The sequence below is a fragment of the Pezoporus occidentalis genome, unplaced genomic scaffold (assembly GCF_034315485.1).
Source record: "Pezoporus occidentalis ecotype Australia unplaced genomic scaffold, CSIRO_AGI_Poc_V1 ctg23, whole genome shotgun sequence".
In the NCBI taxonomy this organism is placed as follows: Eukaryota; Metazoa; Chordata; class Aves; order Psittaciformes; family Psittacidae; genus Pezoporus; species Pezoporus occidentalis.
The window spans coordinates 4,816,004-4,935,000 of NW_026914180.1; the positions used below are offsets into that span (position 1 = coordinate 4,816,004).

The window sequence follows — 118,997 nt, forward strand, 5'->3', positions numbered from 1 at the left end:
TAGGTAGTGCGTTTGGCAAGTTAACTCCCTCCCTGGAGGGAGAAGGAGGGATCTGTGTGATTTCAACCATTGGAGTTCCCACCAAGGAAGGAAGGGTCAGTTCACAGCACACAACAGGAGGAGACATGACCTCAGAGCCATGCGGTGATCACAGTCACAACAGGTTGCAGCCAAGAGCACTGAGCATTGACATTTTCAGGACAGATGACTGCGGAGTTTGGGCTTGAGGTCGGCCATTACCATTTACATGATCTAGTGTGAGGTGTCCCTGCCCATGACAGAGGGTTTGGAACTAGATGATCTTAAGGTCCTTTCCAACCCTAACCATTCCAACCCTAACTATCCCATGATTCTACTCTATAAAGATCAACCCAAAATTTAGCTGGGATGGAAAAGAAAGACAGGAATTTGCTATAAGTGACCACTAGTGCAACATGCTGTGGAAAAACTCAATTTTTCTGGAATCGTGATTGCAGATCCTTGCCTGCCTGCAGTCTCGTGCATCCACCATCCAGTTATAGCCTCAGATCACAGGTAGCAGGGTTTGAAGACTAATGACCAGACAGGTTGGCAAATGGGAAAGCTGATCCAGCCAGGCACTGCATGGAGGTCAGCAGCTCATTGTCAGAAGCAAACCCATGCAAACAGGCCATGGCAAACCCCAGCATGCCAAAGAAGTCCGCGTTTTGGGAAGGAGTCAGGGTGGAGTTGGTAGATGATGCCTGCAGGAAGGAATGTGAGGAGTTGCAGTTTTGCTTGGAAAAAGCAGGGGAATTGAAAGGCAACAGGGAAATGGAGGTGGATGTAGAGGAACCCAATGTTTTGTCCTGCCATTTGGGGAAGATTGTAGTGTTGCAGATGGGAGATGTGGCCATTGCAGCAGCATGGAGGCAGGGTATGGGGAAAGCAGAAGTTAGCACAGCATCTTCCTGGGTGCTTCTGGGCTGTGGTCTGACTGGGTTTCATCCAAGCATGGTGAGCTCTGCACTGTTCTGGGGGAAATGCTGCACCTCTGTACTTCAGCTGCAAAATTGCATGTCAAAGCTATCATCACCTTATGTTGATTTGTTCTGAGCAAGTCATGCACCACATCACAGCATTGTCAGTAGGCAACTTCAGCTGGCTTTGTAAGTGAAGTGCCATGGAGGACTTGCCTACAAATGGAAGAGAACAGTACTTTTAAGCAGGCTCCTGTACTCTGCTTCCACCTCAGTGTTTGCTAAAACTGATTATTTGTATTTTTCATCTGCATGTCAAATTTTCCTTACTCTTAGACCACAAGCGGTTGGCAAATTTCACCAACTCTGTGTATTCAGCAGCTAGAAGTACAAAGTCCATGTGTTTGACAGAGGCTCCCAGGTACCTTGATAATTATAAAAGTAAATAACAATAAGATGACTAATTAACCTCTGCATAGTTTATATGTGAATGCATAGTTGTCATAGACTCAAAAGAACAAAACATGTAAAATTAATGTCTTGTTGGTATCCATTAATTAATTCAACACCTTGTTGGTAAGACCAGGCTGGCTCCAGAGTCATGGTGTCAAAAAAGAGGAATTACCCTAAATGATGTTCTTAACTCTACCAATATTTATGCCATCGTTTCACATTGGAAAATTAACCTTTGATGTAGAAGAGTAATTCATACAAATGTTCCACTTTCCCCTGCTCAGTCCAGAGACAGGAACTGCTCTCTGTTTCTTATTCTAGGAGATAAAAGCCTGTGTATCAAGAGGAGCTATGGAGAAGTCCTATGGGATATGACAGCCCTCTTGCAACCTTGAATCTGAATGTGGGAAAGAATCAATTCACCACCAGTGAGCAAGCAGCTTGTTGATCTGTCTGCAAGAGACAGGAAAAGCTACAGCCCAAAATCATGAGGTTTAGCAAAACTAACGCCTTATGAAATCATTCCATCACCACTTAAGGACACATTGCATGAAGCCAGTGATCTTCATATCAGCCACCTGAAGATCATCAGAAGCACTACATGCACTTAAGCTACTTAAACTTGCCCACATGGAGAGCAATCCTCTTCCCTGACATCCAGTACCTGATGCAAGGCCCACAGGACTAAACTCAAGTTCCACAGCCTGAGCATCACCCTGAAGGCAAGCATGTTTGGCCTTCAAGAAGCAAGCAGGTTGCCCTTCTGAGGGGCAAGAAGGTTGTCCCTTCTTATAAAACACAACAGGCTACAGTGAGGCAACACCCCACATAATGAAAATGCTTGGAACACTTTGTCAAAGGGCTGGGATAGGAAGTAAATTAGGCTGCTCCATATTCTGCTCCACTTAGCAAGCAGCAAGATGTTGCACAATTGCTGCTTCCTTTTCCCAGCCATGTTTCAAAATAAATCAATTACTGCTGATTTTGTACAGAGACGCATAGAGTTAGATGTTCTCGGAGGGTTAGGGTTGCTCAGGGAGCACTGTGTGAGTGAACTCCTTGTTAAGAAACTTGTCTGAATCCCAGCACTGGATTGCAGAAAACACCAGGCAGAAGAGGGAAGGCAGAGGTCCGTATGAGTGGCACATGGAACAAAAGCAATTCTTCCATGGAAGAACTTGCATGAAACAAGTACACAGGAGGCTACAAGGAGGTTGTTAATTATGCAGCAAGTCATTAAGCTGTGGTTGGACACAGGATGTGGTAGGTACCAGCAGTTTCCAGGGCAAGTAGACATAAGCATGACAGGAGAGCCCTGTATACATCAGTAGATACAAAGACACTTCTTCTGGCTTAGGAAGGTCCCAAATCACAGATCACTTCGAAGTGGGATGCACTTTGGGGAAGTATCACTGGAAGTATGTCTGCTGGAGATGGGATACAGGCCTGCATGATTCTTAGCCTGATACAGTCATTCTTCTATTTTTCATCTTAGGACAGTCATCTTTGAGTAAAAAAGTAAAGAACCCTAGAAGTTACCAAAATGCTATTTACACAAATGCTGAGGAGGAAAGTTAGAATTGCAGTTTTGGACTTGAGCACCTAAACTCTTTCTGTGTCTCACCTGAAGCATTTACACTGCCTGATTCATTGAGGACTTCACCAATTCTCTTACATTTCTGCGACCTGTCTTTTCTCACCGCAGTATATACATTCCTTAATCCTAAAATTATGAGTTTACTTTTATTGCCTTAAAAGGTCTTAATTATGTGCATGCTATTGGGTGATTAAGGTCGTGATACATAAATGACATGTCTGCCCTATCATTATGCCCAAAATCACTGTGTTATCTGGATATTTTTCTCCAATCATGTATTTTCCCCTCAATTTATGATAGCTCCATGATCCTATGATAAATATATAGCATACATCTTTGGCAAAGGAATAATGATTGAAAGGAAAAATTAGCTGATAATTCCTAACTAAAATATAGTAATTCACTTTTTGAGACTAGCCAGGTAGTTTTTAATCCATTTAGTGTGTCATACCACTTTTTATGCAAACTTTTAACAAAGTTAGAGCATACCATGTGATGATAACACTTGAAAAAGCGTAACTACAGTGCATTCAGTTGACCTCTATCAGCTAAACTCATTAGCTTACCGAAGAACAGTATCAAAGTAATTTAAGAAACAGCTATTCTCCATGAAAGCCTCTTGACTGTTGCCAGTATTTTTCAGTTCATAAATTCAAATGATATTCAGGAGAGACATGAAGGGTGGCTGCTGTTGGAGAGAAATCACAGAGAAATACAACAGCAGCAGCACTTGCAATAGCATGTAGATGTGTCAGGATTTCTTGGCATCTGTATGTGTGTATATAAAACCTGCTTTATATAAATGCAAATAAATAAAATAAAACTCAATGCATAAAGAATGTAACACAGCTATCTGGGAAAATCTGAAGAATAAGTGATTGTGTGTTGTAAAACTGTAACCCTGACAATAATTTATAAGCTGAAATGAAGAAATAGCTCAACATTACATTTTCAACAGTGTGGAAAAAAATGTACTCACAAAAGGATAGAAAAAGGAGACCAGGGAGGTAATTTTTACCTGGTTGGTGAAATTAGGTAGGGAAACTAAAATACTGAATGCAGCTTTCACTGGCAACATTTTTGAATGGGTGTTTGATGATGAGAGAGGTTTTAGTAAGAAACCACAGAAAGATCTGAGAAGTGATAAAGTTGCCTAACTAGTATGAGAACCAAGAAGCTCCATCTGTTTGATTTCATCTAAAAGAAGATCAAAAGTTGGTTTGATCACAGATCGTAATTACATTTAAAGGAAGGAAATCTTTAGAAGAAAGGGGACATGAAACCAGAACCAGTGGCTGAAAGTTACAGCCAGAGGATTACCAGTGGATTCCGGAACACAGTTTTTTCCATGGTGATTAACCACCAAGGCAAACTAATGAAGGAAGGGTTCATACCTTGGTGGTTTTCTCAGCTGTCGTGGTTTAAACCCAGCCAGACAGCTTGTTCACTCACTCCCCCCCCCCCCCCCCCCCCGCCTTTTTGCCCTCCTCCTGCTCCCAGAGGGATGGGAAGGAGAATCAAAAGAATGCAACTCCCATGGGTTGAGATAAAAACAGTCCAGTAACTAAGGTGTAACACAAATCACTACTGCTACCACCAATATTAATAAAGGAAATAACAAGGAAAGAGAATACAACACCTCACCACCCACCAAACAATAACTGCCCCCCCCTTCCCCCCCCCAACCTGACCAAGCACCAACCGATACCTCGTCCAACCCCACCATCCTCTAGCCCTTCCTGGGTAACTCCCAGTTACATCCTGGGCATGACGTGCTGTGGTATGGAATACATTTGGTCAGTTTGGGTCAGGTGTCCTGTCTCTGCTTCCTCCCGGCCTCCCCTCCTCTCTGGCAGAGCATGAGACTCACAAAGTCCTTGGCCAGACAAAAACATTTGAGCAGTAACTAAAAACATCAGTGTTATCAGCACCGTTCCCAGGCCGAAAGTCAAAAACACAGCGCTGCACTGGCTACTAAGAAAGACAAAAAATGACTGCTACTGCTAAACCCAAGACATCAGTAAACATGGATCCCAGTTGAGCACTCATTTCTTCTACCCCTTACCTATTCTGGATCAAAGACCCATCTATGCCTTCTCTCTAGAAAGTGGTGGAGAAACATCTTGACTTCCCGGCCATAGCTGACCCTGCTAAAGCAAATCTGCCTGCCCTGGCACCCTCTTATAAAGGAGCTGGAGTTTGCAGCCATTGACCACAGAGCAATGACAGCACTGGGCTGCTGCAGAAGCCATGTAAGGGGCTCATCAGCAAATGAGGCTCTAGAAGACACCAGGAATTCAGGCAGGACCCTGCCTGCAGTCTGCAGTAAGACTCAGCAAAAATGTCTCCACAGATAAAAATGAAAGACTTCAGGCTCAACAAACCAGTGTTGCATTTTGTGACATTATTTTGGATCTTGCCAAGCAGCCGTAGCAAGCAGTGCAAGTGATGGCTCACTGGACCTGTGCACAACATGAGAAATGATTGATGCACCTTCAAGTGAGAGGCACCACTGATGGCTTTTATTGGTTGTATTGAGCCATAATCACCCATCACACTCTTTCCCTTATACCTGGGAATTCACATCTCATCCTGCCCTTTTTCCATAACAGCTATTATTATTTGGGGTACAAAGCAAAAATATATAGTGCTTCTGGAGATGCCTACACTATGACTTTGCAGCTGTCAAATCCACTGTCTGCAAAGCAGGTGTTATTTTTACCACATGCGCTCAAGGAAACAGCTTACCCTGGCTATGGTTTTCAAGAACTCAGCCATAATGTTTCAACTATGTGTACTATCATCATGACAAGTCTGTCAGTCAGTCTGTCTTGGGAGCAGCTTTATTTTCCCTGCATTAGCTGTACTGTGATCAGACCCAAGAGCCTCAATGTGGCAGACACTGCATAAAAAAAGCAGTGAAAACCCAGTTTCTGCCAAAGCTCTTTGCATTCATTGCAGATCCTTTGGAAAGGCTGCTGGAGAAGAGAAGCTCTCACAAGAAGTCTGTTGTGGTGGTTAGAGAAGCTTCATCGCTGTGGTACCTTCAGCTAAGATCTTCAATGGGTAAGCAAGGGAATAAAAGGCTTTTTGCATGGATGGGATGAGATGTGCATACAGGGGCAGGAAATGTGTGGGGATAAAACATCAGCCTCCCTGGTGAAGTCATCTATGTACATGCCAAGAAAATACAAGCTGCTGCTGAATGAAAGTGCTGATATTTTACATCTATTTATGCCTGTGACAATTCAAAGCCTGGTATGGGGGACAGCAAGACCCATTTCCCATTGGATTGTGACCTGGGAGCCTGCAGCAGTCAGGGCTTTCCTCCCCTCTGCAATGCCATAAGGGAAAACATCCAGCCTGCAAACTGATGGGAAGCCAGCAAGAAAGTTTTTAGCTACCTTCCAGCCTGCCCCCATTCATCAGGAGCCCATATCATACAGCAAGCGCTAAAACCTAGCAGAGATCAACAAATTTCTTTTCCATGCTGGCATGTTTAATGAAAGATTCTGCTTGAAAATGCCTAAGAAATAGTTTATAACTTCAGATTCTGGGAAATTGGTACAGATGCTGTTCAGAACTGAAATGCACTGAATAAGCCTGTTGCTGTTCCCACCTCTCCCCTGATAAATGTAGAATGTAGTACTCCATTAACTCCACTTGTCTCCAGTGTTTGTATCCAAAATTAATAATCCTTGCCGTTCTCTGCCCAGCATCACCCCAGTATAACTCAAATAGAGCCATTCATCATTTACAGCATTGTAACCACTCAGGCAAGGATGCAAAAGTGGTATAGCTTTAGTTCATAGCACAAACACATTCATATTGACATGAGAAAAAGCTATGCTCCTGCTACACAGTCTACACATGGGACTGTGGCATAGTTGAGAGTGGACTCAGCTCTGGCTGTATGGAGGACACTGTTAGTGACTGAATTCACAGCCCTGGCAGATTACTGTAAAGCAGAACTCAATTATGGACTGCAGTAGCCATTGTCACTCTCAACGGTACTAACCGTATCTCTGCTCAAAACCCCATGCATGCAGCAACCTGGATGTGTGGAAAGCTTACTGTCCTTGGCAATACCAAGCAATCATCTTGGCTTGTGATGGAGGCTGTTGAGGGTGGCTGACAGCTCCCTCCAGATGCCCAAAGGGACGCTTCTTTATCCCATTAAACTCTCACGCAGAGGGACTGGCCCAATAGATGCAGGGGAGTAGGGAGTTGTTGCAGGCAGCTGTAATAAATGCACAGCAGCAAACACTGCATTTATGAGCTGAGCTCATATGTCTTCGGAGGGGGGAGGGGAGCATCTTTACTCCTTGCATATAGAGCACGTGCTATGTTACACGATGTACAGTCAGTCAGTCACAAATTATGTCGTTCATTGGTACAGACAGTGTGGCTGATAGAACTGGCATCATCAAAGCCTGGTGCATTAAAAACCAGAGTGATGACCCAGCTTGCCTTTGTTTTCAGGACACACAGCCAAGCCAAAGGCATGGGGACCAAACACCGAGCCACCCAATTTGGTTACCACCAAGGATTCATTTCTCTTGACTCCAAGGTTGCCTGCCCCTACTTCTTGCCCAGGTCTCTCTGACTGGTGGCAAAATTACACTAAGTTTTTTTGACTCCAAGCAAGGCTGGCCACAAGCAGTAAATAAAGATAAAATACAAAATATGACCCTAGACTGTAAAAGGCATACAATTCTAGACAAAGACCATGTGACAATGCGGTACTGGAAAAAATGAAGAGCTAAAGAGCCCTTGCCAATGAGAGATGGTGAGGACAGAGGAAGGAGGTTGCAAAGAGCAACCACATGTTTTTATTCCTTCTGCGGAGATACAGTTTGTCACATAATAATACAGTCAATAGCTTTATCTACCTTTTGCAGCTGGCAGGCAGAGTATGTGTAGCAACATTACCCCCTACAGTTCAACACTAGGTTCCCACTTTCTTTGAGCTTTTAATACTGCTCTGGATTTTGCTTATCTTAAACCACTGAGGAAACTTATTATTTCAGTTTAAATCTACCAAACTGACGTGTGTGTGTAAAACACTTGGAGGAGGCAAAAGGAACAGGCAAGTTGGCAGCTTGCAAAGACTAATCACTGCAAATGACTGAAAAAAAAACCCAACACTTTAAGTTACCCTAAGTAACTTTCCATCAGCACTTTCTCCTTATTTAGAGCTTTTTGGTCACGAATTTTCATTTGACTGAGAAAAATGGTGATTTTTCCACTTTCCCTAATGGGGGGAAATTTACTATTTGAGAACAACATAAAACATCTTACAAGATGGAAAAAATTACTTGACATTTCAGATTTGGGAACTTTATCTGGGGAAAAAAGGTACATTTTTAAACAAAAAGTTGTCTTACACAATTTTTTTTCTTAGGTGCAATATTTGAAAGATAAACCAGTTACCACAGTATTGCTGGCTGCTTGGGGGGGATGTCCCATGGGCTCCTCCAGCTCTCAGGGATCCCATCCCTGTGGCATTCACAGGGCTCGAGGTATTCCAGTCCAGCCTTATTGAACTTGCCATATTTTCTTTTTCCTTCATTCTCTTGCCATATTTTCTTTTTCCTTCATTCTCTTAAACATGGAAGTAAAAAGGGGAAACACAGTAGAGCTTTCTTTAAAATAACGCAAGCCTTGTGAAAGACAAAGCACCTTTGAAAGGGGATGAAAATATCTTTAGGGGTTAAATGTTCATGGGTATTAATTTTAAGGCAACACTTCAAGGAGCAGCGCCTTAAAATGCTGCTGGTGCAGCACAGACACCCGACTGTAAAAGCTGAAATTGGCTTTTTGGAGCTCATTTGCACTTCTGGTAGAATCACAGTGAGCACTGATGGCCAGGACACACACAGTTGCCTTTGCATTTATCACAGGTTATCGCTTACAGCTATAAAATGCCTGAGCTTGTTTATTACCTAAGAAACATTACAGGGGATTTTTTAATGCTCAGCACACTGCACAAAGGTGCACAGGAGGAGGAGGATGATGAGCCACCAGCCACTGCTCCCAAAGCCCACCATTGTACTCCAGTGGGGTGCAGCATGGTGCAATCCTGCCCACATAGAAACCTGCACCAGCAAAGCCGTCTTCCTTCCCATCCTGAGCAGGCAGGCAACTTCATCACCTCACCCATGGCGATGGAGAGGGGAAAGCACCTCTGTATGAATACCCTACTGTGTTGTAGCATCATCAGAGAGGAGCCAGTGCTGCATTTTGCAGCGTATCATGCAAATCACAGCTCATACAAATAGCAGGCAAAAGACTTCCTCAGCCAAGTGTGACAACTTCATATATACCTCAGATAAAAACAGCGGTATGGAGAATGATTAAAACAGAAACCCTGACATTGCAATCACAAATCTGAATGGATTCTGGGTTAAGAGTAATAAATGTAGCACTGATCAGTCTGTGGCTTTGCCTTTGCTACTATTAAAAGCACATGAAGAATCCAGAAAAAAAACAGTTTCCAGAATAATTTGTGTCCTGCCCCCATTATCATACTTAGATTTTATCAGTACAGACCAGACGACATGTGTGAGCATTTCATTGCTGGGAGTGGAAAGCTACAGGCAAAGCCTCTGCAGACAGAGCTTTTAATGGATCTTGTTAGATCACTACAACCCTCTGCTCGGGGCTATCTGTTTTTTGGTTTAAAAGTACCTTATCTTGACTTAGCAGTGAGGAATCAATTTTGACTGCAGGTTGTTTTTAGCCAAGGGGTCCAACTCTGTGGTATTTGGTTTGGAAAGAAGGATATATTTGTCCAAAATAGGAACCTGTTTTCTACAGGATGCTGCACTTGGGGGCTTAAAGGGCAGATAATAGCAGTCCTGCCTGCACTATGCAAAAAGCATTCTATAAGCCAAGTGCCGCTTTTCCCCAGCAAATTCAGGGAATAGATCAGAATTCAAGAAGTTATACGAACTCATCTTGGTTTCTCTTCCTTTAGAGAATACCTGATAGCAATGCCCAGTTGCAATTAACCTCAACATATGGTTGCAAGGAATCCCTCAGTTCTCTATCATGCCTCTAACTTCCTCGGAGAGCAGAGCTTGAAGCAGAAGCAGAGTTAAGAACTCTGTAAGCACATCTGTGCATTCATAGATTAATCCTTTAAGAAAAACTCAAGGCCAAGTAAGCCAAACGCTGTATCAGAAACAGGGATTTCCAGCCCCAGCAGTGGCTCTGCGAATCAGGCTGCAGCTGTCCCACTGCCTGACTTTGGATAAGCTTTGAGATACACAGATCTCAGGAACAGCAAAAAGAAACCTGGGAACACTTTTGAATTGAGCTTGTTTTTTTTTCCCTGGGTTTGATGTTACTATTGCTGTTATCCTGTTTAAATCTCCTTTTCCATCTAAATTGCCATTATTCTGATTTTTGCCAAATGAAGGTTGAAATGTCAGCATCCCCCAGGGCTGACACTGAGATTTTCAAGCAACTGGATACCTGCACAGGGCTCTTCTGGCACAGCACTAAGGACCAGCACTCAGAAAAATCTGGCTGTAGCCCTGGGTGGCTTCATACCCTCCCAACAGATCAGTGGGAAGTGTGCAGCTGATCCTCAAGTTACTCCAGTCACCAATCCACTTTCTCCCTGTGTGGAGCATGCAAAGCAATAGAGCAATGATTTCCAAGCAGTGCTAAAGCATTCCAAACATCTAAGATGCATGCTATATATCAACACTAAAATTAATGCTAAAAAATGAGGTCTCCAGACAGCAATGACAGTGAGAAATGTGCCTTGCCACAAACCCCCACCAAAGGAATTTGAAACTCCACATTTTAAAGAAAGCACAACCTCAAAGCCCTGAACTCCTGTGCAGCTTCACAACAAGACCTGCATCGAAAGAGCAATCAGAGCTCTCATCAAAACCAATTTCATATGCTAAAGCGATGCCAAGTAATTACTGTAAGACACTGTGGTACAGCTGCCTCAAGTTCCCGTGCAATCAGCATATTTTAAGGAGAGTTTTGCAGTGCTGTTCCTGGATGTTGCAATCACACAAGTGCCTTGGGGAACCACAGCACACAGCCTGCCATGGTTGGGCTCCACCTCCTTCTGGAGGTGAGAGCCTACCATTAGCAGCAGCCTCTGGGATCCTTCAGGATCTGTTCCATGCCTATTCCCAATCTACCTGACACTGAGGACCCCATAGTGGGGGTTATTCTGTGAGATATGGGCAAATAGGATCATATCCTTCTCCTGTTTGTGCTGCAGTTTACCCAGCCAAGGGACTGCCCAAATGCAATGCTGCTGTCATGTGGATCAACTGCTTCACTACAACCAGCTTCTGTGGAGCCTGAAGACATCTGCTCAGAAGCACAGCGCAGAAGTCAGCTGTCAGAGAGTGAGGATGTAGACCCCTTTGAGAGGACCTAGGGTTTCCAAGACATTTTCCTAGGGCTTTTTCATGGGACCCTACAGGAGGCCTACAACTTTCTGGAAGCTGGGCAAGATACCTGTCATCGTTTAATCCCAGCCAACAACTAGGCACCACAGTCACTCACTCTCTCCCCCCCCTGCAGTGGTATGGGGGGAGAATCAGAAGAGTAACAGTGAGAAAACTCATGGGGTAAGATAAAGAGGATTTAATGGGTAAAACTAAAGCTGCTCTCACAAGCAAAGCAGAACAAGGAATTCGTTCACCATTTCCCATGGGCAGGCAGGTGTTCTGCCATATCCAGGACATCTGGGCTCCATCAGGTGTAACAGCCACTTGGGAAGGCAAATGCTACCACTGCCAGCATCCCCCCTTCTTCCTTCTTCTTCCCCCAGCTTTACATTCTGACCATAGCATCACATAGTATGGAATATCCCTTTGTTCAGTTGGGGTCAGCTGGCCCAGCTGTGTCTCCTCCCAACTCTTCATGCATCCCCAGCCTGCTCCGTGGTGGAATGGGATGAGAAAAGGCCTTGGCTCTTTGTAAGCACTGCTCAGCAGTAACAAAAACATCCCTGTGTTATCAGCACCATTTTCAGCTCAAATCCAAAACAGAGCCCATACTAGCTACCCTGAAGAAAATTAACTCTATTCCAGAAAAAAAAACACCTTCTCCACCCTTTATTCCACACCATTTATGTCATGCTCAGGTTCCACACTATCTAATACGTCCTCATTAGTCACCACCCCCCTTCTCATCCTTTGATATAATGCACAGATATCATTCCCTTAGTCCACAGACCACGACTGTAAAATGCTCATAAGATGTTCAGAAATGTCCACAGATACATACACTGAGTTAATTTCGTCCATGACTTTGAGCCCCATCTCTTATGGTGGTCATTCAGAACAGGAGAGGTAGTGTGTTGCGTGGAGTTACCTGGCATCAAAGCCAGCTCAGGCCAGGATGCTGCTGTACTGCACTGTTTCTTGTATGGCTTGTATTCCACTGGTTCAGGTGGTTCTTGTTATAGTAATTCCTATAACAATCAACTCAAATCCCAGGTTGTAACAGTTTAAAGGTATTTCCATTACCATCTCCACTTCTGGGCCCTTTGGGCCAGGTTATACGGTTTAACATTGCAATGAACTCCACCCCTGTACTGCTGTGGCTTGTACTTATCCGCAGCCTGCAGTCCCTTAGGGGTGTACCTGTTCTAGGAGAGCTTTATCTATGAGCCACAGTCTCTTCAGGGGTATATCAGATGTGGCACAGACTTATGCACAGCCACAGTAACTCTGAAGCACACCTGCTTCAGCATGGCTTTACCCATGGGCCACAGTGCCTTTAGAGATATACCTGCTGCAGCATGGCCTTATCCACAGCCACGGTCCCTTCAGAGTAAATGTGCTCCAACATGCTCCATCGCTATAGTCCCTCCAGGGGTATACCTGCTCTGTGAGCTTATCCATGGCCCATGCTTTGAGGTGCTCCAGCATGACCTCACGAACAGCTGCAAATCCTTAAAGAAGTACCTTCATGGTACAGACACATATTCATGGCCACAGACACTTTGGTTGTCCTGCTCTCATGTGGACTCAAACACAGGTCACAGTGTCTTTGACTCCAGTTCACACCGGAGTTCTGGCCTGCCCAATACAGCAGTGCAGAAACAGCTGTCATGCCCCAGCCATCTGCCAACCCAGGCACATCGCCATTGCTGTTATCATAATGTTCCCAGGCACAGCAGAGTCAGATGATAAGCTGTACAGCACTACAGCAAGCAGCAAAAGCAAAAAGCAGCCACTAACAAGCACTAGACTCTAATATTCAGTAAGTCAAGCAAGCCCTGTGGCAGCACAGGAACCTGCCAACTAATAGCTGAACAGCAATAACAGCTACAAATTCAATCTGGCACATCCCAGTCAAACCTGTCATTATCTCAAGCCCCTCAAGCACCATGTTGGGCACCAAAAAGGATAGTCGTGGTTTAACTCCAGCCGGCAACTAAGTACCACACAGCTGCTCACTCCCACACACTGCATCCCCAGTGGGATAGGGGCAAGAATCAGAAAAAAAAAAACAAACATAAAACTCACAGAATAAGAACAGCTTCATTATTGAAACAAAAATTATTCATAATAAAAATAATAGTAATAATAATAGACATAAATAAAACCAAATGGGAAAAAAGAAGTGATGCACAATACAATTGCTCACCACCTGCCGACTGATACCCAGCCAGATCCAAGCAGTGATCTGGGCCTTCAGGGTAACTGCCCCCAGTTTATATACTGGGCATGATGTGCTGTGGTACAGAATACCCCTTTGGCTAGTTCGGGTCAGGTGTCCTGTCTCTGCTTCCTCCTGGCTTCCCATGCCTCTCCTCACTGGTACAGCACGAGACTGAAAAGTCCTTGATTTAGAGTAAACACTGTTGAGCAACAACTAAAACATCAGTATATTATCACGGCTGTTCTCATACTAAATCCAAAACAGAGCACTGTATCAAGAAAACACAAACCCTCTATTCCAGCTGAAACCTGGACAGTAGCTTAAGGTCTCTCAGCTGAATGTCCAAGCTTAGCTGACAGAATGAAGAATCCTTCCTCACCCTTTCTGCATGAAAGGATGAGATTCAACTTGAAAATTAAGACACCTACGTCAGGGGCTTTATCCAATTGCTCAAAAGCAGGGATCTGGCATACTCTGAAATGCTGCAAGGTATCTCGTCTGGACTACAGCTAACACTCCAGAAGCTCATGGCTTTCACATGGAATTACAGAATCATAGAATAATAGATTCATAGAAACATAGAATCAAAAAATGGTTTGAGTTGGAAGAGACCTTAAAGATCATCTAGTTCCAACCCTCTGCCACAGGCAGGGACACCTTCCACTAGAGCAGGTTGCTCACATAGATTATATGTGGATGACTCAGATATCCTAGGATATATTGAATGGCAATAGATGGAGACTGCAAATTGAACCCTGGATCCTCATCATCTGTAATAGCAACTCAGCATTTTCCTCATAGGCATATACATAACCACACATAAACATAATTAAACATAATTAATTTGTGAGACACATCCTATCTGTAGCTTGTTTGATGTGCTGTAGATCACAAGAAATACACCTTCACTGCTCATGTTACTGCTTGTGATATTATTTCCCCATACTTACAAGCATACAACAGGCTGGATCCCAGCCTGGTGGAGATTCCACACTGACGTTAATAGGATCAGACACATGGCCTACGCAAAGATCAAATATAAGCCTCTTACCTCAGCATCTAGAGGCAAAATAGCATTAGGCACTTCAGAAATGCAGATAAATTCTATACTGATACAATTATGTCAAGAAAAAACAGACAAAGAGATAGTTTTGTTGCCTGATGGTTTGAATTTATAGGAGATGTTGCACAGATCATCAGAAAACATTAACAATTGATCACATCTAAAATATGTGCTTATAATTTTTTCAGAATCTACCTAAATGCAAGAACAAAAGGCTTTTCTTCTTCAAAACAAACAGAAAATGCTATCTAGTGTTGGCTCTTTGCTACTGCACTCTCACATACCTTTTTGAATTAAGCAAAATGAGCTGTGAAGCATCAAAGCGCAGAGGGCAGCGTGCCCAGCAGCATTGCACACTCAGGATTCAGGAGCCTTGTCCTGTTTCAAAGTTTATTCTGAATTTCAAAGATGATATAAAGCTCACACCTGCTGGATTCCTACCCTGCAGAGGGAAACAGGAACGGGGAAGAAAGGCTGGGAAGAGGAGATGTGGCATAAAAGGTTTAACCAGCTGCCGATCCAGGCACCAGCACTGGCTTAGCTGTACTCTCTCCTTTGGCTTAATGCAGCACAGGATCCTCTCTAGCTAGAAAATATATATAATTTAATATGTATATATTAAAGATTATGTGTGTGCTGTAACATTGAATTATGTAAACTGCTAATATTTAAAAAATTAATATTGAACAATAAGCATATGGATTTAGAGCTCAAGGGGAGGAATGGTAATGGACTGAAGATCCTCAGGGTTTCAGATCAATCCTTACTATTTATTTTATGTGTTAGTTAAAAAAAAAAATCCCAAACTCTTACAAGTATTTGTGGTTCCCATTCTGATGGCTGGGTTAATTAAAGGTCAGATCCTGCCTCCACAGCCACTCTTGCAGGAGAACTATACAACGCTGCTCTTCCACCAGCAGTTCTGTCCGTCAGCCAGGCGCTGTGACATCTCAGCACGTACAAAAACATCTTCTTTAAATTGCCATCAGCCTTGCCTGAGACGGATCAAAACATCTCAGCTTCCCCGTGCGATGTGTCTCAGAAATGTCACTTTCATCCTCTGCAGGTGATGCCACAACTAACAGTTTTCATGTCCTTCCAGTAGGAGGGAGCGGAGGGAGAGAAGGGGGAGAAGAGCTGGCAGCAGCCATTACCATGATTGCTCATATGCCGATTTTGCTTTCCAAGGCCAAATTTGCCATTGCTGACTGTATGAGACACATCACATACATCTGCTTGTGGCACACAGAGCTGGCACTGCTCTGCCTGTCTTGGAACAGAGATCATCAGCGCAAGCTTTGGCCATAACATTTTTTCTATATGTTTTTAATGTGCCCCATGGAAGCATACCTAGTTTTAGTTGGAACACTGCAAGTAAAGCCTCAGAAACACTTGCCTTTTGAAATCCACAGTTTTAATCCTGATGTAAAGGCAGAATGAACTGTGCACACCAGACATTGGTCATGTTACTATTGTCAGACAGGAAAATCAGTTCATATTTGGAAAACAATACAACATCTGGAAAATTATTATCAGAATAACATGCTCAGTTAATCAAAAGCATTTTCATAAGAGTCTAATTCAAGTCTTGTATAAGCTTACTGTGCCAGACCTGTCCTGTTTTCAGCACTACACGGCCCTCAAACAGGCAGAATGCTGCTGACATCCCTGCAGATTTTGTTTGGGCCAATCCCTGTGCTCATAGAGGAAACCTAAAACTTTTCCCTTCCCTGCACCCTTCCAAGGCTGGTCACAGGGTCTGCAAGCACAGGACACCCTTTCTGCCCAGGCTCCCTGCTATTATCAGAGATGCTGATCTTGCTGATGGGGCTGCACACTACACGGTTATGTTTCCTATATGCTATCTCCAAAGGTTCCCCAAAATCAACTCACAAGATAGGAGCTAATTCCCCCATAACTCACACAGTAGAGAACAAGCCATCACATCTCAGTAGTGCAGCATCACAGCACTGCCATTTGCCAAGTGACAGAAGCGCAGGCTATAGGAGAGCCCCAGAGCATCCTGTCACTCTGGGGTCATTCAGCAGCTTTCACATTTATTCTCACCAGCCAGAGATTTTAGGTGAACAAAAATATGCTGAGAAGGGAAAAGATGAGATCTCTAGGTCCAGGACCCCTCTCTTATACAACAAACGGATAGGGGAAAGACAACCAGTTGATCCCAGCAGACAAAATGTCCCATTCGGCAACTGCAGAGGATGAATCTTCAATATTTCTGGAGAAGGGTTTGGGAAAAGTCCCTTTCCAACAGGTGAGTACACAGAACTAAGTGGCAGTAGCTTGCCAAGGCACACGACAGCCAGCCTTGGCATGCCAGCAGCAAATGGTGTCCAACATCTCAATTCTTTGCCAGCACTTGGTATCTGTGAGCATTGGGCACTGACGCCACACCATGTACAGCAGGTAAGGACAACCTACAGACCAGGCTGCCATTGTGGTACTGGAACAGGAGGATAAAGGAGCATCTCCTTTCATTTGTGCCTGAAAGAAGGAAGATTTAACTGGGACAACCAGTTTATTCCTGTGTCTGACCAGTAAAGATGCAGTCACCAGTTTTCATAATGTGATTTCACTGCTAATTGTTCCAGCTCTGGGGGTCATGAGGATATGGACAAATGTCAGCTACCACTGCAGAAATGAGCTCCAAGACTTTGTGCCTGAGGGGAGCAATCTTTTAAAATGTAACTCCAAGAGGCTGGAAAACCAAAGGCAAATAAACGCTGTCATGCACTCCATAGCACTCATCCTCTTTTTTTCATCTCGGTCTCCAAAGGTGAGATCCATGACAGTTTAACAACAGGGGTTGGCTCTACAAGACAAGAAGCCCTGGGGGCTGTGAGGGCTGCCTGGGAAAGAACATTAGAAACCTTCATGCTGAGGCCCCATTTTATGGCTCTGGTTGAAGGCACGCTCCTGCGTCAGATAAAAAGACGTATCATACCAAATGGTTATTATCTAATAAAAATACATACAATAATCATCCCTGAATGAAGAACCAGAAGGGTGTAGCAACACTTCAAAGGGTCTTTCACTGCAACTGCAATGTTCCAGGCTTTTGGAAGTTGAAGCTAAGGCAATAAACTGTCTTGTCACTCAGGAGGGATGTGATCTCCCACTGAGATACAAGGGGGAATATGGGAAACATCCTGAGCAGTAATAATGCAGGCTTCACACCCTGGATGCAGGCATCACTTCAATATATGTGAACTGATCCCCTCACCTGTGATTCTAAGCCTTTTTAGTACAGGAAGGCTTTACTGAAGAAGCCTTTCTGCAGGCTTGCACATTTTCTAAGAGGAAGGAGATAGTGAAAACGAATGCCTGAATTACAAGGTGTTTCAGTTTTTTTGCTTTCACTAAAAGCATCTGCCAGAAGAAAGATTAACAATATATGGAAAAGTGGACTAACCTGAACACATCAGGCTGCAGAGGCATGATGAGCCACAAAGCTGGCAGGTGCTCAAGGGGGCAAAAGTGCCATGCTACCCGGCATGTGTACACCCAAGACATGCTCCTCCTCTTCCAGCCTCTCCTCATTCCCGACACCTCCGGGCCAGCCCCTCCCCTGGCTGGCCACCCCAGCACCTGCTCCCAGTGCCCAGCATTGTTCCCCAGATCTCAGTCTCACTTCCTAATGGTCTTTGCCAGCCCGTGCTTCTTTCTCCATGACCCAGTAACCCTTCAGCTCCAGGCCCTTCTCCCAGTCTCCCCCCATCAGTGTGGTCCCAGTGTCTGCAGGGTCAGTGCAGCACACGGACACTCATTCGGGTCCCCAGGGATAGAGATGTTTTGCCAATAAAAAGCACCTGGGGCATGCCCAGTGTGGGCAAGCACTGATTTTTTTTTAATTCCACTGAGTTTTTCCTGAGCCTGTACCATGCACAGTGACTGCTGCTGGGGCAGATAGATTTTACCTGTTCAATGCAGCTCCAATAGTCCACCTACACCAGGGCTTCTCCAGCCTAGATAGGTCAGTTAAATATATCACGCCCTTAATCCGTGTAGTTATGGTGGCAATCATCGGGCAAAGTGACATGACAAATTGCTTGTGAATTGCTCACCAACAAGCTGAACCTCTCCTGCCAATATCCTCTAGTCCTTTCCTTGTTTTTGTGCTTTTCCTCCCTTCATTTGCTGCTCTCCTCCTCCTCTTTCACTCCAGAGAAATCCCCAAGGTCTGGCAGCAAACCTACTGTTCCTGAGAGCCTTGCTCTCAGATGCTGAGCTTTGTTTTTCCTGCATTCCTGCCACCAGGGAAATTCCCGTTTGGGTAAAAAGGAAAGGCTGAGGCTGACATTATTGACACATGAAATATTTTACAGGAACAACCTCAAGTGCCTGTGGGAAGCGCCCTGAACTCAAGAGCAAATGCTCTATTCTGAGACATGTTTTCAAACTGTTTAAACCATCCCTTGATCACAAGGTTAAAAACCCGACCCTAAAACACCTTTCCTCAGAGGTAACACAGCCTGAAGGTGGTTCATGTCACCTTGAGACCAAAGTTCTGTTCCCAATCCCCTTCACTCTGGAGGATTGAGGTCATCTTTACCTGGGCTTTGGCTACCTCACTCACAGCATTTCAAAGAACAAGTGGAGAAAGAAGGCTTTGGGTCTGAAACAGCTATTTCTCCTACCAGGCTGACACTGCACGATGGTGCTGAACAACCTGACACCTCAGTTTCACAAGTCACTTGCTTTCTGCTAATTTCAGAGCATTTTAGCACCCTTCCCCCTTAGGAAGCCCTTTCTTCTGACTGTTTTTTGGCTATGTAACTCATCTTTAAGCTTGTCATTTATGCACTGCACTGGGGAAGAACTGAAAAATAAAGCGTGTTGTGGAAGAACCTGTGCTACAAGGGTATGGTCCTGCCCAGGTATTTCAGTTCCTTATTGCCTACCAAATCTGTAATAGTCCAGAGGCAGAACCAGCCTGGTGGCTGCTCATAGATCGTATCCTGCTGCTCCTTGGGTGCAGAATATTAATGGAAAAATCCTGTGAATAAAAAAACCTTGGGAAGGCAGCTATTTACCAAAGGAGAATGACTCACTGTGTTTACGCTGCAGCCTGCCATGTGAAAGACAAGAAGCCACAAAAGGTCACAGAGGAGTTGTCTCCTTGCCACTTATTCTGTCTGTTCCTCCGACAAAGGCAAAGCCATCTGCAGTACAAGTGATGAAGCAGTGATGACCAAAGATTTCAAAAGGACACATGAAGAGTGCCAAATGCTCTTGATAAAAAAGCGAGTGAACAAGAGGAGTCACATAGCTCTTTGTGTAACCTTTACTCCACTGTTAAGTGCACCAGTTTATAGTAATTATGGAAAAGCCACTGATTGTATTATAAATATAATGACATTAACAGGACTGTCACTGTGTCTGTAGCAACAGTTGTGAAATTAATTTTTTTCTTCATTAAGGAGATCCTTATTTGCATGATTAAAATGTCAGCCCAGATAAATGCATGTGCCGGGGAATGAATCACTGAGCAAAAATGCCACCTGCCAAGCCCGGAGAATAGGACAAATAAACAAGCAGTGAGGAGCAGCTCAAAACTTGATCCAGCTCCCAGTGGGAGCCGTTCCATCATCCTCAGGAGCAGCAACACTCTCCAAGTGAGTGCCAAGATGAGGAGGCTCAGCCAAGCGACAGCCCGAATGCTTAGGATTTTTGCTTTGGCCACACTCAACCATTTTGGAAGGGAAAACTACAGCCTTATAAAAAAAGAATCCCTCCATTGCAGTTTAGAGGGTACAAAAACATACTCCCATTAAGAAGGACAAAATATATGTGATCCAAACTTACTCCTTTGCTACTATTTGATAAATGACAAGCCCAGCCATGACTCACTTAACATTGCTGAAGCTCATCAACTCTGCATGCTACTATAAATCAACAAAATTTCCTGTTCACTCAAATACTTCCAAAAGCAGATGAATCCACACCAAGAACCCATGTCCTTGTATGAAGTTTCAGCTCAGCATCACACCACCACCCCTATCTCAAGCTGCAGACCTGCCCTCCTGTGTGTCAGGTCGCTACACAGAGTGACTCAGTGGCAGGACAGGCAGGACAGGCAGCTGCCAGCTCAAGACAAGCTGTCAGTTTACCACAGCTGAACTGAAGAGTCACAAGCCTGCTGGAAAGTTGCAGTATTCCCTCCTCCAGTCTCCTCATCTTCTGGAGCAGGTCAACACATAAAATCTTTCTTCTGGTCTTCATCAAAGCAGAATATTCTCCTCAGTACGCCTATGTTATGTTTGTCTTAAAAGAGAATATGTTCCAAAGGTATTTTAGCAGAGAGATCTTTTTTTTTCTATTACTCCAGTGAACCAAGTCTCCGCATGTTAGAAAATGTTAAAAATGTTTCTAATGTAGCTACGCTCAGGCTAGTATGAACCATGCCAGGCAAGTCATCTGAATCAGGTATTTCTTAAGATTTCAAAACTAAATTGGCTATTTTTGTAAAAGTTAGGAAAGAACCGGCTATTTTAGCTCCTGAATGCTAATTTGAATGTACGAATTTGTTTACAAAAAGGTATGCTTCGGTCCACCACCATGAAGCACCACTGGTGGAGAGCAGTAAATAGTACGGAAGGCTCTAACCAGGGGACACAGACCACAATATACAGCTCAGATTTTCCAGGAGGTGTTTTAATGTAGTTATGGCCAAAACACTAAAGGATTCGGTCACTGAACTGATCATGAAACCCCATTTTCCAAGCGGATTGTTTATAGCTCTTGCCCAGGTGCACATGATGCTTTTCCATTCCATCCCATCTTCTGACCATGGGGCAGCTATGTCCTTCTGCACTGTGGGAGCCTGGCTACCACAAAGTCATATATAAAACTTCCAGAAAGGATGATCTATAAGGAGAAAATGAAGACACAGCAGAACTGCTGCAAATGGCACAGAGGCACAGGAAGATTATGCCAGGATGCAGAGCCATCCTGCACCACACAAAGTCCAGGCTGCAGGAACAGTATGCCGCAGGGACTGGGAAAATCAAACCACACACAAGGATGATGCCTATGTGCAGGTTGTCATAAGGATGACAAACAACAGCTGAACTGGGAGGAGTCAAGAGTTTTGCCAGCCACAAAGCTCAGTCTTGCAGGCAGCAAAATGATTCAGGGTCAGAACCAAAATCCTCATTTCCAAGATAATGGAGACACTCCTGTTGGCTTCATAAGGCTTTTATGAACCTTGGCTTGCAAAGAGAGGAGTGAACAGAAAACATGAAGTGATTTTAAACCAAGATTAACACAGCTTTATCAAAGGCAGGACTTCTGCTGTCACACTTACTTTTCATGAGAACTGGGTCAAAAAGGCCCAGCTTCCATAAACATTGGCTTGTTGCCCAGGAGCTGTAAAAATCAAACATGGCCCAGTTCAGCACCTTTGCGGGTCATGGAAAGTTTTTCCTGCTATTTCAAGAGCTTTTAGATGGGACCTTGTACTTAGTCCATGTGTAGCAGAGGCAAAGCAAGGTAAGAAAGTGCTTAGAAAAGTAGCAATTCTTTTCACCAGATCTTAGGGGTTTCAGATTGAATTGCACATAGGTGCAACTGATGGTGTACCCTGCTCTCCTGACATTCAGATCAGGGTCCAGGCTGCACTGCAGCAGAGCTCCCAGCCACTGCACCAAGGACCTGTCCCATGGGACCCAGGGCATGGAGTTGGTATGGGGAGGGAAAGCAGATGGGACAGAAGGTGCATGTCCAGTACATGTGGTGACTGATGGAGTCACCACAACACCAAAGAGACTCTTTGGCCTAAGTTGCATATAGAAAAAATCACTGCCTCACACAAGGGCAAAGCAGAGAGGCTTTTGCTCTGGATCAGTTCCTTACATATAGGCAAGGTCTTGGCTGTGGAGCTAAACAGCCTCTTTCACAAAGCCTCCAGGGATTTAGGGGAGCTGTTGCCTCACCAGGAACATTAACTCACATTGCCCCCACGAGGAAGTGGCTCTCACTGAGTTTTTGATGGGGTTTTGACTGAAGCTCTGCAGCGGTGCTGCCAAGAGCTAAAGTCAAAAACACAAGAAGCAGCCCATCTTGCCATATGGCCTGAGGTGCTGAGCAATAAGGCTTTGCCACCTTTGCTATCATCTTCTGCAATACCATGGCTTCACACTGAAATCCTTCTGGGGTCAGAAATCAGACTCTGCTTCTCCCTCTGTTTCAAGACCCCCTGCTACTGCTGATGAAGACAGCTGCTGCTGGGATCTGATAAAGAGATGTTTTTTTCCTCTGCAGGAAATAAAAGCAGCTCTGGATGTGGACTTCAGCAGTGTTAGATTTGGTGCTACTCAACATCAGAGCCTCTGGAAGAGTCTACCCTTGACATACCAAAGTGAGTTTCTCTCAGCAAAATCAGATTGCAAAACTCACCATGGAGTACAAGAGAAAAAGACCCCAGAGCCTGATGAGAACTTACTGACAACACAAGCTCCACAGAAGGCTTGCTCTCAGCCTTTCCCAGCAGAATTTGATTCCTGGTCTCAGATCCTGTCTCTGGTGTGCCCTGCCAATGATAACATCTGACTCCTCTGACGCATGCCCTGTGGCTCCACTTGGCACTCCAGATCACCAGCATGCCTGCTGGAGACAGACATGAGCTCATCCTCCTCTTCTGCATGCACAGTGAGTTTCTAATAGCCACAGACCAGACCGCCTCATGTTCCACCAAGATGACTCTCACTGACATCCAGGTAACTGCTCTGCACTAGCAGGGGTCTGGAGTGCAGACTGAAGTCTGCAGGATCCTGGATGTTCCTTAAACCACCACCAGCTACATTTGCTCTGAATGTTATTTTCCACAGAGTGCTTCAGTTTGTGAGTTTTGATCCTATCTTCTACTGCTGTCAGACAAGGAGGTAGGAAAGCCTACAAATCCTTATTACTTACTGGTTTTCAGCTAGGTCCAAATCAATTTGTATTAAGGTACGCAGGACGTATACTAAATTCTTGCATCCTGCCTGACACCAAGGAGATGGAAGTTTTTTTATTGTTATCGTGGCATTTATGTTGAAAAGTTTTGTGGCACCTGTGCAAAGGAAAGCAGAATAGCAATGGGCAGAAAGCTAGATGATGCAAAAGAGAGCAAGAGTGCAGAATAAAAACCAACTGTTTGAACTGCACAACATTAGATATTATGCAGGAGAAAGGCATAATTAAAACACTCTTAATTTGTAAGTTGTTACTACTGCCAGCCCTGGGTCTGTGGGAGATGGGCCCAAACTGTGAGATTATCTGCAAAGCCCCAGTGAAGTTAGTAAGAATTCATTAGGCAGTAGCAGGACCTCCTCCAGGTATATCTGCTTCCTGGGCTCCCTGGAAGCCCCTAGTTCATCTGCATTCCCCACTTCTCTGGGTTCCCAGTAAATGCCTTTTATGCATTTTAAACTGTGAGCTCTGCAGTCACAGACTTCTTCCTCCACTGTTGCCACAATACAAAGCACATGACCATGATCTCTAAAACTAGTTGTGTTAGGGGAAAAAGCCTGTAATCACATAAAAGCTTTCCATGACCTTGTTGTATAGTTGGATCACAACCTAATTGCTAAACGTTGCATGTTTCCCTAAAGACAAAACAAATATGAAGAAAAGCCACTAGATTGTGAAGGCTGGCAAAGCTATCTACCATCTGCAGAAATTCAGCTGGGCCTCCAGCAGATAACAACAGAAGACAATACCTTTAGTTTCCTTGTTTTTCTCTCCTCTTACACAATGGAATATCTTCTCCACTTAGAACTTGGGGCCCCAATCACCTGACTCTGGGACCCTGCTATTGTGAAATGCTGGAACTAATATTTTCTGTGTATCTGTGGTAAAAGTCAACATCATCTTGAAATTCCAGAGTAGAATAATTGCCTCTGGTCCTAAACATGATCCTCCTGCTACTCCAACTAGAAAAAAGTTCTTGCAAAGCTTGCACTGCAAGCACACACAGTTGTAGCAGTTAGGCGTGGGTTGGCTGCCTGTTTTTGGTAAAATCTCTTGGTTTTGGACTCTTTAAAGGCACTGATCTCAGAGAGCAATGCAAGGCCATCTGTCGCCTCGTCCGTGCATAAGGGTTGCAAGGTACAGGAGGAAGGATGTCTCTACAGGAATGACCTTTTGCGTTTTAAGAACAAGCTGGGAGCGCTTTGTGTGCCTCATGTTCAGGCAGTTCTGCTCTGGAAATAAATGTCAGAGCTAGAAGCATGTCCACGTGCCCCAGGGACCTTGGCAGGGATTCAGCACAGTGCTGCACTGTCTGCCTCTCATGGGCAGAGCCGTCTCCTCCCTTCCCCTCAATTTTTATTTTTACTGTGAATTTTAGGGGTTTTAGGCCACTTACAACTTTCTGCTTAGGTACAAAGGCAATCCTCTGCTGAAAGATGACACTGGCCTTTTTGTTCCTAGATTGGTGCCTTCTCCATGAGTAGATGAAAAGCCTCATCTCATCCACATAGACCATGTTGCTATATATGATGCTCATTTAGTTGATTGCAGTGCCCAGCATCCCCAGTCTCAGAGCAAAACTCACTGATGTTCGCTGTATTACAGCATGGGTAGCTGCTTTCAAAGTGACTTGCTTTTCTTTTTTAATTTATGCCTCTAATTTGCTATCCAAATGGAAGCTTCTCCCATGAGTATTTCTTTTCTACAGGCAAAGGCCAATATTTGAGGGCAATTGTTTCCAAACCAAGTGGCTAAAGTCACGCTGACGCTGTTATAATTACATGAGTTTGTATTATGCAGACTTGATTCCCTTTGTGTCCTCCTCTAGACTGTGGCAGATGACGGTAATGGAGAATATGCTGCTGTATTATATCCTAAAATTTTAGTTTCCTGTTTTGGAAACTTGCATATCTCATATATTCCCTTCTGGTAAATGTCCATGCTCTGGGGAACTGCTCCCTTGCCCATGTGTTAATGAGTACTTCCTATCATTAGACCCAGGAATCATTACTGTCTAATCATAACTGGTTACAAAGCAATTAACAGTGAAAAAAAGCTCTTAAAGAATGCTGATGGTGTTCTGAAGCAGGTCTTGCTTTCCAGCTGCCACCTGACATGGGACTTATAGGAGAAAGCATCCAAAGCCTGCCCTGCTCCCATGTCTGTCCCCCATCCTGAGCAAGGCACAAGAACCCACCTTAGCCCCCATGCACATACGATGGCCAACACATAACCCAGGCCAGCTCATCACACTGACTAGCCACATGCTGGGCAGAACTGCCCATGCTCATCCTGTTATTTCCCTCTCTCTTTTTCCCCTGCTTAGAGACATATGATTGTATTTAGGATGTTTTCTCCTTTTGAAGGAACTGTTGCAGGAGAGATGCAATAAGATACCTTAAGGTCCTTCTGCAAGCCCATCCACATGGGACCCACATGTCAAAGACAGCCACCAACACCAGGGGCACTTATCCCGTATTCCTGTAAACCAAAGGAGCTCAGAAATACAGTGAGGGGATGAAATGGCACAGTTCAGCTTCCTCCAAAGTAAAACCTAAATCTGGACAGCTGTGCTCAAAAGAGAGCCTAAGGTGGGTGGCCCAGTGCTTGGTCTCTGTTGCAGACAGAAAATGTTAACTAAGATTTTATCCTCACTTTTGGGTTTTAAAGATGTTTGGAGGAAAATGGCAGAACTGAGAATTTTAGTGGTAAAGGTTTTAGTGGTAAAGCTGCCACTACACCCAGGAAAGAAAATCAATACACAAGTTAGCTAAACTCTGCATTCCAGATATAAAGGGAACAAAGGATCCTGTGAGGACTCACTGTACTATTAAGTACTTTATACCAGCCATTTATTCCTGCAAAAATTCCCTCAAATTAATGTGTTTGTTTACACACATCTGATTGATAAGGCACAAACACAACCAGAATGATACTTGGTTTAGTGTCCCAGTTCACTGCTAATCTGCACAAGCACCACTGGGAGCAGGCTGTGGTTCAGTTCAGATCAGGACAGTGGTCATGTCTTCTCTGGACAGAAATCAGCAGATGTGGGTTAAGTACAGCCAGAGAAACAGAATTTCAAGTGACTTGCTCTAGGGCAGAAAAAAGAAGTTATAAGAAAATTGGGACTGAAACCTGGACTAGCTCAGTTCTGCATGCACACGTTCACCACACAACCATCTTTCTTCTCCCTTGACCAGGGTGAATGCATAAGACCAGACTTGAATTCAAGCTACCCTGTGGTTAAAGCAAGTTCTGTGCACTTAGCTGGAAACCATCTCTGAGGCCCAGCCCTGGTAACTCTCACCAGGAAACGGCATGTGCCTCTATACAAAGAACATGGGTTTAATATGTACAGGACACATGGCATAATTCGTCCTTCCTCACTTACCTACATAGTCAATTATACCACAGCGTGATGAAAACAAAGCACTTTTAATCCTAATTTGGGAGCACGGTGCTGCTTCTTGCTCAGCTCTAACCAATGTTACATGCCATGAGGCAGGGCAAGGCCAGATACACATGGGTATCCAGATGCACTGTCCTTCCCCACATCTGCCGATCCAAACTGCAGTAGAATTTTCCTGGATTTGAAGTCGAAACACCAGTGGTTTAGAAGAAAATCAAAGGATCAACTTAAAGCTATAAAATAATACATCACAAAAGAAGGACTAGCAGAGGACCTGGTGCTGGAAGAATAGCAGTGCTGGAGGGCAGAACTGAAAGCCATTATCAGAGCTTTGTGAGGACACTGACACATGTAGTCAGTCACATCACATAAGACATCGTCAAAGCTTTCAGTCTGTCTGTTTAATGAAGTTTATATTGCTCCCATAGGCTATGTCTACATGGAGGATTTTCAAAAATCTCAGTAGCCTCAGTGAAGGGAAGCTCCATCAGCACCAGCAATGCTGGTACTTTGTTATTAACCCTGCTTGAGAAAGGTTTTACAAAGCTATGGTAGAAATGCCAGCTGTAGCAACATTCATGCTGCCATGAGGCTACAATGATCAGAGGAACCCACACTTGTAGGAAGACATAATATCTTTTATTTAACCAGTGCTTTTTATTAACTATTGCTGGAAAAACCAAGCAAGGATAAAAGCTGTAGGAGACAAAAAGTTGGCAGTGAAACCTGTCAGACTAATGAGTCCATACTCAGCCCCTGTGTAAACAGGCTGAAGTGAAGAGTATCACTCTCTGTCTACACTAAAGCACTCAAGTAGAAGGAAAAACCTTTGGAAAGAGGTAGGAGAAGGTGAGAACCCTGTTGAAGAAAGCAGTCACTATGCCAGAGAAGCAGTGTGGGGTGACACTATGGATGGAGAAGCTGCTCCCACAAGGTGCCAAACATCCCTCAAGTCCTGCTCTAATGAATTCAATCTGGCATCTCACAGTCAGATCCTGAGAAACTAGTGGAAAGCTTCCTGATTTATTGATACGCTGGAAGACAGGGCACAGAGCCAGCTGGCTGAAAGCAGACTGTCCTGCAGCAACTGCAAAGATGCTAAATCACCAAACAGGGTAGAGTGGAGATGTGTCATTGCCAATATTTGGCAGCCTTGTTTATTGATCCAGTCCTCTGAGAGTATTACATGCTGCCACATTGCACAAGTGGAATACTGATAGAGCAACACATCGCTCTGGTGCTGCCACTATTGCAGGGGTGAGGCAGCTCTGCAAAGCATAACAACATGCTCTACACAGAGCATGGCAGCAGTTCCTAGCACAGGGGCCACAGGAAAGCCTCACAGGTTGGCACATTGCTCTCACTGAAAACTGAAAGGGTGAAAGATTAGGAGGTAAGAGCTCTCTGGACATCAGGTTATCTGTAAGGTGATACTTTAACTTACTCTCTGACTTTCTAGATGCCTGATGGGTTTTTTTTCAAATGTACTGAGAGTACGTGCCCCATCCAGTCTCCAGCTATTCCCCAAATTGGAAAATGTGCTCTCTAAAATCCTTGCTCTGAATATGTCTTAAAATGAGTAAACAGTTGTAGTTTTACTAGAGAAGGAGTAAAATTCATACTTCTTGGCAATATTGAATGTGCTGCAGCACTAGCAGCGCTACTCTGCTGAAGCACGGCACAGGGCTGTGAGAATGGCTATGCTGGAGTACAAGTTATCTCTACACTAAAATAAGATAAAAATTAATCTTTAGTCTTTTGACTGGTTTAAAAAGGCTTAAGCAATGCAGACAACAATTAGAGCATGTGCTAGCAAATGTCATGCCAAGTAATTTGATGTTGGGAAATATGCTGTAGGTGATATCTCAATCCCTTCTCTCTACATCTGAGATATCCTCTCTAACATATTATTCATCTAAGTTAAACAGAGGCAGAGATCACCTGTCCCTGGGGTGAGCAGCACCCTGCCTCTTGCTGCAAACCCTACTCCAGATACAGGATTGCTTTCCCCCATACGTGATGGAAAGAGGAGGAAGTTTAGTGGGATTTTGCTTTCAAAAGATTCACTTCCTCAGTGATTTTCACTTCTTCTCAACTTTTGCATAACTTGCTTTTTCTGAAGCTGGCAAAGAAGCTTGCCCTGCACATTAACTCTTCCCCCCACCCCCCCCACCCCCCAAATCTGTAAGCTCAAGGTTTGTGATTTAACATCAGTCCAAATCCAAGGACATGAATGTTGTTTCGGCAGCTGAGGTGCAATGGAATCTAAAAAATAATCTAGGATACTTTTTTTTAAGGGCTTAGAGCTAACAAATCAACAAGGAATAATTGAAACTATACAAGTTCTCAATCTGCATACACCAGCAACTTTTGCCTACATCCATGCGACTGAAAGAAGCTGTGCCACTGACTTCAGGGTTTTGCACTTTTAAATGCCTTTGATAAATGAAGCCAGGGTGCCAAGGAAAACACCAGTGCAAAGAACTGTGGTGAACTTTGTGATGTATCAGGAGTCCAGGCATGCCTTTAGTCTTCTGACTAGCTTAAAAAAGCTTAAGCAACACAGACAACAATTACAGCTGTGCTAGAAACTTGACTGATCCCAGCAGAAATCTGCAGTACCAATAACATTTTTGAATGCTTGTCAAAGCCTTTTCTCAGTTTTTAATTAGCTTCTGCAAGAGGTAATGGCTTACAGCTTGGAACAGAGAGCTGGGAGTAAAGGCATCCAGGGTGCACTCCTAGCCAGGGAAGCGACAAGGCAGGTGGCTTTGGGATACCGGCTGCAGCCCCTCTGCCCAGCTTCCGTAAGTGCAAACTGGGTAAAATAACACTTGCAGCCCAAGGATGATAAAAGACCTAATTAGATGGTTTTGGGGAGCTCGCTGCCCCTCTGATGAATTGTGCAAGAGAAATGAATAGTATTATCATATGGGTAATGAGCTCTCACAAGACAGGGACTCCTTTGTTCAAAGACAGAGGCTTTTTCAGCAGCAGCCAGGATCCAGCAGAAGTTTATTAGAGAAAAGTAAGCGTTGCTCATCTCTGTGTAACTGAGAATATATTGCTTTATATTAGGACGATTTATCTGCAATGCATTGCATTCCTCAGAGTCTTTACCTTTAGGGAAAGTCATAGGAATAACTTCTCAATGAGTAGTTTTGTTATGAAAATGAACTTTAGTTATCTTATGAATTGTTTATCTTAAGGCTGCACAATCACTTTGATTATAGAAGTCTAGCGTTATTCAAAAGACTGCAGAATCTCAGGTGAGTAGATGAATATTGAAAAGATATGAGGGATACTCTGCTTTTCTGATTCTGTTCCACTCATCTGCCTATTTCTCAGATGAAGAACGAGAGTGTAATTTTATTGCAACCTGTTATTGTGATGCAGGAGAAGCAATTACTATGTGTATACAAAAGATCATTAAATATTTCCACCAGTAGCCACAAGTCATGCCAGAAACTTACTATTATCATACCATATTTTCGTTACATTCCCCAGAAGAAACTTCCCTAACAATTAATTCCAGCAACAGCATAAGGAAACCAAAGCAGAAGATAACTTTTCAGCCATCCTTACAAGCAGATTGAAATGAAAAATGGGGTGACAAAAAGTAGCTGAAACTTTGTAAGTTCTTAGCTAGTGCAATATTATACACAGACTTGAGTGACTATAGGTTTTGCCGCCACACAAGTCAGAGGTGGAGCTGTGTCCATGCAGCAGTGACTCGCTGCACGCTGCAGAGGTGAAGCAACCGGCCCAACCCTCTGTTTTTCACTGCTGAGAAAAAAAATAAGCACTGACATCCCTTCTCCCAGCCACGCACTGCCACCTGCACTCTCAGGGCAAAATCCCAACAGTTCCAGCACCTCGGGTTAGTCCCATACACTCACAGGACAGGCCCCGAGACAGCTGCCCTTTAGACATTTGTGTGTGGCAGCAAACGGTTCAGTCACTCGCTGCTCTGCTTCTCTCCTTTATAGTGCATTTTCCCTTTTTTGCTGCCTTCACCAATGACGGCAGGAAACACCAATGGGTTTTCTGTTGCTATATCATGTTTCTACATATAGACTAACATGAGGCTACATGCAGCATCCCTACAGTATTCACAGCCTAAGTGTAAAAGGCACGGAGTCCTAATGTATGACATTTATGAATTATGAAGGATGGACTTTGTATTGCTACAGTGCCATGGAATCCACCAGACCAGCAATATCAGTCTCATGCCTTTCCTCATGACCCACCTTTCCTCATCACGCTGCACTGAACTGCCCTGTCTCTCCCAGTCCCTCCCAGCTGCTGGTTGCTGCCCACACAGCTCCACTGCTGTGGCCATGGAGCAAAGGAGGGCTGGAAAGCAGCCACGCTCTGTCTCACTTCCTTTCCCAGATGGGCAGAGTGCCTCTGTCTCCCCTGAAAAGTCCCAGTCCAGAGCAGAGTGTCCATGGGGTCAGCAGCTGCACTCTGTGAGTGTGAGTGGAAGGCAGTGCCCAGCTCCAAGGTGGGCAGTGGATGCAAAGGCTTTCCCAAGAGAAAAGAATAGTGGTAGATGAGAAAATCCTGAGCCTCAGGAGCAGATGAAGATCAGGAGCGGACCTCTAACAACGTCTCATGCTGCAGCATCCAAAAGGCAGCAAAGTCTCCCAGGCACAGGTACCAGCCTGCCAACAAGGTCTGCTGCAGCTCAGGGAGAGGAAAAGGGAAGGAGGGGCACTCATGTTTGAAAGAGAAGGTGTTGTGGGTATCAGTGGACATTTTTAATTCTCACACCCTGTGACAATGCCCAGTGAACAGGTAGGATGTGTGTGAGACGTACACCTCTGCCACTATTATAGGGCAGAATGGAAAAATGATATATTCTGTCTCCTCTGAAACATTAAGAGAAGCAGAATAGCTTTGCAACTGCTCACAGCCATACTACTTAACAAGGAGCTGCAGGCAGTTATGAAATAGGTATAAACAGTGTTCCAGGGCTCCTGAGGTTCCATATGCATTAATCAAAGATAAGTCAGAACGATGATAGCACCAGAGCCATCAGGTTAGCTTTGCCTGCAACTGAAGACAGACATCGCAACAAAGTGCTTCTCTTTCCACTGTTTATTTCCAGCTGTTTTGCAACTTGTTGCAACTGTAGAGCTCATGACCTTCCTCAGGTTTTTCAAGCTATGTAATCACTCCAGCGACATGTTTAACAGAAGACCAGTTTTGCATTAGATTCTTAGCAGATTTCAGCCGTGATCTTCCTTACTTTTTGTCTGTATATGACTAAATTCAGCACCTGCGGTGTGACTGCAGTCCTCCAGCTACATAATACATACACCAGATAGAGGGAAATCTTGCCTGTATTGCTTCTTTAGTTTTCTTCTGGAAGGCGTCACCAACTGGAAGGAGAAGTACCACAGAATCACAGAATACCAGGTTGGAAGGGACCTCAAGTGCCATTTGGTCCAACCTTTCTTGGCAAAGCATGACCTATATTAGATGTCCCAGCAGCCTGCCTTGCCAAATCTTAAAAGTGCCCAAGGTTGCGTAATCTGCTACTTCCTGAGGGAGATTATTCCAGTGGCTGTTTGTTCTTATTGTGAAAATTTTCCTCTTCTGTCCAGCTGGAATCTCCCCAGGAGTAACTTGTACCCATTACCACTCATCAGCTTGATGCCACCATGGTGGTAAAAGCTGACACTTCAATGTGGGTAACGCTTCTCATTGGCAAGTCAACAGAACATTTTTCTTGGTGAGTTTTGTTACTTTGAGGTGAAAAATTCTGGATCCAGCTCGTATTTTCCTATCTTAACCCACTGGAAAGTGTTCTGATACTGCCAAAATTAAGCTAGTAATATCCATTTATTATAGCAGAGAATACAGCACAACTCTGTAGTATAGCCAATACTTTAAGGTAAGCTTCTTTAAAATTAGACCAATGTAATGGTAGCTACTGCAGATTAACATAGGTGTAAGCACAGAACTGGAGCATAAGATGAAGGCCTCAGGGTCCTTCTTTCTGGATCTCTATAGCTGTTCCACACCTCTATTGCTACTCTGAATCCAGTAAGTGTGATGAAAGTAGCCTGCATAGCCAGAAAAGGCGTTTCCCCTTTGCCACCAGTTACTGTGAACACTTAAGTAGGCAAATATTGGGCAATCCTTGTGACTCTGATGATGTTCTGGTATATCTCTGCTTGAAAAACAAGAGTCAAGACAAGTCAGTGTCTGAGCAGAATTATTTCTGCTGTAACAAAAAAAAAAAAACCAACCACCCAACAAGTTATTTGCAAAGTAGTTCTTATAACAAATGTTGTAAAGAAAAGGTTAGTAGGTCAACAGATGAAAACGTGACAGCACTTCTTACAGCATTTTCCAAACTCCTACTCAGTCTACTTTTGAAACTAAACAGCATTCATCCCTGGGGACCTTGCTTACTACATCCTAGATCTTGGGAAATACACACTTTCTATTACTAATCATTTTTGCCTTTCCTTGAATTTCCGCCCTCTGCTCTTCTTTCACTAGTCATGTCCTCATACAATGTTTACCTGGTGCTTTTTCAATTAAACGTTCCTGGGACAGTCTGGGACACCCACTGTCTATTTTTCTAATCTGATGCAACTGCTTGTGGTGTCCAGAGAAGATAAGCAACAGACTCAGTGCAGAAGACAGCCATCCTAGATCACATCAAAGCTCTATCTAGATCAGTATCTGACAATGGCCAGTGGGTTAAGGACAGCACAAGCTTACATGGTTTGCCCTCCAGAATATTTTCCCAGCTTCTAGCAACTTCTGGTTTAGGAACTTTATAAAATATAAAGGCAACATTAATGGTGTCTTTATATTTAATATAGTTATTTTATATACATATTTCTCCTAGTTACTTGTTTTATCGCTTTCTCAGTCCTTGCAAACAACATACTGTTGTAGGTTGCAGATTTCAGATTCTGTGGCAGCAAACTAAAACAAGGGGTTTTTTTTACTGCTATGTAAGTGAAGTCTCATCATCTGGGGTTATTTCACACCTAATGAAAAGGCTATGCTTAATTGTATTCTGATTTCAAAGAAACAATTAAGTTCTTCAGGTTTGGATATCAGTGATTCAGTAGACACATTCTTTACTGAGTCATTAAAAACATCATTACCTCAGCATGTGGATATTGCTGGAGGTATCAGCCTTAATACTGAATAAAACCTCAAAGTTCTCAGCACTCTGAGACTTTAAGAAAGAACTGACCCAGCTTGAGTATTGCCAGCTCTGCCTCCCTCAACCTGCATGGCTGAAATGACCTTAATATGCTAATTTTTACATCTTCAGCTGCCACATATACTTGCTCTATTTGATGATTGCCCTGTCCTATCCAAGAGGAAGCTGTAGGGAGCTGTACTTGAGAGCCAAAGCACGTGATTCATTAAGACCTCACTCCATTTTATGACTATGGTACTGTCTCTAATTACTGAATAGATTAAACAAGCTAAGCACTCCAGCAACCTGTTATTAAGATTACCTGAAAACACAGCTGAGTCTAGCTATTAGAGGTGTGACCAACTCTAGTTTGAAAAAAAAGACATCTAAATGAGAGCAACTCCTCCCCTCCCATCCAGTCTCACCTGACTTCTGCTGATCCGTCACACCCTTAACATTTTTAGCTGAGTTAAGATGAAACTACAGAGGAAACCATGAGTTACATGTGATTCAGCAGCAGGTTAATATGATAAAAGGAGGGTGTCCTTGTTCCTTTACTAATGTGCTCTGCACAGCAACTCCTCTCTTCCACCACAACACTGGCTATGCTTGCTAGCTAGCACTGGAATCAGTTCTGTTAATAGAAAACATGCCTGTATGAGCCCATCCTCTCGAGTACATGCTGCTACTAAGTGCCTGATATGGGAGCTTCTGCAGAGTCGGCAGGAAGTGAGTTTACTTAGCCGGGATTGCACTGCAATCGACCGTGAGCACTCTCACTGCAATGGTGTCAACACACCAGCCCAGCAAAGGCAAATAAAACCTTCCTGCTGTCACAAGCATTTGATTCTTGCAAAAATAGGTCATCCAGAAAAACAGACTGCTAGAAGCACACAGACAAATAAACAGCTTTTGGACATGTGTGGCAGAATGGGGAAATACCTTAAAAAAACAGAACCAGTAATTCAGTGGGAGAAATAATCTTGCTATCCCAGGATTCCAACTGCCACATTGAAGCCAGTGTGAATACAGCCTATGACTTCAGCGTGCACAGGATCAAACTCCCGGGACTTAGTTCTGCAAGGCATTAGGCACTCCTGTCCAGTGCTGAAAGCACTGGCTTTTCTGTAGAAGCTCAGGGCCTTTTAGTGCTGATACTTCCTGAAAGTTAAAGATAAACAAACGCATGGGTGCAATACAGGAGCTAATGACTTCTCACCTGCTTTCGACAGAAACATAAATTGCTGGTTTGACTGATTACAAGAGTGCAAGAGCTCAGTTACAGGTGAGATAGCACCTCTAATCACAATCTCTTCACAATAATAAAAAATAAAGATAACCAGGTAAATAGAAATCTATATTAAATGAAACAAACTAGATCCTTTTTGCGATACCATCTTAATATGTTATTACTTATGAGTCTATGAGTCTATTACTTAAATACCTAAACATTTAAAATTGAACCAATGACCTGGATTAAGGCTTAAGGTCACCACATTCTATTAATTTAAAGTAATACAAATTATGGTCAAGCAGTCCATGTTTGCTGCTGAAGGTGAAAAGTAAAACCATTCTGCTGGAGCCACCAGGAGCCTTGCCTACAAACACAGTGTATTCAATCTACTCCAATTTAGTACTAAATAAATTAAACTAATTAGTAACTAACTAGTTTATTTAAAGTTGGAAAACTCTCCTGATCTGGTTGTTTAAGGAGCCAGAAAGATTGTTTTCCTGGCCTCAGACAGATGAGGGGCTGCCACCATAGGTCTCAGAGCACACATAAGCCCAGCTTGATTCGAGGTAAGAGTACAAAGAAGTGTTATATCTCTGCCTTGCTCTCTCCAGTGCTCCTTTAGGAGCCCAATCACAACAGCTGATTCTGCACACTGCTGCCAGAGCCTTCAGAGGCTGTTGGAGAGGCCTCCACGCAGCCGTGACACAGATAACCTGATGCTGAAATGGAGGAGACATGGATTTGACAGATGTTCATGCAACACTTTGCTTGAATCAATACAGTCTACTGGTCCAAAGTCAACTTTCTACATGGCAAACAAACTGAGGTCAGTGCATCCCCAGCCTTGTTAATCCGCAATCCAGACAAGCCACACGTAGATAACTGAGAATTGATTTCCACAGAGAAATGGTAGACAAATGACTATAAACTGCCTATTCAGTTTTTTATCTAGAAGAAAAAATACATGTTTTAACTATTGTCAGTGATAAACAACTTATTGTTTTGGGTTTTTTTACGAAAAAAACCCTAAAATATCCAAAACAAAAGACAATGAAGTGGCTTATTTAAGGCATGGCTTCTTGTTTGCTGATTTGAAAAGCAAAACAGTGCTACTAAGACAGATCAAGAAGCCTGAACTGTCTCTTAGAATAGAATTATCCACCATAACTTCACACGGATTAAAAAGCAAGTAGAGAAAAGTGAATTTAAACTGGCTCTGGATCCTTCCCCTTTCAGTCTTCTCAGGAGACAATGTCTGGTGGCATTATCAGATGGACTAATTGAGGAAATAGGAAATGAGCTTGAAACAACTATGGCTCAGGCAGTTTGGGAGGAAAAAAAGAAAAAATACTGGTTATCAGCAGAAGATGTCACTAGTAGCTACTGCAGTCATAAATATTAAGGTTTGCTGTTTTCTTTCTTGTTCTTTAGTTATGTGTTGATACCTACTCCGTGGGACTGTGGGCCTAAGAAGGAGGGAAGCTTTATGTACATTAGTTTGGAATAAAGAACAAAATTTTGGCTTTTCTCCTCTTGAGCAGTTGAGTCAATCGATGTGCTCCTAACTGCTGCCCAGAGGAGAAGAGAGCTTTGTTTATCTTCTTGATGTACCACACTGTCCCACATAACATCCTTAACTCTAAATTGGAGAGACATCAATTTGATAGATGGACAACTCGGTGGATAAAGAATTGGCTGGATGGCTGCACACAGAGAGTTGTGGTCAACGGCTCAATGTCCAGCCAGAGACCAGTAATAAGTGGTGTCCCTCAGGGATCAGTCCTGGGACTGGTCTTGTTCAACATCTTCATCACTGACATGGACAGTGGGATTGAGTGCGCCCTCAGCAAGTTTGCTGATGACACCAAGCTGTGTGGTTCGGTTGATACGCTGGAGGGAAGGAATGCCATCCAGAGGGACCTCGACACGCTTGTGAGGTGGGCTGATGCCAGCCTCATGAAGTTTAACCATGAGAAGTGCAAGGTCCTACCCCTGGGTCGGAGCAATCCCAGGCACAGCTACAGGATGGGCAAAGAAGAGATTCAGAGCAGCCCTGCAAAGAAGGACTTGGGGGTGTTGGTCGATGAGAAAATGAACATGAGCCAGCTACATTGTGCTCTTGCAGCCCAGAAAGCCAACCGTATCCTGGGCTGCATCAAAAGAAGCGTGACCACCAGGTCCAAGGAGGTGATCCTGCCCCTCTGCTCTGCTCTCGTGAGACCTTACTTGGAGCATTGTGTGCAGTTCTGGTGTCCTCAACACAAAAAGGACATGGAACTGTTGGAACAAGTCCAGAGGAGGGCCACGAGGATGATCAGGGGACTGGAGCACCTCCTGTATGAAGACAGGCTGAGAAAGTTAGGGCTGTTCAGCCTGGAGAAGAGAAGGCTGCATGGAGACCTCATAGCAGCCTTCCAGTATCTGAAGGGGGGCTTATAAGGATGCTGGGGAGGGACTGTAGTGACAGGACAAGGGATAACGGATTAATTCTTAAACAGGGGAAGTTTAGATTGGACATAAGGAGGAAGTTCTTTCCTGTAAGGGTGGTGAGGCACTGGAATGGGTTGCCCAAGGAAGTTGTGAATGCTCCATCCCTGGTGGTGTTTAAGGCCAGGTTGGACAAAGCCTTGGGTGACACGGTTTAGTGTGAAGTGTTCCAGCCCGTGGCAGGGGGGTTGGAACTTGATGATCTTAAGGTCCTTTCCAACCCTAACTATTCTGTGATTCTGTGATTCTGTGACACAATAAATTGTAAAGGAACTGCAAGAGAACAATCAAAATTATTTTAGCTATTGGGAGCAAATCTTTGTAAAAGACCTGGAATAAAAATTTCACACCTCTGTACAAATTCAGTTTTTCCCCAAAGGTAGGACTGATCACCTATGCGGCTGCGGGTTGGTATACGACAAACTCCTAGAGAGTTCATTCAGTTCAGCACCACTCTGAACAATAAAAAAGCCTTTGTAGCAGTTTTGCTAAACGTTATCTTCTTACACCTAGTTCTGAATTATGTTTACTAATGCTTGGTTTAAGTTGAAGTCCAAACCATTTCTCTAGGGCAAAAGGCCAACCGTGCACCCACTGGTCATAAATCCTCTCTGTTCCCCTTGCATTTCTGCTGGTCTCTTTTTCATGCTGAAGAGCAGCCATTCAAAGAGACTGAGTGAAGTTTTTTTCATGCACAGTATTACATTAAGTTATGGTTTTAATTGCTTTTCAGCTGCTTTGCATCTAACCCTGAAGAACACCTCATTGCAAAAGCAATTACACACTCCACTCCTTGGGAAGAGTTAAAGACAAGCTATAATGCAAGTTAGCTCCTCATGCAGAGTGTGTTTGCCAAACCACTGTCTCCCAGTCCTTGTTCTCTCTGTTCCCGTAAGAAAGATACTGATGGACGTAATTGATCTTCAACATGAAGTAGCAGCAGACTTTATTTCTACAGAGAATCCAGATATATTACACAGACAGGAACATTAAAGACATGCCAATAATTCCTACAGCATTTATTATACTGTTATCTCAAACACTAGTTGAATTAATAGTTATCTGTAAAATATACACTCGTCTACACTAAAACACTCATACCAGATACAGTAGGTCTTTAAAAAAAAAGGTAAACTTCCTTTTTCATTCAACAGAATTTTTCATGAATGAATCTTTTGGAACAAACCCACATTTTTGCTTTCCCCATTGATATTTATTAGTAAAGGCTATTTCCTAATAGGAAGCAAAATGTCAATGACCTCCCTCAGCAAATTAGGTTGTGGACTTTAAACGTGCTTAAATATTTCAAGTGCAAATTTACCTTTTGTTTGTGGGGAAAGTCACTGAAAGTCATTCGGCAGTTAGGCATTTCTGACTGGCTGCCAACTGAAATACCAAATATTCATGACAAAATTTCTCCTGTGAATGGACAAGACTTGGCTTTAGCAGATCCAAGTAGGTGTGGAGAAGCATAGAGAAACACATTCCTTTCCCAACCTCATGAAAGCTTCTCTGCTGCTTGAGTCTTCAGTAATGAGTCTTCAGTAATATTCCAAGACCAAATAACAGGGCAAATTCTGCTTGCCCAACTCAGATAAGCTTTTACAGTAAAGTCAATGAAATACGTCTATAATCCAGGTTAGAAAGCTTTGTCCAAGTCTTTGGGCAAAACCAGATGGAAGTATTCAGAAAACAGAGGGTTACTGGGATAAAGGTCTGATGGAGAGTGAGAAATGTCCTAGGCTACTCATACCCATATCACCAGTGTCACTAAACACAGCACCCAGGGAAAAGGCACGACTTGAAGAAGGAACTAATTTTCATGAATGGCTGCCAGAAAATGAGGATCAGGTGCCGCTATACTATTACTACTGGTTGTTTACGTACAAGAAGCAGGAAAAAAAACTGCAGAGAAATAGGATTAGTAATACTAACCTCAAAATCACAAGGAAAACTGTCAGTACCTATTTAGTATGTTAACAAATACCAAGCTGGAGAAGGGAAGTGGTACCATTTTTAGCCTGCTTTCTTAATGAAAAAAAGATTTATTCAGCCTTGCTGCCTTTTTAGTATTCACTTTTCTACTTATCCTATACCTTTAAAGCCACTGAACAATTTTAACCAGATTTTGCAACTGGATAAAGATCACTCTGAAATAAAGTTCAAGATGTTTTCAGAATGAAGGGAGCAAAGAAAAACACAGAACATACATGCTTTTTCATAAATTCCAGTTACACGGGGAAATACCTGACATGAGTTTACAAGAATCTACAAAGGAGCTTACAAAGACTCCAACAAGAAAAGTTGCAGTCAGTGTGCCATCAGTTGATAGGTGTGAGCTCATGGGAGACTTCAGCACAACCCTTATTAAATGGCCTGGTGGTGAACTGAAGTGAGACAGACTTTCCAAGCAGGGAAGGCAAAACAGGCAGTGGTACAACTGAGCTCAGCAGATCTGCTCCTCTGTAGCTGCTCATTGTCAACTCACCACGCCATTTGTAGAGATGGATGAGAAGTGGGTTACATCAGAGAGGGGATACAGATGAAAACAGCAAAGTGATCTGTGTTACATGGCTCATGCCCCCATTCTACTTCACAGGAAGAGCTGCAAGTACACTGTAGGGACTGGCAACAAGGATTACTATGCAGGAGCAGAGATAGGGCTGACTACCTGGGTAATGAATGCTCGCTCAGAGACAATCTGAGCTTCAATGCACACACTGTAAAGGCAAACAAAAATCTGGGACCTGCAGTAAAAGATGAAGAGGAGTGGAGGAGTGGATGATGGCACTGTGGTAATAAAAGGCTTAAAACAGATTGTGAAGTTTTACTCAGTCTGAGGGATACTTTGCACTACAATTAGTACCAATGAACCCGGTGGAACTAATGATAAAGTAAGATACTAGACAGTGTAAGAGCATCAGAGTTTTGTCCCTAAGGAAGTAAAACTCTAAATTATTCTTATTTTTTGAAGACAAGAATAAATAGCGGAACTTTGAAAAAATACACTGAGAATTTCAAACAAGACAAATAGTTGTTAATAAAACTCTCTTATATTAAGGGTTTTTTTTTCTTGACCTACAGACAGACACTTGTTCTACTAAGACATGCATGAAGCAATGGCGCTAAGAAACTGTGCAATTCTTTCAAGACTACTCAGTGCAGTATAAGCTCCAGGCTGCAGCTACACAGAAGCTGAACTAGAGTCAGGTCTACATAACATCTAAACTGTGGAGTTTAGTTTTCACTTTTCCTTACGTCACAACCATTTTCATTAACCTGTGTACAAAGAAAGGCTGAATTAACTATTAATAGCCTCTTCAGTGATAAGTCTTCATTACGGTCTGCTCATATATGTGTAGATCTTTATAGCGTACTTTGTAGCTTAGCTGATAACACATGCAACAGTCATCTGGTAAGGTTTGTACAAGGTATATATTAGATGTACAAATACACTTTCCATGAACACTGCAAGCTTGTGATCTTCAAAACAGCTTCAGACATTTAGATCTATTAATGTTAACTTAGGAAGTTTGTACATCTGTGGAAAATTCACCCTTGACATCCAAAGACAGGCTGGTAAATAAATGCCTTGTTTTTCAACAGGGCTAAGTCCCAGTGGAAGTCAAGCACTTTTGAACACAAAGTCAGTGAACAGGGCAACCTCCCCCTTCACACTTGTAATCACAGGACCTCCCAGCTGGAAAACACAGTTCATCTGTAATTAGAAACAAATACAGGCATGACAGTTATTTATACTAACCCCACTTTATACAGTCTGAGCAGAAGTGGTGTTGTATTTATCAATTTTATTTAAGCCTTTACCTTGCTGGGCCACTATGTCCATCTTTGTCTTATGTGCATGCAAGTATAACATTGCTCATGTTTACCCAATTAGACAGCTAGCTCCACCCGACTATGAACAAACAAAAAACAACTGCTCATAGCATTCCAGAGAAACAACACAGTGCAAGAACAAAGATTTCCACATGCAAACACAGGCAAGCAGCTAACCACAAAGCAGCAAAACCAGCAGATACTTATATGTTAAAAAACAGGGACAAGTTCTCCTTGGTATCCACAAATATCTGTGCTGATGATTCAGATGTAAGGGATAGATGCCTGCCTGATTTTTCCAGCTGAGATTCCTCCAGTGAATGGGAGAAAATTAAATACATATTCAGTTGAATAGATGCCAAGGCTGACTGATGATGAGACCAACAGCTCCTCAGATGGGAGGCAGAGACTTTTTAGTTTCTCAGATGGGACCCAAAGCTATTCTATCTTGAGGCATTTTGAATTTGTCTGTTCTGCCTCCTCTGATGGGGTTATGGCTCTTTATTCTGTGTGTTTGCTTCCCGCTTGCTGGATGTGGAACCCAAGAGGTTAATGCACACTTGCCATAAGGTCTTTTTGCAACCACAGTTTCTGAGCCTCTGAAACAGACGTGAAGGCATCAATCTCATCTTTGCAAATGTCACGAACACCTGACCTTGTGAGGCAACACACAAACAAACCTGACCAAACAGTGAAGTGAGAGCGAGTTCTGGACCTATAAACCATTCTGTGTGGTAACAGGATAGAAACATGTATGTTTCTATCATATATCTAACATATATGACCTCAAAGCTTGACTCTAGTCTACTTCGCTTATTTCTGATTGAAGAAAGCAGAAGCTTTTGCTTCAGTCAGAGGAGAGAAATGGGCATCTCCCAAGGCCAGTCCATCCAATATGGAGCCTTCTGGAGGCACTATTTCTCCCTGCCCTCTCCAAGGGCAACCCAAAGCAACAACTACTAACTTTGGCACTTTCATTTCATGCATTGATCTGAGCAAAGTGAGTGGGAGCAGTGCATGTTCCCAAACCCTGCAACTTGTTCTCCTATGTGTTTTGAACTCCTTCAGTAATTTGCATAAGCAAAACATCCCAAAATAAGCCTGAATAAGCAAGTGAAGCTGGCAGTGTGCAGCTCAGATCATCATCATCAACAAGATGAAATTTAGAGTACCAACCAAGGGACTTATTTGATTTATTATTCTTATTTGATTTAAGACTAATCTGTTAGCAGGATCTGTAAAACCAGTAAAATTTACTGTGGCATATTTGAAGCCGTTAAATAAGGTCCAATCCTGCATTACAGTGATAGCGAGACTCACATCAGCATATAACTAGTACAACTTAGCACGTAATTATGTCCTTGGAGTTTGCATGCAAGTGGCCTGATCTCATTCTTACAAGTAAAGTGTGTCCCTTTTATGAGTAAAAGGGTTTGACTTTAAATGCATTTTTCAGCATAACTTGTCTTCAGCAGTTTCTAAAGTATAGCTCTGGGCACAGCTTTAGGCTTTCCATATGCTGCACTCTTTTAACTTAAAAGTTCAGGTCAGCAATCTGAAAACACACCTAGCAGCAATTCTTAACACCTCAGTATAGTGAACTGCATTTAAGAGTACTGATGTAATCATCGAAGTGGGAATCTTTAGATTTTGCCTGAAAATTGGCAACGTTTACAGCACCTCCTCTAAGCTCTCTCATGCCATCAAAACGTTGTCCTGGGAGATGAGCTGTAGATGTCTTAAAGGTCTCTTTTCTTAAAAAAAAAACAATGTGCATTGAGTAGAATCACTCTATGTGAAAAGCTCTGGAAGAAAGTGTTTCCCATGTGACAGTAACAGCTCTAAGCTCTTGGCCACTGCGCTCCAGAATTCAAGGGACATGAAGACATACAGATAAAACCAGAGTGTGCGATACTGAGTCTATTCTCGGTAGCCACAGCTCTGCTATTTATAGTTATTAGCAAGGTCAGGACAGTGAAGGAAGGGGCAGAACAGAGAACTGCTCATCCAATTCAGACCTGGGCTGTCTATCAGACTTGGAGACTGCATCCAGCCTTCCTAGATGGAAGCAGGTCTTCTCCTGATACGTTCAGAAGAGTCTGAAAAATTAGGATGCTGTACAACTGCCTCTTCTCCTCTGCAACTACTCATTCTAAGCTGAATGGCTACAGGAGAATGACACGACATGTCTCCCTCACTGCAGCATGAGTTCTCAAGCTTTAAAGCATGTACTGGGGCAGTAACTCCTTTGTGGCAGCTTCACAGTTAATCCCATGAGCTAGCAGATGAATTCCAGAAGCATCTTCCTCAGGCAGCTGTCAAGAATATGTGGGAAGGCTGCCACTGTGAGAAGAGAAAGAGTTCTGGAACTGTGTGCCACGAGCAGAGGGCTGTAAGGGCAAAGTATGCTGCAGTCCTTGAGGAAATTTCCCTTTTATCTTAGATGGGAATGACAGAGTCCCAAGTCACCAACTAAGTGAAAAACATTTGAGTTTACAATCAACCATGGCCATGCTTCCACACACAACATGGAGCAGCCCTTTTGCCACACCCAATGTTGTAGGAGGACTGGCAATAGAGATTTACTTAGCTTTCTTCTGCAAGTAATGTTTCCATCAAGAAATAAATGCATACAAAAGACAACATTCCTTCTGGTTTGGGTTCTTTTTAATCATGATATCTCTATTTACTGGCATGATGACGCCTGTTTATTCCACCTGTTCTTTAGACTACCATCACTTGGACTATATTGTAAGAAACTGGACATCCTGTCAGATGACAGTTGACTAAATACTCAATTACAAAGGCATTATAGCCAGCAATTTTACTTACAAGGAAACCTGCTCCTTACAGTGCTCCACTTTTACATCACAGATAACGTAAACATAAAAATAAAAAAAGGATGGGAACACCACTTCTAACTAGTATTTTTAAAGATCCAGAGGCAGTATAAATAAATGTATAAATGTAAATCTGGCAAGACCAGAACTCCCAACAATTTTTAACCACACCTGAACAGAATAGCTTGCCTCAGTAACACTGCTCACGCCAGCCTCACAGACCCGCTATCATCATCAAAGCAGTAACTGTTTTCAACAACAATATAACCATCAAATAGTGTTTTTTTTCATAATGAAGTTTAGATTACATCATCGTCTTGAATATTATGTATGAGCTCATTGAACTTACTGCTCCATAAATATGCAGAAGAGTGGCAATGAATGAAGCCAAAACCGAGGCAGAGACGCTGCCTTTGTGTCAGGACAGAGGTTCACTGACAGTGAGTCAGTGCCCACAGCTGCATGTGGGATGTTGATTAGCTAATTATACGATAGTTGTTACATGAATTTATAGACACTTGAAGACTGCATCTACATATAATTATTCTTTCTGTTTCGTTCTGGTAAAAAAAGCAGCTAGAGAAATGTCGGCAACTAAACAAAAAAACTTCAATTACATTTGTCATAGGACCACTACAATATTATTAACTGCACAAAGACAGAGCTTTTTTAGGACAGCTTAGGGTGTAATTGCCATGCTCAGACGCCAAGTATAGCTTCTCACCCTCAGATTATGTAAAAGCAGCCGTGTTTTCAAGTTCTGCTCTCTGTGGATGACTCACATTATTATGTACTAACAACCAACACATTCTGTTTTACCCCTTTGTTTTACATGCCTGGAGTGTTCTGGCTGGAGTTTGTCTTGTTCAAATCTGTATGTGCTGCACACCGCTTATTGTACCATGCAATCACTCCTTGTCCTTCTCCTTTTTAGCTTTTAATGAGCTCCTGCACTGGCACTTGGGCAATTTCCCAAAACTACCCTTCAGAACTCCAAGAAGGCACCATGAGATCTGCAGGCAGCACTGCAGATTCCTGAGAACTGGCACAGCTACACTGGAGACCTCTGATAAAGCAAAGACCTCTGATAAACTGCTGCTTGTGTCACAAGATTTTTTGAACTCTTGCACATGCAGCTGGCATCAGGAATCAAACAATGCATGTCACTAAATCTTTTTATGGAGACACAGGAGATTAAGACTTATCTTATGACTGGGAAGGTTTCTATTCTCTGTATCAACAGGAGAAAGTCCTGAAGGTGAATAAACTCCAAAGTCTCCAATGAAGCAAAGAGAGGGCAGCTTTTCGCATAATATGGGCCTTGCTCTGTGATTCTCTACCACTGCCTTCTGAGACTGCATCAGCAGCCAGCTCATTTTTTATCTACTTTAAGTAAGGAGAAACATAAAATGTCTAAATATCCTCAGCTTGCTATGTAAGAGGCCCATTAAAGACTCTCGGTGAGACAAGCATGTTGTCAGATTTCGGAACATCACAGATTTTAATACAGAAAGCATGAAAGAACAGGTGAAATTATTTATTTATGTAATGAGTAGTGATGCCAAGTACTTCCAGATCCTGCTGTCTTTTCTAAGGAACGAGATAGAAATAATGACATCACTAATCTTGCAAAGACACGTGAGCACTTCTTTCCAGAAATAACTGTTAAGCATAAAATTTCAGTCATTAATCAAAGAGCACGGGGGCCTAACCCTTTTTAGGATTCTAAGAGGAAACGTGAAGCAATATGACTGTAAAGCAACACAAATGTAAGGGGCACTTAACCTTTATTCTAAGCAGGTAACTTCAAGAAAAGCACGCCTGGGGCCAGTTTCTCTCTACTAGTGTAGATTTGTATTGATTCTGCAAAGACGCAGCAAGTTTTACCATTTCAGAGGTTGGTCTCTGCCTGGAAGAAAGAAGGGCACCACCACATGATATCATGAATATGAAGAAAAGAAAGTAATAAAATATGCTGCAGGAAGGAGCAGAAGACACATACCCATGAGGAAAGAAAAACATAGGATAAACAAAACGCGTAAGAAGCTCTTTCAGGAAAAAGAACTAGCAGACGCAGCACAAGGGAATGTGAACTCTGCACAGACACTGAAAATACAGGTAAGACTCAGGGAAAAAAAATATTAATACAGATGGTGCTTTTTTTTTTTTTCCAAAATAGAGTAGAGATGTAGCACAAGCCAGGATGAATTATCTTTGTTTCCCACAGGTCAACTCCAGAAAGAGAGTGCTTACAAAGATGAGTCGTTTTATCTCAGATCCACAGTCCTGTTGATAAATCCCAAAGTGATTCAACAAGAAGGAAAATTTCACAGGGAATGAGTCCCAGCCCTTATTTGGAGCAGCAGAAGGTATTGCTTAGCGGTCTGGGGAGACAAATAAACTGCCTGGGCCAATTCAAAACTTGCACATAGTTGCCATGAAAGGAAGTGTTGTGTCTGCATGTGATTTCCTGGAACAAATCAAATGTTTCTGCAGAGAAACCCATAAAATGCTGACAATATATTAAGGTTGTTTTCTCTGAAAGCGGTTATCTCAAACTTGTACTACAGGTCTGCTGGATCAGGGGAAAAAAAATGAAGAAAGGAAGATTGTGTCTTAAAAATCTGACAGAAGAACCCAAACAATTTTAGTGTACAAGACCAAAAGCAAAAGCTCTTTCAGTACACTACTGAGATAAAACAGCAACAGAAACTGATAATATACAATTCCATATACAGCAGACACATATACAGCAGTCCAGCAGTAAAGTCTGCAAGAGGGAAAGGACTGGGCAGATCCCAAGCTAGGCAGGGTACTAAGGCTTTTCTGTCACTTCCGACAGTGGCACTAACAATTTGTCCATCCCCAACACATTGAGTACGTTGTCCAAAGCCACATGGTTCAGCTGTCCTGACTCTTTGCATCCCAGATAGAACTGAGCAGCAATCAGAAGGGATAGTCATATCCCAAATTAATTCTACACTTCATGATATACAGAGGAACTGCCTCTTTCTGTATCTTGAATTGATTCTGTATTTTTATTTGTCACATGTATCACATTGATAAAAGACAACTGGAACCAGCACTGGACCAGCATTGAACACCGATTGTCCAAGAACTTTGGTCATCATTCTGTCCATCACAGGTGCGGCTAGCAACCATTCTCAAATCTCTTTGGGAGCCACTGGGCCCTTTATTCTTTCCAAATGTAATAGGGGCATACCTCACGTGAAAGAGAACATCTGCTGGCTCCAGTGAGGCCAGATAAACAAGAAATCATTGCTACTGCATCAACACACTAACCCCCAAAGTGCCTTGGAAAAACACCATGAAATGCCTAGCAGCTGAGTCCTGCTACGTGGGTAACTTTCAGTGCTAAACTCTAACACGATGTATGGCGCATAGGGTTAACCACCTCTGCAGAATCCAGAGGGTGAGCTTGTAATTTAACTGTGTTTTCATGGCTACACTAGGCCAGGAGCGTGATGACCCAGGCTCTGCAGGTGCTGGCAGAGGAGCTGCTCAGGTTGGCAGCACAGGTAACAGGATGCTGGGACCTGCTGGGCACCCCATGGCTGGTGCCGATGCAGTGTCTGTGCTTGGCACCATCTTCGTAACACAGCCACGGGTTTGACAGGATCTCTTTACACCCCCATTTCAGAATTACAACAGTCAGGATCACCAACCCCTTCATCTTTCAGAGACGCCACAGCAGACGCTTTCACCCTTCCTCATGACTAACTGTCATCTCCCTAAGGGACAAGCCACCATGGCGGGCTGTAGAGGCCACCATCACCACTCCTGTCACCACCACATCTCCACCACCACCACCACCACCACCACATCGGGGTGCAGCTCGCACCGGGCTCTCCTCAGGGTTCCCCCTCACGGAACGGTTACAACCGGGGAGCCCAGAGGGCGTCCCGCGCACTCCCGCCCCGCCCGCCATTGGCCGCGGTCCGGGGCGGGGGGGAGCACGACCCGACCCGGCCCGTCGGCGCCGCGCGGTCCTGCCGCCGTCAGCCGCGGTGCGGGCGGGAGCGGCGGGGGGGAAGGCGGGTGGTGTGTCCCGCACGTCATATCAGCCGCCCGGCCCGGATTGGCTGCGGCGTCTCACCCGACTGGCCGCGGGCGCCCGGGCTGGCGCGGCGGCTCCCGCGCTCGGCACTCGCGCCCGGCCCCGCCCCGCCCGGCGCGGCCCGGCCCGAGGGGAGGGGTGGCGGAGCGAAGCGGCGGGCCCGGCGCTGCCTCCGGCCGCGGGTAGGTCGGCGGCGGGTAACGTGACACGCGTGGCTGGGGGCTTATAAACCTTACACGGGCCGCGGGTTGGCGAGCCGGGAAGGAGGCAGGAGAGCGGCGGCCTTTCGCCGACCCCACACGGGCTAAGGCGGCGGCGGGCGCAGCCCCCTGAGGTGAGAGGGCGAGGAGGTCCGCGTCCCCCGTGCCGGGTACACGCCGGGATGCGAACCCTGTCCCCGAGGGAGAGGGGACAGTGCGGGTCTGACGGGAGCGGCGGGTCCTTGCTGGGGCTCCGCAGCTGACAGGCCGAGGCAGCGCGGCCCGTGGTCCCCGAGTCACCCCGTTCGTGCCGGGCTCCCGCCTCCCCCGACCCGCCGGCTCCAAGCCGTTTGCCCGGTGCCTTTGGAGCCCTGGCGGAGAGGGTGGTGTGTGTGAGGGGTCGGGCCGTCCCGCGTTTGGTGTTTGACAGCCTGTCCCTGCGCGTGTGTTTCAGGACTGCGGTGAAGCCGATGCCCAGGTTGGAGAACGGCGGCTGGAGCTGTTCCTGCGCGTCCCGGGGAAGGCACAGAGCCCAGCCGGGGGACACGGCAGCGGGACTGGCCGCCAAGGTGGGGGGGATGCTGAACTCCTCCGGCTCAAGCCCCTCGCTGACGCTGGTGGGTACCAGAGAGCGCAGCCCCAGCACCGCCACCAGCACCACCAGCAGCACCTTGAACTGGAGTCAGCACCTGGTGAAGAGGAGCGTGGTCCTCTTCGTCGTCGGTGCTTTCATGGCCCTGGTGCTGAACTTGCTGCAGATACAGCGAAATGTGACTCTCTTCCCCGACGAAGTGATTTCTACTCTCTTCTCCTCCGCCTGGTGGGTGCCGCCGTGCTGCGGAACAGCAGCAGGTGAGTCTCTGACCTCCACGCGTGATTTAGCTTGGTTTCCTCCTCCCCATCCTCCCGTGGCGAGGAGAGGCCGTGGGGCTCAATGTGTGACCTTCGTGAGCCCTTCCATCGCACAGCGAGTGATGCAGAGTGTGTATTTGGGAAGGACGCGTGCCCACGCCAGCTTTATCCACCTGCGTGGATAACAGCTGGCGTTTCCCGCGTGTCTGAAGGCTCTTTCCGAGCCGGTGCACTCTGTATGTGTGTGAGGTGACTTTTATTCCGCAGCGTGAGCCGCTCCCCGCGCACCTAACGCCTCGTTCCCGCAGGCACAGCGGGGTTTACCCGCTCTTCCCCCCCATCCCTTTAGCCTCAAGGCGGGCACGGGTGGGCGGGGTGGGGCCACGTGTCTCCGCCCCTCGCCCGCCATTGGCTGATGGCGAACTGGTGAGTGGCGGGAGGCTCTCGCCATTGGCTGGCGGCGGGAACTGGCCACGGGCTGGGCCGAAAACAAGGAAGTCACGTGCGGCTGAGTTGCTGCCCTCACCACCAGCACCCGTGTCAATACGGTGGTACGGAATGTGTTAATTGAACTTCGTTATAAGGACGCGTGAATGGTAAACCATAACCTCGAATGATAAACTGCCCGGTAGATAGGTTGCCGTGGTTTATGCTCCAAAGTTCTTGTAGTGCTGTCACAGTTGGATTGAACTTCGGCATTTAGCTGTTATCTTAAGGTGAAAGTTCTTTAATCAGAAGGATTAAACTGTTCCAGAATCAAATCTCATGTCTGCCTTGGAACAGTTCTTCTTGTAGCTTTCTGAGTATAAAAGTTCTTCTTAGATGTTTAAGGGGGATGGGGGGAAGAGGGTAGGAAAGGACACACAGACACACACAGACGTTACAGATAGTTAAAGCAGCATGTCTAACGTTGGAGTAGGTGACAACACGTGGAGTCACAAGGCTTAAAAAAGTGAAACTCATTTAGTGCTTGTGCCAGCAACTGAGCTAACACTAGCCTGTATTTTTCTTCTGCAACCAATCTGCAGACTGATAAAGCTAAGAAAATGCTATATGAAGATAAAAACATCGTGTGGTTAATAGTATAAGTAGTTATTTTTCCCTGACACAAGTAAGACTGATGGCAGGTGTTTCTCCAAGTTCGGCTCTGCTTGTTTGGTATCTAAATTAGCCTCTGAGTTGGCTGGGAGCACAGGCTGACTTACAGCCCAGCAGAAGGAGAGAAAGCAGTGCTGCCAAGAGACTTCTGCGTCCAGGCAAATATTTAATTCTGAGCCTGATTCACAGCTAGTGAGTCAAGTTCATAAAACTCTCTGCCCTGCACGCAAGCAATAAACACATATTCCATTCATAGCTGTAATTAAGCTTTTGTTACATCTTGTTATTTATTGGTACAAGCATCTCCTCGGGATGTCAAATGATACGTGCTTATGGGAGAAAAGGACCTTGAAGTCAGATGCCTGACATTGCAGTATATATCTCTGCTTTAAAAGTTCTAACAGAATATTGCTTGTTAGATTTCTTCCCTAAAGTAAGGGGGTAATGATTGTCTTTTCTTCATCAGACTTACAGTAATGTGAGAAGCACCTCACTACTTTGTCAAGCACTTATTTGCCAAACTAATATTTAATAATAATGAAGTAATCATTGTATAAGAGTTAGTACAAGTAGTGTTACTTCTCTTGCAGCTGTCGTTGGCCTGCTGTATCCCTGCATTGACAGCCACCTGGGAGAACCGCACAAATTCAAGAGAGAGTGGGCCAGCGTAATGCGATGTATAGCAGTTTTCGTTGGCATTAACCATGCAAGTGCTGTATCCTTGAACTAGTTTTATGTTGTTGCTCCATGTGCTTAGTTTGTTGTCATGAAAACAGTCTCTCCCATTCACATCTGGGAGAATTACAAAGGTAAGGATGGTGCTACTGGCAGAGAGGTAAACTTCTGAGAGACCTGCAGCACACTGCAATAGTTACTGTAAGATGGATAACAGGGTTCACTTAAAAGTATCTGGAACAGGGGAGGGATAGACATCATAGTATGTCTGATTTAACTGCAAGTATAACAGTATAAGTTGTGTTATTTTAATCAATATGTTGCCTGCGTCTTGTCAGTTAATTGTGTTAACTGTTGACATACACTGAACTTCTCAGTAAGAGTGTTCTTTGTGTGAGATAATGATGGTTTCAGCAGAACACCTAAATCAGCGAGGATAACTGGGTCACTTGAGGTAAAAGTCCATAAAAGTTAGATATATTGCAACATAGCATATTCTTTAAATTCTCAATGTGATAAAAAAATGTTGGTTTTGAACTCACTCTCCAGTCAAAGTCAACAAGTGCTATGATTGCTCTGGAGGTGTAACAGCCAGGTCCTTAACATATCGTATTTGGAGACGTAGAACCATGCTCACTTTCAACTTGAATTCTCCCTTGTTCAGTTTCAGCAGCAGTGTGTCTGCAGACTTAAAAGGATTATCCTTAACATCCTTCTCCAGAAACTAGACTTTGCAAACAACGTCCAGCTGTCCCTGACTCTAGCAGCCTTATCACTGGGTCTTTGGTGGACATTTGATCGTTCAAGAAGTGGTCTCGGGCTTGGAATTACAATAGCCTTTGTAGCAACTCTGATAACCCAGTTTCTTGTATATAATGGTGTTTATCAGTAAGTTATGCTTCTAAAATGCTATTTCAACTATCATGTAATGACTGAAAACAGGGATGCGCAGGCAGTGGAAGTTAGGGATTAACACATACAGCATGTTCTTATTAGACATTTTGATTGTCCAGCTGTTCCAGATGATCATATTGAGAACTGGGGGTAGAAGGTGGGGAGTAGACAAATTGGGATTTATGTTGAAATGGTAACAGCTCAGCAAATTGAACTTCTGCTGGCTTGGTGTATCACGGAATCACGTCATAGAATGGTTTAGGTTGGAAGGGACCTTGAAGACCATCTAATTCCAACCCCCTTGTCATGGGCAGGGACACCTTCCACTAGACCAGGTTGCTCAAAACCTCTTCCAGCCTGGCCTTGAACGCTTAATCTCATTAACTGGCTCTAAGGACAGAGAATTTCCAAACTTTGCTGGCTGGAATATTGGGGTTTAGAAACTTACTAAGTTAACAGACTTAATTTGGTCTCTCTATTCTTTCTCCTATGATATTGTTGTTTGGGTTTGTTTTGTTTTTTTTTTGTCTGGGCCTGGGGAGAGAATTCTCTTATTATCATGTTAATAATATGTAAACTGATGATAATAACTTGTTTATAACTTCTTTCCTTTTCTTAACTAGGTATACGTCCCCAGATTTTCTTTACATCCGTTCTTGGCTTCCATGTATATTTTTCTCAGGAGGTGTGACTGTAGGAAACATAGGACGCCAACTGGCTATGGTAATTACTCTATAATTAGCATTTCCTTTTACAATCCAAATACCTTCTATTGTTGTTAGTCCAAGAACAAACTATGGCTTTAAGGGTATGACTCAACGAATTGGCAGAGATAAATAGATATCTTCCCAAGAGTTGAACTGTAAGCGTCCAACCTGTGTTGCCAGTAGAGTGGGAAATGTCTTAGTGTTAGGGTATCTTCTGTACTTAACTTTTTCCAGCAACAGTCTAAATAAGACTAGAATGAGTATGCCGGTTCTGCTGAGAATCTCAGTCACTCCTGCTCATCAGTATACATCAGTATTTTGAATTGACATCTAAGGTAGCTCAAAAACCGAGGCACAGATGGGCTTTCTGTAATTACTTATGCAATAAAGCATTTTTGTTAGGTAGATGAAAGGAAATGTTCCTATATGTCATTGAATTCCACGACTCTTTATCAATTATGTTCTTTCTGGTCACTCAAGATGTAGTTCAAGTATCACTCAATATATGGGATAATATAGTATAAAATCCTATCTCATTTGCTAGGTTCTTAAGTAATTTTTTCTTTATAGTATACTTAAAGGTAAACCTGGGTGCATGCTTGCACTTCAGCCTAAGGCTTGGGTGGGAAAAGTGTTCTGACACTAATGCGTAGTAATAATACTGTATTGATTTCACATCTGTCTTCTTTGCTACATAAATCCTTTATCCTGGAAAACATCTTTTAAGTATTTAACTTTTCTAAGGCTGCTGTGATTTAGGTGCCTTTAATTTTTACAGAAGGAAGAGCATTTGTAGACTTTTGAGTTGCTGAAATACTAGTCTCTGAACTGTTTAGTAAGGGGAGGAGCTCCTTTTTGGGACTGAACAACAAATGAGCAAAAAGCTAAGTCTAAAGCTGCCAGTCTTTCCTGGAACAGGCTTTCTGTCTCTTCTGCCTAGCCTTGCAAACCCAGTGGATGGATGCTGATGTACTTCTAAAGTGGATAGTCTTAACTTGATGCTGCAGATGGACAGGCTTGCTTACAAGCTGGGCAAGAGAGCCATGTTGCTTGACCACCACTGGCTAACACTGAAGATCAATTTCTTTCATATTGATTCTCAGTTACACTAAATTAAGAGTAACCTCTTGTAGAAAAGGCTGTCTGAGAGAAGGAAAAAAAAAGCATGGGCAAATCTGCTCCTGTTTTTGAGGATTTTCTTTGGTGCTGACTTGATACCAGGTTACAAATTTTCTGGGACCATGGTCACAATCTTAACTTCACAGTCAATTTGGTTTGCTCTGAGGTTCTTTAAAACACAAGTTTACTACTGCCCTTTCAGTTCCCAGTGGTGCGTAATCTCTGCATGTCTTTTTTCATAGGAGTACATGTATGAGGGTAAAAGCGGGTGTAATTTCTCTTTCTAAACTTGCCACTCACATCAAGTAAAAAAGATATATTAATATACAGTTTTATTTAAGCTTTGTTATTGCAAACAGGGTTTCACAATAAAAAGTTAGTTACATGCTAGGGTTCTGTATTTCACATTGGCATACACAGTACTTCAGTACTGCTCTGCTTCTTATGTTAGACAGCAAAGGAAGTGATCCTTAAAGGGCTAAAATAGATTTAGGCACATAGGATTCTTTTTTTCTTCGACTTCACCAGGCATCTCACCTGAACATAATTAAAATCAGACTGACTCCTGCCTGCAACTTCCTTGTCAATGTTGTCATCTTCCTTATAAAGAAAGAGGGAAGTTGGCAAGGCAAAGTATTCAGTTCTGGTTGTGGAGAAACATCTCTTCATTACTTAGTCGGAAAAAACTTGGAGAAGCCAAACATTTTCATAGGAACACTTCTGCAAATCGCTGTTAAGCATTCAGTGCTGAAAGTCAAAGAATTCCACTTCTAAAATAGAATGGTAGCATCCAGTCAACTGTGTCTTTCCCCTATAAAGATGACCCAAAAGCATCTGTCTGTTTTGTTAGCTATTGTGAATGTGGCAAGAAGATGAAATGTTGTGCTTTTTAAACTAAGCCTGAATAAAACTGTTATTTTTGTAGCTGTATTCTCCTGCAGTTCCTGAGCTCTTTGGCTGCATGTGACAATTGCAGATCAAACAGTAGATAATTTCTGGGCAGGTCTAGAGTAGGACACAGCACCTGTGGAAGTTACCGTAGTAAAGTTGCCTCACTTCCTCCTCAGCTGCTGTCTAGCTTTTGCAGTTAGGAAAGGAATTAGAAGAAGCAGAATGAGAAGTGTCCCTGTGATACCCATTCCTACCCTGAGAAATGTTAGCTAGGAGATGCTTGCTACTTTTCAATCACTGGATTTCAAGTGATATTACATGCAGTAACTGCCATCAGCTGTCACTGCTCATTCTAACACCTTAAGTTGTGAGTCAGTTCTGGGTTAAATGGATGGCAACAGTTCATTTTGAGTTGTAAGCCTTACTCTCAGTATCTGGCAAACTAGGGTGCTATTCAAAACTGGGACCTCAGAAATACTTAGTTTGATACTGCTAGGAGCTGTAGAACTGTGCACACATTCAGTACTTGTAAATGTATTTGCATTTTGACTCTAGAATGAGAACATACAATAAGCTTTTTTTTAAAAGAAAAGTTGGTTAAATTTCTTACACTGGCATACTGTAGGGTTTAATATTAGAAAAGGGACTTAGGACGAAATTAGTAAACCTGTCTGATACCAGACTTTGATTGGAAAATAAAGCAACATATGCTTGAAGACAGTTTGAAAGAGGGCTGTTAAAAAATTGAATTAGTGTCCATTTTCAGCCTAACTGAATTTGGTTAACTGTTTAATCTTTGAAATAGTGCATAATGTAGTCACTTATCAGAAGGCATTAATATATATCATCTGTTTGGTTTCTTATTTTCCTCCATAGGGTATTCCAGAGAAACCACATAATGACTAAGTCTTTGAAGAAGAGAGCATGGTGCCAGTGTGAAAGCAACATTGCGAAGATGTGTTCCTGTTTTAAATTGAAGATTATTTAGAAAAAATAATCTCTTTATGGGCTCACTGCACAAATGACTTGTGGAAAAAAATATTAATCCACTCTTAGAATAGCCAAGTGAAATTAACTGCTTATCTTGAAATCTTACCCTGATTTACCACATAAGCGTTTGCATATGGCTGTTCTCTGGAAGAGTTTAACACCAAGTTGCATACAACTGCTCAGGCTAAGTGGCAGTTTTCCAAGTATTAGATTCCAGTGTAAGTTATTGAGTCAGCTGCCGTATTTTAAAGCCTTGAAACTGAAATTTAATTACAAGCTCTTGTATCAGTGCCCAAAGGAAGTAGATCGATGGTGCTTAACAATGATGAAGTATGGTTTAATAGGAATAGTATTTATCAAAATCTTTTAAAAATAGGGTTATTTAAAAATAAGAGTGATCAAAACAGATTAAAGGCATTGCACTAATGCTTTTAGGAGTCTTATGAAGGAATCATGCCCTAACTTGTAATGCTGCATTAAATTTCTGTCTTTGATGGTAGAGAGGGTTGGAGGGACAAAAAGAAGTCACTTTAGTTTGGAATTTCTAAACTACTTCTGTACAATAGGTGAACAGTAGACAATCTTGTTCAAACATGAACTATATCAAGACATTCTGGCTAGAAATTTTATTACTTCTCAAGCTTGCAAGTTAGATTTGCAAGAATCGAGTTCTGGCCCCAATTCAGTAAGAAATTTCAGTGTGTGTGAGTATTCTTGCTTAATATTAGACATACGCTTCAGTATCTCACTGAGGTCTTGGATATCTTCAATGCCTGGTGTCACTACAAAATGTACATTGCAGGTCATTACTTGCCCCCAAGTCCTTAGATTCATAGTTTTCTCCTAGAGGTGTCCTTGTTCCCCTTTCTGAGTCAGGGTTTTGACTGGAATGATTAGAAATGGAAGCGGGCCTAAAATGTGAGTTAAACTGTATGTGAAGAATAGTGAACAGCTTGTTTTCTCAGTTCAGTTTCTGAAGGAGATCATTACTTGTTTTTTCACAACCCTATTGAACTTGCAATCTGTGATTGCCTTCTTAAAAAAAAAAGAGAAGAAAAAAGTGCTTATGTCACTACATAAAACATTTGGTGTTTCTTAATACTTAGTTCTGGTGAGCACAACATATTCATTTGATAGCTTAGACCACAGGAGACCTAAGTAGCAAGTATTAGGTCTTAAAGTTGAAGTGCAATGTACAGTAAATCTGAGCCTCATGTTCTCTTCAATATCGATCATTTCTGATGAGAGATAAAAGAGAAGAGGGTTCTGAGTTCATTTCAATGCTGCATGGAGTCAAATGGAGCAATAATTTATTTAACTAGTAAAGCTAGTTTTGTTGTATCATTCATCGAACCCAAATTTTTAGAAATACTCCAATTTTGTGGTTATGGTTTACTTGTAAACTTTTATGTATTTGCCTTTTTGTATTATGCTTTTGTGTGTGTGTGTGTGTGCGCGCGCGTGCATTTCCAATCTTACATGGCTTCAGATAAAATTACAGGCATCAGTCAAAGACTGACCCATCAAAAAGACATCAAGGCCAGGTAGCAGTGTTCTGGCTGCTTTCACTTTTCTAAGGGAATGCTATAACTGCTGCTTGTGCTTTTGGTGCTTTTTTCTGTAGCAGGAAAAGTTTAGCATAAAGTCTATATTACAGAGCAGACCCCAATTCTAATCTTGCTTTGGTGTAAATCAAGAGTAATTTCATTGATACAAGATCCTTCCTCAACTGTTTAAAACATAAATAAACACATTTTATAGGACTACTTGAAGAAATCAGATCCTTGGATCAGGACTGGATCAGCTCAGCTGTTTTAAGGAGTATGCTGCCTGCTGGGGAAGACAGTTTTGTAAACATCTTGAAACCAATTTCAAAACGTTATAAAACCAGATGTAAGTAAAGATGACAGTGATCTCTATGAATATTTGATTGATAGAGAAGTATTTAAGATTTATTTGTAAAGATTGAAACTAAATCTGTACGTGTTACACATAATGCAGCCAAAAATGTTCAGTCAAAAAGTTCGTTTTTTGCCAATATTTCTGAGTATCTTAACCAAAGTGATTTAAGTTTGGGAGAGGTGGGAAGGGGAGTGAAGAAAATTTGCACTATTCTGAATTTGAACACATAAATTCTCATTCTTACTGATAAGTTTTCAACGGTGTGTTTGGTTTTACACTTTTTTTACTATTAAAGTTTTAAGATCAAGTTGTGTTTGCCTTGGGTTCTCTGTGTTCACATTATGCAGGAATCTTTCTTGAAAAGGACAGTTGTTATGGTTGCATAACAAATACTCAGTCATGCATACTCAGTGGTTTAAGAAAAATTCTAAACTGAACTTGGAGAGATGAGCTTTTAGAGGGGCTTCCAACGTGTGCGTTACACAGTTGAAGAAAATCAGTCTTGCTGTTGTACCAGGAAAGTGGTGTAATTTTATGACTTAAGGTACTGAATCTTACTACTATTATCTTCCAACATTCTGAAATTCATAATCTGAAACAAAATATGGAGGCACCAGAGTAAATGTGCAAATTCCTGTTGTGGCTTGGTTACTTACAGTAATGATTACTAAAGTCCAAAGCATCATAAACAGTACAAACAGTGAGAATGAGTAAGCACAGCTGATGAGGCTAAGCAATTCTAAAACTGTTGCATCATCTGATTTAGGGTAGATAGCATCTTAGACAAAAAGTCCTCACTTTTACTGCACTAAAATAGTTAAGATTTCTAGAAGCTACTATGTTTGTGGTGGAAGGATGTTCATACGAGTGCAGACTCCGCTGGCTTAGCTGAAGAAGGTTTCATTAGGAAGTTCTTAACTATTTTATTTTAAATAGCCTGTGTTTGCTTAACTTCTGTGCATGCTTCATGGCAGCTGTGGAGGTAGCTCTTAACAGCTGCAATCTGAGCATGGCTCACCTCCTTCAGGTATGTTGCTTGCCTTGAAACTGCTCAGATTTTCTTGAATTAAATACGTATGTATTTCATTTGTATATATGTAATACATATAAAAATATATATATTATTACTACATGCATAAAGAGTGTGTGTGTATATATATATAGACATACACTCTTTTACACACACACACACACACACATACACTCTTGTGGGGTACATCCTGACCTTTGAGAACTAGGACACGATGGTCTCCTCTTGTGACAAGACAAGTGTGTACAGTTTCTAAAGAAAAGAAAAGTCTTCCCACCAAGTGTGATGATTTGACCTGTGTGTTATTACTGCAAATTCCTTCAGTAGGTTATTCAGCCTTTGGCTTTAAGCATAGGGATTTGCAGGTGCTAAATTAGCCACAGGAGGGCCCATAGTCTGTTCTCTGAATACAGCTGAACCATATTGAGATGAATAATGAAATTAAGTCTCAATTGCCTTGCTGCACATCAAAGTAGCTCCAAAATTCGTGAGAACAAAGCATTACATGCTGGACTGATTGAACAAAGCATACTTTCTAGTGGAGATCACTGAGGTCCCTATCTTGGAAACCAGTAAGAGGTGGGGTGATAACAAGGTTGTTGGAATCCAAGATTCCAATAAAGGAAACTATAGATGGTGATTTCTCTGGGATAGTGAAATACTACATAAGTTGCCCCATCCATAGTTTGGAGTCATTTCCCTGCACCTAAATCCTCCTGTTGTGCAGTGTCAATGCTCTGTCTTCATGGGCTACTGATGAGCCACATATGCCATAAAATCACAATCCTCATGCCTATCTGTGTGGTAATAAAAGCATCTAGTCTGCTCTGCTTACCTTTAGAAGGCAGAAGTCAAAGTACAGATGATATATTCTACATGTGTTACTGCACAAAAAGTCATAAAGGGTTTTTCAGAAAATTCCTGAGCACTTTTACTAACTACCTCTGTGCTCACTCACTGTAGAATCATAGAATAGTTAGGGTTGGAAAGGACCTTAAGATCATCAAGTTCCAACCCCCCTGCCATGGGCTGGAACACTTCACACTAAGCCGTGTCACCCAAGGCTTTGTCCAACCTGGCCTTAAACACCACCAGGGATGGAGCATTCACAACTTCCTTGGGCAACCCATTCCAGTGCCTCACCGCTCTCACAGTAAAGAATTCTTCCTTATATCCAATCTAAACTTCCCTTGTTTAAGTTTTAACCCGTTACCCCTTGTCCTATCACTACAGTCCCTAATGAAGAGTCCCTCCCCAGCATCCCTATAGGCCCCCTTCAGATACTGGAAGGCTGCTATGAGGTCTCCATGCAGGCTTCTCTTCTCCAGGCTGAACAGCCCCAACTTTCTCAGCCTATCTTCATACGGGAGGTGCTCCAGTCCCATGATCATCCTCATGGCCCTCCTCTGGACTTGTTCCAACAGTTCCATGTCGGTTTTGTGTTGAGGACACCAGAACTGCACACAATACTCCAGGTGAAGTCTAAGGAGAGCAGAGTAGATGGGCAGGATCACCTCCTTCGACCTGCTGGTTACGCTCCTTTTAATGCAGCCCAGGATACGGTTGGCTTTCTGGGCTGCAAGCGCACAATGAAGCTGGCTCATGTTCATTTTCTCATCGACCAACACCCCCAAGTCCTTCTTTGCAGGGCTGCTCTGAATCTCTTCTCTGCCCAACCTGAAGCTGTGCCTGGGATTGCTCCGACCCAGGTGTAGGACCTCGCACTTGTCATGGTTAAACTTCATGAGGCTGGCATCAGCCCACCTCACAAGCCTGTCGAGGTCCCTCTGGATGGCATTCCTTCCCTCCAGCGTATCAACTGAACCACACAGCTTGGTGTCATCGGCAAAGTTGCTGAGGGCGCACTCAATCCCACTGTCCATGTCAGCGACAAAGATGTTGAACAAGACCGTTCCCAACACTGATCCCTGAGGGACACCACTCGTTACTGGTCTCCAGCCGGACACTGAGCCATTGACCACAACTCTCTGTGTGCGGCCATCCAGCCAGTTCTTTATCCACCAAGTGGTCCATCCATCAAATTGATGTCTCTCCAATTTAGAGACAAGGATGTCATGTGGGACAGTGTCGAACGCTTTGCATAATTCCAGGTAGATGACATCAACTGCTCTGCCCCTGTCCATCAGTTCTGTAGCCCCATCATAGAAGGCCACCAAATTGGTCAGGCAGGATTTCCCCTTAGTGAAGCCATGCTGGCTGTCGCCAAGCACCTTGTTGTTTTTCATGTGCCTTAGCATGCCTTCCAGGAGAATCTGCTCTGAGATTTTGGCAGGCACAGAGGTGAGACTGACTGGTCTGTAATTCCCTGGGTCATCCATTTTCCCCTTCTTGAAAATGGGGCTTATATTTCCCTTTTTCCAGTTGTCAGGAACTTCACTGCCATGACTACCCTCATCTATCTTTTATTTCCCACCCCAGTGTCACCATTTTTTTCTTCCTTCATGCCCCTTCAGTTAAACAACCTCCTCCAGGCTCAACACTGGCTTCATCACCCTTCGGACCTTTGTTACCCCAAAGGTGGCTTGAAGGGCAGCAAAAACCTGTGCTGGATCTGTAGTCTGCACACTGCATTTTCTGGACCTTTTCATTCTCAGGCTTTACTCTCAGGATATATATTTTTTTTTCCCCTGTTTTCCTGTGTGTTTCTGAACTTCTTTTTGCAATGACAAAGCCAGCTTGCTGGAAGGACCCACTTTGGTACCTGGGGGAGCAAGCAGGGAGCCGAGTTGTTCTGCAGGATCTCTGCCTTGTTCTGACAATTGCATTTCAGAAGATGTACTGAATGTTTTCGTTAAAAAAACAACCAAAATATCCCAAACTTATCTCCCCTGAAAGATCAGTTTTGCAGTGCCAGCTACATAGCTGTCATGTTGTACTGGAGACTGCTGTGGTTTCAGACAGCAGCTCTTGGAGATGGGATACCTCAGGCTGTGCGTTAACTCTGAAACCTACAAGCCATCATTCAGTTTTTAATACCTATTGCAATATTGCTGCTTTATAAAAAACAAGCTACTGTTGAATTTAATGCCATGTATAATTCGAACCTGGTGTCACCCAAAAGCAAGAAAACTTGCCTGTTATTCCTAATCAGTCGTGGTGTGCAGCTGGAAGACCAGGGGTGGAGGGTCCTTCTGTTGGCTTCTGTGCTGCTGAGCTCTTGCACCAGGACCCTGCAGTGTAGGAGCCTGGGCACTGCATGGAGCCATGCTGATGGGCTGAGCAACAGGCTCTGATTTCTAAAGGAAATTTGCTGCTGGTGGAAGAGGTGGAGTGAGCTGGTGTAGGAAGGAGGTGCAACAGCATCATGCAAGCCCACTCCAGATTTTGCCCAGCAAGGATCAGACAGCAGAGTGTGGAAGTCCCTGTGAAGCTAAGGGAGATTCAGAGCTGTAGCTAAGGAAGATTCACCAGGAATACATACCCTGGTGACTTACCCAGCATTAGCAAAGCGAACAGGGCAGAAATCTAAACTTCAAGGGCTCTCTTGGTCAACAGAGACCTTGTCCAGACAAGCAGAGCTTATTCGCTTCTGTGCAGAGCTCTGCAGCAGTGAACTTATTTGCAGCCTCTGGTTTTAAACATTTTTCCTTTCTCTACTGAAGCACACAGACCATGCAGTCCCTGACTAACCCTGATCCCAGAAAGGATTCAAACATGGGTCATAAGGTGTATCATAGGTGAAGTCAGTGGGACTGGAGATGCACTGAGCATCACAACCAGCTCCAGGTCTGGAGTTCCGCTCACAGAAGTGAGCAACAACCATAGCAGAGCCACAGTGACTGTCATCTGTAAGGGCTGGAGGTCATCCTCCTACCAAGGTTCCCTTAGGTCATCTCCTAAGCACCTTGCTTAAGGCTATTTTGGAACAGGTTGAATAAAAACATCAGGAAAAGAGCCACACAGTTATCAGTTGGAAGTGGGAGAATATAGTAAAAGTATCTAATAGGATAACCACTCCTGATGATTTTACTCAGAATTTTATCAGATTTCTTCTTTTCATGCAAAGAAAGCACTCGGTATCACCAGAGTAGATCCATGGTGCCCTTGTTTAGTTTTTACTTAATCTTTACTCAAACAGCTTGCAGTGCTTCTGGAATGAGAGTCTGACCATAGTATGAATAAAACTTGAAGATACAACTTAGGGACTAGTGATTCTCTTGATGGAACTCAGTTGCAAAACACAGACATGACCACGACTTTAGACACCCCGGGGGATTCAAGGCATTCCTATGGGGCTGATAGATTTGGCACAGGAAACACATAGCCTCCAAGAGCAGCACCTGAAGGCTGCACAGACAGGATGTGGAATGTCTCAGTTAAAATAATCTAAATTGTAAAAGACCTTTAAAATCATTGAGTCCAACCATAAGCCTAACATTGCCAAGTCCACCACTAAATCATGTTCCTAAGTGACCCATCTTTTAAATACCTTCAAGAACGGTGACTCAACCACTGCCCTGGGAAGCCTGTTCCAGTGCTTGACAACCCTCTCTGTGAAGACATAACTCCCATTTATCCAAACTAAACCTCCCCTGGCACAACTTGAGGACATTTCCTCTCATCCTAAAACAAGATTACACTGGTTTTGAACCCCACCCTCAATGTCCACTAATGCGTAAACCAAAGACAGTCAATAGCGTTTAAGCTGAGAAACACCAGGCTTTCAGGATTTTGCCCAACAATCAACATTGGAAGTAGACTCTGAGACCAAAAATGCATGGATATCTCAGCATCATCACATGCACATCTCATGGTCATGAGCACCCTGGAAGATGCAGCCAGGTGAAGGAAGTTTGAATGCAAAGTTATGAGGTTGGTAGAACAAGTAGCCTCACACAGGATCTGGTGAATGAGCTTTTCCCATCAGATCTGCAGTGGGACTTGGGGAAAGAACAGCTGCATTTGCCTGCCTGCTCCTTGGGCATGTTCCACCTGCTTAATTGAAGGCAGGTCCAAATGAGCCATCTGTTGACCTGGTTGAGGAATCAGAGCTTCCCATTAATTTAAAGATATTTTTACACGTTATTAAAGGCCTAGAAGGAAAGGAGAGGTGGGTAAAAAACAACAGTAAGAAGCTTTGCCTTAGAGGCACAGGTAATATCTGTAACAGCTGCTACACCCTATGCCTAAGCTAATTGTTAAATGAGTCACTCTGGCAAAAGAAGCATTAATAAAGGGAAGCGAAGACTGAACATCTGGAAAATAATATGAAAGGGAAGAACTTTCATATTTTGGAACTCCTTGCTGGGTGGGAGCTGCTTGGGGAGACGGCTCTAATTGCTTGTCTGAGAGAATGAAAAGTGAATCTATTCCCAGTCTGAAATCAGCATTGCCATTGTGTTTTCCTCTCGGCTCTCCTGTCCCCATGCCACAACTGTTACGTGGGGTCCTAACCTGCAAAGACCAAGACACCCTCTTCATCTTTTGCACCTCATCCAGACAACAATGCAGGTCCATAAGGCCAGTGGTGTGCACCAGCCTCCCCAGGACCTGGTTCCAAGCTCAGAAGTTGGTTTGCACAGCTGAGTGCAGGATCTGCTATCAAAACAAGCTTATTCCAGTGGCACCTGTGTCTTGCTGCTGGTGGGTGGTTACTGGGACTCATTTTGATACACCTGGGGCTGTCAGACTTCCAGCCTCAGCAAGGAGCTCTGCAGAAAGTGCCCACACCGCAGTCCAAGTCAAACTCTTTCCCCAGTTTGAGACCTGAAACCAGGCTGGATGAAACTTAGGAACGTTCTCAGGTCTCATTCAGCTTTGGCAAGGAGAACCAAACTGGGATGGAATGGATCCCTCTGATGGAGGGATGCCAGGATTACAGCACATACCTGGAGTTGTGCTGCAATGCCTGTACTCTGTGTATGACTGGGCTTTTCTGCTCACCATTTCTCCAGAGAAGCAGCTGATGATTCTTCCACCTTCCTTCCATTTGGTCCTCTTGCTCTTCTGCCGTTTTGTGCTTTCCCTCAGTCTCCTCTTTCCTATTCTTTAGAAGAAACCCCTTCACTAAACACCCCTGAACAGTGCTGTACAGCAGAGAGACCTCCGCCCTGACCGGGTGTCTGTCAGTCTGGGTTTGGCCTCAGCACAAACGAGTACACAGGGCACACATATCCAGGAGGACATGGTGGGTCTGCAACACGAATATGGTGAAACCAAGGGAAAGAGGAAGCGCCGAACAAGGGCGCTGCAGCAAGATGGGAGTCACAGCTTTTGTGTTTCAGCAGAAATGAGGAATATAAACTACAAGCAGTCTGATCCACTTTTCTAAACAGAGGCTAACACTGCTCCAAGCCCCAGCTTGTGAGGCATCACCGGTGGCACCTCAAGCCTTTCTGAGCTCACTTCCACCTGCAAAAGGAAGGGGAGAGCTATTCAGTGTTTTACCTTTGCGGTTTTGAAAGTGAAGATGCCAGCGTGAGCACAGGTGTCTCTGATAATGAGTACCCCACTTGTAGGGTCCCCGAATGTCACTGCACTGATGCCACTGAAGGGAGGATAACATTGGACACCTATTTCTAACTATCTGAATGCAAATTCTTCAGTAACTGACAACTCTGATCCACTTCTTCCTGATTTTCGTCCAGAGTAGGCATGTGTGGGAATCAATTTTGCAGGTGAGGAAATTGGAAGGGTGGAACAGGAGATCTGACATGGGAATGTGTCACAGCATGTGCTGTGATGCTGTGCACAGTGCTCAGGAGATGTGTCCGGTAACACGAGCAGAGAAGGGCTTGGTGGGGCTGTAGCATGTGTGCCAGGGATGGGGATGGAGAGGGAAGGCACCCCGGTGCAGGGAGCAGAACACCACTGAAGCAGGGGCAGGGAAGAGTCTGCAGCAAAGCAGGGAGCACGCAGGGGGCTGGGGCCAGGCAGGTGAGCTCCCGAATATCCACGCAAGGATCCTAAAGCATAATTATGGAATTTTAAAAAACAACTTGACGTTATAATTATAACGGTTCCTGGAGGAGCCGCGTAATTGAATTCTAGGGTGTCTCGCTCTCATTGCAGGCGCTAACAAGAGAACGGCTCAGCTTCCGTCACAGCCTTCCCGGAGCCCTGCAAAGCTCGGGAGACACCCAACAATTCAATTATTGTTTCCCTCTGGAAAGCAGATCATTTTAGACACGCGGCCAGCTCTAATTACAAAGGAGAGGGGGGAAATTTCTTGTGTCCAAAAATTATTTGACTCATTAAAAGGCTTTACTTTGCACCAGGCCTCAGGAGTTGAAGCTCTGGTGGAAGAGTGGGAAGGAGAGGAAGAGGCAAAGAGGGCAGGGACCTCAGCCCTGCAGCAGCACCCCCGGGAGGCTGCGCTCAGACTGAACCCTTCCAGGGTTTTCCCAGGCAAAGCTGGTTTCCATGTGGAAGGAAAACTGGGGTTTCAACCAGGGCAGGCAGGTTCCATCACAGACCATGAGGCTTTGCCGAAGGTAGAGAGCAAAGAGAGCTGTTCCCCTCATCCAGGTTCAGCAGGAGTGAGGCCAGAGCTGGGGTTGAGGGCATTGTGTCTGCTCTCTGCTCCCCCTGGCAGTAAAACCGTAAGGTCTTCTACTCAAAAGCTTCATTATGGTGTTGCGGGGTTTTGTCCTCAGGTTATTTTTAACTGCTCTTTTGTGGAGAAAGGCGATTTTACGTAGGGGAGGTCCCTTTTCCAATTACCATTAATTAACTTATCTCTAATAGGTTTTTTTATGGCCCTCCATTTCCTGGGGCTGGGCAAAGGCAGCGGGCAGGAGGCTGAGCTGCTGCTTTGCCCCAGGATGGATCAGGCCACCCCGAACCCCCCAAGACAGCGTTTTGAAACGGTTTAATATATTTTTCTCTATTTATATATATATATTTATAATTAGAGTGATGCCTTCATAGTCTTGGCAGGGACAATGCTTCTGCCCAGTGTGCCTGACTTGCTCAAGGGGGAAGCAATGCTGGCACAGGGCTCCCAACACCACCCCATGCCCCCATCCCCAAATCCACTACTTCCCTCCTTTCCACTGCAGCAAAATGAATTCCAGCTAAATGTTTATGCTTAATTTGGAATCTAGCACTTGTTAGATAATCCTGTTAGTAGCCTGCAAAAAACAAGGGATCCCTTGTATAATCACTAACCATAACAGCCGGTTTATGTTAAATTATATCTAATAGGCAAGACAAAAGGGGAGATCGGGGAACGTGGAGGAAGAGAAGGAGGAAGAGCACGTGTACCCCAGGGCACAGCCATGCCACCCTCCTCCCATTGCTCGGGAGCGCAATGGGTCCTGTTTCCCCCACACCAACTCTTCGCACCCCACCGCACCCCATGCCGCCCCTTTGCCTGGGGGGAACAGCGCTGCCGGGTGTGGATTTTCCGCGGTGGCAGGCAGAGCGCCGCAAGGGGAAGAGGGAAAGAAACCGCGGCGGGGGGCAGGGAGACCTTCAAGAAAGGCAACGTCACAGAGAAATAATAAAAATAGAAATACTAAAAAATAAAAAGGAAAAAGAAATATTTAATTTAATGGATTAAAATTCAATTTAAATAAATAAAATAAGAAATTCCCCAGCTGTGCTGGGTGCTGCTGAGAAATGGGCTCTGAGCAGCACCCCCAGACTGGAGGGCAGACAGTGGCACCCACCAGCCCGTAGAGGGGCCGCGCCCGCGCAAGCGGCCGTGGTGTGGCCCAGGACGCGGGACACGGGTGCGCACCCTGGGCCCGTGCTCCGCGGGGTCTGAGAGCTCCTGTCCGCGGGGATCGGGTGACAAAGACCCTTTTGTCTGACTGTAGGGCCACCGGATCCTGTTTCTGAGGTTTATTGGTTGTAACATCTGAGTGACATAGAGTAAGGTAAAATAGAATAAGGTAAAATAGAACATAATAAAATAAAATAAAATAAAATAAAAATAATAAAAAAATAAAATAAAATAAATATAGCAGGCTGGAGCGTGCAATTCTCCACAACTTTTTCCTTTCTTAAAATTATCCTTTCATTAAACCATCCCCTAAAATGTGACAGTGTTTAAACACCGGAGTTATTGTAAATACGTTTAATCAAACAGACACTTGAGGAAGTCTGCCTCCATAAACACTCAATCTTGTCCTTAAACATGTCCGTAATCAGAAAATCTAATTAAAAGCTAATAGGAGCCCCGCGCGTTGTTAACGTTGCGCAGCCGCGGGCGGGCCCGTTCCAGGTTTTCCATCAGCGGCGGCGGATACCTCCCGCCCGCCCGGATTTCAAACACGGTGTGGCAGGGCGAGAAGCGAATGTTGTTTTAGCCGGGCAGCGGTAATAACAAAGCCATTTGTGCAAGCACATTAGAGCGGCGGGAATGCCGCCTGGTAGTTAAATTTTTTGAGCCAGAAAATTAAAAACAAATATTTAACTTCGTAATTTTGAACCCCTGGCTGCCGCCGCCGCTCAACTTTCCGCATGCATATGCAAGGAGTGAAGCCCAGGCTCCCGCCCCGCCGAGGGAAATGGGTTTAATGCCGTTTAAAAGAAATTAACAAAGTTTGGATCGATCCCTGGCCGAGGAGCGGAGGGGCCGCGCTGCGCTCAGCCGGGCTGCAGGGAACGAGGTCGGAGGGTGGCGAGACCTTGGCAGCACCGCCGGGGCGGAGGGCAGCGGAAAAACCCGCCTTTCCCACGGCTGGAGGGCCCGCGGAGCTGCCGCGATGGTTCCGCGAGCGCGCACCGGTGAACGCCGCCCCCTGCCCCGCGGCCGGGGCTCCGCGCCCACTCAGAGAGCCGTGGTGGTGCTCCGCCACCCGCGGCGCCCGGCTGCGGCTGGCCGGGGGAGGAGATGTGCGGAGTACGCGGGGACCGAGGGCCCCGCACGGCCCCGCGGAGTGCTGAGCGGGGGGCGGGTGGGGGGGCGGTGCTGAACATGCTGGGCTGAGCAAGGGGGAGTGGGGATGGAGCTGGGGGGCGTGAAGGGGAAGAGGAAGAGAAAAGGGAAGGGGAAAAGAAGGGGAAAGGAAGGGGAAGCGGAAAGGAAGGGAAAAATTAAAGGGGAAAGGGAAAGAGGAAAGGGAAAGAAGAAAGGGAAAGGGAAAGGGAAAGGGAAAGGGAAAAGGAAAGGGAAAGGGAAGGAGGAAAGGAAAAGGGGAAGAGGAAGAGGAAAGAAAAGGGAAAGGAAGAGGAAGGGGAAGGAGGGAAGGGAAGGGAAGGAAAGGAAAGGAAAGGAAAGGAAAGGAAAGGAAAGGAAAGGAAAGGAAAGGAAAGGAAAGGAAAGGAAAGGAAAGGAAAGGAAAGGAAAGGAAAGGAAAGGAAAGGAAAGGAAAGGAAAGGAAAGGAAAGGAAGGGAAAGGAAAATCTATCAGAAAAAAACAAGCCAGTTGAAAGAGAGAAGGCAAGTGAAGCAGCAGCCAGGTTAGCCAGGTTGGGATCCGACCCGGGCTCCTGGAATCTCCGCCCGCACATGAAATCACTCCCATTTATCCTTCTTTCCCCTTTCCTGTTTTTCCCTACCGTCACTTTGCCAACCCAGCATCATTTCTCGGTACAATTCCATTTTAACGACATCAGGATGCACCGGGTCCTGCTGCAGCGGGACGGGCGCGTTTGCTGGGGCAGTTGGCAATTGCAGGTTTTGGGGAGAATCTGGGAGCCACCAAATGCCATTTCCTTGGCTTGCTGGGGAAGTTTGTGGAAGTTATTTTTATTGATGTGCTCCTGGAAGATTGCTTGGGCAGCTGCAATTTCCTTGTGACACAGCCAGCCTCCCCTCCAAAAATCCCCAGGGAAGGAAAAATAAAGGGGAAAAAAAAAAAAGGAAAAAAAAAAAAAAAAAAGAGAAAGAAAAAATAATAATACCAAAAAAAAAAGTAAGCCCTGACATTTATCCCTAGCTCCTGCCGCCGCTCAGTAACGTTTAATTACAAAACTCAGCCACGGTGCCAGCCTGTATCGGTCAATAGGAACCTTTCTCAAAATCTTGTCAGCCTGCAATGAGAAACAGATTTAATGGAGGCAACCACATACCTCCTGGTCTGCCAGCTGAAACTGAGACTATGCAAAAGAGGATAGGAATGCCAAATAAGCCACCGCATTCCCTTCCTAGCAACCAACTCTCATATTTATTGCCTTTTTTCCTTGCTTTTTTTTTGTTTCCCTTTCCTGCCCTCCCAAGCCTCCCTGTGAGGAATTGGGCAGGATCTGCCTTACTTTCACAAGATGCTCTGGGGAGAGAGGAACAAGTTTTGCCCGGGAGTGTGGTTTGTGTCGGTTTGGCTGGTTTTGTTGGGTGGGTTTTGGGACAAAGAGTCCGTGGGGGTTGCAGACGGCCAGTGTCGTTCTCCCTCCCCCGTCCCCTCCGCGGTTCCCTCCAGTCCTCTCCCCAGTCTCCCCGGCCCTCCCAGTCCCGGTTGTCCTTGCAGTGAGGCGACGCCAGGGGGCAAGAGGGGTTCGCAAAGGCTGCCTCCATCTCTCTCCTCCACCCCTCCTTCCGTCCATCTCTCCATACTTCCATCCCTCTTCCTTCCATCCCTCCATCCCTTCATCTCGCAGGGGTGTCGGCATCTCAAACAGCAAAACTCGCATTTCTTCTTAAAAACAAAAACACCCGCAGAGCAGTATACATTCCCAATCCCTCCAACCTTATCTATGCATGCACCTCTTGGGCACGGCAACGCGCTGCCTTGCACGCAGCACAACCAGGCGGAAACGATACCGAGAAGCCTTGTAAAGAATAGCATAGTTTATTTAAGCCAGCCATTAATCCTACTTACCTTGCTGCTATTTGGACCTAATCCTATTTCCTCCGTGCATTATAAGGACAGTGAAATGACACACTTCTGCTCTCCTGGCAGAGGCTGGCCAGGAGGAGCGCATCGCCAGTGTCTGGGCAGCTGCCGGAGCTGGAGGAGCGGGATGCACTCCATGGGCAGTGGCAGCCTCCAAAGGAAATCACTCAAGGGAAACTTCACCAGAGACAAAAAAACCACATTCAATTTCCTGACTACTGCTTTCCTCCTGGAGTTATTTGTTTTGGCAGTTGCACATTCAATAAATGAAATATTCCATCAAATGACCTCCTCGCCAGCTTGTAGGATTCTTTCAGGAATCCCCTATTTTTATTTTAAATTTTATTCCTTAAACAAACTATGGGGAAGGTTCGATATCCCAGCTTTTCTTGGCAACTGATGTATTACATGGCTTATGAATTTTGCAGACAACGAACCCCAGTGTGGATGAAATGGACAGTACACGCATATATATGCCATTTCCTGGGCACATTAGATATTAGGGCAAGGTATCGCTGATTCTTTCATCTTTTTCACGCCTTTTCTTTTCACAGACTTTGTCCCAAATGCTGAGATTTGGGATGTGAAGTTAATGCCAGAGATTTTGCTGCAGAGACAGAAACCTCTTAAAATAATCAGATGGCAAAATACCAGGCTCACCCCCGAGAGCAGCGTTTGTAATGCTCCTGCCTGGCATTTTATTCCCTGCTTTATCTCCCCATATCACACAAATCCATACACTGTGTATCATTTCTCTTTGAAATGCCATGAACTTGCTGGTTTAAATCTAACCAGCTTTTCTTTCTTTCCCTTTGCCTTTCTCTTCTTTTCTTTCTTTCTTTCTTTCTTTCTTTCTTTCTTTCTTTCTTTCTTTCTTTCTTTCTTTCTTTCTTTCTTTCTTTCTTTCTTTCTTTCTTTCTTTCTTTCTTTCTTTCTTTCTTTCTTTCCTTCTCTTTCCTTCTTTCTTTCTCTTTCTTTCTTTCTCTTTTTCCTTTCTCTTTCTTTCTTTCTCTTTTTCCTTCTCTTTCCTTCTCTTTCCTTCTTCATTTCTTTTTCTTTCTTTCTCTTTCTTTCTTTCTCTCCCTCTTTCTTTCTTTCTTTCTTTCTTTCTTTCTTTCTTTCTTTCTTTCTTTCTTTCTTTCTTTCTTTCTCTCTTTCTCTCTTCTCTTTCTTTCTTTCTCTTTCTTTCTTTCTCTCTTTCTTTCTTTCTTTCTTTTTTCTTTCCTTCTCTTCCTTCCTTTCTTTCTTTCTCTCTCTTTCTTTCTCTCTCTCTCTTCCTTCCTTCCTTTCTTCCTGACTTCCTTCTTCCTTTCTTTCCCTTTTTTCTCCGTTTCTTTCTTTCTCTCTCTCTCTCTTACTGTCTCTTTCTCTCTTTCTCCTTTTTTTTAGCTGCAAAACAATTGAGATTGTCAAAGGGCCCCGGGTTGAGCTTTTCTGCATGTTCACGAAGCGTAAAAGCTTTATCGAGCAAACCAGCTCTGTCTGACTCCTGCCAGACAAAAGGCAACTTCCATTTTCCTCTGCAGGCAGAGGACACAGAGGGGATGTACAGTAGGGCCCGGTGGGCCTGGGCTGCCCCAAGGCAGGATGCCTTGTCACCCAGCCAGGACCCTTGTGCTGCTGGTCCTGGTCATTTTGGAGATGCTGCTGATGCACTCATTCTCGTGCAGGTGGGGGACATGGTGCCAATACAGCCAGGGGAGTGTCAGCCCTGCATGCTGGCACCTGCTGGGAGCTTGGCTGCAGCTTTTGGGTAATGCTGTGCTGCACTGAGCAATGCTGCCTCCACCCCAGGCAATGCTGCACCCACCCGAAGCAGTGCTGCACCCACACCAATCAGTGCTGCACCCACACCAATCAGTGCTGCACCCACACCAATCAGTGCTGCACCCACCCTGGACAATGCTGCAGATACCCCAAGCAGGGCTGCAACTATTTCCATGGGGTTTTCTTACTGAATTTTGAACAAGACAGAGCTGTCTTGCTCTGCTGGAGCTACACACTACTGTGGCATCTGGAAACAGTGGCCAAGCATTGATGGGAGATATGGTCAGGGTGGTCAGAAATGATCAGAATGGTCTTCTGGTGAACAACATGGGCATGGGGACAACTGGCAGATGAAGGGTTCTGTAGATGCCAATGTCTGGATGTGAGCACCGACATGAGCTTGGATTCTGGGTTGCCCATATAGACCTCTATTCAACCATCAGCTGCTGATCCAAAAGAGCATTGATGACATCACCCCATGGATGTCCCAGGCACACTTTCAGGGGCACCTGTCCCTGCTAACCACCGCCACAGCTTGTGCATTTTGCTCACACATAGACCCTGACAAGGAGACACAGGACTAAATCCTTCCTGGTGTGTCGGCAGCTTGGACAAAAGTTTGAGCAATGTTTCCTCCAGCTCCAGCAGCAGCCAGGTAGCAGATGAATTGTATTGATGAAAGCAGTGATCCTCATAAGCAGAGACATGTCTGAAGCACTGTGATGCTGAGAAGTACAAGCAGCTTGTTACTGCATCTGCTGGCTCGGATCCACTGTGCCAACTTCTCCTGTGTGGGGACAAGCACAGGGACACCCTTTGCTGGCACTTGAGGCTGAAACAGGCTGTTCAGAGGTGGGTGGGAGAAACCCACACTTCCCATGAGTTGTGCTTTGGTGAAGCCCATACTATTTCTCCCTTGGGCTTGGTTATATGCAGAGACCCTCCCACACTCTGCCCATCCCTATCGCACAGGCAGCACAGCAACTTCAACAATGGCATGCAGGTGTATCATGTTCTCGCAATGCCAAAACACCCGTTAATTTCCTATCCTGCTCATAAAATGTTTATTTCCAAGGAGGAAGCTGGGGCTATGCTCAGCTTTGGGCTTGTTGAGCTTTGGGTGGTGGGCACAGGCTGCTCCCCCCCACCAGCAGTATTTTGCATTACTCGTTAAGGGAAGCTGGCATTCAGTTTTGCCATCAGCAGAGATTTGTAAGCCTGATTATATTCCTAAGCATATGTTTGGAAATGAGAAGCAACTCTCTGAAGCCAGTGGAATTGCTCTGATTGAAAATCTCAAGTTAAGAGGAGGAAAGCCTGGCACCGGGTCTGAGCTCCCGCTAGTCAGAGCCACAGGCAGCAAGTAACAGCTTTGGGTTTTACCCCCTGCCCCGGGGAAGAAGTTGAACAGAAACCAGAACAAACATCTTTGTCATGAAAATCCCATAATATCACGGAAGTCTTTGTGCTGGCATTTTTTAAGTGCTTAAATGATGAACCACATTACTTGGGTGTGCCTGGTACCTTTCCCAGGCTGTTCACCATATTTTGGAGGACAATCCTAAGGGGAAAGGGAAGCTCGTTGAACTCAGGGTGCACACATATTCCCACCAGCAGATGTTTGGTTTTGAGCACTGAAACAAGGCTGAGAAGCAGCAGCGAAGGGTTCACATCACCTTACAAGGTTCTGGTCTTCAAGTCATTTGTCTCAGCCATTGCAAAAGCAAATTTCTCTGAATAGGAGATGCAGTTTCATTCCCGGAACCAAACATTTCCTGAAAGCACATCACTTAGTTTGTGACACCACTTCCCTGGAGCTAGTTAGATTTGCCTGCCATAACAGAGCAATGACTCTGACCTGCAAAGCTGAAAGCAGTGGAAGATTTGAAAGACTTGAAAGTCAACTGGGTCCTTTTGTTGCTCACTGTTGTCAGTAGTGGGAGATGGACACCATAAAACATTGCCCAACAAACTTTAAACATTGCACAATGTCGCCCATAAAACGTTGCGCAACTTTGCAGCAGTCACACATACACCCTCTGCGTTCCCTGCCTCCACACACACCATCATTCAAAGCTTGACCTCAAAAAACACTTGGAAAAATAACATTGAATGGCACCCACGCAGGCTTTCACATCAGAAGGAAGATGCTGCTCCAGCAGTGATGACTTGATGCACAGCAGCTGAGACCAGCCACCTAGAGCAGCATCCATGCTGCCTGCCTCCCACAGCATCTGTCCTGGCTGCGCTCACCCACAGGGCTGGAGATGGACTCTTTGGTGGGCAGCAAATGACAGCCACATGGCTGGAATTACTCCCACTTTACACCAGCAGAGAGGATGGGGGAATCAGGCTCCCTTGTATAACTGGGACAAGAGAAAATGCTATTTAAATTCTGCACCCCACCAGTGGATCTTGCAGCAGCCTAATTTCTGTACGAATAATGCCTTGGGCAAGGCTTGTGTGGCCCAGAAAAGGGAAAAAATAACTTGAATTTCGTCTACCCTGCTTATCTGAAACCTCCTTCTAAAGGGCTGGTGAATCTTCAGAGGTTTGGCCTGCTGGTGGTCAAATCAGGGCTGCGATGCTGGAGACAGCACCCGGCCATGGAGCACTGGCACCCATGTAAGTGAGGAAAGTGTGGATACAGGGAGTTGAACACTTGTGCAATTTAGCCACAAAGCAAACATAAAATAAAACTGAGGAAAAAAAAAAAGGAAAAATTAATTGAGTAACCTCAAATTACAAATCAATTTGAGGAAATCCCAATCTAGCTTCAGACACTCTGCGAGCAGCTAAAGCTAAATTCATTGAGCAGACAGCTCTAATTAGCACACGGGGCCGGCTCGTGCTGACAAGCTCCGCATGGCTTTTTCCATGTCGGATGTTCCTGGTCTTGAGCTGTGACGCTCATCAATTTGACCCAAAATACATTGAAGGCAAAGTGTCACCGCACTGAGACTGTTTAGGGGCTGAAGGAAGTCAAATTCCAAATTTCTTTGCTGCAACACCTCCGTGCTTCCTTGTCCCAGCCACCCCAGGCTGGTTTCTGACCTCATTCATGCCAGTGCAAATCTGCAATAACTTCATGTTAGCCACAGGGTTTATTACAAATTGTCCTTGTGTAAAGAGACCAAAATCTGGTTTATAAAGTTGGCTTCTTTTCCCTCGTTCCCATGCAGGAAACCCTTCTACAGCTGGAGTCAGTGGGACAGCTTTCACCTCTTAACTTAAGGAAAATTGCTCCCAATTCACACTGATGGAAGCAAGGGGCAAAGCTATTTCCTCCATAATAGCAGCATTGCTTTGGTGTTGCAGGATTTAGCCCTTCAGATTGAGTGATGATTGAACTTTTGTTTTGGTGATGAGCCCAAAAAAAGATGAATACCAAGGACCGCACTGCAGCAAAGCACGTCCAGTTACTGGAGGAAGGGGATGAAAAGCTCTCTTTTCATCCCAAACCCTCTTTCAGCTTTAACGAAAGATGTGACCTCATTCTTTTCCTGAGGCTGTAGAGATATGTGGCATTTTCCTTGTAGAGAAGTACATTTTTCCTTCGGGAAAGGCTGAAAGACTATTTGGGTAGCGTATTATTTTAGGCATATTTTGCATTCCTGCTCTGCCTCAGAGGAGGAAGCTGCTTTCTCCACTTCTGCAACACTCCTTTATTCCCTTGTACCAAACCATGTCTGATCAAACACATGGGACTAGATCCTTGGCTAATGTGAGCACAAGAATCCATAAAGCCTGATTTACATGTAGAGATTTACACCTCCATCACGATTTTCTGAGTTTGTTTCTATAATATTCATCATAAACCCCATCCTTTCTCAAGCTTTTTATCCTTTTTTAACCTGATGCCTTCCAGCAGAAGATATTTTCTGATCTGTCCACTGTATCAGCTTGCTGATACCTGGAGCCGAAATCACATTGTGATTGCATGGCAATGTACTGGGAAAATGTAGGTAATATTGTACTGGGAATATGTAGGTAATGTTGTCATGGTCTCATACTTCTTGGGCTGCACTGCTGTACAGAGAGCCTGAAACCTTCCCACTGTATTGAAAACATCATTGTAGTGGAGGTGGTTGTTGCTCTTTCTGATTGAAGCATTTAAATGAGGCAGTGTTTGCGGGGGAAAATAGTAATTTTCCCTAGATTAATTGGGGTAGTTGCATACAGCAGGTAGTCTTTGGGGTCTGCAGCTTTCATATCTGAAGGAAAGTACCAGTCACACCTTGTCTACCTTTCCTCACCAGGTTGTGTATATCACTCCCGGTGTAATAAGAGGTATTCCCCGACCTACAACTGCTGTCCCTAGGAAGTTGTGCTGGGGTTACTACTGCAACTTGGTTGTGAGCAGACAGCTGGGATGAATTCCCCAAGTGTGGACACTGGCAATGCAAATGTCACACCTAAGCCTGTCACTCCGACTGCCCTTACAGCCACAGAGGGATGAGGGTGCTTCTAGGAGGTGGGTGAAGCCCCTACCCAAAAGCACCTCAGGAAGATGACTCCTCAGAAATACCTTTTTCAGTCCAGCAACTGGGAACACTTCAGATAAGGGGCTCCCCTGCAAATATCCTGGCTGAAGGGGTGAGGTTCCATCCCCAGTCTCCCCTCACCCTTGTGAAGGGGTTGGGAAGACACTCAGGAGTCAGTGTGTACATCCCGTGGTTGCTCCTACAGCTCCCAAGGAAGCCACCTGCACTCAAAACTGCCCTTACAAGCCAGGTAAAGCTCAAGCAATTTCAGGGTGGGGTTCAAGCAAACAGCGATGGCTTGTGGAGCCATCATTCACTTTTTCTTACCCAGGAAAAGTCATATCAGTTCCACAGAGAACAGCCAGCTTTCTGTCGACCCCATATCTCTCAGAGGTACATGCTATTTTTCCATTCCCCAAACACCGTTGCAATCATTTCTGCCCGGATTTATTTCATTTCAGTAACGTCTCTTGGGTTTCATCTCTATTAAATCATTTGGACATTAGAAAGTGGGATTCACCCCACTTAGCTGTAGCTCTTTCCCTCATACGTGTCTCCATGTGGGCTTGTTACCTGGTGGAGGCACAGGGTCACTGAAGAGAAACGAGTCCTTTTGGTATCAACTCAGGGACCTACAGGGAAAGGAGCATCACTGCAAACTTCATGCTACTGAGAAGACAGCCTGGAGCAACAGATTCCAGTGTATATGATTACATGTGAGGAGATTTATCCCATCTCAAGTATTTAACTTTCTATTTTGGGTATTTTATTCCTCTATAATTTTTGGAGTAAGAATTGTAAAACCAAGTTAAGAAAGTGCATATAAATCCTGGAAACAGCTGTATGAACTAGAGGAGACATTAAATTCAGGCTATTCCAGAAACTTTCTGTGTTGTGCCTGGATATACTACCCTACTGGCCTGCTTTGAGTTGAATTATGGGAGAAAGTTCCCAGCTTTCGTTTCCTAAAAGCCATGTTTTGGGGATAACAATGCAAAAATAAATGATGGCCCTCAAATGTAAACAAGCAGGAATCAACCTTAGACATGGGAGCGGACAAACCCCTTTGCTACATTAACCTTGTTTCTGAAATGTGCTCATCAATGAGGCATGTTTTGAAAATAGGAAAGAATGAAGCTGGATGTTATTCCTTTTGGAAATAAGGGCAAAGGGGAGAGGATTTTACCTGTTTAGAAAGAAGAAGACCCTGACATTTCTGTATATATTGCAATGTCTTTTCAAAGAAGTCATGTTACTGGGTGGTCTGACTTGTATTCCCTGTGTTGGCATGTACTGCATTTGGCTCCAACAGCAACAGTGGAATTGCTGGGGGATGGGTCTTTTTTAAGATAATTTCTTTTTCAAATATTTTTGAAGTGTGGCTTCTATTAAACTGGGTAATAATTAGATAGTGAAAATGCTCTTATCTAATGCTTAGATTATTGCAAGTGCCTGAGGCAATTCTTCAAGGTTTATAACAGACATAGAAATCAATGTTTAATGTCAGAAGTGATCCTGGAAGGTGTTTATTGAGAGCTATTTTTTAATATAAAGTGCAAAGATTAGAAAAATGCTTTTATTCTTAGTTTTACTTCTAGTGGTTACTGAGGGAAAAGTGTGGTATCATCAGGGAAAAGTATTATCATAAAAGCTGGTGTCAAATCTTCTTTAAAGATTCTTGATCCAAAATACCGGTTAAAACCAGAGCAAGTTGGTATATTTAAAGTCAATATTCCCCTGGTTACTCTTATATTACACTCATTCTTACAGCTGCTATAAACTTTCATCAGTGAAGCTTCATTACTTAAGCCCTGTGAGAATCTGGCTTTTCAAGAGAAACTTTCTGCAGGTTTGGGCTTACATCCATTAAAAAATCTTGCTATACAACAGCACAGTATGAAGACTCTTTTCCTGCTGCTAGAATACGCTCAGGAGTAGGTGGGACAGCAAAGCTGCTTCAGCATTCTCTGCCATCCTTCACCTTCCTGTCACACCTTTCACCTTACTTTTCTACGTTTCACACTCCTCTTCCAAACTTCATCCTCCTCTTCCTCATTTTGCTGTCTTCAGTCCTCTGCCCTCCCGTTCCACCCTTCGCTCTCCTCTTCCACTCCTCACCCTCCCCTTCCATCCCTCTCTCTCCTCACCTGAGGCAGAGAAGGGGGACACTGGACAGGGCATAGGTCCATATCCACACACTCCACACCATCTCACAGACTTTCAGCCGCAGCCCTACAGCACACAGCACTCCTTCTCCCAGGCTCCCTCTCTATGTGGTGTCCTTTGCAGCCCTATGATGTCTTCTGGGGAACCTGAGGAGATAACGCAGTCTGCCCTCCCAGTCTTCTCTTTGATCACGATGTGCATCTATGTACGGGCTCAGAGGACAGCATGACTTGGAGAAGGCAGTTCAAGAGCTGGTACACAGTCTCTAGGTCCCTCCATAGGCAGCTCCTCTGTACCCATACCACCACAGGCACTACACACCTCCCTTGGCTATGGCCAAATCTTACATCCTTACATCGGCAGTGTCTGAGGTTATGGAGATCTTGCCTGTCCTGGTGCATGCCAGTCCATGCTTGTCACACATCAGGACTGCTTAACTACACCTTTTTGCTTGCCTAAGGTTTTGGTAACTTGAAAACCAGCTATAAAAGTGAACAAGAGTATTACAGGATTAATTGGCATATCCTGTGGATATGACCACAACTAATAATGGGAGCTGATGCACACCAGTAGGAGTTGTGTAAAATATCAAACCTACATTTAAAAAATCATATTGGTTCAACAATATCAAATCATATTGTTTCAACCCTTGAAACCCACTGTGTTTTAACAGGATCAGTCCAACAGGGTAGTGAGAGCAGAATGTGGCATGAGCTATTTATCCACCCCCCATTGTGATTCACAGCAAAATCTTTAATGGTGATCTCACTTTGTAGTTGTTTTTTCAAGCTCGCTACACTAAAATATCCCATCTTTCTGGTCTTCTGATAATCAATTATAAACACATTTTTATATATATATAAAATCATAGGGTCACAGAATGGTTTGGATTGGAAGGGACCTTAAAGCTCATCCAGTTCCATCCCCCCCCGCCATGGGCAAGGGACACCTTCCACTAGACCAGGCTGCTCCAGGCCCTGTCCAACCTGGCCTTAAACACTGCCAGGGATGGGGCAGCCACAGCTTCTCTGGGCAACCTGTGCCAGTGCCTCACCACCCTCACAGGGAAGAACTGCTTCCTAATATCTAATTTAAATCTACCCTTTTCCAGGTTAAAGCCATTCCCCCTTGTCCTTATCTTTACATATCCTGCAATATTAGTGGGGAAAGTCTGAACACTGAATGTAATGTAATAATGAATTATTACAGAATAAAAGCTATATTTTCCCCTAAATTATGCCAGTGAGGTACTGAAACCAGTTTGTCTCTTGTGGTACTTTTGTCATAAATCCAACAGTCAATTAGAGCATTTTAAATCTTGCCTGGAGTAACTTCTTGATTTACAGATTTTCCTGCACAGCTGTGGAGAGCTGAATTGGGTTTAAAATTCTCCAGTGAGACTGTGAGAAAGTTCATTTTTGTCAAATATGTCAATCTCCTTTTATGACAGAATTTGGATGCTCAACGTCTTTGACAATCAGGCCATTCATTGTACCCGTAAGTGTGGAGTTAGATGTCCACCTGTGGACACCAGTGTGTCTTAAGAGCTGGTGTTATTGTTTGCTTCATAGCCAAATCCATCTGTCTCCAAAATCTTTAGAAGCAAAGACTGACAAATGGCTTCAGAATTTGGCCATCTCAAAGGCATCAAATGGGAATGGCAAGCAAGGATTACTACAAGAGGACAACCCAGGTTCTTCCTATTCAAGGGACTAGGGATGACATATTCCCCAGAGAGGCAGTGTTTTCCCCCTTGTCTTTGTGCAAAATCCTCCATGGATGGTTCCAGGAGGACTTCCTGGTGCTGCTGTTATGCCCATCACAGGGAATGGTACCAGCTGGTAAAAAGCCATGGCATTGTCCTGATCTTGTGCTCAGTTCCTACAAGTATAACTTCTCCTTGTGCATTTCCAAGTTTGCATGGCTACTAACCTCAAGCAGCATTTCCCTTGAGCAGTTTGTCCTCACTTCTGAAGGACAATGATCAGCAGTCAGTGAGGAGCGATACACTGAAGTCAGTAGACATTAAAGTTTGGTTCAGAGTATACCCGTGTTCTTTATCCCCCTGGTACAACATGTAATCTCTCACTATCACTGGATGATGAATGTGTTTTTCATTACCCTGAATATGCACAAAACCTGTTGTTTCCTCTATGTTGATTCAATTAGGGAACAAGGTTTCATAGCGTGATAATCTATGTGCATCTTAATGATGCTGGAGTGGGAAGTTTGGCCTATCCTGTATAGACTTTGAGCCTTCTTACCTTACCATCCGCCTTCCTTCTGTGCTTCAGTCCATCCCTGCAGTTCTCCTATTGTACACTTCCAGTGCTGGGGAAGAAGGTGGTGTGATTCAGGGAGGCGAACACATCTGGATTACAAGGGCATCAGCTCTGTAGTTCTGATTTGCCACAGAAGCTCAGTTGTAAACTCATGTTACATTCTGTGAGAAATTAATCTAAGATGTGCAATGCACAGAGGCACTGCTATTTACGATATTTATAAGTACCTGCTTATTCTGAGAAATTCCCAGTGCTCCAGGAATTCTTGATAGGGTAGACATGGTGCTTAGGGACGTGGACTAGGCAGGATTAGCTTTGCATTTGGACTCAATGATCTTAAAGGTCTTTTCCGACCTAAGTGATTCTGTGATTCTATGATTATTTTAATGGTATTTATCCCAGAGGTGTAAATGTTGAAACAACAGTGTTGGTGTCAATGTGGCAGTTTTGAATCTCTGTGAGTGCATAGAAAAGCCTCAGGATACAAGACAATGATGCGCACTGAAAAATACCAGAAGAGGGGAGAGTCAATGTGAGCATTGTCAGCAAGCACTGACAACTTCAATCTGGGCAGGTCTGGGTGATGGGCTCCTGCTACCCCCCTGTTTCCTGAGGGACAGGAGAAGAAGGAGGTCTCTTGGAGCACAGGACCAAGAGAGACATTAAAGGGAGCTTCAACAGCAGAACCACTCTGTGCTTTCTTTGGTGTCTCCTGCCATGCCATGATGAAGACACCCATGCCTGGACACTGGGGACAGGATAACACCAGCCGTCCATCCGCTTGCCAAGCAAGATGTGACATACAGGAGAATGGAGGTCCACCTCTGATGTCTCTTCTTGCCTGTGGCAAGTCGTGCCAGCCCCATCCACCACAGGATCACTGCTGCCTGCACCCGGTCGTGCACGTGTCTGTGCTGCAGCACTTTCTGAAGATGGCAGAAAACTGATGGATCAAAAGTTTAACCTGGATGCTGCTGCCAGTTTGCTCAAGCAAATAACTTCACACGGTTCTCCCATCACAGGGTCGGTGGGATCCGCGTGTGCAGGAGGGAAACATAAACAAACAGGAAGGTTTTTTCAGCAGAGGAAAGCTGGCTCCTGTCTCCCCCCACCTCCCAGCTGGGTGTAGATGGGGAAAAGGAAGGGATGTGGGGCTAGAAGAGAGGGGAAGCAATGAGGCCCAGTGCTAGGTTGGGGCAAGTAAGCATGAGGGGACCCCAAAGGGCCCAAGGAAGGGCAGGACTTGCCACCAAGTACTGCAGAGACAGACCCCTGTATTGCTCAGGCTGCTGAACTGCATTGGCTCCCCTGTACGGGGAATCCTCCTCCCTGGGGGAGAAGATCATATGTCATCAAAGTTGCTGTCAAACCTCAGTAAGTTACTGCCACTGAGCCTTCAAATGCACAGACCTGGCCTTAGTGAGGGCTGCCTGGAGGATTGATCCCCCAAGCACAGCTGCAGAGCATCCTCAAGATGCTAGAAGGTCTATTCAGAAAACCTCACGAAGCAACCCACGGCCAGAGATACCTCTGTCCTAACACTGCTGGTTGATTGTTCAGAAACATTTGGATGTACATGAAAACAGAAGATTTGATTTGTTTTCTGCACTGCCACAGTTTGCTCAGCTCTCACGCTTGGTATGGTCTTTAGGTTATTCAAATGATGCTGGTGCCTGGTGTAGCCTCCCAGTAGCAATACATGCTAGAGATACAGAAGATACACCCAACAATGGCTGAGATGAGGACATGGAGAATGGCCAGGATAGGATCATGGGCAAGGTCATGGTGGCTCTCTGGTCCTTGTAGGGTACAAAACCACTTTCTTGGAGACAGCAGAAATCCCAGTTGCTTGAACCATTGTCAAAGCTTCTCTCCTTTAGGGTTTTATTTGTAAACTCTCAACTCCTTGCCTTGGGAGTCAGAAGCAGGGTAGGACAGAACAGGAGAGGATAGCTGAGAGGTGGCTTTCCCAGGAATGTTGTTTTAATGATGCTCTGTTTATGTGGTGAGTTGGAGTAATGTGAAAACTCAGCATTTCTTTTTTTAAATTTCAATCTTGTATTGTGCAGGTTTGGTCTGACTTGTGTTTTTTCTTCCTGTGTTTAACAAGAGACAAGTGCTGGTCAGGACTTAGCTCCTGAGAGCAGATGACTTCAGATATTTCCTTTTGGAAGTTCATACATGACTTTTACAGTTTTGCTGTGCCTCAGACAAGCTGGGACTGCAGTGATTTATCCTGGATTTTGGGAAATAGGAAGATGCAGATGGGATCAGGACCCAACCCAGCCTCCCACCCACATGCTCATGGGGAAACAGGCTCTGGTCCCCAGGCAGCCAGCAAGGGGGACGCAGTAGAAAACACTGGCAAAATGAAGCTCCTATTTCCAATTGTCCTGGGCTGGTTCTGGAGTCGAGGTCTCACAATTTTCATACTTTCATGGGTGTGGGTGAAAATCCTATGGGGCCGTGAGGTGAAGATGCTCCAGTTTTGCTCCTGCCTTCCTTTGATGCATGGTGGTGAAAGAAAGAAGGCACTTCTCAGCTCAAGTGATGCCCTCAGACCTTGCCTCGACCTCAGTGCCAGGGTTTGATACTACCATGGGGCTGAGCCCTGAGCAGGGCTCCAGAGAGGGCTCCTGGTCACAGGCTGCCAGGCAGGTGACAGGCAGGAGGGAGCTCTGGCTCCAAGCCTTGATCTGGAGACTTGGCATCCTTAACTCAATTCCAGGTTTGACCTGTAAGGACAAAGAGACCACACGCCTGGCAGCGACTGCTCTGCTTCCGTGCCAGGCTGCTGGCAGGGAGCTTGTTCTTTTTTGCTTAGGGTTTTATTTTTAGGTAGAGACCAGAGACACTGGAGAGCTGTGGTGGTGCAAGAAGGCACAGGCAGGGCTTTCACTCTCTAGAGCACGGGCGGCATTTGAATATGTGATTTCACAAGAGCTCATCTTGCCTAAAATTGCACAGATTAAGGCTTTTGGAGCAAATGCCCCTTAATTGCTCGGTTGTGTTGTGAACAGGGCTTTTCCTGACCAGCTGATTGTTGTTGCAGTCATCATCATCATGATCATCATCATTATTCCACTGCCACATGCAGCCCTGGCACATGCAGGTACCAACCCACCTGATGTTTTCTATGCCTAAACCATAGCGTATCTCATCCCAATGAGCTCTCAATCCACAGAGCCAGGTCTGTAGAAGAAGGGGGATGTTACCTACTTTTCACAATTAAGTTACAGGCAACAGAGACATTGGTCTTTTACAAGGTCACCTAGCAAGGTCAATGCAGTATCACTGTTCAGCTAATTAGTTTGATACCTGCGAACTTTAGTTTAGTGACTGTGGATCCCTAAGTACATCATCCAAAGGAGTGTAAGTGCTTCGTTTTGTGCTAGAGTTCAGAGAACATCCATCATTTGGAAATGGAATTGCATTACTTTGGTCTCAGTCTGGGCAATGTGCCTCCTTGTCAGCATGGCTGCTCACTGGAGCAGCAGAGGCTCCAGCAACTCTAGCTGTTGTCATCTGGCTCTTCCTAGATCATTTAAACCTGTTGATTTGCACTTCCCATGCCCAGACCCATTTAGTGGGTGATTGACATCTTGAAGAAGATTTAATGGAACAGGCCCTCTCAGAGACAGTCTTCCTGGGACTTGAATACTTTTCACTCAGCTTCAGGGAGCACATGTCAAAAAGGTTATGAGCAAATTTCCCACTCCATAAACCTGACAAGTGACCGATACTATGCAGTTCATTCTCATTAGTGTTAGGAAAACACCACGGTTATCACCTGAATATTTCTGGTCTCTGCTTGCATGAGCAATAGCCGCACTGATATTGCACCCCTCTTTCTCAAGACAAGCAATTTGATTTATTACCTGGTAATTCGGTCTGTTCACTAACCTCACAGGGAGGTGGGTAAATATTAGGGCAGTAAATACACAACAGATGAAGATCCTCATGCAGAGTGTCTGTGGCACTGGCTTTTAAAATGCCTTTGCTATATAGTAGCAGCTGCTCCTTAAAACTTGCTCCCCAGCAACACCACCGCCAAACACAGGGAAGTCTGGTCACACTGATGCGTGAACATCATTTCACATTTTAGTCACTGAAACACTTCAAAATTGTTCCACAGCTTTGGTGTGATTATATCAGGATTTCACCTGTAAAGACCTTATGAGGCACAACAAGGACAAGCACAAGGTCCTGCTCCTTGGTCAGAACGATAATTGATATCAATATGGACTGGAAGATGAATGGATCAAGAGCAGCCCTGCAGAGAAGCTCCTGGCTGAAAATTTGGGCATGAGCCAGCAGTGTGCAATCTCAGCCCAGAAAGCCAACTGTATTCTGGGCTGCATAACAAGAAACATGACCAGCAGGTCGAAGGTGATTCTCCCCTTCTTCTCTGCTTTCATGAGACCCCACCTGGAGTATTGCATCCAGCTCTGGAGTCCACTGTACCAGAAAGACTGGGACCTGTTAGAACAGGTCCAGAGGAGGGCCGTGAAAATGATCAGAGGGATGGAACACCTCTCCTTTGGACAAAGGCTGAGAGAGTTGGGGTGGTTCAGCCCAGAGAAGAAAAGGCTCCAGGGAGACCTTATTGTGGCCTTTCAGTATATAAAAGGGGCTTAAAAGAAAGATCAAGAGAGACTTTTTATCAAGGCCTGTTTTTTATCAAGGTGCAATGGTTTTTATCAACCTTTTTATCAAGGTGTAATGGTTTTAGACTGGAAGAGGGTAAGTTTAGATTGGAAATGAGGAAGAAATTTTTTATGCTGGCTGGGGTGAGGCACTGGCACAGGTTGCCCAGAGAAGCTGTGGCTGCCCCATCCCTGGCAGTGTTCAAGGCCAGGCTGGACAGGGCTTGGAGCAATCTGGTCTAGTGGAAGTTGTCCTTGCCTGTGGCAGGGGGTTGGAACTGGATGAGCTTTAAGGTCTCTTCCAGCCCAAACCAGTCTGTGATTCTATGAATTTAATGAACTAACCAAGGATACTGATCAGTCAGTCCAAAATCTACTTGCCTGGTGCGCAGAAGTGTGGCTGGGACTCAGCTGAGGGCCCCCACCTGGAGGAGCAGAGGGATGCTCTGTGCTGGTGGGCACTTTCAATGCTTTCCAACCCACATTGCTTTGTCTTTCCTTGAGAGTTAATCTCTTTTATGAAATTTGACATTGAAATGCCTCCCTTATACAACAGATTATCATTGTAATTAGCTACAGGATAAATAAGACTGTATTGAGTATTACACTAGACTCTCATTTATTCTGTCAGTGAAGCACATTTTTCCCTTATTGCTCCTCCCAAATCATCATGAGACTTTTGTAACGAGAATATTTGCTCAAAAAGCTGTTGGCAACTGCTCTTGAAAAGATTCTTGCAGTTACTTAATACTGTGAAAGGGCAAAATGAAATGCTATTTAGAAGTATTTTCATGCTGCATTAGAATAATGAAACTTCTGCTTAATACTCCGACAATGAAATCAGGGACAACTCACCTCATCCAGGTAAACTGTGCAGACTAGAAGCAGCTCCTTAAACATGAGGAACAGAGGTTAGCAGTAGATGTGTTTCTTTTAGTACTTTAGATGGCTGTTTGCTTAATTTTTTTTCATCATCCTGGTCTGTTTCACTTGAAAACTAGCTCCTAATGCATCACAAGATGGGGGAAAAAGGAATCCTCTGTGGGAATCAGGCAGCTCTTGGCTCCCAGTGGAAAAAGAGGCTGGTTACAGGTTCAGGGGGCCCAGCACAGCATGAGGAGCACTTTGTGTCCAGCAAAGAGAAGTGACATTCTTTGTTCATCATCAAGGAGAGAGAAGATACCACAGTTTGTAGTACAGCATCCTCAGGCTCCTCTAGGGTGCCAGCACTGCTGCGCTGTGGCCCCTGCCTGCTGCATCTCCCATCATCCCAACTCCTTAAATCATCTGAAAATCACAAGCCCTTTGCTGCATGTAGCTGCTGCAGTCAGCATCCTCTTGTCTATCTGATTTTACTTACCCCTCTTTTGAGAGGGGGTTTTGAACAAACCCTTTCCACTATGTAAAACCATTAGTTCAGGTAATGCTATAGCTGTGAACAGAAAGCCGTAGAGCTAGCTAGAGATCGGAGCTGGTATTTTCTCCGTGGCGTGTACGTTTGTGCTTCCGGATTTCACAGCTCTGGAACAGCGTGTGGCCAGGCTCGCCATATGTGCTGCGGTACCCGCGCACCGAGCCACTCTGCTCCGCACTGCCCTGCCCCTGCGCCTCCTCGCTACTGCAGGCTGGAGGAGAGAGAGAGTATCACTTCAGTGCGTGTCTTGTGGCTTCTTAATAATAAGCATGTTAAAATGAGACTTCAGTTCCTCCCCCTCGAACCTACCAATACCCAATGTCCTCTCAAGGTTAAGTTTGAAGAACCGAGTTGCTCAGATATTGATGGCATTTATCCTTCCATGATTCACTCCCTGAACTTCCTTGTCCTATTACTACATAAAATAGCTTGGAGTTGCAAGAAAATAAATAGGGTTATAAAGCCCAGACGTGCAAGGAAGAAGACAGGAGAGGAGTGGCAGTGCTTTCCAGCAGGGGTAAATACAAATATCTACAGTGACAGACACTATCTATATCTATATCATCTATATCTATCATCTACATCTATGTATCTCATGGTTTGTGCTGGTGGCTTTTGTATATATACATGCATTCATGTATATATATTCATATATGTGTTTTCATATATATTCATATATGTATGTGTACATGCATTCACATGTATATGAATGTATACACACACACATATGTGTGTATATATATGTACATATATGCAAATCTATACCTTCTCTCTCCTTGATGATGTTCAAAGAACTTCACTTCTCTTCACTGGACATAGTCCATCCCCAGTGCTTCATGCTGGGGCCCCCAAACCTGTAACCAGCCTCTTTCTCACTGGCAGCCAAAAGCTGCCCTGATTTCCATCAAGGAATCCTCTTTTCCCTGTCTCGTGACGCATTAAAAGTTAGTTTTCAAGCAAGGCAGACTATAATAATTAAAAAAAAAAATAGAGCAAACAATCATCTAAAATATTAAAATAAATGTATTTAGTGATATATATATGTACGCAGACGTATACACACACACATATATATGTAGACATAAAACACCAGCTCAAACCACAACCCTGCATTATATGACAGAGCCTTTTTCCTGGCTCAGCACTAAACAACCGTCCTGATTATCATTTCACATTTCAGAGCACCTAACCTCACATCAGATGTGTATTTTCCTGTCGCACAGCTCACCTGAGGCTACGTAAACCTCAGTGAGCTGCCGCTGCCTGTCTCAGCAATGGGAATATAACTTAATGATTCGCTCCTTGCCTGGACCAACATGTCAGCCCCTCCTGAATGCACAACTTGTTTAACCTCTCAGGAATAGGAGCTGCCCTGACACCTGACGTGTCACATCAGCTATCAAGATGCAAGAGAGAGATCTGGCTGCTCCATCTCCATAAATCCTTGATCTCTTTAGCAGGGCTGTCACTTCTCCCTGCAGAGACTGTAATTTCGGGTTTGCTTTGAGCTGGCTGCAGTACACCTTGGGTTTGATATCTTCATCAGAAGTCAGAGTCTTTGTGCCAGCCCTACCTGGCAGCATGGTGTGCTATGACTGGTCCCATTGATGTTGCAAGATGTCCAGCCAAGGACTTCAAAGCCTTTGCAGATGCTTTTTAATGGAGCCTTGTAGCAGAGGTATAAAGAAAACAGGCATTGTTGTATGCCCACACAGACACGGAGAGGAGGTATCCACTGGTTGAAGCCATCCCTTAAGGTCACACCACTGAAAAGGCTCAAACAGGATGGGGGAGTCCCCGTATCCTGTCGCAACCATTAGAAAACATTTTCTTTTAATCAGATCAACACCTCTGTAGCAGCAAAGTGGACATGAATAATAGCATTAAACCCTCAAGATCAGTGCTGCTGCTCTGAATGCAGCAGGCAGCAAGGGCAATGCACTGGTGCCCATCCACCTCCACATCACGTGGAAAAATACCCCGGCCTGGGAAGATCCCATCTTCCATGCTGGGAGTTGCCACCTATCACAAGAACTTTTTTCCCTCTCCCTTCACCCATCCATCTTTTGTTTCCACGGAAATGTGGCCAGAAAGTCAGCTGGCCAGAGGCAGCCAGGGAGCAGGGAAACCCCTGGGGAAGTTTCCAGAACTGAAAACTACAAGGGATAATTTACAAAACATGGGCTTTTTGTTGCTGTGGGGCTCCCAGGTCTCTCTAAATGTTTAAATGTATATAAAAGATTAATATGTTTCCTATACATAGTAATGAGCATATAGTTTAACAGGTAAGTTCCCACTTGAATATGGGTAATGCTTTGGAGGGTCAGGTGGGGATGCTGATATATGGCCAGGGGCAGACTTTGGGGTTTTGGGGTAAAAGCAGCACCAAGGTGGTCACTGCTTTTGGCTTAGACCTCTTTAGCATCCCAGCACCGTCCCCCAGGCCAGGGAATGCTACCTGTGCCACCTGTGGACATGGCATGGGGGGCTGCCCCATGCTGGGACTCAACTTTGTCCATGAAACAGAACCAAAGGACCCTGTGTCTGCCATTTGGTCTGGTGTGCAAGGGCTGAGCCATTACTAGTTCCAAGAGGTTATCCCACAGAACTACTGGTTTCCGTGGCACATAGGCATGTGTATTGGGAGATCCATACAGGGAGAGATACACAGCATAAATAGATGCATTCAAGAATTAACACAAACAGCAGAAGAGGTTAGAGCTTAAAAAGCCACGAATTTAAAGTATTTCAAATATTTTTAGTGACAGGTGCAGCTATGGGCCATCCCTGGAAACCAGAAGCCACCTTCCATCCTTCAGAAGGCATCCAGCCCCAACCAGATGAACCACCATTCCGTGCCATTGCACCGTAGGGACAACAGCCTAATGTGATGCACATGGAGGCAACACCACTGTTTTGGCCCAACAGCAAAGACATTCCCTAGAACATTTGCTCAGGCATGCCACTTCCCCAGGATATATCGTCTGGGATTGTCCCACACTGGATACTCAGGTGAGCAAGGCTGAGAAAACCTTAGCACCTAGATGGATGCTGTTGCCAACCTTCCCATCTACTGTGTTTGACTCAGGAATCCAATTATACAATTTTTAAATCCCCACATCTTTTGCTCTTTCTCCTGTGCACATCTCTTCTTCAGTCCCGATCGATATTTCCAAGCCTCTTACTAGGGAGCAAACCACAACTGTGCAGCAGGATTTGCTCTCATAGCACCGAAGCAAAGCTCTTCCTGACGCTACCCACGAGCTGTGCTCGCTCGGGGCCTGCCGTGCCAATCAAGTGAAATCATTGAAGATGTGGATGGGTCAGTCCACCTTTTTTTCGTTAGAAAACTGAAATTAAGAATCACACCCGCCGTGCCAGGCAGGCAGCAGCGTGTGCTCCCTCTGCCGTTGCTGCAGCAGCAGTGAAGGGCTTTGTGAGGCCGGGATGCACAGCCCTGAGAAGGCAGGTCTAGCCAAGGAGCTTGTTTCCTCCATTAAAACAGGAGGTTTAAGAGCTGATGAAGATGCTCACTGCCTGGGAAGGGGCATTAGGCTTCAACGCTCCTGGCAAGTAGAAAAAGGTAAGCTGAAGAAACTGGTTGTGAGCTGTAGGGGGGGAAAAGTGATATGGTGATTACCCTGGAACTCCTTAGTCATGTTAAATATGTGTTTCGGAGCAAAATCTGGGGGTTCAAAGTATAGGTATTTGGAAAAGAGCAAGACTGGGAGGTGCCAGTATAGAGGGAAGTTTTATTCTGGAATCCTTGCAATGCACATGCCAACTTGTATCAGCATTGCTGCTTGTCTCACAGTAAGAAGTCAGCTGGAGGAAGGTGGTAATTTTTATCCCACTTAGTTCTCCTGCAGCATCAGCCCAAGCCACTCTGACTAACCCTCCTCTCTGATACCAAACACTGTTTGAAAGGGGAAAATCAGTCACAAGCTCTAGGACATGTTTGGGATGGAAGCAGAAGACCAAGTGCAATCCTGCCCCTCTCACTGCCTCCCAGGAATCATCTCAGAGAGGTGCTCATCCTGAAAGCAGGCAGGCTGAGCACTGCTTTTTGATGCGGGTAATACAGGTGCAGGTAGGTGGCACCTATATTTTCTGTGTGCAACAGTAAAGTGTGTCAGCACAGGAGGAACACCTCCAGTTGCTGCTGGGCTGCATATTTAAGACAAGCCATTATCATATCTTTAATTCAAAATGTCTTCAAACTGGGGCTGTATCAAAAGTGCCAGTGGCCATCCTCACTCCCCCAGCCAGGCAGGCTGTGCAGGCTACATTTTTCCTTGTGGATGAGCTGATGAGGAGTACACAAGTTCCTGCAAAGCCCGCCCCACCCCCCCACTCCCCCCCCCCCCCGGCTTCAGGGCCAATCCCATCAGAAAGGACCCAGAGGACAATGGCTGGGGACATACGTGCATGTTTTCTCAAAGTGGGGAGGATGGCAAAATTGGCAAGGGACCAGTGGGAAGTATTTGTAAACACTTTGTAAATGATCCAATTTTCCTGAGCATCTGTTCATGGCTCACTTGCCAACTTCATGGATCTGATGCTGGTTGTTCAAATGGCGAAGGCTGGAAAAGCCCCAGACTTGCTGTTACTTCCATCTCACCACTGAAAGCAACTAATTTGCAACAGCTTTGCCCTGAAAACATAGACTCCTCAAAATAACCAGACCTGTCATCATGAAGGTGCCTGCATTATTACTGCATTGCTTCTTGAAGCAAGGTGCTCCAGCCCATAGATGCTTTCATCTGGCCTTTCATCAGCCTTGTTTGCCATGGAGAGGGGATGACTGCATTCCTCTGGGAAAGACGCCTGCAGCAGTTCAAGGTTGTGCTTTTGCTGTGCTGGAGTTAGGGCTAACTAGGACTAAAACCTAGTTTGGTCCTAGTTATGCCAACAGCAGTGGAAATAAGTGTTTTCTATAGGAGGCTAAACATTACCGTGAGCATGACATAGTTTCTAGGTCTTTGGATAAAGATTTATCTCAGGAATTGGCAGCAGCCTGTCAAGATGAAATGACCTCATGTAATCTCTGATTTCTGTGTCCTGATCTGTCCTTTCAAATTGAAAGTCATCAGCTCCTCTAAAAAATGCAACAGAGAGTTTCTCCTTAATGGAAAACCTGGAAGGAAAGCACAAGACATCAGTCCCCACAGACCTGAGCAAACAGTGACAATGCAGTAAGACATTTAGTGCTATGGTCCAGACGCATCTTCATCTTCTTTATCTTTTTTCTTTTCAGATTGGCTAGGAATCACAGGACCAGGTCTCCATTTCCAGCATATATTGGGTCCCTCTACGGATACCCTGGACCTGAAGAGATCATTTGGAGAGAAGACCGGAGCAGCAGGAGAGATGCACTGTTTCTTCATCCCATGTTGGTTCATTCTCCCAAAGAGCACAAGGTGTTGCCTGTTTCCTACCTGGGATTGTCACCTGCTAACTCTTCATCACTGAATGATGCTAGAGTTGCCTTTGATCCCCACTTTTCTCTCCATCAGTAAATTGATACTTATGTGAAAAGTGTGCTCAGACATTATGCTGGGGTCAGCAGCACTGTGCGCCTGCTGGGGTTTGGCCAGTCAGGCACTTCCATTGCTGCCCGTCATGCTGTGCTTTCACACCTTGGCCTGGGGTTTTTTTCCAGGTAGAGCTGACCCCATTCACAACTTCTCATCTGTTTGTCCTCGTGTTAATAATTAGAGCAGTCAGAGGCTGGGGAGCACGCCTGGCAAGCCCACTCTCTAGGAAGCTAAACTCTCCTGCCTCAGGGAGGGTTTCATCAGCCAAAGGAGAAATTGCCAAGAAATGAAAGAAGAAGGTGGAAGAAAAAGGCCAGCAGCCCTTAGGTGGGCTGTGTCTGTCACAAGGACAAAATGTCACTTCACACAGTTCCTGATACAGAGAGGGAATATAACATCTCCATTAGGAAAAAAGACACAGAAAAGGTGTGGAGATAAGAAATTACAGTATGTTGGGTCAACAATAAAGGGCCTTGTGCTAAAAATAGGTTTTAGAGGTTCTGACTCCACTCTCCTACATCACCATCATCAGGAATCGTTTTCCTGGATTTAACAGGATGATGTGGTTGAACTGAGAGGGAAAATCTGTCCCTAACTGGATTACTCAGAAAACTCCACATGGGTTTGGGTTTTTTTCCTATGTAGACTCCTCTGTAAATTAGTTAAAAAGCCCATCCAGACTTCAGCCTGGCCTTGTATCAGTGAGTTCATGGTTTCATGGATTACTTTTGGAAGATGTGGGCTCACTGGGTGTGCTCCTTACTGTGGGGATGCTCCAAAGAATTAATTACAACATTGCAATCTCGTTGCCTACAGTAGGGAGAGGTGGTGGATTAGGGAAACTGAGTTTAATTTATACTTTTCTTGGTTGCTCTTTTGCTCTATCACCTCCTTTGTTTCTTGCTGAGAAAATGGATGTGAGAACATTTGGTTGGTTGGTTAGAGACACACTCATTGCCACAGAAGATCAGCAATGTGTCACCTCACCTGATAAAAATCCCCAGATCAAACTTCCTCGTCTAGAAAAAAAAAACATTTCAAGCATGTAAGTCATTGCTGGCAGCACATGGGGTGTGTGTGATGGAACAAACCCTGACGCAGCATTGGAAGATGTGCTTGTAGGAGAAAGGATGTTCATCTCCTGAGAACTCTGCAGCGAGTGCCCACTGCTTCCACACCTGCCTGAGCCCCTAAAGCAACCACTGGAGAAAAGAAAAACCCCAGGATTTCTGGTCCCTCATCTTTCTATGGCTCACAGCTCTGTCAGCCACTGAGCCCAGAAACGCGATTTCCAAGGAGCCATCAGTGTGTTGCAGTCAAGAGGACCTCATGATCGCAGCCTGTCTTGAACCAAGAGGGAACAGCTATTATTGTTCCTAAATGAATTGCTCAGACAGAGCCCTCGTATGTTGCTGTGCTGAAACATGACTGACACTAAGGTGGAAATATCCCCTTTGTACAGATGATCCAGCACAAAACTCATTGCAACATCATTGCAACTGGGTTTTTTTCTTTGGCAAAGCACAGCATCCTGTCCTCAAGATTATCCACAGCTTTGGATGGTCGGGGTAGATCTACACCCCTCCAGCTATGGCAATTTCCATAAAAGATTTGAAGCTCTTCTGGCTTGGAAGATGTCTGAGTAATTCTTTTATGCCACGGGTATGAATGAAAGCCAGTCTTGTTTGTATTGCGTATTTCAAGGTTTTCCTTGACAGTTTGCATGCAGAAGGTTGGGGAAAAAAAGATTCACTCTTGTGGTTAACGTACCTTGGGGCCTTTTGGGCTCATCAGTGCAATTTTTTCTTCTAGTTGTCATTAACCTGCCTACAGTTGGTTTTGTGATCTTGATTTAAAACCAATGAAGTCTCGAGAGAAAAGCCTGGGTTAATTTTCTTGGGAAACTACAGACTCTGCACTCAACTTCCCAATAGCATATTATAGTGCTGGGAATTAACTGGAATGCTTTTTCTTGTACTCAAGCAAGCAAAAGTCTGGATTCAATGTGTAATAAACCCAGAATGATAGCAACGGGACAAAAGGCAACACATACCTTCAACCAGTACAATGAAATAACCTGTAAGCACTTTGGCTGAAAGGAAACAGCTCATGCATCTCACAGGAAAAGAAATAATGTGGTTCTGGTGTTGGGTTATGGAAACAGAGGTAGGAGGAGCCCTTAGATGGGCAGGTTCTCTACCAAAGAAATAGAAAACATGCATTATTTCCAGGATAAAGCCACACAGATAATTCTGCTGGTGACACACAAGGAATATTACCTGCCTTTGAGCTGAGGTCTGGTTTTAATCTGGTGACTATCAAATCCAGCTCACCCCTGGAGCGCTCCTGATTTACACCAGTGTGCAAGAGGGCACAGCTTGGCCATGAAGAGCCAAAGGGGAGCAGCAAGAGATACTACATACTGCTACATTGTTAAATTTAGCCTATGATTTTTATTAAAACGTTATTCAAATTTTATAATTCTCTGAGTGCTCAGTGTCGTGGCACAGACTGGATGATTTCATGGCCTTGTGCTGGATTATGGACAGTGTGCTTTGATGTGTTTTAGGCTAGATATACTCCATGAAAGCAGCTGGAGATATCCTGCTAGAAACCTCCTTGCCATCCCAGGGGAAGATAAAGACCAAAGAAAAAGAGCTGTGCTGGAGATGCTCTGAGTCCACACTGCCCCTCATTCCTGCCTCTGGACTCTGCCCTTGTCCAAGAGTACTGGATATAAATAGGCGGGGGTGTTAAAGGAGGTTTTGCCCCATGTGGAGAACAGTGGTTTGCCATACTGCTGACCTCGAGAAAGCCTTCATTCCCCTGATTGTGACTACATCAGAGTGCAGACATACAGCTGCTACAGGGAGTGCAAAGGATTTCCTCCTCTGAAATCCTTACAAAACCCAGGATGTATCGTGGAAACAGCAAGAAGCACGCAGAGGAGAGGGACCTTGCCGAATTGGGGGCGGGGGGGCGTTGAGAGCGGGGAAGGACATCAGTTCATCAGTCCTTGCTGCTTTGGGGACCTGGGGGAATCATCACTGGGTTGCCAGTGCCACCAGTGGCTCCTCCCTGGCTCATTGCTGCTGGGTTCCTCGGTGTGGGTGGACAATAAAGCCCCCGGCTCCACATCTGCTGCAGTGACACAGTTTAGTCAAGGCTCCTCTGTGCAAGAGGAGACAGGAGAAGTAATTCAGGGGGTTTAATCCATTGATAACATCACTTAAAGGGATGAAAGCTGTGGGCAGCAACACTGGGGCACCAGGCTACAGAGAAGGGCCAGGCTTTGTGAGTGCAGCAAGAAGATCTCCCTCTTTCACTCCATCCTTCCTTCACTCCATTCATCCATCCACCCATCCTCCTTCCCCTCACCTTTCCTCATCTCTATCCATACTTCCCTCCATCCCTCTGTCCTTCCCTCCATCCTTCTCTTTACCTTTCCATTCATTCTTCCTTCAGTCTCTCCTTCCATCTTTCCCTCTCTCCATCCCTCCATTCCTCCCTTCAACCTTATATCCTTCCTGCATCCTTCCATCCCTCCCTCCATCCTCCCTTCCAGCCCTCCTGGGCCCTTTCAGGCAGGCTCCCCCATTCAGAGGGGATTTCTCCACGCCAGGCCGATCAGGAGGATTAAAGAGCAATTAAACCCGATAAATTATCTGCCTGAAACATTTTTTCAAAGTGGCCACTGTGCTGGAGCAAAGTCCCTGTCGCTTCATTTCCCCTGTGAAGGGGATCAGGGCAGATCAAACCCTGGCAACCCGCTGACCTCTGCCTGGACCCCATGACAGCACCATGGTCCCCTTACCACACCCCGCAGCAAAAGGAACCCAGCCTCTCCTCCTCTTTTGGCAGGGCTTTGGCCTTTAGGAAGCGTGAAGGATGTCTCCCAGGCTGAGGCAAGCGATGCAGCAACAGGAGCAGCCTGCCTCCTTTAAGGCTAAACAAACAGCCTTTGCCTTCAAAGCTCCCAGAAATGGTTGTCCTAATTTCTCTCCAATTCAATGTTCTGAGGCTGCTTTTGTGAAGGCTCCAGCTGCCTCTCACTTCAAACCCTTTCCTGCTTCTGCTTGGTGGCAGCAGCCAGAGCAAGGGGTTTTAATGGCAATCATTTAGAGTATCACCAGCTTAAATAAAACCCAAGCCTACGTCGGTCCTCAAGGGTGCTCCAAAACACATTGCAGTTTCTAGCTGGGTGCTCTGAGCCAGTGTCCAGTCTTGGGCTATTACATCTGTCCTTCCCCTCTGCTCCCTCACTCAAGGGTCCTTAAGATTTCTGCTTTTATTTTCAGTCCCACACGATTGCTCAACTCAGCTCTCAGCCCAGTTGATTATTCACTGCCTGTCCTTGGCTGCAGCAGACCTCCACCTGCTCCCATCACACGGGTGTACCAGTGAAAGCGGTTCAGCCCCATGGAGCTACTCCAGATTGTGGACAATGTAATCAGGAGCAGGATCCAGCCCCCAAGATACAATCATTGATTTCAATGAGGAAGTTGAACAACTGCACCTCTGGCCCTTGCACTGTGCTGGTTTTCTTTCCCACACCCTCAGCCCATTAATTAGAATACGAAAAGATGACAAAGGAAAAATCTGATGATGTATAGTACCTTATATTACTGGATGCTAATGTGCCATGTTAATTAAATACAGCATCTGCCCAAAACCGCATGAAAACAATACTGCTCTGTGCAGGAGCACAGCAATGTGTAAGGCCTTGCAAACCTGTGGGAAGGAGGGAAAGCAAGGATAAAAATAGTTTCTGATAGACTAATTAATTGAAAATAACTGTGAGGTCAAGGATCACACTGCTAGGAATATGCTTTTAAAGACGCTAAATGTGTTTGATTTCTACAGCACTGCGCAGCTGTACCCAGATTTCATGCCCTTGCGGAAGTTCCCAGTGTGGAAATCCAGCTGTTGCCACTCAAGTCTGCTTACTCACAAAACAGGTTGGCCAAAACTGAGTCACTTAACTCTTCAGATAACAAATCATCCTCTCCCCCTGGCCCTTGTCCTCCACCAACAGCCTTGGAGCTGTTCAGTCAAAATACCCATGAGTTTATAAGCACAGAATCAGCACATGGAGAAGTTCTGCAAAGACTGTATCCAGCTAAAGAAGATGATCCTCACTGCTTGAGCTGATGGACAACAAAAATACGCTGAAACACTCACTCAAATAAAAAAAAAAAAAAAGACAAACTTATATTCTTTGGCCATGTTCTTGCCTCTTCTGCCTTTATTTTCCTTACATGGCCTCACAGATTTATTACCTGGCTGCAACATACCTGCAAAGAGAAAACCATAAACTAGAAAAGATCTCCAGAAATTTGTATCTCCACAGACAGGGAAATTCCTGCCATCCTCTCTGCTATATCTCTCCGAGCTACACACAGCACCCTTCAGCCTAAAGGCAACTGAAAGGTCCGCATGCTTTTGCAAGGGTGCAGGAGTTGCCTCTGTGCTGGCCTTTTGCACCACCATCAGTTTCACTCAAATAAAACCCTCATGCGCAGACCTACTTTGTCCCCATTTAGGAAAAGCCTTTGATCATCAGCTGTAGAATCTGTGAACCGAAGGCTGCTCTGTCCTGTGGGGCTCACAGCATAACTCAGCCAGGGGCCAGAGATGGCGCATGGATGCCTGGATGCCTGGCCAGGAGAGAGCACTCTGTTACAGAAAATGGAAAGAGGAAGATGAAACGATTCATCCTAGGACATGAGGAAGCCTATTGTGAAATTGATATTTCATCCCTGCACACTTCACCTCTTCCATTTTCTGGCAGAGGTGAAAAATGCAAGACATCCCTGTCCTGGGAGGATTTGGCAGTATTAGATGGGGGCACACAGATATTTAGGGGCTGAACTAACTTGAAACCAAGCTTTCTGTTCATAGGTATTTGATACCAGAGGAGCCCAGGGTGGTGTGGCATCCCTTCCCAGCCAAGCCCATGCATTTCAGCCCATCCACTTCTTGCTCACATCACCACCACCACACAAACCGGTGTACCCAAAAGCCACCATCCCAGCTAACATCACAACACCTTTGTGTGTAAACAGCCAGGGAAACCCACCTCTTTCTTTCTCATTTCTGTCACCTGCACTCACATCTCTCCTCTGCTGGTTCTTCATCTTCATCTTCCTCCACTGGGAAGCTTGTGGAGGGCTCCTCCTCTCCTCATTCCCATGCCCCCTGGCAGAAGCTCACTGAATAACCCAGCCATCATCACAAGACTCCTGTTATTGGACGTAATAATGCTGCTGGGATTATTTCCCTCCTACTATAACAGATTCATTAAATTGATTTTACAGGGAACAGCTATTCCTGCTCACAGCATTGTCCGTAGCACACTGGGAGTGTACAGCATGATTTACATTTGTGTTTGCCCACACCAAGGCTGACTGTACCTCCATAAATATTTATAGAAGCAGCATGTATCTACGATACCCAGTCAGCTCTCGGTGACTTGTGAGTGCCAGGCTTTATGGGCTACCCTGTGGTTTTATATAAAACCAGTGATGCAGAAAGGGAAGAGGAAAGGGAAGGACAAGTTCCCAGCCCACAGGAGCCATGTGTTTGCCTGAGTGAGGAGAGTCCACTCCACTGGGAGAAGTCCCATGCAGATGCTTCATGGCATTTAAGTCCTGTAAGTCAGAGGAGCTGTGACCCAGTCTCAAATGGGCACAGGGGCCACCACTGCCCAAGCTAATGCAGCTCCAGCACCTGCAAGTGAAAGGGTGAATGGATTTATTGTCCTCAAGCAGTTGCTGTGGCAGGCGGAGTGCCGAGTGGCATCTCCAACGAGCAGGACTGCAGTCACTACTAGGTTGCAGGGGGATGTTTACTGAATGACACTAATAAAACCCCAAACCAAATCAGGGCTAATGTCAGTAATTCCCTTGAACAATTAAAATGCACATATTTTAGGAGAGGGGCGGCCTCCCACACATCTATTCTCGTTCTGTTATCGCACATGCTTTCTAAATGTCGAGGACAATGTGGCTGCTGCACTTTGGAGAAGAAAGTGAGAATAGGCTTAGGGACTGGGAGCGCCAAGCAGAAGCTGCAGAGGACCAGTGACATGCCACCCAAATGTCACAGAGCCCTGGGGCTGTGGAAAAGGGTGGGAGAGATGGCGTGTGAGCATCCCCTCCTTACAGATGTGGAGGGACAAAGTGGTTTGCTCAAGGCCATGGCAAGAACATAGACACCTCACTAATGTTTGCCTTAAACACTGTACTCGGCAAACATCCTGCATCTTCCTATGCAGCCTGAATAGGAATGTCCCTGCATCCATGTCTTGATGATGCTGAGGCCCCAGCATAGTGACAGGGTAACTGCACAGTACTGTTTTTGGAACCCTGAATGGGTCAGGCAGATCTTTATCCCAGAGGGAAGCACAGACACACCCCACTCTCCTTCCAAATATCCTTCCTTGGGGACATCTCCCCGGGGCTACAGAGAAATGTCTTAACCACTCACCTATGCTGGCAGCACCCCAGGAGCAAGGGAAGTATCACCACTGGCATCTTCCCTTTCCATGGTGGGGAACAATTGCTACCGGGGATCTCCTGAGCACAGGATATGGACAGTCCAGGACCCAAACCCAGGCTAGAGCAAAGAGAGATGCTTGCATCCCTCTTAGTGATGGAAGAGACATTTTCCACCCATAGTGAGATCAGGGCTGCACCTCCCTCTTCTTGCTGCCCTGCAGGAATGGCCTTGGGCTCCTGCACAGGGCAGAGCTGGCCACAGCCCGGATTTGGAACTGGTGAGGGGAGCAAGCTGTGCTGACCCGAGGGATAGGGGAATGGGAAAAGGGTTGGGCAGGCAGAGGGCATGCAGAGGGGATGCAGCTGCCTTTGTCGGTGCTGACCCCAGAGCTCTGGGGTTCTGCTCATGCCTGGGACCAGGGTGCTGCCTATGCAGGAAGATGAAGAGAAGTGCCTCCGCATCCCTAATGATGTCTGGCCTTACCAGGGACTGTTATTCAGCAAAAAACACAGACAAGATGTACGGATGCAGAAGAGGAGAATGGAGGTTGGGGGCAATCACTTGCGTGGTCCTGTCCCATTCCATCGCTCGGATTAGCCTCCCACAAACAGATGTCAGCAGCCAGCCCTGGGGAGGGGGCACAGCCCGATCAGGGTTTCCCATACCCATCACATTCCACCTCCTGTGGCCCTCCGTGTCCCAGTGCGCACCTGAGCCAGAGTTTGGAGGGGCCACTTCCTCCACCGTGATGTTTCCTGTTAGATGACACAGAGGATGTGAAGTTTGGGGGTTGAAGCAAGGGATTTCACCTCTTGCCATCCACTCCCTTCTCTGACACCTGAAAGGTGCCTGTTCGGGAACAGAGACTGCCAGGGCCCAGCAGCCTCCTCCAGCCCCAGCCCCCAGCATTACCCCCCCCCCCCGACCCCTGCTGCAGCCCTTCTGCCAGGTTTAGGGAGGCTCCGGTGCTGCTTTCCCTGCGAGGTGGAGAGTTGGCTCCTTTAATCTCTCCCCTAACCCCGTGACCTTCCTCCCTTAAGGAGCTTTTCCCCTTCATGTCACTGCTTTTTAAAACCTCCTTTACAAATAAAAGCAATTTCCTTTTGGAACTGTAACTATGACATGTGGAGATGCGCTTTTTTTTTTGGACAATAAGGGGGTAAGAATGGGGGGCCGGCTCCCTTTTGGTGTTTGGATTCAGCCGGGTCTGTTTGTTTAGATACTTTACATAAGATAGTAAACACCAGGCGAGTTAAAAGCTTTAATTAAAAAAGGTGGTGAGCTGAGGAGGGGAGGAAAAGGGGGGGGGGGGGGGGGGAGGAGCCTTTCAATTGACACAGCGACTTAGCGAAGCAGCCCCAGACAGACAAGATAAATACATCCCGGGAATCCAAGAAACCTAGAGGACAAAGATAATGAATAAGGCAATGTCTACCTACAGAGTGCAACAGCTCAGCACTCTCTCAACCCACCCAGCCCCGATATCCCGCAGATAGGCTGGAGCTGGCCTTCCCCTATTTTTGCCTCCTGTAAAAAATCTCCTAGGAGTCAGACAAGGGAGATCGCGCCCTTTCATTGCCACCAGGCAAACTGGCCTGGAAGTTCCTTGGAAATTTCTTGGTTTTCTCCCGGGTCTGGTGCGGAACTCGCAGGTCCTCCATGGCCCCGCACTGGTCACCAGGGCACGCTGGAGCAATGCGGTGGAGCAGAGCGGGCGCCGCGCTCCGATCACTCATCCCTGGCCCCGGTCCCGGCGGGAATGTCCCACGGGAGAGCTCCGCTGGCAGGCACGGTCCCGCCGCCCAGCCTCACCTCCCCGCCTCAGGCGGGAGCACAGGGCCTGCCCGGCTGCTGCCACCGCCCTGTGCCTGAACCGGCAAACGTGGAGAAAGGGTGGTTTGTAATAGCTCGAGGGAGAAGCGGGACCAGGGAGAGAGGAGAACGGCGTGAAAGGGGAAAGGGGAGGGAGGATGAACGTACGAGAAAGAAAAAGAAAAAAGAAAAAAGAAAAAAGAAAAAAAGAAAAAAGAAAAAAGAAAAAAGGAAAAAACAAAAAAGAGAGGAAAGGAAAGGAAAGGAAAGGAAAGGAAAGGAAAGGAAAGGAAAGGAAAGGAAAGGAAAGGAAAGGAAAGGAAAGGAAAGGAAAGGAAAGGAAAGGAAAGGAAAGGAAAGGAAAGGAAAGGAAAGGAAAGGAAAGGAAAGGAAAGGAAAGGAAAGGAAAGGAAAGGAAAGGAAAGGAAAGGAAAGGAGAAGAAAAGAGAAAAGAGAAAAAAGAAAAGAAAAGAAAAGAAAAGAAAAGAAAAGAAAAGAAAAGAAAAGAAAAGAAAAGAAAAGAAAAGAAAAGAAAAGAAAAGAAAAGAAAAGAAAAGAAAAGAAAAGAAAAGAAAAGAAAAGAAAGAAAAGAGAAAAGAGAAAAGAGAAAAGAGAAGAAAAGAGAAGAAAAGAGAAGAAAAGAGAAGAGAAAAGAGAGAAGAGAAGAGAAAAAGAAAAGAAAAGGAAAAGAAAAGAAAAGAAAAGAAAAGAAAAGAAAAGAAAAGAAAAGAAAAGAAAAGAAAAGAAAAGAAAAGAAAAGAAAAGAAAAGAAAAGAAAAGAAAAGAAAAGAAAAGAAAAGAAAAGAAAAGAAAAGGAGATGAAGGAAGAAAATAAAGAAAAAATAAAGAAATAAAGAAAAAAGGAAAAGAGAAAAAAAAAGAGGAAGGGAGAAAGGAGGGAAGGGCGAGAAGGAGGGAAGGGCGAGAAGGAGGAGGGAGGGAGGGAGGGAGGGAGGGAGGGAGGGAGGGAGGGAGGGAGGGAGGGAGGGAGGGAGGGAGGGAGGGAGGGAGGGAGGGAGGAAGGAAGGAAGGAAGGAAGGAAGGAAGGAAGGAAGGAAGGAAGGAAGGAAGGAAGGAAGGAAGGAAGGAAGGAAGGAAGGAAGGAAGGAAGGAAGGAAGGAAGGAAGGAAGGAAGGAAGGAAGGAAGGAAGGAAGGAAGGAAGGAAGGAAGGAAGGAAGGAAGGAAGGAAGGAAGGAAGGAAGGAAGGAAGGAAGGAAGGAAGGAAGGAAGGAAGGAAGGAAGGAAGGAAGGAAGGAAGGAAGGAAGGAAGGAAGGAAGGAAGGAAGGAAGGAAGGAAGGAAGGAAGGAAGACGTTGCAACCCCACCCCTCCTTCGTTTCCCTCAACTGCCGCTGTTCCCGTGAGGCGGAGACACCCCCCTCCGCCCCCACCCCCAGCTCTCGCTGCTCCCCGCTGTCTTCGGCTCTGCGGGACCGAGCGTCCCGGCCAGGCCCGGCGGGTGCGGAGGCCGTCGTCTTCCTGCCAGTGGGCAGGCGTAGACGAGGAGAGCTGGAGGCGCTCCGCAGGCCAGGCCGGGGGTCGGGGCTGTTTGTCCTCCCCGAAGAACTTGTCCGCAGAGCAGGGAGGCGGGAGAGCGCATCTTCCCTGTCCGTCCCCCCCCCACCGGCTTCAGCGGGCAGCACTCCTGGCTGTTCTTGCAGGGAAATTCCCCCTGAGAGTCGCAGTTTTTGTTCGCTGGCTCGGGTTTGGTTGTGGGGTTTTAATTTTGTTTCTGGATTTTTGTTTGGTTTGGTTTTCTGTTTCAAACACTGAGAAAATGAAGTGTGTGTGTGTGCACCCAGCGCAGGGGCAATGCTCACCCTTACCGGGAGGGCACACCACAGCCTCCCCGGCCCTTCTGCAAGGGGCTTTCCCGGACACCCACCTCCGCTCCCCCTGCATACCACCGCCGCGACGGAGCTCACCGGAAGGAGTGTTCCACTCCCGTCTTACCGGAAAGCCTCGGGCCGGCTCCGCCTGGCCGGGAAAGGGGCAGAGAGCCTTGGTCTCACTGGGAGGGCAGGGACCTCCTCGGTCCCGCAGGGGAGGGCCGGGACCGCCCCTCACCCCGCTCGGGGCTTGCCCGACGTCGCAGCCCCGGCCGTCCGGGGTGAGCCCAGCCGGGCTCCCGATCCGCAACAGCTGGAAACTAGACTTCGAGAGACTATAAAAGTTGATTATCCGGTAGGGAGCTGGAGTGGAAATACCTAGTTAATTAGAGCGGTGGGTTTATTCTAGCTGTGAGTAAATGCCGAGGTGTAAATCCAAGGGAGTTTAGGGGCATTAGCTGCCTGCATGGAAAGTGCAGAAGCGGCTCTCAGCATCCCGCTCCAGCCCCTGCTAATGCTGGGCTCGGTGTAGAGTTGCTGAACGTTACCGTCACAACAGCTTCTGTTGTATCTGTAGGGATTAACTCCTCCGAGTCACGGGAGAAGCGGGGAAACCTTCCTCAGTCGTGATATGTGCTTGTGTGCATTCTTGTGTGAGTGCCGAGTGTGCGCCTGTACGCGGAACGGGTGTGTAAAGCAGGGAGTGCATCGTTCTGGGAACATTAAACAAAACAGGTTTCAGATAAATTTGTTTGCATTTCTTGGAAGCTTTTCTGCCTCCACAGCTCCAGGTGGGATACTCTCCGAGGATCCGAGGTGGATGACAGCCACAGCCGATGCTGGGGAACTCACACCCTGACCGGGACAGTGGCCCTGGATGGGGCAGGAGCAGGAGCATCTCCCGGGGGCACAGCAGGGCTGAACCGGGCACGTTCCACCCACCTGCAAGTGGCAAAAACTGGGGGCCGGATTTCTTTTTACAAAGCATCTTTAGGTGTGAGTCTATAAAACGGGCAGGAGGTTTCGCTCCCAGGTTTTTTATTTTCATCATTATTATTAGATTTAAAAGAGGGCACACGGTATTTCTTTGCACAGGCCAAGAAACTTTCCCACAGGGGCTGCGAGTTTCATCCTGGCTACTCTTCGAGCCGGTGGGTTTGTAAGGCGACGGCTCAGCAGAACAAAATCCAGGCACCCGGAGAAGGGAACCGGCACTCAGCGGCACCCACTGTCACCAAATGGCACCCGCTGTTACCCAGTGCCATGCAGTATCACAACGAGGTCCCGCTGCCCGCGGGAGATCTGACCGTGGCTGCACCACAGAGGGCAGCGGGCACCCGGCCGTGCTGCAGCGAGCACTGCCTCTGCCCTGGGAAACCATTGGGGTTTCATTTCTTTTCTTTTCCCTTTTCCTTTTTATTTTTCATTTTCCCTTTTCCTTTTAAATTCTGTTCTTTCCTTTCCTTTTCCATTCTATTCTATTCTATTCTATTCTAATTTATCATCATTTTCATCTTTTCTTCTTCTTGTTTCTTCTCTTTTTCTTCTTCCCTTCTTCTTTCTTTTGCATTCTATTTGATCCTATTCTGTATGGTTTTATTCTATTTGTTTTATTCTATTTACCTTTCCTTTTTCGTATTTCTCTTTCCTTTCCTTTTCCTATTTCACTTTCTCTTTCCTTTTCCTATTTCCCTTTCTCTTTACCTTTCCCTTTCCTTTTATCTTTTCTTTTTCCTTTCCTTTTCTTTTACCCCTTTCCTTTCCTTTTCATTTCCTCTTTCCCTGTTCTGTTTCCCTTTCTCTTTCCCTTTCCCTTTTCCTTTTCCTTTTTATTTCCTTTTCTCTTTCCCTTTTCCTTTCTTCTTCCCTTTTCCTTTCTTCTTCCCTTTCCCTTTCGTCTTCCCTTTCCCTTTTCCTTTTTACTTCCTTCTCCTGTATTCCACCAGCCATAACCATCTAACTCGGCTTTGGGCTGACGTTTAGCTTGTGGATGGCTCTCCCCCTATTTTTGGAAAAAAAAAAAAAACCACACATTCATGTTCTTTGGCCGGTTTCAAATTGGGCTATGAGGGCTGCTCCCCCCCCCCCCCAGTCGAGGGCGGGGGAGAGTTGGGAGCGCTGCCTGGGAGGGGGGCGAGAAAAGGGGAGAAGGGGGCAGGACTGAGGGAGGATAGCACGGTGGCAGGGCCAGGAACAAGAACAGGGCCAGGGATAGGACAGAGGCAGGGCAGGGCCAGGGGCAGGGCGAGGCGGGGGCCGGCTCTCACACCCCACCCGTGGGAGCGGGGGGTGAGTTTTCCCCCGCCACTCCGCGCTGCAGACGGCAGCCGTGGCCGTGAGGACCCTTACACTGCACCGCCTCTCTTCCCTCCTGAGCATCCCGGTGCCCCAAGAGGGGAGCCCCGTCCGGGAAGGCTGTGCCCTCCCCAAGAGACGGTCACAAAATCTCCACGATCCTGTAAGAAAGTGGAACCCGCCATTCCCAGCCCGGCCTTTCACTCCCGTGGACGGGAATACCTTTCCCGCCTGAAGTGGATGGGCACAGCAGGCCCGACGACAGGCTCCTGGGGGGGGGGGTGGGAGGGGGTGGGGGGGGGGAAGGCTCAAAGCGCCCTCGCTGCCGCCGGGAATTGGGAAAATATGGGTGGGTTATGGGGGGTTTATTTGATTTGGTTGTCGGCTGTGTGATGGAAACCCGGCGGCACTGGGGAAACGCAGTAGTGATGGCTGAGCTCTCTCGGCCAGGGAGAGCCTGGCAGGGGCTGAGAAGGGGTCATTGCTGGGTTCTCCCTTCCCAGAATTGGTACGGTACCCCTGCAAGGCTGAGCCGGGTCTCTGCCCGGCAGCGCCTGGCACCCGGCCATCGGCACGGCCAGCCTCGGTGGAGGGCAGCGGCAAGCGGCGACCTCTCCTTCGCCTCCGTCCTCAGCTGCCGGCTCCAAAGCCCTGCCAAAGCTGCCTTAAAAAGGCGTCACTTGGAAATCAAGCCCATGCCGGGTGTAAACGAGAGGGATGCGTCGGGTGCTCTGACTGTGCCCGGCGGGCAGCCATCCCCCGGCTGTACAGGCAGCGGGTGGCTGAAAAAGGAGGGGAACTGCTGAAAATCCGGCGAAATACAGTGGATGCCAACGTTTTGCAGGCAGCCATCCCCGCACTGGAAGAACATGGGGGATGCAAACCCTCCCTGGTCTTCCCCCACTGCCTTGGGCATTTTGGCTTCCCAGTACCTAGGGGTTTGTTGCTTTTTCCGACTGTGGAGAAAAGCTGGAAGGAAGGAGGGTTTGCCAGGAGGAGAGGCAGGACCGGCCCCGGAGCCTGCCCGCTGCGGGCAGGGGTCGACCGGCCGCTCCCGCCCTCCCTCCCAGGTTGTCATCTCGGTTTTAAACTTCTCGATGACAAAAGAACTGAGCAGGCGGCTGCCCGGGGATGCGGGGGGCTGTTCCCGCACACTCGCCTGCTTGCAGGAGGGAAAATAAACGTATTTTCAATGGGTGAGCCTCGGTGAAACCAAGCGTGGAGTGTAGAGAAAAAAATGCCTGGCTGGGGAGCGGCGAGGTGACTTTTGCGCGCACCAGGGCTGCGAGGGGAGGGCAAAGCAAAGAAGCAAACGAAGCCAAATCCCCGTTTTCAAGCCACCTCTCCCGGTGACCCGCAGTGGTTCCCGGGGAAAAGCCCCCTCACGCTGCGATGCCGCTGGCGGGGCGCCCGCAGACCGGCGAGAAAACGTGCTGCTGGGGAATGTTTCTGCAGAGATTGGGCTCCCAGATAAAAATAACCCTGGGAAAGAGGGAATATATATATATAAAGATCATTCAGGTTTCCTCGGTTAGGTATCAGATCACCCCCCGATCCCCCTCCGCTACCTCTGCATACCTGAGGTGCTGGATTATTGTCAGAGGACAAGCAGATGCAGTAATTATTTTGTACAGCTTTGTTTATCTCCTGCTTTGGAGTTTGTCTCCGGAATTCTCCTCCTTGTCCTATGCGGGGTCTACATATCCCCGCCAAGAAGAGGGATAACGAATGGGAAGGGTGACGAGGTACCGGCAGAGCGGGCAGGTACCGCGGGGTTCCCAGAGGTCTGAAGTTTTTATCGGTAACACCGGTCCGCCCGGGAGCGAAATATTTGAAGTGCAGCACCTTGAACACGTTTAATTATGGGGTAGTAGCAAAGCGAGAGCTTCCAAGTAATTAGAAAATACTTCTTGGGAGACAGGCTAATCGCTTTTCATGGGGCGCTTGAAGAAATTAACCTCTAGGTGCTTGTTTGAGCAAAACAACTTTGGATCAGGTAGCGCTGGTCTTCGCTGATGGACCCGACCGGCTACGAAATACAAAGGAAAGGGAGGAATACATTTAAAATGAAATTAAAATGAAAGAGTAAAGAGGAAGGAAACGGAAAAGGAAAAGAAGAATCAGAAAAGAAGGAGAAGAAGGTGAAAAAGAAGAAAAGGAGAGGAAGGACTCGCTGTCCCTTTCCATCAGGGCGGGAGAGGTCCATGTCACCGCAGGGAAGCCTCTTCCAAATAAAAGTGTCACTTAGCGGGGAAAAACAGGGCTCAGAGTGCTGCGGCCACCGGAGCGGAGCCGCCCCTGACCGGCCCTCCTCGGGCCGTGCAGCACCTCACCGTGCGCCCCGTCGGGGCGGCGACACCCTGCGGGCCCCGAGCAGTGATAACGGGTGGCTGCAGGGGGAGGACCCCCCTCCCGCCTCCTCGTCTACCTCCCTGCGGGCCCCGCGGAGAATCCGGGCCCCCCAGGCAGCTCAGCCCCACATCCCTTCGGCCATCCACCCGTACTTTGGTCCCTAATTTTATTCCTGGAGGAGGGTTCTCTTAAAGACAAAAGGCAAAACAGCACCGGCAGCTTCCCCGTCCCCAGGAAGCGGGGATGTGGGGGGGTCTGGAGGGTGACGGGCAGGAGGCTTGGGGGGGGGGGAAAGCACGGCTTTTCTGGAGATCAAAGCCTCCTGTCCGGCTGCGGGAAGGACGAGTCAATTACCGCCGCTGCGGAAGCCGAACCGCGCCGCGGGGAGGGGACGCTTCGGGCAGCCCGCAGGCACCGGGCCGGGCCCTGTATCCCCCGTGCCCCCTCCCCAACCTCCCGACCCTCTCTTTGTATCGCCGCAGCTCGCTTAATGTTATTTATGCATTTCAGCGAGGAATTATGGGATGTCGCCGTCGCCCCCCCACCCCCACCCCCCCCCGTAGACAGAAGGGCAATTAAACCCCGATAATCCAGCGGTGGAGGGTACTGAAGGGGGGGGCGCTGTGCACCCCGCGGCGGGGCTCCCCCCATCTCCGCTGCCCCCCGCGCATCCCCGCTGCGGCCGGGCCCGGCTCGGGGAGGGGGGAGGGGCGTGTGCGCTGTCACTTACCGGAGCCCCGCGCACCACGTGTGCGCATGCCCGCTTTATCATTGGCCCGAGGCACGTGTCGAAGTGCCCGGGCCGGCGACGTCACCGGCGGGGGCCCCGTTAAAACCTAAAGGACAACAATCCGGACTGGAAGTGTCCGGGCGCGGCGGCGGCTGCGGCGGCTGCGGCGGCGCGGAGCAGGGCGGGCGGGCGGGCGGCAGGGCGGGACGCCCCCCACCCGCGGCGGCCCCCGCATGTGCGGGCGCGGGGCGGCGCGGGGCGGCGCGGGGCGAGGCGCTGCCGGCCGGAGCCCCGCGGGGCGCCGCTCACCGCCCTGCCCTCCGCGGGACACCACCGGCTGCTGAGAGCCCGCCTCCAGCCCGCCCCGGCACCGGACCTCGGCTTCTTTTTATCGCTTTAGCACCCCCCGTCCATCGCACCCCCGGTCACTATTATTATTATTAATAATAATATTTTCCTCCTCGGATGAGGCGCGGCGGCGGCGGCGGTGGCCGGGGAAGAAGGCGGCAGCGCGCCGCGGGACCGAGCGGCTGAGCGGCGGCAGGAGGCGGCGAGCGGCGGGCGGGAGGACCGGAGCCTGTGTGTTTTCATTTTTGGCCAAGTTGGAACTGGCGGAGGCTCGGCTGCTGGCTTGGGGGTCTCCTGGGTTTGCTTCGCTCCAATTGTTGTGTTTTTTTTTTCTTTTTTATTGCTATTCAGATTTTTTTTTTTTTGAAAACTCTGGATTTTGAATGCCGGGCGCGGCCAGGAGAAGCGAAAGCATATAGACACCTGTGCGTGCGTGTACATATATATATACATATATATATTAAAACAAACAAACAAACAAAAAAGATTAAAATAAAGAACAACCTACTGCAGCAGCACCGACAAAACGCTCCAGGCAGCAGCCCGGCCGGCGGCGGGGCGGGCGGCGGAGCCGTCGGCGGGACCGGCCAGCATCATGGAGGAGGGCGGCCGGAGCCCCCGGGAGGAGGCGGCCGAGCCGCAGGAGTCCGGCGGCGACGCGGAGCCCGGCGGCGGAGGGAGGCGAGGGCTGCTGCTCCCCCCCGGCGACCCTCCTCACCCGCACCCGCACCGCATCACCAACTTCTTCATCGACAACATCCTGCGGCCCGAGTTCGGGCGGAGGAAGGAAGCGGGCGGCCCCGGCGGAGAGCCCCGCCGGCCCGGCGCGGAAAGCCGCCGCAGCCCCGCCGCGGCGCCGGCCCCCGGGGCTCCGCTCCCCGGCGGCGGGGCGGGCTCGCCGGGCAGGGGGGAGGGAGGCCCCGCCGGGCTGGCCCTGCACGGCGCCGCCAAGAAGGGGGGGGACCCCGCGGCGCTGGAGGCGGCCCTGAAAGCGCGGGGGCTGAGCGGCGGCGACCTGTCGGTGAGCTCGGACTCGGACAGCTCCCAGGCCAGCTCCAACGCCGGGAACCAGCCCATGCTCTGGCCCGCCTGGGTGTACTGCACGCGGTACTCGGACCGGCCCTCCTCAGGTAAGCGCTCCCCGCCAGTCTGCCGATCAGCTCCCGGCTCCCTGTTCCCGGCTTCCCTCCCCGGGCTCCGGCTGCCTCCGACCAACCGTAGGGCCGGGAGGGCAGCAGGAGCAAACCCCGCTCTCCTTTTCCCGCTCCTTCTGTCTTCCTCCTTTTTTTTTCCTTCCTCTTTTTATGTTGGGGAGTGGTGTGTGCTTAAAAGGACCCTCAAAAGAGGGGAGATGAAGAAGGGGTGCCTGGGGATGTGCGGAGCAGGGGCGACGAGTGGGAGCGGGGTATCCCTGCCCTCCCTCGTTCCCTCCCCGCCTCCGCGGAGGAGCTGGGGCCGCCGAGCTCGGGGCATTTCCCACCAACTGCCGGGGTTTATCAAAGAGGGAAGGGAAAAAAAAAGCCACAAACCACTGGGTTTGGGCTCCCAGCTCAGCCTCCCGGCCAGCTGCCGCTCAGGAAAATACCCCCGCTCTGTGTTCTGGGGAGGGAGCATGGATTTCCACAGGCCTCTCTTTGATCTATTTGTATTTTTGTGTTAGCCAAAAGCAGCCCGCGATGGTTTATTTCTCCGAAGGAGGCCTCGGAGCGGCCGCCGTTTCGTTTCTTTCTTTAATTTCCCTCCATGTGCTGCAGATGAGCTCTGTAGGGGCCGGGGGACATTTCCAAGAGCCGGGGAACTTCTTTGGCAGGGTCCGTCTCTTGGCAAAGGGCTTGGGCAGAACCTCCTGAAATTATCGATAAAACACTGGGGGAGGAAACAATTAAAAACAAAAAGCCAGGGGGTAAAATGTCCTTCTGCTGCCGGAACAGCGCTGGCTCCGGCAGACTGCTAAAACCCTCGTTAAAAAGAAGTAGAAACCATTGGGAAAGGCATGGGAAGAGCTGCTCCCAGGGATAAAAAAAAAATAAATAAATACGAGGTTTTCCCTTACAAAAGCAGCGAGCTGGGATTTTCACCCGGAGAGCCGGGCAGCCGGAGGAGGGATTTTAAAACGAGTTGAAAATTAGTTCGTAAAATCTGAAACCAAACTCTTCCTCAGAGGTAATATTCAGGGTTGAATTGGAATTTACTCCATTGTTCTCCAGTGCTCTCCTTTGTTAATATTTAATTAACATACATCCTCACAATGGCTCGGCCCGGGCAGAAAAGGCTCCTTGTGCTGCCGAGAATAATATTCCCGAGAATAATCCCGGCGATTCGGATCGGGCCGTGCAGCGCCATATGGGCACTGCAGCAAAGCGGCGGGTTTCTCCTCGCAATGTAAACAGGCGTCTGATTTCCATTATTTTTTATTTAATCGCCACCCACCAAATAAATAAAAAGAAAGGAAGATAAAAATAAAGAGGTTTCCTTAAAAAAAAAATCCTTAAAAAAGGAAGAAAAGGATTTACTAAAATAAATAAATTTTAAAAAAGGAGGATTCCTTAAAATACATATAAGTATATATATAAATAATCTGCTCAGAGAGTAAAATATGGCTCCTTGACGCAGTCTCTGCTGCAGGCTCCACTTGCCGGGCACCCCGGTATGAAAGAAAGGCGTGTAGATATTTTTGGGGTGCAGAGGGAGCGGCCGCTACCGGCTGAGGTTACCATGGGCTGAGGCTCCATTCCCGCGTGTGTGTGGTGTGTGTGTGTGTGTGTGTGTGTGTGTGTGTGTGTGTGTGTGTGTGTGTGTGTGTGTGTGTGTGTGTGTGTGTGTGTGTGTGTGTGTGTGTGTGTGTGTGTGTGTGTGTGTGTGTGTGTGTGTGTGTGTGTGTGTGTGTGTGTGTGTGTGTGTGTGTGTGTGTGTGTGTGTGTGTGTGTGTGTGTGTGTGTGTGTGTGTGTGTGTGTGTGTGTGTGTGTGTGTGTGTGTGTGTGTGTGTGTGTGTGTGTGTGTGTGTGTGTGTGTGTGTGTGTGTGTGTGTGTGTGTGTGTGTGTGTGTGTGTGTGTGTGTGTGTGTGTGTGTGTGTGTGTGTGTGTGTGTGTGTGTGTGTGTGTGTGTGTGTGTGTGTGTGTGTGTGTGTGTGTGTGTGTGTGTGTGTGTGTGTGTGTGTGTGTGTGTGTGTGTGTGTGTGTGTGTGTGTGTGTGTGTGTGTGTGTGTGTGTGTGTGTGTGTGTGTGTGTGTGTGTGTGTGTGTGTGTGTGTGTGTGTGTGTGTGTGTGTGTGTGTGTGTGTGTGTGTGTGTGTGTGTGTGTGTGTGTGTGTGTGTGTGTGTGTGTGTGTGTGTGTGTGTGTGTGTGTGTGTGTGTGTGTGTGTGTGTGTGTGTGTGTGTGTGTGTGTGGTGTGTGTGTGTGTGTGTGTGTGTGTGTGTGTGTGTGTGTGTGTGTGTGTGTGTGTGTGTGTGTGTGTGTGTGTGTGTGTGTGTGTGTGTGTGTGTGTGTGTGTGTGTGTGTGTGTGTGTGTGTGTGTGTGTGTGTGTGTGTGTGTGTGTGTGTGTGTGTGTGTGTGTGTGTGTGTGTGTGTGTGTGTGTGTGTGTGTGTGTGTGTGTGTGTGTGTGTGTGTGTGTGTGTGTGTGTGTGTGTGTGTGTGTGTGTGTGTGTGTGTGTGTGTGTGTGTGTGTGTGTGTGTGTGTGTGTGTGTGTGTGTGTGTGTGTGTGTGTGTGTGTGTGTGTGTGTGTGTGTGTGTGTGTCCTCCCGAGCATCCCCCGGCAGCAAGGGCACAAAGCAGGATTTGGTTTTATTGGGGGGGGGATGTCGGTGGGGTCTAATTCTTTCTTAGGGGCTGTGGGGGGGGGTGTCGGAGAGCGGAGTGACCCCCCCTCTCCCCGCCCATCCCCGCGGGATGGTGCGTGGCGTGGGGCCGCCCGCAGCGGAGCGTGGCGGTGTCGGTGGTTCTCGTCTCTCCCGGTCGTAGGTCCCCGGTCCCGCAAACCAAAGAAGAAGAACCCCAACAAGGAGGACAAGCGGCCGCGCACCGCCTTCACCGCCGAGCAGCTGCAGAGACTCAAGGCCGAGTTCCAGACGAACCGGTACCTGACAGAGCAACGGCGGCAAAGCCTGGCCCAAGAGCTCGGGCTTAACGAGTCCCAGATTAAAATCTGGTTCCAGAATAAACGAGCCAAGATCAAGAAGGCGACGGGCAGCAAGAACTCCCTGGCAGTGCACCTCATGGCCCAGGGGCTCTACAACCACTCCACCACGGCGAAAGACGGCAAGTCGGACAGTGAATAGCCAAGGGGAAAGGGGGATGGGGGGCGTGGGAGGGAACAGGGAGGCTGGGGGGGGGGGGGGGGGGGGGGGGGGACACATTTGCAGTCAAAGTTTATACAATGCAATAATTTAATTAAAAAACAAAAAATAAAAAGAAGCGTAAGGGCCAGTGTATAAAGATTATACCAGCATTAATAGTGAAAATATTGAGTATTAGATATAATTCTGCAATATTGTATGTATATATAATTTACAGGTAAGGTGGTGTAAAAATCCAAGATATCTGATTATAAAATATTTTTTTTATTTTTTTTTTCCTTTTTTTTTTTTTGGTTGGTTTTGGTTTTGGGGATTTGGGCTGGTTGGTGGTTTGTTTTGCTTTGGTTTCATTGGTTTTGTTTTTCTCTGGCTTGTATGGAGATTTTAGACGCTATCTTTATGATTTTTTTTTTAATGCTTAAGTTGCATTTTTATAGACTTAAGCGCAGTTTTAATGGACATTGGACACTGTTTTTTGAAATTCAAAAAAAAAAAAAAAAGAATTAAAAACAACTTTTGCTGAAGTCCAAAGATTTTTATTGCTGCATTTCACACGACTGTGAACTGAATAAATAGTTATCCTATTTGTTCTATGAGTTTTACCCTTTTTTTTATCACCCTTCCCCTTTTCCTTTTTTTTTTTTTTTTTTTTCTTTTTCCTTTTTTTTTTTTTATTTCTGGGATGTGTGAGTCTGGGGCTGGCTTTGGGAATAGATATGCGGAATTTAATTTAAAAAGAAGAAAATTATATATCAGTAACGATAGGGAAAGAAATCTCAAAGCACCATCTTGAAACTTGTCCGGGGTCCTTCCCTGAGCCCCTACTCTCTCCTCCTCCCCAGCGAGACCCACGGGAGGGTGTGGATGCGGGATGCAGGGATGAGGTTAGTATCCCTTATTTACACCCTCACTTCCAGGAAAAGTTTGGGAAAGGGAAAATTTTAGAACCCACATCTCCTAAAAGCGGGAGCCGCTCCGGAATGCAGCTCTAACCCGAGGCCGCCCCCCGCGGAGGGGAATCGGGATCAGGATGGGACCCGGCTCCCGACCCCGTTTCCCCTCCGCGGGGGACGGCCACGGGATGAGACTTGGTTCCTCTCCGTTATCACCTTCCCGAAGTGTTTAGGAACGTTTTGCCCTGCTCCCAAACTATAGTCACATTTTTCCTTTTCCCTTCCCTCTCTCCCTATTCCCATTCCACGGCGCGGTCCCCACCAGCGCGACGCTTCATTTCGCCGTGGAGGCGGGTGTTTCTCTCCACGCCCTCCTCCTCATGAGACACCTCATCGCAGTCGGTGTTTTTAGGGGGCTTCTATACTCTGTGCTGCGTTTAACCCGTTGTTTCTCCCGGAGCGGGGTGTCCCCCTCCCCACGGCCCGAGGGGGTGGGGGAAGTTGTGTCCTGCGTGGGTATGAGTGTGCGTGGGGTGCTGGTTTTGGGGGGGGAAACTTCTAGCTTTGCCTTAAAACCTCTTTATTTTGCAGCTGTAATAGACACACATTGTACATAGTAGTATACACTTAAAAAATTAGGAAATAATCCAACTATAAATAAAATCTGTAATTTTAAATTCTGTGAATAACCCTCAGCTGCTTGGGAGCCAGGATTAAATGACATTGCCTTTTAGCAAGGAAGCAAAGAGGATTCCCCCCCCCCCCTTCTCTCCAGTTTATAAACCATGTGCATTTTACAACTGCAGTATCAAATATTTATAATGGGATGAAATATGAATGTTTCTATTTACAACTGTGCTCTCAACGTTGTGAACATTCTCACTGCATTTTCTGTGTTTCGATTCTCGAGGACTGCATTAAATAATAATAATAAAAAACAACCACAAAACAAACTCAAACCCCAAAATAACCCACTTTATTACAAAATAGAGACCGTGTTACTCAGACATCGCGATGGAGTAGCGCTCTTTGGGACTATATATCCATGTATTTTTATATAGTGTGTAGGTTGCATTTGTGAGCACTGGAGCTGGAAGCATCTCGTAGTTTCAGCTTTTTACAGGGGGGTTGAAATTCCGTGGCGGTTTAGGAGAGGTGATTTTGCAGCCAAGCGTTTCATCAGCCTTTTGACTTAATGAAGAAACTTTGGGGGATTCAGTTCTAGTTGAACGAGAGGGCAGCCGCCCCCTTCCACTGAGCTCAACCCCGAGCCACTGCTCGTGTTAAAAAGGACCTGAACACGGAAAAAAAGTATCTCTTGAATCTCACGTACTGTCAACAGGTTTCACCTTCTCAAGACTTTAAATGCCCGGTGGTGTGATGCTCTGGCAGGCTGCGTTTGGGAAACCTCTGCTTGTTAAACGCAGAAACCTGGAGCCCTGGAGGAGAGGTGATGATCGCCGGTGCCACGCTAGGAAACCAAGTACCCTGTAAAATACTTGGCATCCCCGGGAAATGACAGTACCACGATATTAGGATGGGCTGGACAAAAATAAAACTGCTGCAACAAAGGGCACAGGAGCTCTGAAATAGTTCGGCCCTTTTTCCGCAGGCAGGAGGAGCGGGAGCGAGGGGCAGAGCTGCACCCACAGGGCCAGCTCCTGCCGCAGGGAAAAGAGAAGGTGGGGGGATTAAAATGTTATTTTGTTTATTTAAAGCTGCTGCTTTGGAATATATTCTGCAAGGAACACAATTCTGCGGGAGCAGGGATGATGTTGGGACAGTGCACCGTGGGCTTCACCTGCTTGGGGAAGTGGGGACCGGCAACGAGGGACACTCCCTGGTTCGTTTCTCAAAGCAGGCTTTGTTTTTCCAGAGTTTCTGGTTAACGTACCTTTGAGGAGATTATTTTGATGTTATCATTATTGGGTTTTGACCACCTCCACTAATGGAGGCAGGTCTCCCGAGGGAGAAAATCGGTGGCGGTGGGCACTAAAGAGGAGTTTTAAATCTGGATTTAAAACCAGCTCCGCGTTTCCGGTGGGACAAACACCGTGTGTGTGTTACACACCGGCGGGTCAGTTGATTCTAAGATTCTTTTTTAAGAAGTCACTAACCCTCCACCGGGGAAATTCTGACTGCTCCTCAGTGCGTGGTTTCCCCTTGTCCTCCCCCGGCCTGCAAGAAGCACTGGGAAGAGAAAACAGATGTGTGACACTAGCAGGAAGATGCATTTAGCTTTAGGTTAAAAAAAAACTAATAAAAAGAGTAGGGAAACTGCTCTAAGTTAGTTCAGTCTCAGGAGCAAGGGCAGAAAAGATCTCGCTGCTCGCTGGATTTTATCCAGACTAGAATACAAAATGTTTGCCGTTGTAGAGCGGTGCCTTCAGCTGGGAGCAGGGAATGGCTCACAGGGGCCACGCTCCTCACCTGCCTCCGGTGGTTCTCGGGGCAAAGCTTCCACAGGAAGGGGCCCGGGGCTCGGCTGCTCCTCTCGCCTCGTTTGGAGCCGCTTTGGCTCCGGCGCAGCCCCCAGGCTGCGCTCCCACGCCCGGGCTGCGGCTCCCCGCCGGCTCGGGAAGTAGAGCACGGTGAAATTAGCCCTCGTCCATTTAAAATTTAAAATCAATTTAACCGAAAGAGGAGCCGCACAAGCGCCTCTTGCGATGTGAGCAAAGCAGCACCACCGAGCTACAGCAGCCGGGCTGGGGGCTATCTCGTTTCTTCTTTCGGAAAGGCAAACCCAGAACCCCAAATCACCCAAGCCCCGAAGCTCCCCCAAAGCCCCCGGTCAAAGCCGAGGCAGGGCTGGCCCTGAAGTCACCCACCGCTTGGCAGGAATTTTTTCCTGGCAGGCAGCTTTCTGCAGGCTCCTTCCCCTCCAGCCAGAGCTGCGGAATCCCATTAAAAAATAAAACAAAATAACCCCCCATCCAAACCAGGGAAGTATTCGACGGCCGAGCAGAAACATATCTGCACCCTTCCGGACCAAAAAGCCCCTCCGTGTAATTAATTAAGTGTATTTTTCCCCAGTAAGTCTGGTCAATAATCATCTGAGCACTAAGGTTTAGTGAAGGTGTTCCTCCGCTCCCCTGTCTGTTAACGCGGTATGTCGCACAGGTTATGTACAAACCCATACCCAGGCACTATGTATGCAAATGCCCGCGCCATTTATTGTGAAATGCATATCGGAGTTAGAGTGGAAACTGTTTAGCTAGCTCGGGTTTGTGGAAAAAAAAAAGAAGTAATTCTGTATCCCGCTGATTTAATATCCGACCTCCACATTCAATCCCCGCCCATGCAGCTATCAAAAGTACCCCTGGGATGTTTGGATATCATCTCCAAACTAACATCTGTGATTATGAAACGCTCAGAGGGGGAAGGTTAATAACAATTTGTTTCAAAGGGCCACGACTCGATTTTATAAACAAATTCGGGTTGCCTTAAAAACAAACAGACAAACAAATGAAGCCGAAGCCGGTAGCTCCGGGCATGGGCTGTAACCGGGTGCTCGGGGCAGGATTCCTGCCGGTTCCTGCGTGGATGGGGCCGAAGCAGCCAGGGACGGGACCAGGGATGGAGGAGGGTACGGGGGAAGAGGTTTGGGCTGGGACAGCCCGGGGGATGCTCCGTAGCAGCCGGGGCTCCGGCGGAAACGCACTGAGACACGTCTGGGGAGCTGAAGGCAGTCCTGGGTTTATTTTGCAGGCTGTCGGGATGGTCCCTGAGAGCGGAGCGGGGCTCTGGGGAGCTGGGATGGGGAGATCCATGTCCTAGGCTTCCCCCAGCCGCACACCCACGGCAGCC

General features: G+C 46.1%; 2 protein-coding genes and 3 long non-coding RNA genes across 7 annotated transcripts; 4 read left to right on the plus strand and 1 right to left on the minus strand.

Moving 5' to 3' along the window:
• Positions 1-5,006: 5,006 nt before the first annotated feature.
• On the minus strand, positions 5,007-18,228 carry LOC134165137 (uncharacterized). Its single transcript, XR_009965388.1, has 3 exons — positions 18,132-18,228; positions 17,943-18,012; positions 5,007-5,088 (listed from the first exon to the last, which is right to left on the minus strand). It is a non-coding gene; the product is annotated as an uncharacterized LOC134165137 (long non-coding RNA).
• A 4,709-nt stretch (positions 18,229-22,937) lies between these two features.
• On the plus strand, positions 22,938-37,079 carry LOC134165084 (uncharacterized). 2 transcript variants are annotated; one of them, XR_009965361.1, is made up of 4 exons: positions 22,938-23,436; positions 23,548-23,601; positions 36,106-36,320; positions 36,926-37,079. It is a non-coding gene; the product is annotated as an uncharacterized LOC134165084 (long non-coding RNA). The 2 variants fall into 2 exon arrangements; XR_009965360.1 differs by having other exon boundaries at positions 22,938-23,601.
• Positions 37,080-45,533: 8,454 nt separating this feature from the next.
• On the plus strand, positions 45,534-47,081 carry LOC134165075 (uncharacterized). The gene is made up of 2 exons (XR_009965357.1): positions 45,534-46,776; positions 46,886-47,081. It is a non-coding gene; the product is annotated as an uncharacterized LOC134165075 (long non-coding RNA).
• A 1,723-nt stretch (positions 47,082-48,804) lies between these two features.
• INSIG1 (insulin induced gene 1) lies at positions 48,805-58,371 on the plus strand. Of its 2 annotated transcripts, none has more exons than XM_062621489.1 (6): positions 48,805-48,918; positions 49,391-49,788; positions 51,477-51,601; positions 52,283-52,449; positions 53,079-53,178; positions 56,049-58,371. In XM_062621489.1, the coding sequence occupies exons 2-6, from the start codon at positions 49,407-49,409 to the stop codon at positions 56,076-56,078; spliced, it is 804 nt and encodes a 267-aa protein (XP_062477473.1). In that variant the 5' UTR covers positions 48,805-48,918; positions 49,391-49,406; the 3' UTR covers positions 56,079-58,371. The 2 variants fall into 2 exon arrangements, with proteins under 2 accessions (XP_062477473.1, XP_062477472.1); XM_062621488.1 differs by lacking the exon at positions 48,805-48,918 and adding an exon at positions 48,925-49,070.
• A 51,525-nt stretch (positions 58,372-109,896) lies between these two features.
• On the plus strand, positions 109,897-114,296 carry EN2 (engrailed homeobox 2). Its single transcript, XM_062621618.1, has 2 exons — positions 109,897-111,130; positions 113,963-114,296. Exons 1-2 carry the CDS (start codon positions 110,596-110,598, stop codon positions 114,277-114,279), a joined length of 852 nt encoding a protein of 283 aa, XP_062477602.1. The 5' UTR covers positions 109,897-110,595; the 3' UTR covers positions 114,280-114,296.
• The last annotated feature ends 4,701 nt before the right edge of the window (positions 114,297-118,997 follow it).

What these genes read in the sequence shown, in the direction of transcription:
- INSIG1 (XM_062621489.1), top strand. Translation starts at nt 49,407, where the DNA reads ATGCCCAGGTTGGAGAACGGCGGCTGGAGCTGTTCCTGCGCGTCCCGG. An exon ending in GTGCTGCGGAACAGCAGCAG is followed by an intron (nt 49,789 to 51,476) that starts GTGAGTCTCTGA and finishes CTTCTCTTGCAG; the next exon opens with CTGTCGTTGGCCTGCTGTAT. An exon ending in GTATATAATGGTGTTTATCA is followed by an intron (nt 52,450 to 53,078) that starts GTAAGTTATGCT and finishes TTTCTTAACTAG; the next exon opens with GTATACGTCCCCAGATTTTC.
- EN2 (XM_062621618.1), top strand. Translation starts at nt 110,596, where the DNA reads ATGGAGGAGGGCGGCCGGAGCCCCCGGGAGGAGGCGGCCGAGCCGCAG. An exon ending in CTCGGACCGGCCCTCCTCAG is followed by an intron (nt 111,131 to 113,962) that starts GTAAGCGCTCCC and finishes TCCCGGTCGTAG; the next exon opens with GTCCCCGGTCCCGCAAACCA.